The 138,452-nt window shown below is 51.2% G+C and overlaps 5 protein-coding genes and 2 pseudogenes across 14 annotated transcripts; 3 read left to right on the plus strand and 4 right to left on the minus strand.

Annotated features, from left to right (window-relative positions):
- Positions 1-542: 542 nt before the first annotated feature.
- LOC105464442 (translocase of outer mitochondrial membrane 22) lies at positions 543-3,143 on the plus strand. Its single transcript, XM_071080606.1, has 4 exons — positions 543-700; positions 928-1,046; positions 1,806-1,923; positions 2,685-3,143. The coding sequence occupies exons 1-4, from the start codon at positions 584-586 to the stop codon at positions 2,757-2,759; spliced, it is 429 nt and encodes a 142-aa protein (XP_070936707.1). The 5' UTR covers positions 543-583; the 3' UTR covers positions 2,760-3,143.
- Positions 3,144-4,856: 1,713 nt separating this feature from the next.
- On the minus strand, positions 4,857-22,740 carry LOC105464440 (Josephin domain containing 1). Of its 2 annotated transcripts, XM_071080605.1 has the most exons (6): positions 22,615-22,740; positions 22,071-22,367; positions 21,558-21,891; positions 8,543-8,671; positions 8,182-8,376; positions 4,857-7,248 (listed from the first exon to the last, which is right to left on the minus strand). In XM_071080605.1, exons 3-6 carry the CDS (start codon positions 21,740-21,742, stop codon positions 7,149-7,151), a joined length of 609 nt encoding a protein of 202 aa, XP_070936706.1. In that variant the 5' UTR covers positions 21,743-21,891; positions 22,071-22,367; positions 22,615-22,740; the 3' UTR covers positions 4,857-7,148. The 2 variants fall into 2 exon arrangements, with proteins under 2 accessions (XP_070936706.1, XP_011710655.1); XM_011712353.3 differs by having other exon boundaries at positions 21,558-22,367; positions 22,553-22,694.
- Positions 22,741-26,957: 4,217 nt separating this feature from the next.
- On the plus strand, positions 26,958-55,608 carry LOC105464438 (GTP binding protein 1). Of its 5 annotated transcripts, none has more exons than XM_011712344.3 (12): positions 26,958-28,350; positions 30,993-31,104; positions 38,361-38,541; positions 39,444-39,792; positions 44,842-44,965; positions 47,400-47,514; positions 49,101-49,245; positions 49,353-49,535; positions 50,630-50,765; positions 51,400-51,578; positions 52,886-53,086; positions 54,028-55,608. In XM_011712344.3, exons 1-12 carry the CDS (start codon positions 28,159-28,161, stop codon positions 54,118-54,120), a joined length of 2,010 nt encoding a protein of 669 aa, XP_011710646.1. In that variant the 5' UTR covers positions 26,958-28,158; the 3' UTR covers positions 54,121-55,608. The 5 variants fall into 5 exon arrangements, with proteins under 5 accessions (XP_011710646.1, XP_011710651.1, XP_011710652.1 ...); XM_011712350.3 differs by lacking the exon at positions 26,958-28,350 and adding an exon at positions 28,640-28,816; XM_011712347.3 differs by lacking the exon at positions 26,958-28,350 and adding an exon at positions 28,834-28,959.
- Positions 45,443-47,365, minus strand: LOC105464437 (thioredoxin-dependent peroxide reductase, mitochondrial pseudogene; annotated as a pseudogene).
- On the plus strand, positions 54,198-66,833 carry LOC139358405 (uncharacterized; annotated as a pseudogene).
- On the minus strand, positions 58,120-80,238 carry LOC105464439 (Sad1 and UNC84 domain containing 2). Of its 4 annotated transcripts, XM_011712351.3 has the most exons (18): positions 80,084-80,237; positions 76,828-76,986; positions 75,139-75,314; positions 74,826-74,963; positions 74,189-74,284; positions 73,730-73,823; positions 72,684-72,754; positions 69,384-69,508; positions 66,019-66,273; positions 65,202-65,279; positions 64,712-64,755; positions 63,948-64,113; positions 63,400-63,621; positions 63,022-63,106; positions 62,557-62,672; positions 62,272-62,439; positions 61,861-61,953; positions 58,120-59,799 (listed from the first exon to the last, which is right to left on the minus strand). In XM_011712351.3, exons 2-18 carry the CDS (start codon positions 76,947-76,949, stop codon positions 59,686-59,688), a joined length of 2,163 nt encoding a protein of 720 aa, XP_011710653.2. In that variant the 5' UTR covers positions 76,950-76,986; positions 80,084-80,237; the 3' UTR covers positions 58,120-59,685. The 4 variants fall into 4 exon arrangements, with proteins under 4 accessions (XP_011710653.2, XP_070936705.1, XP_070936704.1 ...); XM_071080604.1 differs by lacking the exons at positions 76,828-76,986; positions 80,084-80,237 and adding an exon at positions 76,524-76,639; XM_071080603.1 differs by lacking the exon at positions 58,120-59,799 and having other exon boundaries at positions 61,582-61,953; positions 80,084-80,238.
- Positions 80,239-103,926: 23,688 nt separating this feature from the next.
- Positions 103,927-120,118, minus strand: LOC105464436 (dynein axonemal light chain 4). Of its 2 annotated transcripts, none has more exons than XM_011712342.3 (4): positions 119,997-120,118; positions 108,357-108,567; positions 106,333-106,416; positions 103,927-105,028 (listed from the first exon to the last, which is right to left on the minus strand). In XM_011712342.3, exons 2-4 carry the CDS (start codon positions 108,423-108,425, stop codon positions 104,864-104,866), a joined length of 318 nt encoding a protein of 105 aa, XP_011710644.1. In that variant the 5' UTR covers positions 108,426-108,567; positions 119,997-120,118; the 3' UTR covers positions 103,927-104,863. The 2 variants fall into 2 exon arrangements, with proteins under 2 accessions (XP_011710644.1, XP_011710645.1); XM_011712343.3 differs by lacking the exon at positions 119,997-120,118 and adding an exon at positions 119,806-119,944.
- Positions 120,119-138,452: the final 18,334 nt, after the last annotated feature.

The following is a 138,452-nucleotide window of genomic DNA, read 5'->3' on the forward strand; positions in this document are numbered from 1 at the left end:
CCTGTTCCACTGTCTCTTGTGCCTGCGGTGATGGTGCGCCTGACTCCATTCGTGTTTTAACATCTCGATTCCCGGCAACATCTTTGGCCACCTAGTTTAGAATAAAGTGTTGTCTTGGAGCCTGTTGTACTTTTATGAATAAACTTTTGTTAAAAAGAAAATACATCATCAAGAGATGATGAGCCACTCCTGCCCTAGATGTGAATTTAAAGTAAAACAAGCCCCCACAATCTTGCCAGAGTCAGCCCTTTCATCTTTGTTCTCTGAACTCTATTACCTGGAATTAAAACAACTCATTTGAAAAAAAGAAAAGCAGGTTTCTGAGCTCACCCTAAACCCGCTGAACAGAATGACTGCAGTGGCGCCCCGCAACCTCTCACAGGCCTCCCAGCTGCTGCTAATGCCCGCTGAAGCCCCAACGCCCGGGTAAGGCCAGGGCGGCCGGACCGACTGGGGCACTGGAGGACCCGGGGGCTAGAGGGCGCCGCTCTCTCCCGGCTCGCGCCTCGGTTCCCGGAAAAGTAGCTCCGTCCGTCGTTCGGCTGCGCTCACCTCCTTTCCGCTTCCGGTGTCCCCTACAGTCATGGCTGCCGCCGTTGCTGCTGCCGGTGCCGGGGAACCCCAGTCCCCGGACGAATTGCTCCCGAAAGGCGACGCGGAGAAGCCTGAGGAGGAGCTGGAGGAGGACGACGATGAGGAGGTACTAGGGCCTCGCGGAGTGCGGAGCGGGTAGCGGGCCAGTTCGTGGATGTGAGATCCGCATGGTACGGGATCGGAGCGAAGCGGCTTCTTTGGGAGGCGGAGTTGGGGCCCCGCTGGGCCTTGGGGTGCCCTAGCTCCAGTGGGGCTCGGCGGCTTCCAGTGCCGCAGCGGGGCCAGGAATGGATGTCGCTTTTTCGGCTAAGACCCGTGTCTTCTCCACCACAGCTAGATGAGACCCTGTCGGAGAGACTATGGGGCCTGACGGAGATGTTTCCGGAGAGGGTCCGGTCCGCGGCCGGAGCCACTTTTGATCTTTCCCTCTTTGTGGCTCAAAAAATGTACAGGTAAGGAACGAGGGCAAAAGCATTGGGTAGGTGCATGGGATGACCGTGGTGCTGTGAAAGAACACGGGGTTTGGAAGCAGCAGACCTGTGTTGGGTGACCTTGGACTTGTACCCTATCCTTTCTGAGTCTCAGTTTCCTCTTCTGTAAAATGGGGATTCTTACCTGGCAGGGGTGTTGTGGGGGTTATTTCAGATTGTTGGAGATAATTAATGAATAAGGAGCTTTGTAAGAACTCAGGAGAATGTTAAACCGCCATCACTAGATGATACAGCTACCACAGCTGCTCCTCCTGTCTCTGGTAGGAGTATGGTGCAAGGAGCGGGTAGAATACGTTTATCAAAACATTGGAGTATGTAGGGCCGGGCGGGGTGGCTCACGTGTGTAATCTCGGCACTTGGGAGGCCAAGGCAGGTGGATCACCTGAGGTCGGCAGTTCGAGACCAGCCTGACCAACATGGAGAAACACTGTCTCTACTAAAAATACAAAATTAGCCGGGCATGGTGACACACGCCTGTATTCCCAGCTACTCGGGAGGCTGAGGCAGGAGAAATTGCTTGAACCTGAGAGGTGGAGGTTGCGGTGAGCCGAGATCATGCCATTGAACTCCAGCCTGGGCAACAAGAGCTAAATTCCATCTTGAAAAGAAAAGAAAAAAAACCATTGGAGTATGTAATGTGAGAGGTTTGGTTACTGAGTAGTTCTTGCCTGTTTTGTTTGCATGTCTTCCTGCTCACCCTCTGGGGGTTTTCCTCTACAGGTTTTCCAGGGCAGCCTTGTGGATTGGGACCACTTCCTTTATGATCCTGGTTCTTCCCGTTGTTTTTGAGACCGAGAAGTTGCAAATGGAGCAACAGCAGCAACTGCAGCAGCGGCAGGTAAGCCCAGACCCTGGGCTTTTTGCCAGTGGTGGAGACGCAAGTTATTTCACTAACACATTGGTCCCCAGCCTTTTTGGCAGCAGGGACTGGTTTCATGGAAGACAGGTTTTACATGGACGGTGGGGTGGGGGTGACGGAGGGTAGGGGGGTTTCCAGATGATTCAAGTGCATTACATTTATTGTGCACTGAATTTCTATTATTACATTGTAATATATAATGAAATAATTCTATAATGTAGAATGAGGGGGAGCCCTGAGCTTGTTTTCCTGCAACTAGACAGTCCTATCTGGGGGTGATGGGAGACAGTGACAGATCGTCAGGCATGAGATTCTCATAAGGATCTTGCAACCTAGATCCCTCACATGCACTGTTCACAGGGGTTTGTGCTATAAGAATCTAATGCTGCTGACCTGACAGGAGGTGGAGCTCAGGCAGTAATGTGAGCAATGGGGAACAGCACTAAACACAGAAGAAGCTTCTCTCACTTTCCTGCTGCTCACCTGCTGCCGTGTGGCTCGGCTCCTAACAGGTCATGGGCCAGTGCCAATACACGGCCCAGGGGTTGGGGACTCCTGTTCTAGCACCTGGGTTGACCAACAGTTAATGTGTGGGTGGGGATTGGGATTAGGCCCATGCTCTTTTCAGTGTCTGATGGTGCTTTCAGTATTATTTCTGTAGACGTTGGCCCCATCAGGTATGGTGAGAATAAGTTCTCTAGGCCTGAATGATGCCTTACACCTCTCCTTTTCTTTTCCAGATACTTCTAGGGCCTAACACAGGGCTCTCAGGAGGAATGCCAGGGGCTCTACCCTCACTTCCTGGAAAGATCTAGATTGTTACTGCTGTTTGAGCTGTCTCGGTGGGATAAGTTTGAAATTCAAGTGTTTGAACTGCTGATTATTTGGATTTTTTTTTTTTTTTAACTTTGGCACATTGATCTATCTAAACCTGGTGGGGAGAATTCTCCTCACATTGTCTCATGGAAAGACTCAACTTGCAACTGTGCCCTCCACACTATCCTTACTTCTGTCTTCACTCTGATACCAGAGTGCAGCCATGCAGACGGTTATTCCTGCTCTGGCCACCCCACTCCTTTCACCAAATTGCTCCTAACTGGAAGATGTCACTTTCCCCTTGTGGGTAGGAACCGATGCCAGTGGGAGGGATGTGCCCCTGACCATTAACGACTGCCTTTTTTATTTTTTAATTTTTTTTTTTAAAGAATGGAGCTGTTGGGGAGGGACATGCACGCAATGTGAAAGACAAAATGCATTACACCTGTAGTGTAAAGCGGCCACTCTGAATCCCTATGTATGAAGAGGAGGGAGGCTGGCTGCAGCTTCAGCCACAGAATGGGGACTGTGGAAGACAGATCAGGAGTTCATTTCCCCGGCACAGTTTGGTTGTTAGACCTGTGTGTGTGTTTAAAAAAACAGAAGTCAGTGCTCACTTTTTGTATTTAAATATTAAAAATGATTCCAACTGAAAGTGTCATCCTAAGTACCTTGAAACGAGACCAGGTCAGAGACACGTACTGCCCCTCACATTTTCTCATCTAAACCAGCAGCACCTCCGTCTTAACACCCATAGGCCCAAATTGTTTCCGAAAGTGAAGAAATTCATTTTTAGCCAAGTACTTCTTCTTTTTTTTTTTTTTTTTTTTTTTTTGAGATGGAGTCTCGCTCTGTCACCCAGGCTGGAGTGCAGTGGCGCGATCTCGGCTCACTGCAAGCTCCACCTCCCGGGTTCATGCCATTCTCCCGCCTCAGCCTCCGAGTAGCTGGGACTACAGGCGCCCGCCACCACGCCTGGCTAGTTTTTTGTATTTTTAGTAGAGACGGGGTTTCACCATGTTAGCCAGGATGGTCTCGATCTCCTGACCTCGTGATCCACCCGCCTCGGCCTCCCAAAGTGCTGGGATTACAGGCTTGAGCCACCGCGCCCGGCCTAGCCAAGTACTTCATAGCAATCTTTGCCCTGAATTTAGGCAGTCACTTTGAGATCCAGCAGCCTAAAACAAAGGATTGGGTCTATGTACTACTTTAGTCTGTGACACTGTGTAATTTATAAAGTATTTGTGGGGAATAACATAATACTGATTTCTGGGGAATAGGGGAGGGGGACAGAATTTTTTTGCCTGAGACCAGGTCTAACTGGAGTACAGGTGGTGTCATTTGGGTTCACTGCAACCTCTACCTCCCAGAGTCAGATGATCCTCCCAGCTTGGCCTCCTGGGTAGCTAGGACTACAGGTACACGCCCACCATGCCCAGCTAGTTTCTTGTATTTTTGGTAGTCAGGGTTTTGCCATGTTGCCCCAGCTGGTCCTGAACTCCTGAGTTCTAGCCATCCACCCGCCTCCGACCTCTCAAAGTGCTGGGATTACAGGCGTTACCTACCACACCCGGCCAGAGTAAACCTTTTATGTGAATTATTTATTAGATAAACCAACACTACAATTTCGGTGGTATTGTTCCCATTTTACGGAAGTGGAAACAGCCACAGAAAGGTAATTGCTCAAGGCCACAGAGTTAAGTGCTAGACCTGGATTCAAATCCAGGCAGTCCAACTACAGAACACTGCTGCTGTGTGCTCAGGATAGTGAGGCTGGGCCCAGGCCCGCTGGGCAGACGCATGATCTTTCACTTGTTAACTAGGGAAAAACACTAGTCACCAGTGTGGTACAAACTTGTACTTACATGGATTATTCAAACTGTCAAAATTAGTTGTACTGAAAAATGTCTTGGGGACATCTTTTGAACCAAATCCCTTTTCAGTGAGTATTTTGTCTGGATTTCTCAGGTGAAAGACTTAAAGCATGATGTCTCTAAAAGATGACTTATGCTGGCAATGAATTCCTTTTAAAACAGCATCATACTTAAGTTTATTTTTCTTTACACAATTATAGAACTCAGGCAGACAAGGAGACATACACGGAGTTTTCCATTTTTAATATTTGGTTAAACAAAATACATCTTTTGTAAACAAACCCAGCACAAGGCCAACAACAAAAAGGAATAAAAGCAAGAAAAACAAAAAGCCTAGGGTTGCCCGTTACTGGGCATCAGGGTCAGGCCTGTTCACTTCCTTAAAGGAAGTGGGGCTTTTTGCCCTTGGGCATCAGCATGGGTCCCTGTTCCTAAGCACCAGGATTGGATATGAACAGAGAAACCAGCCCTGAAATGTTTAAGCGTCTTTGCATATCCCATTGGCTCATGGACTCCAAGTGCATGGGGACTCTTTGAAGTGCCATTTGCACAGGCCCAAGCAGATTTGTGGAGAGGAGTTTCCTCCTCTTCCCAAGAAATGGCTTACTATTTCTGACAGTGCCAGTGGCCCCAAGGTCCTGCTTGTGACAATCAGCAAGGTTGGCTGTAACGTCTGGCTGGTGGTGGTTGGAATGTCATTGTACAGGGCAGGAAAACAGCTCCCTGTGGTGCCAAGCAGGTCTGGTGTAGAAAATGGTGCAGAAGAGACTGCGGCCGGTTGCTGAGAAGACATAATGCAGTAGCCGCTTGGTGGCCTGTTACTCAGCATAAAAAAAATGGCCTTGTTGGATTGAAGATACATGTGCAGAAAAAGTGCTGGTGTCAACATGCACTCCAGTCACAGGGGGAGAAAGCCTCAGCTTCACCCCGTTAAGCTTGCTCAGGATCAACATGCAAGCCCCAGGCTGGCTTTGCTGCTGGAGAGAAGTCTGGCCAGTGGGGAAGCTCTCAGACCCACTGAGATCATTGATCTGAGGGCCAGCGGGTCACCCCTGCCTGCCCACCTGCCTTGAGGCAACCACATCCACTCTGGAGACACACGTGTGGTATACTTATTTCTCCTCTTTTGTTTTCCAAAGTTACAAGAGAAAAGTGGCCTACAACTATTTCAAGAGGTAGGGGCAGGTTGAACTTCCATTGATACATAAAGGAAACGACATAAAGATGACCAACCCAGGTCCTATTCCATCCATACAGTACAGAACCACCCAGCCGGAGCTTGGCACTATAGTGGCAGCCTCTGAGCCTAGAGCGTCTACTAAATTCTGGCTGTCCCTATTCCAAGCAGCTTATCTTCACAATACTTTCCTCACCCAACTCTGCCCCAAATTAGTGGAATTTGATGTCAAAGGCAGACTTTTTTTTTCTGATTTTGCCAGAGTAAGTAAACTGGGAAAACTGCTCTTTGGCTTCTCTTTTGTCCCAGAGCCTCCTAAATCAATGTTGCGAAATGGTAGGGACAACACTGGAGTGAAGAAACCAAGCCACCCCGTGGCTGTCCCAGTTTGGCTTTAGCCACATCCTGTTCAGTATCTTACTTCATACTGGAATATTAGCATGGAATATTAATTAATTTTTCACTATAAAACTCTGCCGGGTGCAGTGGCTCATGCCTATAATCCCAGCACTTTGGGAGGCCAACGCGGGCAGATCACCTGAGGTCGGGAGTTCGAGACCAGCCTGACCAACATGGAGAAACCCTGTCTCTACTAAAAATACAAAATTAGCCAGGCGTGGTGGCAGGCACCTGTAATCCCAGCTACTCGGAAAGCTGAGGCAGGAAAATTGCTTGAACCAGGTGGTGGAGGTTGCAGTGAGACGAGATCATGCCATTGCACTCCAGCCTGGGCAACTAAGAGTGAAACTCAATCTCAAACAACAACAACAAAAAAAATCCTCCATGTGTGGCCATAAACCACCCTTAAACCCGGGGATAAGGGTTGGAGACAGCTCACTGTACCGCTGCTAGGGTTCTGGACATGGTTTCCTGAGAGACCTTTATGCTCTGGGTCCTTCAAACCAGTCACATGGGCTTTGTGTGCACTATCTTCAGACCCACTGTTTTCAGACCCAGACAGGACGGAAAGTGGAGACAGCATCTCTAGGTGAGTGTGGAGCAGCAGTGACAACTCAGCAGAACCTATGTCAAGTCCTCATAGAAAAGGGAAAATAAGCTAGGATTCCCTCCCCGCTCCACTTTCTCCTCTCTTAAATAAAACAAGGGTTTGTGACCGCTGGCCTTGAGTGCACAGAGCTCCTACCTTCCTTGCCCAGGAACAAAACACGGGGTAGTTCTTACAACAGTCCACACGTCTGTCCTATTGCACTGTCAGATCTGAAGGGGAAAAACCCGATGAGATGTTTGGGGAAGTGGGAAGGGCAGACCCACTGTAGAGGCCACAGCACATCACAGAGGACTGGGGGCTGAGGCGAGAGGGAGGTTGGGGAGAACTGCTACACGTCAGTCCTCCAACTCTGATGAGCCTCTACCTCTTCTGGTACCACCAGCAGGAGTTCACAGTTCTTTCCTCGCAAATGATGTTTTAGAAACTTCCTATGGAAAAAGAGACAAAAAATGAAATACTGTCAAGTTGCAAATTCCAGTCTCAGGACCACAAAGTCACCTGAAACCTTACTATACCCGTGGCGCCCAAAACACATTTCTGTAGTCATCTGGCTTTGGAGGGGTCCACGTTTGGTTGCCCTCCAATCTTTCCACTTAAAATTCCAACCTAAATTTTTGCTCATCCTTATAGTTACTGCCAACAGTAGCTGGATCTGTGAATAACAGTACCCAAAGTACTATAAAGGACTTTTTTTGGTTGGTTTGTCTGGAGACGGAGTTTTGCTCTTGTTGCCTGGGCTGCAGTGCAATGGCATGATCTTGGCTCACTGCAATATCTGCCTTCTGGGTTCAAGCGATTCTCCTGCCTCAGCCTCCTGACCAGATGGGATTATAGGCGCCCGCCACCACGCCTGGCTAATTTTTGTATTTTTAGTAGAGACGGAGTTTCACCATGTTGGCAAGACTGGTCTCGAACTCCTGACCTCAGGTGATCCACCCACCTTGGCCTCCCAAAGTGCTGGGATTACAGGCGTGAGCCACCACCTCTAAAGGATTTTTATAAATGTTCTTTGGTCCTAGGGAAATTCAGTCCTCCTTGGCCTGAATGTCTGTCTTCCTTTCTATGAACTGGCAACTACTGTCTCAGTTGTCTTAAATGGAGAGAACATTACAATGCCAGCCCCACCAGACCAGAAGGTTGGTATCTCAGGCTGTGCATCTTCCCTACCAAAAGGACTTAAAAGTACTGGTGGGTCATCGAAGATTAGGGTCAGGTCCAAGACACTATGATTCTAAGGTAGGGAGAGAATCCAAGGGCACAGGAATTTCATTTCCTTTGTCAAATAACCAGAGATGAGCTCAGTGTCCCCAACATAAGAAATGAAGCAGCCTAGCGCCTTAGTCACAACAGGTGCTGATTACCTGAGCTCGCTCTCGCCTCCAATCCACTCCGGCATCTTGAGTTTGGAGTCGAGGTTGTAGTAGGCCCCTCCCACCTCTCGGACACAGATCCAGTGCTGCCTTTTGAGGGGCAGTTTCAGTGGACCCCAGCATAGGCTGGAGGGCAGATTCATGATGAAGCCCATGACATTAGTGAGGGCAATGACACCGACATCCCTGCAGGGGAGAAATGGTGGCAGAATCTGAGGCAGCACACTTCCCAAGGTTCCCTGGCTGTAATACCACAAATGGCTACCTCCCCACTCATGCCATGAGCCCAAGTACTAAAAGCTTATACCACAACCGTGCTGTTCTCCATCAAGTCAAGCCTGATTCAGATTACCTGCGCTTGTCCCACCAAACAGCTTCATAGCCTTTGGTCTGAAGTGCTGCCATAATGACATTCACATCGTAGTTGCCATTTCCCAGCATGCTCTTCTTGTGAGGTGTCACCATGGTGTTTGGAGACAACCTACCAATGTGAAAAGAGGAGGCTGAGACTTGCTGGGCTGGCTAACCCCTCCTGACCCTGCACTACTGGGGGTAGAGAGCACTTGACATCACTGCTCCTGGAAGTTAGTTTCCCAACATTCAAGTGAAATTTCCCCGGCTTCTACCTAAGTATTTTGTAACTGTTCCACGAAGGAGCCTCACTTATGAAATCCCAGCCTCCCACAGCCTTTCTGCAGTCTTCCTCCTGATACTGATCTTCCTGCCTCATGTAAGCCTTTTTTTTCAACACTGGAAAATAGGATTCAATATTTTCATTTGCATGGATAGTAACTGTTGTCACTCCTGCTTTCTATTTAAGGCATGTACACTTGGTAATCATTAATCATTAAATACTGAAAGGCATACAGGAGCCTAGACAGGTGACACAAATGTATAAACTGGGGTTGGACATAAGGCAATAAAAAGCAGTGAGGCCTATGTGAAACTGGAATGCATGACCCACCTAAAGGCATTGTGTGTGTGTGTGTGTGTGTGTGTGGTACTTGAATAAATTTTTCTTAAAATACCCAATAAATGAACTGAAAAAAAAGTTGTGCCCAGCAAACAAAACTCAGCTGCAGCACTGGTTTGCCCACCCAGCTTGAAGTCATTTACTTCCAGGCTGCTTTAGCCAGTCTGCATTTCAAGACAAGGTCCATGTTGAAGGCATTTCTAATCCTATTATTTTGCTTTCATAAACTTGTCAGGCCAGGAGCTGAGGAAAGGCCATTTTGAAGGAAGGGTTCAAGGGGAATACCTTTGGGCTTTGTGTGAAGGGGAGAAAGGGAAGTGTGGTGAGTTCTTCAGGACATAAAGTGCATCTTCAAGAGGCTACTACATGCCATCTCCAGAAAAGAATCAAGACATTAGGCCAAGGATGTCAATTCTAAAAAACTTAAGAAACCTTGTAAAGTGTTTTTTAAATTTTTCTGTGCACAGCAAAAATACTGGTATTTTTTTCCTTTCTTTTCTTTTCTTTTCTTTTTTTTTTGAGTCAGAGTCTTGCTCTGTCGCTCAGGCTGGAGTGCAATGGTGAGATCTCAGCTCACTGCAACCTCCGTCTCCTGGGTTCAAGCGATTCTCCTGCCTCAGCTCCCCAAGTAGCTGGGATTACAGGCGCCCGCCACCATGCCCAGCTAATTTTTGTATTTTTGGTTGAGACGGGGTTTCACTGTGTTGGCCAGGCTGGTCTCAAACTCCTGACCTTGTGATCCACCCGCCTCAGCCTCTCAAAGTGCTGAGATTATAGGCGTGAGTCACTGTACCCAGCAATACTGGTATTTTTCAAATATAAAACATACTCCTGGCCAGGCGCGGTGGCTCATGCCTGTAATTCCAGCACTCTGGGAGGGTGAGGTGGGCAGATCACTTGAGGTCAGGAGTTCAAGACCAGCCTGGGTAACGTGGTGAAACTCCGTCTCTACTAAAAATACAAAAATTAGCCACGTGTGGTGGTGCACGCCTGGAGTTCCAACTACTCAGGAGACTGAGGCAGCGAACTGCTTGAACATAGGAGGCAGAGGCTGCAGTGAGCCGAGATTGCACCATTGCATCCAGCCTGGGTGACAGAGTGAGACGCCGTCTCAAAAACAAAAACAAAACCAAAAAAAACCCATGCTCCTGGCCGGGGGTGGTGGCTCACGCCTGCAATCCCAGCACTTTGGAAGGCCAAGGTGGGAGGATCGCTTGAGCCTGGGAGTTAGAGACCAGCCTGGGCAACATGGCAAAACACTGCCTCTGCAAAAAAATACAAAAATTAGGTGGGCATGGTGGGATGTACCTGTGGTCCCAGTTACTTGGAAGGCTGAGGTGGGAAGATCACCTGAGCCAGGGAAGTTAAGGCTGTGGGGAGCCATGACTGCACTCCAGCCTGGGTGACAGAGTAAGACCCTGTCTCAAAAAAAAAAAAAAAAAAAAAAAAAAAAGCCAAAATTAAAAACAACAAACATACTGCTGCCACTGCTTAAAACCTTCCAATGGCACCTAAAGCACTTAAATACACTCTAAACTACTTCCTTTGGCCTGCAAGGCCCTCAAGGTCCTGCAGATCTCATCTCTTACCTTTTATTACACTGACCTTCTTACTGTTCTCTAAAAACAAAGCTCTTTTTCTCACTGTGCACTCATGCACTCACTCACTGTTCCCGCTGTCTGGAATGTTCTTTCTGTAGTTCCTTATTGTTTGGGTGTCAAATGTTACTGCCATAGAGAGGCCTTTTCTTTTCTTTTTCTTTTTTTGAGACAGAGTCTGGCTCTGTTGCCCAGGCTGGAGTGCAATGGAGCCATCTCAGCTCACTGTAACCTCCGGAGAGGCCTTTTCTTGACCACCCAACCATAAGTTTCTCCCAGTCACCACCTCACATCAACCTTTTGATTTAATTATAGCCCTGTCACTACCAGATGGGTTTCTCATTGGTTTTTCTTTTCTTTTTTTTTTTTTTTTTTGAGACGGAGTCTCGCTCTGTCGCCAAGGCTGGAGTGCAGTGGCCGGATCTCAGCTCACTGCAAGCTCCGCCTCCCAGGTTCCCGCCATTCTCCTGCCTCAGCCTCCCGGGTAGCTGGGACTACAGGCACCCGCCACCTCGCCCGGCTAGTTTTTTGTCTTTTTTGGTAGAGACGGGGTTTCACCGTGTTAGCCAGGATGGTCTTGATCTCCTGACCTCGTGATCCACCCGTCTCGGCCTCCCAAAGTGCTGGGATTACAGGCTTGAGCCACCGCGCCTGCCCTGGTCTGTTTTTCTATACTAGACTGACAGCAGGGGCCTTGACTATCTGAAAGCTACATTGCTAGGGCCTAAAGAGTGCCTGGCACAAGACAGGTGCCCAAGGAATGTTTGCTGAAATGTTCAGTGTTTATTTTTGTTATCCTTCTCTTTCCCTGTAAACATTAGTAACTGACTCTTAAAAGGGCTTATATGCTCATCTCCAGGGCTAGCAAAGAAATCTGCAACCAAACTTTATCTTACCTGTAATGATAACTACCACTTATTGAAAAACCTCTGTGCCAAGCACTATGATAAGGTACTTTAATTTGCATTTCATTTAATCTTCACAATAAACCTATGAGGATGTGAATTATTTCTATTGTATAGATCCATAAAAGTGAGGTTTGGTGGTTTTAACTGACCTGCCCATGAGCACTTACAAGTGACAGAACTAGGATCCAACCCTGGATTCATTTGAACCCAAAGTTACGCTTTGCTATCTTACAGCAAGGACCCAAGAATCAGAGTGGCAGGGGGTGGGGGCTTGAAAAGAGGAGAGGCCAGCTATGTCCCTGAGGCCTGGGGCTGAAACATAGCTTAAAAAGACAAAGGCTCTCCATGGGTTCTTGCACATTTGGATTAAATGAGAACACATTGCCAGGTGCAGTGGCCCACGCCTGTCATCCCAGCACTTTGGGAGGCTGAGGTGGGAGGATCACTTGAGGCCAGGAGTTTGAGACCAGCCTGGCCAACATGGTGAAACCCTGTCTCTACTAAAAATACAAAAAAATTAGCCAGGTGTGGTGGTGGGTGCCTGTAATCTCAGTTACTCAGGAGGCTGAGGCAGGAGAAATCGCTTGAACCTGGGAGGCAAGAGGTTGCAGTGAGCCGAGATTGTGCCATAGCACTCCAGCCTGGGCAACAAGAGCAAAACTCTGTCTTTAAAAAAAAAAAAAAAAAAGAGAGAACACATGAAAGAAGGGCTAGTCCCAGATATAATTGGTTCTTTTCCCTTTCCCAAGCTTCTAATAGCTTCTTGTTCCTTTCAGTGAAGTCTCTGACCAGTACATGAATGACGGCTCCAACAAAATGCTCAGTCTTCTACCTCGTTCACCATCAAACTCCCTACCAGGCTCAAACCTTAGAGCAGCGCTTCCCAAGAGTGCTCCTGGAGATGCCATTTCCATGTTCATTAACAGAGGACTCCAGAAGGCAGCCAATACAGTAACAGCTGAATGAACCAAGTAGGTAAATGGGTTTCCTGCAGAATTCTTGGAGTCCCTAACATGCTAATCTTCACCTTCAGTCTCAAGGCAAGGGGTTATAAAATATGTTTTAGTTTCCAAACAAATTTACCACACACTTGTTTTGAGGTATAACTTATAGAACCAGGGTTCCAATGATCTTTCTTCCCCATCCTTCATCTTCTGTCTTGGATTCAAATCCGTTCCTATTACCACTCCATCTGTCTCCTAACCAGAGGCTCCTCACCTCACACCTTGACTTTTGAAACAGATTTCTAAATTGATCACCTTGCTTCCAAGTGTTCCTTCCACCAATTCAGCCTCTATGTTCCTGCCAAATTCACCAAGGCATCAATTCACTTCCCCTTGTATACACAGGAACTGACAATGGTACCAACTGCCTGGCTGGTACCTCCTGGCCCCACCTGGCCAGCTATATCCCTCTCATTGGGCTTAGTGCACTTTAGGCACCATGATCATATGGCCTTTATTTTTTCTTCCTGTCACCTAGGCTGGATTACAGTGGTGTAGCCCCAAACTCCTGGGCTCAACTGATCCTCCTGTCTCAGCCTCCCTCTTGAGCCACTGTGCCAGCAGCCTCTATTCTTTTATCCTATTTCCTGTTCCAAGCCAAATCCTACAGCTTCTTCACACCCTATCTCTTCCATAGGATCTTCCCTGGATCCTCTGTGAAAAAGGAGGGAGAGTGAGGACCATACATATCTGTGTTCATATCCAAGCACCATCAGCACTAACTGTGAGATTTAATCTCCATGCCTGTTACTTTGCCTGTAAAAATGGAAATAATTACTATTTTATAGAACTGTTGGAGAATTCAGTTATTTTATATATGTTCAATCAAACACTAAATTCCTGGATAGTTCTTTATATCCCTCACAGCTAGGCACTGGCAACTCAACACATGTTGGGCAATCTGAGTACAGGAAATGTTGAGAGTAGCTTCCATCTCATTCTAGAGGAATGGTCATTTGAATAAGTGGGGCCCACCCAGTGTATTCACCATACCAGCACTTGCTTGTACTTTTTTTTTTTTTTTTTTGATTGCAAAAATTTATTAAAATTGGAGACACTGTTTTAATCTTCTTGTGCCATGAGACTCCATCAGGCTGTCTACAAAGACCATTGGGAGGCTGAGGATCACTTGAGCCCAGAAGTGTGAGGCTGTAGTAAGCCTCAAAGGGCCACTGCACTCCAGCTTGGATGAGGCAAGACCCTGTCTCAAAAAATAAGACAGACTTTTAGCCACATTTCCAGACTTCAATTAAAATGCTACAGTAATCAAGTGGCCACTGTGTTAACTGCTTTTACGGGCTTTATCACTTCCAGCCATCTTGATACCATAAACATGGAAGCTGAGGTGCAAAGGTTATGGTGACTTGCATTGTCAGGCATAGCTGGTGAGTGGCAGGGCTAGGATTCGCCTCTACCCTAAACAATACTGGACAGTGCTCTGGATATTTCAACACACCAGTCCCACTGAGTTCCATGGGATCCTGATGATTCCAGTGGAAAGTATTCTTGAGACTCCTCGGCAAACTCCTGTTCAGGACTGTCTTAATGATTTCCATAGAAATTCTGGGCTACAGCTCTGCAGACTCTTGCATGAGCTGACCCAGTGTCCCTCCGCTGGGAGAGAGAGGGTTGAAGAGATGCCTGCACGCCTGCTTTTGTTTTCAGGCTGGAACTGCGAAGTTTCCTCTCTGATTTTCCAACAGTGTAATTTCTTTCTAGTGGAAGGACCCTCAGAAAGCAATCAGAGGGGTGCGGAGTAAAAATAAATCAAGTTCTTGTGACTCAGTTTGGGACAGAAGCCGAGAGTCTTCAGCAATAAAGTTTCTTTCAAATTCATGCAAAATAGGACACCCAGCCCCCACAGTGATTCCTGGTCATTCATGAGTGGAGAAAACAATAATCGAGACAGTGACCTCCTCAAATGTTCTGTTGGAGAGTTTCTAGAATCCCTCTTCCACTCGCCAGAAGAGCAGAGGAAGGCTTGGAAGGGTAGAGAGCCTGAGGAATCACCTTCAACCCCGACACCATCAATCAAATCAAAGGAAACCACAGCACCCACCCCCAGAATCCTGGCTAGGCAGAAATTTTAAGATCAATTTGGCCTTCCTCAATGAGCAGAATGTGCTGAGTAGATCATTTCTCCTCTGACCAGCCTTTCTCAATTAATCTCCCACAAGCCTCATACTCTGTTGTGTGAAAGTATTTCTGGCTTCAGGAATTGGCTCCCTGCTCTCTCTGGATGGGTCTCAAATGTTGAGTGGGGGAGCAGAAGCCCTCACTCTGTCTCACCACTGTATTGACCCGCCTCCTCCCCTCGGCCCCCTTCTCTTTGCCCACCCAGCTTTCACCACAAACCTCGGATCCTGCTGCCAGGAGTCCCTTCTGGACTGCAGACATTTCATTCACTTGAACATGAGCACCAAGCTACATGCCAGCCACTGGCTGTGGGGGTACAACCGTGAAACAGTCCTACTGGTTCTTACCCTCAAAGGGCTCAGGGTCAAATCAGAGACACAGAAATGTAAACAGATCAAAACAGCCTGGCAAGCACCATTTAACAGAAATATTAACAGGCTAGGTGCAGTAGCTCACGCCTATAATCCTAGCACTTTGGGAGGCCAAGGCAGGCGGATCACTTGAGCTCAGGAGTTCGAGACCAGCCTGGCAACATGGCAAAACCCATCTCTACCAAAAGTAAAACACATAAAATAATTAGCTGGGCATGGTGGCACATGCCTGTGGTTCCAGCTACTCGGGAGGCTGAAGTGGGAGGATTGCTTAAGCCTGGGAGGTAGAGGTTTCAGTGAGCTAAGATCGCACCACTGCACTCCAGCCTAGGTGAAGGTGAGACCCCCCAACTCAAAAATTAAAAAAAAAAGAAAAAAAATGTATATATATAAAGAGTTGTATGAATAAGCCCACTCAGTTCACACTGCTGTCTTTTCAGATCCCTTTTGTGAGTAAAGTCCTTTCACATTCATCACCTTGTTTGTTCCAGACACCTCTGTGAGGTAGGTGAGGCAGATTTATTTCACAGATAAACAAAAACGCTTCCCACTGAACTCTTCAGAGCTGTGCTGTCCAATATGGTAGCCAATTTCTGCGTGTTATTTAGATTTAATTAAATTTAAATAAAAGTTAAAATCCAAAAAAAAAAAAAAAAGAAAAATTCTGGGCTACAAAGTGAGCCTCTCACTTCTGTCATCACAGTCAGAAGTTAGAGCCATGAGATGTGAAGTGATGTAAAAGTGAAAAGACGGGCCGCATGCGGTGGCTCATACCTGTAATCCCAGCACTTTGGGAGGCCGAGGCAGGCGGATCACGAGGTCAAGAGATCAAGACCATCCTGGCTAACATGGTGAAACCCCATCTCTACTAAAAATACAAAAAATTAGCTAGGCATGGTGGTGGGCGCCTGTAGTCCCAGCTACTCGGGAGGCTGAGGCAGGAGAATGGCCTGAACCTGGGAGGCAGAGCTTGCAGTGAGCCGAGATCGTGCCACTGCACTCCAGCCTGGGAGACAGAGTGAGAGACTCCGTCTCAGGAAAAAAAAAAGTGAAAAGACAGGCTCTAGTCCAGGTGTCCCCATTGTCTGTGTCCTCAGATAAGTCCCTGTTCCTCTCTCATGGTTTCCACTGTGTCTGACTATGGTGATGAATTTAGATATTAATGAAAAAAGGAAATGGAAGACATTTTATCAAGATTCTTTTCCCCACCCTAATTCTTTCTTTCCTTATCAGATCTGAAGAGATGTGACATCAGAAAATATGGCTCAGAACTTCCTGATGTTTCTAAATCAGGCATGGGTCAAAGAGCTAGGCACACATTAGTAATCTGTAGATGTTAGCTATTATTACTACATGTTTGCCTAGCCCTTGGACAAGAGAATTCAAGTCTCTAGAGGTTAATACTTAACAACAACTTTTCTCAGTTATAATCACCCACTTTTAAATGTGGCCCCTTCCACCTGCTCAGGGACTATGTAATGGGGAGGCTGGAATAGTCACCCTCTGTGGTAGAAAATGCTAGTCGTTCACCAATATCCCCAATCTCTTTGTCCCTTCCAACTTTCATTAGATTTTTTTCCCTTGATACCAAGCTACTTTTTGCCTTTTTTTTTTTTTTTTTTTTTTTTTTTTGAGATAGGGTCTTACTCTTTTGCCCAGGCTGGAGTGCAGTGGCACGAACATGGCTCACTGCAACCTCGACCTCCTGGGCTCAAGTCATCTTCCCATCTCAGCCTCCCAAGTAGCTGGACTACAGAACTACAGGCCCCCATGCCCAGCTAATTTTTAAATTTTTTTGTAGAGATAGGGTCTCATTATGTTGCCCAGGCTGGTCTCAAACTGCTGGGCTGAAGTCATCCACCCAACTCAGCCTCCCAAAGTACTGCGATTATAGGCATGAGCCACCAAGCCCAGCCCTGGATACATTTTAATATTAAATATCCAAGACTGGGCGTGGTGGCTCACTCCTGCAATCCTAGCATTTTGGGAGGCCAAGGTGGGTGGATCACGAGGTCAGGAGTTCGAGACCAGCCTGGCCAACATGGTGAAACCCCGTCTCTACTAAAAATACAATAATTAGCCGGACGTGGTGGTGGGCGTCTATAATCTCAGCTACTTGGGAGGCTGAGGCAGGAGGATTTCTTGAACCCGGGAGGTGGAAGTTGCAGTGAGCTGAGATCATGCCACTGCACTCCAGCCTGGGCAGACAGAGCAAGACTCCATCTCGGGTGGGGGGAAAAATCCTATTTGGGAGAGGAATGCAGAGCTAGATGCAAGAATCAGATCACTTAAAAACTGGGATGAGTCTAGTGAAAATGTTTCAGGCCTGAGTATTTTCAAAACAACCTAGCAAAGCTGCCATCATATAATTTGATCTACACGGACTGCCAGGCACTATGAGGCACCATAGAAAAAACAAGTCTAACAGGCCTCAGCCTCTGAGAATCATATAATTTGATTCTATGACCCTTTTTTTCCAAACCTTAGACACTTTTTTTTTTTTGAGAGATGGGAGTCTCACTCTGTCACCCAGGCTGGAGTACAGTGGTGCGATGTTGGCTCACTGCAACCTCCACCTTACGGGTTCAAGTGATTCTCCTGCCTCAGTTTCCTGAGTAGCTGGGACTACAGGCGTGTGCCACCATGCCCAGCTGATTTTTGTATTTTTGAGTAGAGACATGGTTTTGTTATATGTTGGCCAGGCTGGTCTCAAACTCCTGACCTCAGGTGATCTGCCCGCCTCTGCCTCCCAGAGTGCTGGGATTACAGGGGTTAGCCACTGTGCCTGGCCCACATTCTTTACATAAAATGATGAGCTCGAATATTTACATCTGTATACATATACACTGATGACACTTGCCCAGTTTATCTTTTCTCCAATTTCACAGGTAGAAAACAGATGCTTTTTAAACAAATGACCTCTTTTTGCAGATGTTACCACTATGTTCAAATCCTGGACCAAGCCTCTGACACACCTGACTCCTCTCTTCCCTGTCCTTGTTGCCGCCATGTTGAGTCATTAGCCTAGCTCTGAGTTCCTATTCATTTCTAAGCATGAATCATCTCATATCCACAACTCTGTTGAAACTCCACCCTGCTTTTGTATTTTGCTTCTTTTTTCTGGCTAAAATTCAACTGCTAGGATGAACTTCCTCTCAACAAATAGTGCTTATCAACATTTCCCTCCCATTTCTACCATTCACTAGCCACACTTTAAAACAGCATAGAATTATTTCTGCTAAGGTCCAAATCGATCACTTTTCACTTTTTAATTGCTCTAAATGCCAGGGTTCTAACTTCACTTAAATCTAATCTCAAGGCTTGGTTAAAGGATAGCTGAGAAGTGCTTCTCAGGGGCTGAGGCCTGTTTGACTTGTTTTCTCTATGGTGCCTCACAGTGCCTGGCACTCCGCAGGCAGCTAGTCAGTGTTTGTTTAAAAAATTCCATCTTCTCTCCCTCACCTCTTCTCCCTTTGCTTTTTCCTCTAGATTCCTTTCACACTTCTTTATTTTTTGTTCCTACCTATTCACACATTGTTTCAATATAAAATACTATACGCAGAATTCCACTTATGGAATTGGGACAGAATACATGCCCTTACGTGCTGGCTTGCCAGCACTTTTTTTTTTTTTTTTTTTTGAGATGGAGTCTCGCTCTGTCGCCCGGGCTGGAGTGCAGTGGCCGGATCTCAGCTCATTGCAAGCTCCGTCTCCCGGGTTCACGCCATTCTCCTGCCTCAGCCTTCGGAGTAGCTGGCACTACAGGCGCCCGCCACCTCGCCCGGCTAGTTTTTTGTATTTTTTAGTAGAGACGGGGTTTCAGTGTGTTAGCCAGGATGGTCTCGATCTCCTGACCTCGTGATCCGCCCGTCTGAGCCTCCCAAAGTGCTGGGATTACAGGCTTGAGCCACCGCGCCCGGCCTCTGCCAGCACTTTTTGGATCTTTTTATTATGCTGCTAGAATTGGGGAGTGCAGTACAATTCGCCAAAGCTTCAAAAGGAATAGGATCTTCGTTCCATGTGGGCATTTAGCAAATATTTACCATTCTTGTATTCAGGAGAACACAGCTGAGAAACTCCTGTTACCATCCACACACGCTTGATGAACATAGTCCAGAATGTCAGTACTGGCCCAGCTCAGCAGCTGGAGGAACAGCTACTGACAGCACTCTACAGGCCCTTCCAGTACTCGAGAAACAGGAGAGCAGTTAGTGGGGCGGGTTCTAGAGTCACAAGGCATGGGGCCAAATCCTGCCATCAATAGCTATGAACTCTCTGTGCCATGATTTCCTCATCTGGAAAAATGGGCAGCAACAGAATCCATCTTGGAAGATCAGTATGAGGACTGAGTGAACACAAGGAAAGCACTCAGACTGGTGCTTTGCACCAAGTGTTCATACGTGTTAGTGATTCCATCATTATTCCCATAGTCAGATCAGGGGCCAAACGTACAGAAGTGAAAACTTTTCTACCAGTGTGTGACTGGATACACAGAATCTTGTTTCTGGAATTTATTTACTAGTGGGTGAAACTGGGCAAATCGCCTAAAATGAATCCTAGTTTCCTAAGTTCATTATTGGTGAGGTTGTTGCAAGATTGTCTGTACATATCACAAAGTACTAAGCACATTCAGGTATTTCACCCTGAGTCCTTTCTTCTCCCTAGTTTTAGATCAGGAAATAATTTGCAAATCTGATTAGGAGTAGGAGAAATACTAACGGCTGGCCAAAAGGAAGCAGTCCAATGTACTGGGTTCTCCTTTCAGTGACATGACCTGATGATCTGAGACAAATTATCTTACCTCCCAGTGCCCCAGGTCCTGAAGAGTCAATTCTACTTGCTGCCAGATAATGGCCATGATGCAAATAACATATTTACCCTGGTAAGGCATTACTCTGGTTACTACTGGCATTGGAAAATAATTACTCTCATTATAGTTTTGTCTGCATCTGGGGATTAACATTCTTCTAAGAGTAAGCCTCTGGCTCTTTCAGGGCAAATGGTCCATACCTGTGTTTTACAAATCACCCCAAATAGGTTGCTACCAGCTGTAATTCTGGTCCCTATGTGGCAATAATTTCATTTCCAAGCTAAGAGAGTAAGAAAAAGGTCTTCTGGAATTGTCAATATGTACTGCTTGAAGAACGCTTGAGCTCCTCTTCAGTGAGGACTGTGTGGGCCTAACCCTTTCTAGTTGGGGTCATCAGGCAAGATCACCATCTGAGTTGCTATGGACTGCAGATATGCTGTTGTGTCCATCAAGACACCACAGAACTGACTCTCAAAACCTTTAAAGTAATTCTAGAAAATCAAAGCAAAGAGAAAAAAGCTGAGTTTTTTTTTTTTTTTTTTTTTTTTTCTGAGACCTGTCACCCAGGCTGGAGTGCAGTGGCACAATCTCGGCTAACTGCAACCTCCACTTCCCGAGTTCACGCGATTCTCCTGCCTCAGCCTCCCGACTAGCTGGGACAAGCGTGCACCACCACACCCGACTTAATTTTTGTATTTTTAGTAGAGACGAGGTTTCACCATGTTGGCCAGGCTGGTCTCAAACTCCTGAACTCAGGTGATCCACCCTCCTCGGCCTCCTAAAGTGCTGGGATTATACCGTGCTTGGCCAAAAGCTGAACCTCTACTAACCCGTGGGGTGGCATTTGTTCTAAATGGGTAAGAAAGGCCATCTAGAATAAAGGAGAAAGAGGCGATCTGGAGTCAACTTCAAATTATAACTTTGCTATTTAGAAGCTATTTGGACATATTACCTGACCTTTCTATCAGTAAAATACAGGCAGTGAAATGACTGTTAGGAGGGCTACACAAAGCAATGTACGAACAGCGCCACTGCCAGCACATGGCTCACAGAAAAGCTGAGCATTGTGTATACCTCTTGCTTGTGGTAGTCACCACATTCCACCTTTGATGACAGGCGACTGAACGTGTACGTATCGGGTCCCACTTCTAGACTGTAAACTCCTCGGCAGCAGAACTTTAGAGGCATTTAGCATAGTGGTCAACAGCATAGATGTAAGAATTCAACCCCAGCTCCAAGTCTTGTTACCTTGAGCAAAGTACGGAACTAAATGTGTCTTCATCAGTAAAATGGAAATAACACCACGTATTAACACGTATTCCATGGGATTGTTGAGCAGATCACTCGAGAAAACACAGCCGAGAATATGAGCACTTTCCTAGCCCACAGTGAGCGCCCGATACATAGTAGTGATTATCTTTTCCTGTCTTGTGTCCCTGATACCTGCTAATGGCATCTAGCTAATACCTATAGATTTAAAGGTTTATGAAACTTGAGACATTATCCCACCCACAGAAATCCAAAAATATCAGTAAGTATCAAGATGCCAAGGAGAAGGGTCCCCTACCTCTGGAAAATCTCTTGCAGCGTATCCCGGGTGAAGGCATTGCTGTCCTGGAAGACGTTATTGAGGGCGTGGAGGGCACAAAGCTCCCTGCGCTGTTTCTCATGGTAGATTTGTGGGGGTGCTGCCTGGGGCAGCTCCAATGATTCAGATTTGGCCTTGTCTCCTTTCCATGGCACACAACTCATGTTTTTTGTTTTAGGTTCCAGAGATGGCTATAAACACCCTACTCTTCCCTCCAGAAGAAGAATGTAACCTTCTCAGTCTTTTCCGGGTTCCTGAGGTTCACCTTATTCTCTGGTGTCCATGATTTATGCTTTGTCACTGGGAGAAAAGACTGGAATCAAAAGGAAAAAAAAAACCCACCTCTTTTCTCAAGAGAAAAATAACTTTTGGATTACTTTCATTTTGCTACCACTGTCAAATTGCAGAATTAAAAAAAAAAAAACCCATAAAATGTAAGACCTTGTTTCCGTTTCCCCACCCTTCCCTCCCACCCCCCTCAAAACTCCCCACGATTTTCTTGCTGTTTCCCTCTGCAAAAGCCAGGCCTCAAAGCAGGAGGACCGAACAGCATCGGTCACATCGCTCCTTTTCTTCCATTTCTTTCGAACCACGACGCCACTGACTCGGGAGACAAGGCCTGGGTGGCGGATAACGCGCACGAGTCGAGCAGCTAACGCGGGCCGGCAGGCGTGGGACCGCGAGCCGCGCGGGGGCCTCGGGGGCAGCCCTCCATCCCCTTGGGTACGGTGGGGCCCGCAGGGCGCGGCTCCCTCGGAAGGCGCGGACTCTCGCCCTCTGGCCGCGGCCCTGCGGAGGAAGAGACAACTCCGGTCAGCGGCGAGCTGGCGCGGGAAGTGCGCGGCGGGGCCGGCCCCTGCCCGAGGGAAGGTTCCTTCCGCGCGGCGACGGGTTGGCCCGCAAGGGGTGGGGCCGGACAGTCAGCCTCGCGCTCCTGAGCCCGGACCCACCCGGTTCGCCGCCCCTACACCAACCTCCCCGCCCGTCACGTGAGCGCAGGCCCAGACGCCCTCCCGCCGCGCCCCTGGCTGCAGACCCCAACGCCGTCGGGACCGCTCAACGCCAGCCGTCCCCTCCGACAACGGCCGCCACCTGGAGTGCGGGCCGCCAACTGGGCCGCGCGGGCGGGCGCGCGCACCTGAGCCCGACGTCACCGGCCCCCGCCCGACGCGTGCTCCGGAAACGCCCTCTGGCGCCGTCCTCGCTCCTCCCAGCCATGGCGTCACGCCTAGCGTAGGTGTGACGTCATCGGCACCGGCCTGGGAGCCGGGGACGCCGGGCGTGTACGGGCCAAGTTGAACGGTTGGGGTGTGGCGGAGGCAGTGGGTGTGGGGCTGCGGGCTGCGGAGCTCGGCGGCGGCCGGCAGGATTGGGGTCCAGCCGCTCGGCTCTGCGCTGTCCCTGGCGGGGCGGGGTGGGGCGGCCTGAGGGAGTCCTGTAGGCCAGCGGCTGCCGTCCGCGGCTTTCCGCACCCCTCCCCTCTCTGGGCCAGGCTTCTCGGCCGAACGTTCTCGCTCCTTCTGCGTTGACTGTTTTCTGTGTGGCTAACGCGCGGCTCACCAGGGGGGATTTTGGAGCACCTGATTCGGTCGGGCGCAAATTGCCTTGGTTAGTGGGCCCGACCGTGCCGCACTGTCCAGGGAGCGCCAAGGGTAGGTGCCTCGCTTTGAGTCACATTTCAAGTGGAAAGGAGACTCCTGTTGCAGTTCCGTGGTGTCGCATTTCAGTTCACTACACACAAGCCACTGCCCTCTTGCCTGGGGGCTCCCCGCTCTTCTCACGGTGGCTTTCCTCTCTGCAGAGACCTCTGCGCGAAGTATACCTAAGCGCATTGTGTGCGTCGTCGGGAAACGGCGAACTACTCGCAGTCCCACGTGGATTTCATTTTTTTCCCTTTACCTACTCTTAGGGTTCGTGGTAGGCATCAGTATCCACCTTAGCTGCCCTCCTTTGGGGTTTTTCGTAAAACTGGAAAAACGAGAAGAAATTGCACTTTAAATTTAGTTTTGTTTTTTTTGTTTTTTTTTTTTTTGCGACGGAGTTTCATTCTTGTAGCCCAGGCTGAATTGCAATAGGGCGATCTCAGCTTACTGCAACCTCCACCTCCTGGGCTCAAGCGATTCTCCTGTCTCGGCCACCCGGGTAGCTGGGATTGCAGGCCCCTGCCACTTAACCAAGGCTAATTTTTGTAGTTTTAGTAGAGATGGGGTTTCACCATGTTGGCCAGGCTGGTCTCGAACTCTTGAGATCCAACCGTCTCGGCCTCCCAAAGTGCTGGGATTACAAGTGTGAGCCACCGCGCCTGGCCTAAATTTTTATTTATTTTTGAGACAGGGTCTTGCTCTGTTTCCCAGGCTGGAGTGCAGTGGCGCGATCACGACTCACCTGCAGCCTCGACCTCCTAGGCTCAAGCGAGCTTCATGCCTCAGCCTCCTGAGTAGCTGGGGCTATAGGCATACACCACCACACCTGGCTCATTTTTATTTTTATTTTTGTAGAGATGGGGTTTCACCACGTTGCCCAAACTGGTCTCGAACTCTTTCCTGGGATCAAGTGATCCGCCCGTCTCAGCCTCCCAAAGTGTTAGGATTACAGGTGTGAGCCACCGCACCTGGCAAACGCGACTTTTTTTTTTTTTTTTTTTTTGAGACAGAGTCTCACTCTGTCGCCCGGGCTGGAGTGCAGTGGCCGGATCTCAGCTCACTGCAAGCTCTGCCTCCCGGGTTCACGCCATTCTCCTGCTTCAGCCTCTCGAGTAGCTGGGACTACAGGTGCCAGCCACCTCGCCCGGCTAGTTTTTTGTATTTTTTAGTAGAGACGGGGTTTCACCGTGTTAGCCAGGATGGTCTCGATCTCCTGACCTCGTGATCCGCCCGTCTCGGCCTCCCAAAGTGCTGGGATTACAGGCTTGAGCCACCGCGCCCAGGCTTTTTTTTTTTTTTTTTTTTTTTTTTTTTTTTTTTTTTTTTTTTTGAGGCTGAGTTTCGCTCCATTGCCCAGGCTGGAGTGCAGTGGCGCGATCTCAGCTCACTGCAAGCTTCGCCTCCCGGGTTCACACCATTCTCCTGCCTCAACCTCCCGAGTACCTGGAACTACAGGTGCCCACCACCACGCCCGGCTAATTTTTTGTATTTTTAGTAGAGACAGGGTTTCACCGTGTTAGCCAGGATGGTCTCAATCTGCTGACCTCGTGATGCGCTCGCCTCAGCCTCCCAAAGTGCTGGGATTACAGGCCCGGCCCAAACGCGACTATTTTAACACCATTTTACTCAATGTTATAACTTAACACGCTGGAGTGCCTGCCACAGGGTGAGGAGCCCTCTGGCTCTGTCCAGCCAACTTCTGAATTACCTTAAATTTTTGTGGCCCGGCGTGGTGACTCACCCCTGTAAAAATTAGCCAGGCACGGTGGCGGTCGCCTGTAGTCCCAGCTACTCGGGAGGCTGAGGCAGGAGAATGGGGTGAACCCGGGAGGCGGAGCTTACAGTGAGCCGAGATCCTGCCACTGCACTCCAGCCTGAGTGACAGAGCAAGACTCCGTCTCAAAAAAAACAAAAAATATTGTAAGCTACTCACGGCTGTGGTTATATTTACATATGAATAGTTTGAGGGCTTGCTGTGCAGCAATCACTGTTCTAAGTGCTTTACGTATATTAGTTCATTTGCAGCTGATTTAATCCTGTTAGATACTTTATTTATTCAAAGGAGAAAACAAGCTCTGAGAAGTTAACTTGCTTAAGGTCACGTACATATGGTATGTGAACCCAGTATATAGTGAATACAGAATTTGAACCTAGGCTCCAACTTTTTCGTGTAGATGGGTAGGGTAAGGAATTCCTTCTCTAAAATGTCATAATAGAGTTCCCTGTTCAATTCAAAAGTACCTGCTCTGAGAGTTCTTTTCTGGATAACGGCTATAGTGCAAAGGGCATGTTTTTTAGTTCGCTATCAGCCGTCAGCACATTTTGGACTTGAACCCTTTTTTTTTTTTTATGAGACGGAGCTTCTCTCTTGTTGCCCCGGCTGGAGTGCAATGACTCAATCTCCGCTCACTGTGACCTCCGCCTCCCGGGTTCAAGCCTTTCTTCTGCCTCAGCCTCCTGAGTAGCTGGGATTACAGGCATGCACCACCACACCCGGCTAATTTTGTATTTTTAGTAGAGACGGGGTTTCTCCATGTTGGTCAGGCTGGTCTCGAACTCCGGACTTCAAGTGATCCGCTACTTAGCCTCCCAAAGTGTTCAGATTACAGGCATGAGCCACCGCGCCCAGCCGACTTGAACTCTTTGGAAGAGCCAGTTGGTGAGATGCTATCAATCTGGGCCATATAGGAAAAGCCAAAGTCTGTTTTTTAAAATTTTCTACTCTCAATACAACACAATACTTCTGGTCACCAAAATATGTGGATTTCTCCCCACCAGCAACCCATCAGTTCTGCAGGGGACACCAGCTGGATGTCCTCTGGTTCAATTCAATTCGTCTCACACTGTCAACCTGGAGATACTGTCAGATCCCACTGGTTAAGGGCTCAGTCCCACAAGACTGTGCCCCTCCTTCAGAAGCCAGTTATGAGTTCAGGCCTCCAGTACTTTGTTTTGTTTTGTTTTGTTTTGTTTGTGAGACGGAATCTTACTCTGTTGCCCAAGCTTGAGTGTAGTCGTGTGATCTTGGGTCACTGCAACCTCTGCCCTCCCAGGTTCAAGGGATTCTCCTGCCTCAGCCTCCAGAGTAGCTGGGATTACAGGTGCATGCCACCATGCCCAGCTAATTTTTGTATTTTTGGTAGAGACAGCATTTCACCATGTTGGCCAGGCTGGTCTCCACCTCCTGACCTCCGGTGATCTACCCATCTCTGCCTCCCAAAGTGCTGGGATTACAAGTGTGAGCCACTGCTCCCAGCCCATATAGGATGGTGGTGAGCAATTTGGCAAGGAAGAAATTAAAAAACACATAAGAACAGTATCAAGACCTTTGGACTCAGATGACTTCCTGTCCAAGATTCCCAGCTGTGTTTGTGCAAATAAGACTTGATAGTAAGCTGGGTGCGGTGACTCATGCCTGTAATCCCAGCACTTTGGGAGGCCGAGGCGGGCGGATCACCAGAGGTTGGGAGTTCGAGACCACCCTGACCAACATGGAGAAACCCTGTCTTTACTAAAAATACAGAGTTAGCCGGGTGTGGTGGCACATGCCTGTAATCCCAGCTGCTCACGAGGCTGAGGCAGGAGACTTGCTTGAACCCAGGAGGCAGAGGTTGCGGTGAGCCGGAGATTGCGCCACTGCACTCCAGCCTGGGCAACAAGAGGGAAACTCCGTCTCAAAATTAAAAAAAAAAAAAAGAAAGACTTGATAGTAGTGGAAAACAGGGACAAGAAGACACTTTCTTTCTTCTCAGGTAGATCCCCAAAACTGAAAGCCATTTTCAATCCTGCCACTTGCTCACTAAAGATTTAGGCTTTAGGTCCAAACCCTAAATCTTGGATTCCTTATCTTCTCAAACATGCTCTTGTTTGCTTGATGCCTGGGACGAGTGGCCAAGGCCGACGTTATTAGACGTTGGTTAATCCCTAATTTCGCCAGACAATGATGGCCTAGGGTTTTCCGGCTTTTGAAACAGGAATTCAAGACACTAAAACTTGTGTTGATGGCATTTTGGGTTGGGGCTTTTCACAACTGATGACTCTGGAAAAATAACCCATGGGAAACTACCTTATGAGACCCTAGATCTCGGTTTAGCAGTTCACCACAAAAGTGGTGAGGTGTTTTTTTGGCTTTTAATTTTAGCTGCTTGCCTCTGTTTTTAGTTCGTGTGATTGTCTCCGCAAAGGCAGTGAATATAGAATTCTCCCTAAGGTCAGCATTTAATTATTGCCTCACTCTGGCTGCTATAGTATTACAACTCTTGGAACGTACAGCATCGATCCTACTATTAAAGTTGCCTGGAGCATGCCAGCACGTTGGACATCGGCGTTCCAGCGACTGCCTCAGTCACTGAATCGAGTGGGAGGCTCATTTTGCAGTTTACTATCTCCGTGAGCGGGTCCAGGCGCGGAACCTGTTCTATGACTCGATTGGGTCCTGCCCTTGTCCGTCATCGGAAGGCTTACAGCGCCTACTGTTTTTCAGTACGATTTGCAGGCTCAGCACCGCCTCTGGAAACAAGGAGAGTGAAGGGGCGTTGACAAGTAACGTTGTTTGTATTTCTCTCCTCATTGGATGGCTGTTGTGTCAGTCATACTCTTCTCTGCTCCCGTTGGCGGGAAGGCTTCAGGCGGGTAGCGGGGACTCGGTACTGCCCCCTCCCAAGCTGGGAGCAGGGCGCGTGACGTCTCAGACATTTGTTGTTGGGGTTTGGGCCTCATTAATTATTCATTAGGTACTTGAACGCTCTGCAGGGATTGGTGGCTGAGAGGCCTGGTCGACTGTTTCTTAGCTAGAGATACGTGTCATCCAGTACGCGGCTGGAGAAGTTTTGCATAAATTATTCCGATAAGGAGCGGGGCGGAGCTCTGTGCATAGATTAGTCAAATGAGCCGGGGAGGGAGGGAAGCCGGCTACGAATTAGCCTAAGTTATTAAAGATGGCGGCGGAGCGCAGTCGCTCCGCGATGGACTCGCCGGTCCCGGCCTCTATGTTCGCCCCCGAGCCCAGCTCCCCGGGGGCGGCCAGGGCCGCGGCGGCCGCCGCCCGACTCCACGGCGGCTTTGACTCGGACTGCAGCGAGGACGGCGAGGCGCTCAACGGCGAGCCAGAGCTGGACCTCACCAGCAAGGTAGGCCCGGGCGGCGGCGGCGGGCGCTGAGGGGAGCGGGCGGCGGGCGGAGCAGTTTCCGGGGCGACGGCGGGGCCAGCGGCCGTCCTCTCCGCTGGGAGCGCGGAATGGGAGGAAGGGGCCGAGCCCGCCCACCTGCTGGTGTCCGGGACGTGCTGGGGCTTGTGGCGCGAGGGGCCGTCACCATGGTCCCCGCACCCACCTTGGCTCCCCGCGTCGCCAACCCAGCCTCCCGCCCTCCCGTCTCCCGCCGAGATCGCAACCCTTCGGCTATGCCACGTGGAACGGGGGTGCCCGATGCCGGCAGCGCTCCGCGCGGTCCCTGTCCCCGCTCAGTGCCCCTCCCCGTTCTTCGGGTCCCCGCTTGAGGGGATTCGAAGACCTAGAATCTCCTCTCCCTGGACCGCGCGGGACAGCAGAAGGGCGAGGGGGCCCGGGCAGGGGGCCGAGACGCTCGCGAAGACAGGTAGTCGAAGACAGGTAGTCGGAAGGCAGGGCAGGGTGGCAGCCGCGTCTCTTCCCAGACTCGGGAAAGGAAACTCAGCCGGGGACGAGCATGTCCGAGAATGTCTACTTTTCGAGGCCACCCGAAACAAAATGGAAAGATGGGTAGGCTCCTTAGTCTCGCTATCCTGGGAGTGGAAGCTCATCTTGTATGAGTGGAGCAGTGAAGGACGTTTAAAACCGTGTCTTCTGAGCTGTCGAGAAGGTAGGCAGGAATTAAGGGCTCGCCAACGGCTTGACATTGTGAAGAACAGAAAAGTAAATATAAGATGTGACTGGTGTTTTGAAGGTGCTTAACGTTCCTTAGGGAAAGAATGCCAAGTTGGGAGTCAGACAGGGCTGAGTTCTCTTTCCTGCCCTACCATCGAAAGCCTCTGTGACGTTGTACAGATGGGTTGTAAAAATTAGAAATATATAATAAGACATCTAATAGTGCCTGATGCATACTAGAGACTCAGTAAATGTTTGAAGTGAACGAGATAGTTCCTAATTTCCTGTGCAGATTAAATAGCAGTAGGTAAAAGACAGAACACCAATACCACCACTTACGTGTGTAGGATAGTTACAATAGACATTTTATCCAGCTTTGAAAATATTTGTGACTTTTTATAGTTTATGGCGGCAGATTTGCATGAAACTTGGTCCTAAACTGGAAGGAACTTTCCCTGCAACCTAAGAAAGTTATTTTCAACTGCTCTTTACCCTTCTAGTCTCAGTTGAGCACATGGAAGCCAGCTAGCCTGTTAAAGTTGGTCCTGTCTTGTGCCTTTAATGCCATAATGAAGATGGCCAAACTTAGAGAGAGGGATGGCCAGGATAATGTAAAAGACCCAGGAAACATCCAGGTTACAATTACAAGCTCTGATGAGTCAACTCAGGAAGTTACAAGATTATGGACCTGACTCCAGAGCAAACAAACTGGATGTCAACACATGGTCAAGGTGCTGAAGAAACATGGTAGGAAATTGCAGGGCAGAGTTGCAAAGACGGTAGTACCTTCATTTCTTGACCAGCTCATTTAATATTCCTAGAAGTGTTATTTCATCACATAGCTGGGGAAGTCCTCACAATTAAAAAAAATCATATGTATATTAATATTGATGATCTCAAAAAGAAAAAGTGACGGTGTGGAGGGAGAGAAGGGTTGGATTGAATAGATTGATTCCAGAGGAACAGATTAGAAGCTAAAGGATCATATCCTTACAACAGTAAATGTGGAGACCTAAGGCTCCGAGAGCTTCCAAAGGGAGAAACACTTAGTGAATAGTGGTGGCTAGTTTCATCCAACAAGGTTTTTCTGGGAATGATTGGGTGAAGAAAACCTTGTAGTTTCACATTTATTGAGCTGTGGACTAGATGCTTTACATGTTATTATATTTGCTGTTTACAGTGGCCTTAGGATGCAGGTAGTATTAACTCCGTTTTATAGATTGAAAAACTGAAACTCAGAGGGGTTAAATTCTTTGTCCAAGGTCACACAGGAGTAGTTAGAGAATGGGGTCTGATTGCCAAATGGCTTCCCCAAATAAGTGGTTGATACTTGAATGTTATTGGCAGACATTGGCAAAATGATGGTGGTAATACTCCTCGTAGTGGTAATGGTGATGGTGTTTTGTTGATGAAGATGAGTCTTGCAGGCAGTTTTCATTCCCAAATATTCAATATAGCTAAGAAGATAGAACAGAATTCTTTTGTTATCCTGGGAGCCACTGGCCTGTGGGTGAAGCGCATGGAGGTATATGAGGTAAATGTCCTGTGGGCTTCCAGATGTCAACTGCAGGTAGAAGCCTTTGGCATGTAGATGGAAGGCACTGTGCTTTCTATCCACAGTGCCATATTCTCAGTCACTTGGGTCCTGCCCCTCCTGTTAAGCAGCAGGAGGCAGGCTGCTTGTGCCCTCTTTACCATGGGTTATGGCTCAGACATACACATTTTAGTATATCATTTGGCTCATATAAGGCCTGAGGCTCAAAGGCTACTTCAGGAGAAGCAGAGAGGGCATGAAGGGGCTGTGCAGCTTTTTTAGATGAGGGTGCTGTGGGTTTCAGTCAGAATCTTTGGTTAGGCTATATTGATCGGCTTTGGCTGTGGTGCTCTTCTAGCAAGTGTGGTCCTAAGGCTGTTGGTTTCTTTTCTAGCTGGTTCTAGTGAGCCCTACTTCAGAGCAGTATGACAGCCTACTTCGGCAGATGTGGGAGAGGATGGACGAGGGATGCGGAGAGACCATATATGTCATTGGGCAGGGATCAGGTGAGCATAGTTTTCCTTTCACTTTATTTTAAAAAATTATTGGGCCGGGCGCGGTGGCCCTGCCGCCTGTAATCCCAGCACTTTGGGAGGCCAAGACAGGTGGATCACCTGAGGTCAGGAGTTTGAGACCAGCCTGGCCAACATGGTGAAACCCCATCTCTACTAAAAATACAAAAAGTTAGCTGAGCGTGGTGGCGGGTGCCTGTAATCCCAGCTACTCGGGAGGCTGAGGCAGGAGAATTGCTTGAACCTGGGAGGTGGAGATTGCAATGAGCCAAGATCGCACCATTGTGCTCCAGCCTAGGCAACAAGAGTGAAACTTTATCTCAAAAAAAGTAAAAATTATTTAGAGCACATTTTCCCCTCTTTTTGAACTTTTCTGCTTATGTGTCTTAGTTACAGTGATTCTTTAGTGTCTGCAGAACTGTTTGGAGTACATGAAAGTACAAAGCGAATGTTAATTCTGACCTTAGTGGCCATGATATGGTTGACTTGAAAGATTCACTTTCCAAGCAGTTTTATAGATGCTTCCTTTTTGCCTCCAGTACTCTCCATTCGCATAAGAGGAAATGAAGTACAAAGCAAAGGAACTTCTTGTCTAAGGTAATAGGGCAAGCCATAGTTAGGTCTAGAATTAAGCTTATTCCTGGGCTGCTGGAGGTCTTCCCTTCCAAGCTCTGTTTATAGATCCCATTGCTACTTATTTTCTGCTTAGCTGAGGACCTCTGTGATTCTTCTTGGTGTCAGCAAAGAAAAGATGCCCAGAATTCCTCTCTTCAGTCAGGCTCCTTGCCCCAGACCATACTGACCATTTAGTCTGGATAGCTGGGATAACAGAGGTCATCAGACACATAGACTTGTAACCATTCTGAAAGGGACTAGTTATTGTTCTCCAAGCTGCTTATTCCTTGTAACAGAACCTACTATTTTAGAGGAAGGCAGCCCTTACAACAACCCCAGAGTATATTACGGTTTTTTTCCCCTGGATGCTCCTAGTTGACAACTTCAATACAAGACCTGCTTGCCTTTGTCTTCATTATGGGATTATCTTTGCTGAAATGACAGCTGGGGATGTTAACGATTACGATTCAGCCCATACCAGCACTTGTCTCTGTCATCTTTGCAGGAAGTCCAGGTGGGCCTGGATGCATCATTAAAGAAACACTTTCCTTTGCTGAATGTAGGCTTTGTAAAGCCAGGTAGTAATTCTTTTGTAGTTTGAGTTGAAGATTGAAGAAATCTCAAAACCATTCTTAAACTATTTGACACATATCTATTAAGTATCTTCTAAGGCTTGCGACTGTTGCAAAGCTCTTTTGGAAACTTAAAATCCAGTCCCTGCCCCAAGGAGGAAAGAAGGCATATACACAAATAATCTCCATGGGAAACAGTATTTGGAAATGTAAGAGTGACATAAGGAAGAAGGATTTGCTCTCCAGATGCAGCTGTGCCTTCCTTTGAAATATCTTTCATATCTGTTCTTTCCTTCCCATCCTTGCTGCTACCTCCCTAGATGCGGGTCTTACCACCTAAAGGAAGGCATGGTCAGAGAGATAGGCAAACTAAGAGGTTGCGCATCAAGAAAGGAAGAGAGTTGATTAGTATTATCAAGTGTTACAGAGGCAGCAGTGAGTGCCAGGTTCAAAAGAAAAAACATTCCATTTGTTGACCAGGAGATCATTGGTAGCCTTTTGAAGCTTTGATGTCAGGTGCACATCTGGCCTGCTCTAATAAGATGAACCACTCAAAGATCACTTAATGATTGTAGAATTTCAGGAACCACATATAGGTTAATTTTGACAAGTGTTGAGTCTGTTCTTTGAAGACCCAGATTCTTAAGACTCCCTTTTCCCCTCATCCTTTTATGTGGACTCTGAATTTTACCATGCCTTGACAACTCACAACTAATTAACCCACCCATGGCAAAGCGTAAGATGTCAGACATTTATTAACACATCTGTATACCCAAACATCATCCTCGAATCCACCAGGTGGATGCCATTAGATTCATAGTGACTCCTCCTGCTGGAATTATTTACAAATAGAGATCATAACTAGTTAAACAAGTTGAACATTAAACAGAAGATGAACCCAGATACAGGGCCCCAAGGAGTCAGTTTCATCAGTGATTCCCTTGCTGCTTCACCTCTGTTTATCACGTCCTTTCTCTGTAAAATGGAAAAAATGACACCTTCTTCATCCTACCTCAAAGAAATTTTGCATAGAGAAATGAGACATTTAAAAATTATAACCAATGTAGAGGAATGTGCTCTTTAAGTATACATTCTCAATGTTGTTATTTTAAAAGGGGGCAGTCTGGCCTAATCTATAGGATCTGGAGCCTGGCAGGCCTGGATTTGCCTACTGAATCTTTTCCTTGTCTTAAAATGGGGATAATAATAGAATCTCTCCCATGGTGTAGTAGTGAAGATTAAATGAGAATTCGAGGAGATCATCGGGAATAGTAAGCATTACATAAGTGTTAGCTAGTATTAGTAGTTGCAGTAATAATTGTTTTAAGGGTCCCAGGTTGTAGTTGATTTATCGTGAGATTTCTTTCAAAAAGAAGGCTCATGCCTATAATGCCAGCACCTTGGGAGGCCAAGGTGGGCCAATCACTTGAGGTCAGGAGTTCAAGACCAGCCCGGCCAACATAGTGAAACCCCATCTCTACTAAAAATGCAAAAAATTAGCTGGCATGGTGGTGCACTGCTGTAATCCCAGCTACTCAGGAGGCTAAGGCACAAGAATCACTTGAACCCAGGAGGTGGAGGTTGCAGTGAGCTGAGATGGTGAGTGAGACTCTGTCTCAAAAGAAAAACAATGAAAAAAAATAAAAGTTCAGGGGACCTAGGAGGAGTATTAAGTCTTTTAAAATTATTATGATTATGATGATGATGATGATTTTTTTTTTTTTTTTTTTTTTTTTTTGAGACGGAGTCTCGCTCTGCCGCCCAGGCTGGAGTGCAGTGGCCGGATCTCAGCTCACTGCAAGCTCCGCCTCCCAGGTTCACGCCATTCTTCTGCCTCAGCCTCCGGAGTAGCTGGGACTACAGGCGCCCGCCACCGCGCCCGGCTAGTTTTTTGTATTTTTTAGTAGAGACGGGGTTTCACCGTGTTAGCCAGGATGGTCTCGATCTCCTGACCTCGTGATCCGCCCATCTCGGCCTCCCAAAGTGCTGGGATTACAGGCTTGAGCCACCGCGCCCGGCCATGATTATTTTTGAGACAGAGTTTCTTTCTGTCGTCCAGGCTGGAGTGCAGTCATGCGATCTCGGCTCACTGCAACCTCTGCCTCCTGGATTCAAGCAGTTCTCCCACCTCAGCCTCCTGAGTAGCTGGGACTACAGGTGCCTACCACCATGCCTGGCTAATTTTTGTATTTTTAGTGGGGACAGGGTTTCACCATGTTGCCTAGGCTGGTCTCGAACTCCTGACCTCAGGTGATCCGCCCCCACTTCAGTCTCCCGAAGTGCTGGGATTACAGATATGAGCCACCGCACCTAGCCGAGGAGTACTAAGTCTTTGTGGAAGAGTCAGGAAAGGCTGTGAAGAGGAGCTGCCCCTTTAATTGATTCTAAAGAATGAGTAGGAATTTTCCAGGTAGATGGAGGGAATAGTGAATGGGCAGAGGAAACCATTCTCACAAAGGTGTGGAGGCATTGGAGACAGGAATATATAGTGGACCAGAAGTAATCCAGTGGGATGAGTGGAGAGTATGAGGTCCTGCGTGGTAGGAGGAGAGGCTGGGCAGAGGAAGGCAGGGCTCAGATTCTCAGGGTCCTTAAACGCCAGGCCACAGAGGTTAGACTTTTATTCTGAAAGTCTAGGGAGTCTTTGCAGCCTGTAGAAGAGGAGAATACATATAAGAAAGGTAACTGAGCCGGCAGGATGGAAATCTGATTAGCGTCTGGCATGGCTGAATATGTGGCCTTTAGTAATTGGACCTCTGCAGCTTTTCTCCTCCACCTTTGTCTCCACCTCCACAGAGTGAGGAATGTGATGCATGCTGGAGACGGGTAATGTGACTGACCGAGAGCCCTGATGGACAAGGTGACATTGGTGATAGCCCGTGGTGGGGAGCAGGACCTGAAAGAACAGGGGCAGGGGAGATTGAATAGAATTTCGCCAGCCTTCTCAGGAACACTCCCAGCAAGCCCTTCTTTAACCCAGAAGGCTTTTGCAGCTCACTTGGCCATGCATGTAGAAACTACTCATCCCAGCCGCTCCCTCTTTGTTCATTTGTTTTACATTTTACAAACATTTGAGGACTTGATGTAGGAAAGGCATTGGTTGTGGGGCATCAGGAAATTGTTGCGGTATGTTCCTTGTTTTCAAGATGCTTATGTGTTGTGCGGGGAGGGGAGGATGTGTATCCAAAACACTGTTGCACAAGGCAGTACTTTGCAAATGTAAGGGAGACACAGACGTTTGTGGGCAGAATGAGTAGGATTTTGCCAGGAGGAGATGCACTGTTAGGCTTCCAGGATAGGAAATCATGAGCAAAGGTATAGAGCTAGGATCCTGCAGAGAACCCCAGCACAAGGAAGGGGAGTGCTGCGTGTGTGATGGGGCCGCTTGCACTGGGACAGAGCTTACAAGGGGAGAGTGAGGAGGGAGTATGGCACAAATGGGGAGGCTGTTAAGCAGCTGGGCCTGGGGAGCCATTCAGAGGCTTTGACTTGAAGTGACAGCATCAGAGCTGTGCTTTATTTAGGACCTTAAGGGGTTGGTTGGAGGGAATAGACTGAATTTGTAAAGACAAAAGTTAAGAGTCTGTTGTGGTGGTTCAGGTAGAATAAGAGCCTGAATCAGGCTGGTGGCTGTGGATTGGCAAAAAGGGCAGACATCAGGGAAGGAGGCAAGGTAAAATGCTAGAATCAGCAGGACTGGACTGAGAAGACTGGTGGCTAGAGAAGATGGTATTGTCATTGTCAGAAATAAAGAAGGAACTGGTCAGGCAGTAAGAGGAACCCTTGCTCTGGAGGAAAAGGCTCTAGGTTTGGAATCTGAAGACCTGAACTCATGGCCCTTCCCAGCTCTGAGATCTCCCTAGGTTCTTTTTACCCCACTGTTAATAGGGAACAGTAATGCCTACCTCATAAGATTACAGTGAGAAATAAAATGCTTTATTAACATTGTTAGTGTTTGTGCTGTTTAAAAGAGGGTTGGGGTGGGTGTTGAATTTGGATATCAGACTTCTAGGAGTTATCATCCAGGCAGTTGGAAATTCAGTCTGGAGTTCTGGGCATAGGATGGTGTTAGGAATGAGTGTTTTTATAGTTTTCAAAGTGACAGCTGAAGCCATAGAACAAGATGGCCAAGGGGAAGTTTGGAGAAAACAGAACAGGACCACTGACAGACTACTGGAAAAGACTGGCATTCAGGAGACAGGAGCCGGCGGACAGGGGTGGGGAGGCACATCAGGAGAGGTCAGGTGATGCGCGAGCAGGGCAGGAGGGAAGTGCTTCAAGAGGGAAAGGCAGAGTGGCCAGCAGTATCGAATGCTGTGGGAGTCAAAAAGAGGGCATTAGAGAGTTTAGAAGGCCACTGGTGGGCCAGGCATGATGACTCACGCCTGTAATCCCAGCACTTTGGGAGGCCGAGGTGGGCGGATCACTTGAGGTCAGGAGTTCGAGACCAGCCTGGCCAACATGGTGAAACCCTGTCTCTACTAAAAATACAAAACTTAGCCGGGCATGATGGCGGGCTCCTGTAATCCCAGCTACGTGGGAGGCTGAGGCAGGAGAATCGCTTGAACCCGGGAGGCAAAGGTTGCAGTGAGCAAAGATTGTGCCACTGCACTCCAGCCTGGGTGACAGAGCGAGACTCCATCTCAAAAAAAAAAAAAAAGCCATTGGTGGCATGTGACAGCTGCGGTTTCTTCTGTAGTGGGCAGATTCCCAGTGAGTAGATGGTGGGGTAGTACAGTCAGCATGCGTTGATGACTCTCGAGATGTTTGATGGTGAAAGGAAAAACAGGAGATGGTAGCTTTGCAGATAAGCAGGGGCAAGGGAAAGGGGGTGGTTTTCCTTTCCTTAGTTTAGGAGCTTGTTTGGAGTGGGAGGAGGAGAAGAGACAAGGAGAATACTTGGTGTGGGGGAAGCGAATCACACATGCTGAAGGGGTTAGCCAGCTAGGGAAGGAACAGGGGCGCTTGGAGACAGGACAGCTGGGAAAGGCTGAGGGAGTGATTGTGGAAATTAAATCCAACACCTCACAGAAAGCAGCTGACAGGTTGTCATGTAGTAGGAGCTCAATAACTGTTTCGTCGGTTGGTCCTGCCTTCTGTCTGATTCCCTTCCTTGTCCTGAGCTCAAACTCATTTCTCCAGCTGCTTGCTGGACATATCACCTGAGCCACCTCAGTTAAAAATCTTATCTCTAAAATGTTTCTGAGTTCCTCCCCCATTTTCCTCCATCTTTCTGTCGTCATCATCTCTTGCCTGCATTATTAGAATTACTTCCTAACTGGACTCCCCCTTACTGGTCTCTCACTTGCTGGTGCACACTCGGCACTGCTACCCAGGAGATCTTTTTAACCCACAGCCATCTGATCATGTTACTCCCCTGCCTCAGCCCACGGGTGTCTCACTGCCTGGTGCAGAAGGTGTGTCGCTGCTGTCCGTCTGTTGTGCTGCTTCCACCTCTCATGTGGTCTCCCGCCACTCCATGTCACCCATCCTGCTCCCCAACACACTGAGCTGCTTCCTGGTCCCTGAACGTGCCATGATCTGCCACGCCACGCTTTGTTCCTCTGGCTAGGATGTCCTTCCTCCTTCTGCAGGCCCAGCACTTGTTGACGTAGCTTGGCGTCAGTCCTCTGCAAAGCTGTCCTCGGCTTCCCCAGGCAGTGCTTTATGTTCTGTTCGCACAGTCCTAGAGTGCAGCACTCGAGCTGTATTGCAATTAATTAATTTCCTGTCTGCCTCCCCCACTGGGCTGTGAGCTCACTAGGGGCACCTGTAGTCCTAGTACCCAGCATGAGGCTTGGCATAAAACCTGGGAGAGCCTCAGTGACTGTTATTGAATGAATTAGCGAATGCTCTGCTTGATGGGGAGGTCTGTGGCACTGTCATGTTTTAACTTGGTGTGTGCCCAGGTTTTCTCTCAGGTAGAAAGGACCCCGGGGGTTCCTCTGCAGTGCTGGGGTCACGGGGTGGTGGCCTTTGTTAGGTGGGGTTCCTGGCTGGCTGGTTGGCACGCTGGTTGGTCAGGACTCTCTCTCCTGCTGATGTCTGGGCTCTTGTCACCAGATGGGACTGAGTATGGGCTGAGTGAAGCTGACATGGAGGCCTCCTACGCCACAGTGAAGAGCATGGCGGAACAGATAGAGGCCGATGTTATCCTTCTGCGGGAACGGCAAGAAGCTGGGGGACGCGTGCGTGATTACCTGGTCCGGAAACGAGTAGGAGACAATGACTTCCTGGAGGTCAGGTGAGGAGGTCTCAGGACGGTTTGGGGTCCCCATTCTTTTTTTCTTTTCTTTCTTTCTTTTTTTTTTTTTTTTTATGAGATGGAGTCTCGCTCTGTCGCCCAGTCTGGAGTGCAGTGGCGCAATCTCGGCTCACTGCAACCTCCACCTCCCGGGTTCATGCCATTCTCCTGCCTCAGCCTCCCAAGTAGCTGGGACTACAGGTGCCCACCACCACGCCCGGCTAATTTTTTGTATTTTTAGTAGAGACCAGGTTTCACCATGTTAGCCAGGATGGTCTCGATCTCCTGACCTCGTGATCCGCCCGTCTTGGCCTCCCCAAGTGCTGGGATTACAGGCGTGAGCCACCGCACCCGGCCGGGGTCCCCATTCTTCACGGAGGTTGGTGACTGAGCCTGTGGCACTCGGCATGTCAGCTCCATCCTTTCCCCTCCTGAGGAGCGGAAAGAAGTGTCCGGGTGTCCGGGGACGTGGTGGCTTCTTGCTCTAATTCTGCACTTCCCTGTCCCTTTGGAAGGAGCACAAGAGAGGCCAGCTGTGCATTCTGTGGTCATTCTCTGTGGGTTTGTTTCTTTTCCCTTCAGCCTGTGAGCCTGGAAACCAGGGTCATGGAGAAGAGCCTTTTGTGCCTCTGGTAGCCTTGCGGCTCTTCCTGGCAGCACCCGCAAGCTAGTGGGAGTTAAGGGAGATAGCTGCTGTGGGAGTCTGGACCCTTCTGATGACTCTTTAGCAGCAGCTCCAGGAACCTTCCCACTGTGCTCTTCCTGCTCAAGGAGGAGCTGTGAGCCGGAGGGGATCAGGGCAAGCCTGGACTTGCGGATCCAGTTACTGGGGTTGTGAGTGGTCACTCCACTTCACTCACGCACTAACTCTCACACAGATGTATGGGTTCATCTACATGCAGGGTAGCAGTGGTGGGCAACGTGGATGCTGGCAAAAGCACGCTTCTGGGGGTCCTGACACATGGGGAGCTGGACAATGGCCGAGGTTTTGCCCGCCAGAAACTCTTCCGCCACAAACATGAAATTGAATCTGGTCGCACCAGCAGTGTGGGCAACGACATTCTGGGCTTTGACAGTGAAGGCAATGTAGTGAACAAGCCTGACAGCCATGGCGGCAGCCTGGAGTGGACCAAGATTTGTGAGAAGTCCACTAAAGTCATTACCTTCATCGACTTGGCTGGTCATGAGAAGTACCTGAAAACCACTGTCTTCGGCATGACAGGCCATCTGCCTGACTTCTGCATGCTCATGGTGAGTGGGAGGCGCCCCAAGGAGGAGAGGCTTCAGCAGGGCTGCATGGGTCTGGTTATGTCCAAATCTGAACTGTTCTGAGACTGAGGCCTGTTGGTTTGGGGCTTTAACATCCGGTAAGGCTGGCAAGTTTTGCAGGGGTGCCCAGTCCTCTGAGTAATGGTCTTCTCAAGGCTTGAACCTTGATCTCTCCCATACATTAGGCTAGGGAAGGGATCCTCTTGGTAAAAACCAGGTACCCTTGAAGACCTGTCTTATTTTTTGCAGAGGCATAGAGGAGGGTTTCTCCTGGGGCTTACTTGTTACCTTCAGAAATGTTTTCTGCAGAGGATTGGGCTACTTTGAGGAGGTGACACCAGGTAGGTAGTACCTTCAGAGGGGGAGGCCTGGGGAAGAAATGGAGAAGACAGCCATAGGAGGCACAGGCCACATTCGAGAGGCCCTGAAGGGTGGCCTCCTGGAGCCTGGGAAGAGGATAGGCCAGTGCACAGCCCTTGTTGAGAGGCTCCTGTGTGTCTGGTACTGTGTGAGGTCTGATGATACAGCAATGAATGGGACTGTCCAGAGGCTCCCAAAAAGCTTAGGGTCAAGTGTGATTAAATTTTTAAGTAACTATTCCTGCTAGGAACATTAAAAACAACCAGGCCGGGCGCGGTGGCTCACGCCTGTAATCCCAGCACTTTGGGAGGTCGAGGTGGGTGGATCACGAGGTCAGGAGATCAAGACCGTCCTGGCTAACACGGTGAAACCCCGTCTCTACTAAAAATACAAAAAATTAGCCAGGTGTGGGTGCAGGCGCCTGTAGTCCCAGCTACTCGGGAGGCTGAGGCAGGAGAATGGCCTGAACCCCGGGAGGCGGAGCTTGCAGTGAGCCGAGATCTCGCCACTGCACTCCAGCCTGGGCGACAGAGCAAGACTCCATCTCAAAAAAAAAAAAAAAAAAACCAAAAAAATTTTAAGCAGCTCATCTAATGGATTAACTGAGAAAGAAAGGGAGCAGAGGACTCCGTGTTGGATCCCATTGCTAAGCTTGCCTTTGTGAGCCACTGATCTTCCTCCCTGGACAGACAGTGGGAGTGCCGAGGGGAGTGGCAAGGCCTATAACCTTGTGCACATCTCCACAGCTTTCACAGCAGGAGGGAGCGCGGGAAGGGAGAGAGTCAGAGAGACACATGCCTTGAGTGTTCCCTTGGCAAGGCCTTCCCAAAACCCTTCCCCATTTCTCAATTCCTTCAGCTGCCTGTATTAATAAATGTAGTAAACATAAGCATCTGTTCATAGCAGACTTGATCAAGTTGCTGCACAAACACAGGTTCTCAAGCAAATTCTCCCCAAACTGGAGAGCCGTAAAGAGAGGCAGAGCATGCTGTGTGAACACTCGTAGGCTCTCTGCCTGAGGCTTTTGGGACCTCAGCGTGCCTTCATTTTCCATGTCCTTGAATGTTGCAAAGGGCCATGACCAGCTTCTTGACTGGGCTGAGGAAAGCTGCTTGCCAGGAAGGGATCTTAGCAGAAGATCCAGAGGGCGTATTTGGGGAAGTTGTTGGGTTAATATTAAGAAGGGTACAGAAACTGAGAATAAGCATTTTTCCAGCTGAGCTACAGTGAGTAAGACCAATTAATGGAAATGTCTTCACCCTGGACAAAATGTTACATATGTATTATCTGACTTTTTGGTTGTGATCCAAATATTAACATTTCTGCAGAAAACAATGAGATATTTCATTATAGTCCCATGGCATTCAACTTCTAGGAAAAAATATTTAAAATATATAGAAAACAGAGCCGTAGAGCACTCTCTTCTCCAGGTTGGGAAGAGCAAAAACAAATCTGTCTTGGGTTGGAATGGTGGCTAAAGGACATGGGAAGACATAGGGAAGACTGTGGAGGTGTCCTGGTGGAGGGAGGGGGATGTGCCAGCTGGGGTGACTCATCTGGGAGCCATGGAAACCCAGTGGGCATCTCCATGACACACTGGAATGGATAGGGCGCTGTGTAAACACATCATGGCAGTTTTTCTTTCAGATTTTCTTTTTTTTTTTTTTTTTTTTGAGACGGAGTCTTGCTCTGTAGCCCAGGCTGGAGTGCAGTGGCCGGATCTCAGCTCACTGCAAGCTCCGCCTCCCGGGTTCACGCCATTCTCCGGCCTCAGCCTCCCGAGTAGCTGGGACTACAGGCGCCTGCCACCTCGCCCGGCTAGTTTTTTGTATTTCTTAGTAGAGACGGGGTTTCACCGTGTTAGCCAGGATGGTCTCGATCTCCTGACCTCGTGATCCGCCCGTCTCGGCCTCCCAAAGTGCTGGGATTACAGGCTTGAGCCACCGCGCCCGGCCCAGATTTTCTTCTAGTTTAGTATGGTACAAAATAGTGAAAAGTTTCCTCCCAGAGGCAACCAGGATTTCCAGTTTCTTGTGTACCTGCCGGAGATAATTTTGTACTCAGACTAGCAAATTTGCATATATACTCTCCCTCCAATTTTAAACCTTCAGAAAAGGTCAAAGAATAGTATAACGAATACCATAAACCCACCACTTAGATTCAGCAATCATTAACATTTTGCCATATTTATATGTATAATATATATATGGTGGGTACATATGTGTTTATATGTTTTTTATTTACTTAATTTTTTTTTTTGAGATGGAGTCTTGCTCTGTCGCCCAGGCTGGAGTGCAATTGTGCGATATCAGCTCACTTCAGCCTCTGCCTCTTGGGTTCAAGTGATTCTCCTGCCTCAGCCTCCTGAGTAGCTGGGATTACAGGCACGCGCCACCACACCCAGCTAATTTTTAGTATTTTTAGTAGAGACAAGGTTTCACCGTGTTGACCAGGCTGGTCTGGAACTCCTGACCTCCAGCAATCTGCCCACCTCGGCCTCCCAAAGTGCTGGGATTAGAGGCATGAGCCACCGCACCCAGCCCGATTTACTATTTTTTAAAGAGACAAAGCCTCACTCTGTCACCCAGGCTAGAGTGCGGTAGTGCGACTATAGTTCACTAGAAGCTTTCAAACTCCTGGGCTCAAGGGATCCTCCCATCTCAGCCTCTCAAGTACCTAGGACTATAGGCGTGCACAACCACGCCTGGCTAATACTAATTTTTTTAGAGACGAGATCTTGCCATGTTGCCCAGGCTGGTCTCAAAACTCTTGACTTGAAGTAATCCTCCCACCTTGGTGCCTCCCACAGTGCTGGGATTACAGGTGTGAGCCACCCTGCCCAGCCAAGTATATATGTTTAGTTTTTTGGTTTTTGTTTTTTTTTTTCTGAATCACTTGAAAATAGTGGAAATGTCTTCACCCCGGACAAAGTCACAATGTAGACATTGTGACTTTTCACTCCCAAACACTTCAGCATACAGCTCCTAAAAGTAACGCCTGTCTCCTACTGTTTTTACAATCAAGAAAATGAAGAATAGTTACCTAATATCCTCAAATATCTAGTCTGTATTTATATTATTTCAGATGTTTCCCAAATATCTTTCAGCTGCTTTTTTTAAGCCATGAATCAGTCACCACTTATCCCCTACCGCCTTTTATTTTCTTTGAGATGGAGTCTTGCTCTGTTGCCCAGGCTGGAGTGCCGTGGCACAATCGTGGCTCACTGCAACCTCTGCCTCCTGAGTTTAAGCGATTCTCCTGCCTCAGCCTCCTGAGTAGCTGGGATTACAGGCACCCGCCACCATATGCAGCTAATTTTTTTTTATTATTATTTTTAGTAGAGAAGGGGTTTCAGCATGTTGGCCAAGCTGGTCTCGAATTCCTGATCTCAGGTGATCCACCCGCCTTGGCCTCCCAAAGTGCAGGGATTACAGGCATGAGCCACCATGTCCAGCTGACCACTCACCTCTTTTTATGATAGCATTCTATATACAACTTACTTTTTTTTCCCCCTGTTAAAAGCATATTTTGGAGATTAGTTCATATCAGTAGATAAGAATTTTTTCCTTCTTTTGTACAGCACATTTCATACATGTGCCCTGATTTATGTAACTAGTCATTATGGTGATATTTGGAAACATTTGTTGTTACTGGAAGGATAGTAACAGTAATAATAGGTGCAGTTGCTTAAACACGTAGTTCATGCTAGTTGTATGCTGGACCCTTCATGTGTGTTGTGACATTTAAACATCAAGTGACCCTCTGAAGTGGATATTGTTATCCCCATTTTATAGATGGGGAAACTGAGGGCCAGTGATGTTAAGTTGAATCCATTTGTTGTTGTTGTTGTTTATGAGACACAGTCTTGCTCTGTTACCCAGGCTAGAGTGCAGTAGCTCGATCATGGCTCACTGCAGCCACAACCTCCCAGGCTCAAGTGATCCTCCCACCTCGCCTCCCAAGTAGCTGAGACTACAGCGTATGCTGCCATACCCAGCTAATTTTTCTTTTTGTTTTTGCCGGGGGGGAAACGAGTTTCACTCTTGTTGCCGAGGCTGGAGTGCAATGGCGTGATCTCAACTCACCGCAACCTCCACCTCCCAGGTTCAAGCGATTTTCCTGCCTCAGCCTCCTGAGTAGCTGGGATTACAGGCATGTGCCACCATACCTGGCTAATTTTGTATTTTAGTAGAGACAGGGTTTCTCTCATGTTGTTCAGGCTGGTCGTGAACTCCCGACCTCAGGTGATACGCCTGCCTTGACCTCCCAAAGTGCTAGGGTTATAGGAGTAATCCTCTGTGCCCGGCCTTAATTTTTGTATTTTTTTGTAGAGACGGGGTCTTACCAGGTTGTCCAGCCTGGTCTCAAACTCCTGACCTCAAGTGATCTGCCTGCCTTGGCCTCCTAAAGTGCTAGGTTTACAGGCGTGAGCCACCGCTCCTGGCCTGGATTCACTTTGATGGCTCAAGACAGTTGTTTCCCTGACTGGGTTTATCTTTTTTATTGTTTGCAAGTCTCCTCCGATTTTGACACCCCACATCGTTGAGTCAGGGGTTAAAGTGATTTTTGCCCAGCCCAGCTTTCATCCACATCTGCCTTTGAGCCCCTGTGTCCACCCAGCAGCAATCTCTTTCTCTCTCGTCCTGATAATTCCTTTCTGTGTTGGGGCAGGTGGGCAGCAATGCCGGCATTGTGGGGATGACCAAAGAACACCTGGGCTTGGCACTGGCACTCAATGTACCTGTCTTTGTGGTAGTCACCAAGATTGACATGTGTCCTGCCAACATCCTGCAAGGTAAGCGAAGCCTCCAGCTAGCAGCAGCCGCTCTGATTAGTGCTGTCAGCTATGTGCCTCCAGGTGGTCTGCTACCACGGCTTTAGCCCAGAAACTTCTTTTCTTTTTTATTTTTATTTATTTTTTTTATTTTACAATATGTTTATTTTTTTATGTGCTCTACATTGAACACTTCAGCAAAGAAAATAATTATAATAATTTCAAAATGCAATCCCTGGATCCAATAAATATTCTTTATAATCATGACACTAATCAATATCTAGAAATATATGTAGACAAAGTTAACTAATGAATAAAATAAATAAAATGACTACGTAAACTACAAATTTCAGGCATGAGGGATCATGTATGATCAGTTAAGTCACTCTGCCACTTTTTAAAATAATACGATTCACATTTGCTCCAATCACATAAACGTTCATTTCAGGAGTTACATTTGACTGCTGATAACAACTGAAAGCTGTGATCTTTGTTAGCTTAAAAGAAAATTCAGTTTAATACAAACACATTCAAGATGAAAACTTGAGGACCCTTGATCAGAAGCTTTCAATGTGTGTTGCTCTACTTTGTTGTAGGCAAGATTCAAGTAAGGCTAAGACAGAAGAGTGTTTCCATTGAAGACATGATCTAAGAATTGCCTTCTACAGAGGTGAATTATGTTCTGTAGAAACTAGCTAGCTAGCCACCAAGACGTTACCAATAAAGGATTCCTTGTACTAGCAACTAACCATGCTTAAAAGGCCCTACCCAGTATTACAAAAATAAAACATTTAGAGTAATATTTATAAATACAAACACAATTGGTTCCTTGCCTTCTACAGATAGTCATCTATAAAATGATAAAAGGTTTCAACTGTGGTTCTTCTCTGGGGTGAGAAGGTGCAGATACATATGGGTGATCTACCGATTTACCTTCTGAAAGTACTCTTTGGAAGCAGCTGGATTTGGCTTGATTGCAGGAGAATCCGGTGTCCAGTTTGCTGGGCAGACTTCTCCATGGGTTTCTACATACTGGAACGCCTTCACCAAGCAGAGGGTCTCTTCCACGCTTCGGCCCACTGGGAGATCATTGATGCTCAAGTGCTTGATGACTCCATTGGGGTCAGTTATGAAGAGACCTCTTAGTGCAAGACCAGGACCTTCTAACAGCACACCGTAGTCTCAGGAAGTTTGCTTAGATCTGACAAGAGTGGGATGTGCATGTGGCCCAAACCACCATTCTTTCTTGGTGTATTTATCCAGGCAACTAAAGAGGGAATCCACTGAGACCACAACAACTTCACAGTTCACATCGTGAAATTCCTTAGCTTTGTCACTAAAAGCAACAATTTCTGTAGGAAACATGAAGGTGAAATCCAAAGGATAGAAGAAGAGCACCAAATATTTCCCCTTAAAGTCATCAAGGCTTAGGTCTTTGAACTCTCTATTGACAATGGCTGTACCCTTAAATAGGGTGCATGCTGGGCGACAGCAGGTGCATGTTATGAGGAGCTGGTGCTAAAGAATTTTGCTTGACCAGAACCGGACCATAATATGTTTGTCAAGCTCATTCTTCCCAGAAGCAGCAGGGCTGCAGTGGCAGAAATGCCCCCAAGGAATGGCACTCACATGTCGGAGCAGCCTTCCCACAGCAGCTGCCATCTTCAGTGCATGCAGGCGAAACTTGCTTTGTCTTGTACTTAGATCTTGGCCTGAATTTCCATCAGCCCAGAATCTTCTGCTACTTCCTCCCCTATAGTTCTTGGTCTGAGCACAGCCTAGAATTATCCTCTTCCTTGTTCCTTCTGGTTCCAAATGCAGAAATTTTGAGCTCCTGAATCTGGCATCTCTTTTCAGGTGACCTCAGGCAGAAGGAGTTGGGCTCTACCAGCTAAGCTGGATATATATGGGGAAGTTTGGACAGAGGGTCTGATTACCTTTTACCACCAAAGCTTTGACACAGGGTTGCAGGACTAGGCCTTCGTGCCTTTTTCCCTCACTGCTAAAGATTGTAGAAAAGTATCCTTTTGGGAGGCCTCATAATAAGGTCTCTGTAGACTTCTAAATGTCTAAGAGATCCTTTTTGTTGGATGAGATTTTTTTTTCCAGGAAATAGTGCATTCTGAGAACTGAAGTGTGAACTGAATTGTTTTTCTTGGGGACCCTCAAGTCACATGCTTACAGGAGGCAGGTCGTCCAGACATAAGAGAAATCTGCCAGGTTTCAGACGCAGAACCCTAGAAAAGGGGCCCCATCTATGCTTTTCTTACTCTAGCAGCACCCAAAGTTTTCATCCTCGTTTTTGCTTCTCCAGGCATTGTGGCATTTAATACTGGTCCATCTATCTGTGTCTGTCTCCTGCTTGCATCAGTAATGGGTGGACCCATCTTGCTCTGGAAGCCTGGCCAAAGAGAAGGTTGTGTCCCCCTAATTCTGTTCCATTTCACCCTTTAAGAAACCCTGAAGCTGTTACAGCGCCTGCTGAAGTCACCAGGCTGCCGGAAGATCCCCGTGCTGGTGCAGAGCAAGGATGATGTGATTGTCACAGCCTCCAACTTCAGCTCCGAAAGGTAACGGGTAGGGAGCGCACACTTCAGACAGGCACCCTTGCAGGCAGGACCACAGTGAGTGATGGGCCTGGAGTGGCTGTCAGCTTGGGCATGAGGTCTCGTGAAAACACCACATCAACACCTGTTCCTATTCAGAGATCGGAAGAAATAGATGCTTCCGATCTTAGCCCAGGGTCTCCCAAGCCAGCATTGTTGCCCAGGGGCAATATCATGTAACCCAGATTGTGAGGTGCTGGCATTCCTGAGGTTGGCATCCCGGCTGAGACTTCAGTGTCCTTATCTGTGAAATGGGAATAACATTCCCTTCCCTGTAGGGCTCCTGTGAATGTTAGAAATGAATCATTAGAGCACTTAATGCCCTGCCTGGCTGATGGATGGTAAATATGCAGCCATTTTTGTAACTCAGTTTTTTATACTGTTGTTCCTCAAAAGCTCACTAATCATAGATAAGTTTTGGCATTTACTCATTAATGTGTTCTTTCATTCCATAAATATTTACTGGATGTTTGTTCTGCCAGACTCTTCATCTAGACGTTGAGGATTCAGAGTTGAATTGAACACAATCCTTGTCCTCAAGGGGTTCAGCTCCTTGGTTAGAGATGCTGTCTCGATAATGGTGAACTCTACCAATTTTGCCTCTTCGCCCAGAGCTTGGTCTATAGTGCCAGGCCCAGAGCAGCCTGGCTTTTTGCCTGTGCCTCTACCCTGATGTGGTCTTCAGTACCATCAGTTGGCCAGCAGAGGGGGCACGTTTCAGACAGCCCCATTTGAGCGTGTTGATACTGTCCAGTGCCTATTCTGTGCAGACACTATTCTAGGAGCTGTGGGGAATGTATAATTCCTGATCTCAAGGATTTTAATTCATTCACCCTGAGTAGGAGCGATAGAGACCATTTACAGGACTCTGATGAAAAATCAGAGGCAGTCATGTGTAACAGAGAAAAAGCTCTCCAGGAACTCAGAGGAGTCAAGAGTGTCCACCCAGGAAGGCTTTCACGGAAGAAGTGGTATTTGAGATGAGCTCTGAAGGGTGAGAGGGCCTGGTAGTTGCGTAAAAGGGAAGGAATTCAGGAAGGAAGGTCAGAGTGAGCAAATCCACAAGGGCAGAAAAGTGCCAAGGTTTTAGGAGAAGGGAAAGTTCTCTGGTGTGGCTGGAATATAGGAATTTGCGAGAAGTGAATCTGCAGAGATGGCTACAAGCCCAAGCAAAGGGCTGTGTGTGTTGGGAGAGGGATTTGGAGTGTCTTCTCTGCAGCGGAAAGGCGGTTAAGGATTTTAAGCAAGCATGCGTGTGCTTGAGGAAGAAGCAGTCATGAGGTTCTAAACTAGGGCAGTGGTGGAGGACAGAGAGGAGAGGACAGGTGTCAGAGACAGAACTGAGTGAGAGAAGAAGGCCTCAGAGCAGGGCTAGCCAGGAACTTGCTAGGTAGGGCAGAGAGGTCAAGCCCTCGGAAGAGGGAGAGGTGGAGTCATGAATAGCAGCATCTGCTCCTCGAGCCCTGTTGCTGCCCCTGCCCTGTGTCAGAGCAGAGCTAGCCTCCTAAGCGCCTCTCTCCTTTCTTCCTTCCTCTCCTCCCTCTGCTTAGGATGTGCCCGATATTCCAGATCTCCAATGTTACAGGCGAGAACCTAGATCTGCTGAAGATGTTCCTCAACCTCCTCTCCCCCCGCACCAGCTACAGGGAGGAGGAGCCTGCTGAGTTTCAGATTGATGACACCTACTCCGTCCCGGTGGGTGGCTCTGGGCGGGTGGCTGGGTAGGCATTTCCTACAGTGGCATCAGGGGGTGGGTCTGTGCTGGGGATGCACTTATGAGGCCAGGGTCTTCTCCTTGGCAGGGTGTGGGGACAGTGGTGTCGGGGACAACACTGAGAGGCCTGATCAAGCTGAATGACACACTGCTGCTGGGCCCAGACCCCCTGGGTAACTTCCTGTCCATTGCTGTCAAATCCATCCATCGCAAGCGCATGCCTGTCAAGGAGGTGCGGGGTGGCCAGACAGCATCCTTTGCGCTGAAGAAGGTGAGTAGCGATGATACTGAACACTCCCCTCAGACTCCATCATGCTAGGCTCTGGGCCAGATGCCTTACTTACCCACTCCAGTCCTCATGGCTGCTCTGCAAGATCGGGATTACTGCCCTCATTTTTACAGATGAGGAAACTGAGGCTCATAGCCCAGGGACTTGCTCAAGACCCACAGCTTATAAGTGCTAGAGTGAGGAATGCCTGCCTTGTCTGCTCTGTTCCTCCCTCTGGTGCCTGAGCAGGGTGGCCTGAGTTCAGTGGTGAGGTCAGATAGAAGTATCCTTGCTGTGGCCGGGCGCGGTGGCTCACGCCTGTAATCCCAGCACTTTGGGAGGCCGAGACGGGCGGATCACGAGGTCAGGAGATCAAGACCATCCTGGCTAACACAGTGAAACCCCGTCTCTACTAAAAAAATACAAAAAACTAGCCGGGCGAGGTGGCGGGCGCCTGTAGTCCCAGCTATTCGGGAGGCTGAGGCGGGAGAATGGCGTAAACCCGGGAGGCGGAGCTTGCAGTGAGCTGAGATCCGGCCACTGCACTCCAGCCTGGGCGACAGAGCAAGACTCCGTCTCAAAAAAAAAAAAAAAAAAAAAGAAGTATCCTTGCTGTGCAAGGATCCTTCTACATAGGGCCATTGGGATCTGTGCCAAATCCTCTTCCCATTCAGCCTTCTATCTCCTGGGGTTTGGGGTGGGTTCTAGTTCTGGGGTCACCTACCTTTAGCCACCAACCAAATTAACCAGGAAAAGTAGGACTTTCTTCCCCACAGTGGTCAGGTCATGCTCACCTGTTCCTTCCCCGTGAATGCTTGCCTGCCTTTGCTTCCTCATTCGTCCTTCATGGCCCAGCAGCTGAAGTGCTGATTCCCGCATGAAGCCTTCCTGAACCCCAGTAGTAGTGTTGAGTCTTCCCATGGAGCACTGAGGCTGCTCGTGCTGTCCACCCTAGAAGACCTGTGGTCCAGGTGGTGAGGAAACCAGGCAGAGTTGGGGTGGTCCCTATCCCTAGAAAGACTCTTGGTCCCTGGGACCAGGGGTGAAATCAGAAGGCATCATTGTCCCTGAGGGCTGGGGCTCCCTCTTTCTTTCAGATCAAGCGCTCGTCCATCCGGAAGGGCATGGTGATGGTTTCCCCACGTTTGAATCCCCAAGCCTCCTGGGAGTTTGAGGCCGAGATTCTCGTCCTCCACCACCCCACCACAATTAGCCCGCGCTACCAGGCCATGGGTAGGTGTCTAAGGCCCTGCCAGCCCAGGAGGCCCTCGTGCTAGCTCCCCTCAGAAGGTGCTCCAGCAACCCAGGCCCCCTAGTTCCAGCTGCAGCTGGGCGGTGGGTCTCCTTCCTGTTTAGTGATGCCGTTCCTTCTGTTCCACCCATGAGCCACAGTGTTGATTCCTTCCCACAAACACTGAGGGCTGGGCTCTGAGGCCCAGACCTGTCCTCAGGGACCTCACATGCATTCCTTCAGCAAGGTCTGCTGAATGCTGCTGGGTGCCCAGCGGTGTTGCTAAGGTGCCGGGAACAAAGATGAGGTAGATGGGCAAGGATCCTTCCCCGCAGAAGCCCACAGTCCAGTGAGGAGGCGCATGTGCAGAGTGTGCTGTAATCCCAGGAACTCGGACCCTTGTCTGCACAGGGCCTGGGGGTGGGGGATGATGGGTGGGCATTAGCTGGAGGAAAATGTGGGAGATGGTAAGGCAGGATCAGAGCCAAGAGCAGGCTTCACGGGGGTCTGTAGCCCCAGAGATAAGCCCCCACCCCTCCACAGCTTAAGCGTATTTCATGCTTTCACTCACTGCCTCCCTTGTCCTGAAGCCACCAGGTGGCTCCAGCCTATCCTGACCTCTGGCTCCCTTGACAGTGCACTGTGGGAGCATCAGGCAGACAGCCACCATTCTGAGCATGGACAAGGACTGTCTGCGCACTGGGGACAAGGCCACTGTACATTTCCGCTTCATCAAGACCCCTGAGTACCTGCACATAGACCAGCGGCTGGTGTTCCGGGAAGGCCGCACCAAGGCTGTCGGCACCATCACCAAGGTATGGCCAGGGCAGACCTTGCCTGCCTCCAGGAAGCACTCGGGCCACCCTGATCACAGGGCAGAGGTTTAGTCATTGCCATGGGAGAGCTGGACCCACTGAGGTATAGCCTTGGTGCCATCTCTCTACTCCCTTAGAGGTATCCCATGGCCTCCTGTCTTGGGCAGTGGTGGTGACCATGGAGAGGAGAAGGTAGGGTTGGGGTATGGTTTTCCATAGAAAACTGGTGACGGAAAGTCTGGGCCCAGCCAGGCTCAGCCTCCAAGGTGCTATCACAGGTTCCTGTGGCCTCGCTGGGGCCATGCCTAAGGTCTCCTCTCAGAGCAGAGGTCTGGTTGGAGTGAGTGCAGGGGGTTATGGGCCTCAGTTCTCTTGGGGCTTAAGCTGTTTGTGTGTCCTGGACACTTGCCCACTGCAGACCTTACCCTGGGTCTTGGAGGGGCATTTGGTAGAGGGGTTTGACCCCTGCTCCGTACAAAGGAGGTACTGGCCCCAGCCTCTCTGAGATCTTGGAATCAGTCTTTGGCTGACCTTGCCTCTAGAAAAGGCAAGGCATGGTCACCCTGGGGCTACAGATGTCCTCGAAGACCTGCATGCTCCTGGGACTGCTGAGTTTGGCCAAGCCTGCAGCAAACATTGTAATGTCCTCTGGGACTCACTGGGCTTCTTTTGTGCTTTGTATGAGAGAGAACTTGGGCCACAAGGGAAGATTGCAAGTCAGTCAGTTCTGGCTGACAGCTTTCAAGATTTCTGATAGCCAAACTTCAAATGTTTCCAGCTGATGAGACATTGACTTGGTCTCTTTGGGAGGCCTGGAGTTAACACTTGCCCTAGACTTTTGTTATGGGAGCAGCAGCAGGGTCCTGGGGCTGGAGCTGCAGCTCACGCTCTGAGGAGTCTCCACCAGCTTAGCAACGAGAGCCCGGAGCTCCACTTGCCAGGTTCTGTGCAGGCTCTGGGCTCTGGGGCCTGGACTGAGTGGGAGGTGGGAGCAAGGTTCACCGATTTCCCTGTAGGAACAACAGCTGTAGCAGAGAAGAGGATGGAGCCTTTCTGGGCTGGGCAGAGGCAGGAAGTGAGGCATGAGCCCAGGGCCATAGCAGTCCTGGGCTACTGAGCGGGGATGAGAATGCCTCTTCATCCCCACTGCCTCCTGTCATGTCCTTCCTGCCATCCGTCTTGCCCTGAACTGGCAAGATCAAGGAATGAGGAGTCCCTGGGAGAAGGGGGCTGGGGGTGGGGGGGTAGCCAAGCCAGTGCCACTGCCCTGCAGCTCCAGCCTCAGCCTCTCTCTATGGCTCCCACAGCTGCTCCAGACCACCAACAACTCCCCGATGAACTCCAAGCCCCAGCAGATTAAAATGCAGTCGACGAAAAAGGGCCCCCTGACGAAACGAGATGAGGGGGGCCCATCTGGCGGGCCAGCAGTAGGAGCACCCCCACCTGGAGATGAAGCTTCCTGTCTAGGGGCTGGGCAGCCAGCTGCGTCCAGCAGTCTCCAGCCTCAGGTGAGCGTGGGCCCCTCGTGGCTTTGGCATGGTGGTGGGGGCTGTGGCTTCTACCCTGATTTGGTGAGGGTGACATGTAGGCAAGCCTCAAGCTTGGCTACAAGGTCTCCTCAACAACTCTGGCACTGAAGTGCTCCTAAGTGTGAGGCATTTGTCTCTAGAAGCTATAAGGCAGTGCTTTCCAAATCAGGGAATACAGCCCACCTGAAACCAGTTTAATTGGCCCTAACTAGCATTTGGTTTTAATGAAATAAAACAGAACAGAAAAATGTCGAAGCTTCCCTTTCGTAGTAAGTCTTGCAAGTATTGCTGGTGTGAGTGTCCAGGTGATATATGTGTGCACTGCAGTCCAGCAGGTTTGAGAGACACAGCCTTAGAGGGTCCTCCTCTGTCCCGTCCCTGACGTGCACACATCCTGAAGGGCAGGTGGCCTTGGGATGTGCCAGTGAGCCTCTTACCCGGCCTCTCCTGCCAGCTGTCTCCTGCAGGCACTCTCCTGGCGTTTTGAAGGCCTGGTGCCCCTTGCACCCCTCTCCCCAGCATCTTTCTCCGTTGTCCCCTCATTGGAAAAGGAGGCTATGCCTGGATCTGTCTGTCAATTCTGTTATCTGTCTCCTATTGGGTCTTTCCTCTGGTTCGTTCGCTTCCTTTCTGTCTCTCCTGCTCTGCTTTGTGCTTCTCTGAACATCCGCTTCTCACACCCTCATCACATGTGTTACCCTGTTAGGAAGGCAGGGCAGGCACTGGCTCCATTTTAGAGACAGAGGGGAGGTGTTGCATGCAGAGTGGCCCAGGAAATTCCTGAGCAGGCTGGGGTGAAGACAGACCACGCTGCCTGCTCATGCATCTTCCGTCCCCCTCTCCCTGCTGCTCAGCCCCTCTGCTCTCTGGCCCTGCTCCTGATGGGCCAGTGCTTCTCAAGCTCCTTCTCTCTCTTTCAGCCTAAGCCCAGCAGTGGAGGCCGGCGACGAGGGGGCCAGCGCCACAAGGTGAAGTCCCAGGGGGCCTGTGTGACTCCTGCCAGCGGCTGCTGAACCTTCTCCTGGCCCACCCCACCACCCAAGGGGTCATCATACTCTGGCCACCGCTCCACCAGATGGGCAGAGCAGCTATGACCGCCACCCAGCCCTCCTGCTCAGGCCACAGCCGGAGCCTCCGCATTGCCCCCACCCCCATTTTCCAGGGGGGTTGTAATTTATAAGCTGAGGAAGGCAGCCAGACCTGGAGGACTGACCATCTCCCACTGTCCTCCCCACCTTCTTCCTCACTCTCACATTTTTTGTACATCTGGGCCCTTAGTTTTTATTCTGTTTATTATATGTCTCTGTCTCTCTCTATTGTGTGTGTGTGTGTGGTGCAGGAGTGCCACCCCCAGGGCCATATCAGCCTCTCTTTTCTTCTCCACGGCTGCCTGTCTGCATGTCTGTCTCTTTGAGAATCCTCGGGGCCGTCAGGGGATGTCAGGAGGGGAAGGAGCCGCTCTCCTATCTTGCTGCTCCTCTTGGCACTCAGGGGCCCCTTCCATGGAGACAGACTGGGTGGAGGGGCTTCTGGGATTTGGTGTCTGCTGCTGCCAGAGCAGGAACCCACAGTCTAGGACCTGGCCATTTTAACAGAGAGAAAGTAGTGGCTTCTCCTTTACTCTCTCCTCCTTTTTCCCTTTAAGCCCGCAAACAGGTCATCATGCCAAAAGCTCTCTGGTTATAACCTGGAGACACGTGGAGGGGAGTAGTGATGGGATTGTAGGACTCTCCCCATCCCGGGCCCGGGCTCTGACCCTGACCCTGACCCTGGCCCTGGCCACCGACCCAAAGACAGCTGGTGGGTTTCCCCTTGGAGACAATCCTGTGTTTGCCTGGGCCAGCCCTGGCTGCCCTCAGCTTTTGCTGATCTGCCCGGCCTGGAGCCTCCCCTCACCCCGCTTCTTGTTGGGCCTCAGGCACTGGTTACCAAAAGGGTGTCTGGGTCTGCTCAGGATCATGTTTTCTAGCACCTCCTGTTGGAGGGGTGGAGGGATGTTCCCCTGAGCTAGGCTGAGACTAAAACCCCATCTTCCCCATCACGTCACCTCCGTGGCTGCTACAGGAGCACAGTAGTGAGGCCTGAGCTCCAGGTTTAAAAGACAACTGGAGCATGGGGAGGGCAGGTAGGGGTTAGTGAAAAGACACTTCCAGGGTTAGCACAGAGCATTTAGCCCTCTGGAAGAACCCCTGCCTGGGGTGGGACTGTGCAGGCCAGAGAAGGGGGCATGGGCCTGAACCCACCTGGACTGACTTCTGCACTGAAGCTACAGATGTAGGGTAGGCTGGTGGGCGGGGGTGGTTCCTTCTCTAGCCGGGGCAGACACCCAGCTGGCTGGGTCCTTCCTCAGCCTTGCCTCCTCCTGTCCCCCTTTCCTTTCCTCCTGCTTGCGGACTGCTGGTCCCCTCTCCTCCCCTCCTTCCAGCTGTTTCTAGTTACCACCTACCCCGGCCATGGACTGATCAGACCAGCATTCAAAATAAAAGTTTGTTCCAAGTTGACAGTGTGGTGCTCCCTGCCCAGCCCCTCCAGGTGGAGGTGCTGCCACGGGAACGCAGTTGCTCTGCCTGCCCTGGGGCCCCTGGCAACAGCTGGGAGCAGGGTAGTGCTGTGAGGAGCCCAGCTTCCCCGGTCAGGCAGGCGTGGCTTCCGTGTTCAGGCTCCCTCACCAGCTGGTGACACGGGACAAGCTTACCAACCTTCTCTGAACCTCAGTTTTCTCATCTACAAGAGGCAAAGCCATACATCAAGGTTGTGTGGATTCAGAGAATGTGAGGCCCTGGGGTGTGCTGCACACAGGAAGGGCTTGCTCAGTGAGTGGTCTGCACGCCGTTAGCCACCCTGCCACCTCTGTGCCCTGGGCAGGCTGGAAAGGAGAGCTGTGGCTGAGACTGCCAGGGGTCTCGCACGCTCCTGTTGACATTCCCAGCAACTGCCCCTGAGGTCGATGTTGTGTTTTTCTTTTTCTTTTTGTTTGAGACAGTCTCGCTCTGTTGCCAGGCTGGAGTGCAGTGGCGTGATCTCTGCTCACTGCAACCTCCACCTCCCAGGTTCAAGCGATTCTGCCTCAGCCTCCTGAGTAGCTGGGACTACAGGCGCACGCCACCACACCCAGCTAACTTTTTGTATTTTAGTAGACACAGGGTTTCACCATGTCAGCCAGGATGGTCTCAATCTCCTGACCTTGTGATCCGCCTGCCTCAGCCTCCCAAAGTTTTGGCATTACAGGTGTGAGCCACTGCACCGGGCCTGTTCCGTTTTTCTAGTTAAGGGAACTGAAGCTCAGAAGTGTCACCAGCAGGTGTACATTCCCGTGCCAGCCTTGCCACCTGGCTTTTCCCAGGCAGGCTCCTGTGTGTCCGCTGGCCCCAACCCAGTCCTCTGTCTCTAGGCTGCTTCCCTCCTGCTGTCTCTCCTGACTCTGGCCCTGCTTACAGGGCCACTACTTGCTGGTGCCTCCATAACAAGCCTCTGGCATTGAGCCCCCGGCATGGGAGGGGCTGTGGGGTCTGGGTTTCCACAAGGCTTAGCCATGGCAGAACCTCATTTTAACTCTTTGCCCCTACAAGCAGCAGTACTTGCCAGAACCATTCTTGGGATTCAGGAGCTCTGGCGACCACCTTGGCCTCTGGCCGTACTCAGGAGGGTGGGGTTGGATTTGTGTAGCTGCCAGGCCCACACCTGCCAGCAGGGGGCTGACTGGATCCATGCTTTACTGTGTTTAACGGGGGTAGCGGGGTCCCTACAGCCCTCCCAGCTAAACATTTGGAACAAAACACCAGCCCTTTTGTAGCAGATGCAGAATAAAATTGTTAATCCAATCACCTCGAATGGCAAGGCCTGACCCTTCTGTGTGTGCAGCAGGTGTTTGTGGAGTCCTTCCCAGGAGTAAGGCCTGTGATTGATGGTGGGATGGGGATGTCCAGACCCCTGACTCCATAGTCAGGACTGTTCTGGCTTATCGGCCACCCTGGCACAGAGAAGGTCACAGGAATGAATATGCCATGCACAGGGGCAGCATAAATTTAGTTGGGTTGGGGGAAGTACTGTGGAGCCAGCAGTGTGAGGGCTGTGCTGTGAGGACCCAGTAGGATTTGAATGTACAGATGGGCAGAGGGCACGTGCCCAGCCCAGGCTCTGGGCTATTGCCACAGTGTGTGGCAACTTTCAGGGGCTTGCTTATTGGTGCTGCACGGGGACGTCTCCTTTGTTGAGATGGTGCCAGAGGCAGAGCAGGTGTTAGGGAAGGGGAGTGAGCACAGGACCAGCTGTCTCCCAAGAGGCTGAGGCATTGGCCAAGGCTTTGGGGGCTGGATTTGTGCCCCACCCAGCTCCTCTCTTGTGGCTATCTCCACAGCCCTCCCTACTGACTGGGTTCCTGACTTTGTTTTCTCAGCCATGATGAGGAGCAGCCCTGGGCCAGGTACCACAGTGTGAGAGGCTCCAGGGTCAGGCTATAGAACCACCCGAACCAGGTCTGGGGAGCTATCTGTGGGAAAGGTCAGGGCCTGTTTTTCTCCTCGACTTGGCAGCTGCTGGCTGTTCAAGGGACCTACCTCCTTGTCCCTTCCCAGCCACAGGTCCAAGAGGCAAACAGCGAATTCCCATGGAGGAGAATCACTGTACTCCAAGCGGACATGGCCGGTAGGTAAGTGTAACTTTTTCTGCTGCTGTTCAGTGGCACTGAGAGACAGGAAGGCACCCCCCCCGCCACACCCTTTGTGATGGGGCTATCAATGACAGCTAATAAAGCCACCTCACTTCTTCCTCATGCCAGCCCTTAACCCACAGACACTGGAGGAGGCCTGCGCCAGGCCCCGCCCCCACCACAACTGGGCTTTAGCTGAAAGTTGTGGGTGTCTGAACTTTAGGAATAAGTCTTCGGTGACATTTGTTCGGCCAAGAATCCATTTCCTCATCTGCCCAAGAGCAGCTGCCCTAGGTGATGTGCAAAGGTCATTTCCTCTTCTGCCCAAGAGCAGGTGCCCTAGGTAATATGCAAAAGCCACATGTAGGCCACATCCCACAGCTCTTGGGCATCATTTATTTTTTGCATAGGCATAAATTAGGATCTGGAGATAAAAAACTTAAGAACCAATAGTGCAGCATTTGTGACAGAAGAGCGCAAAACAAAGCCTGGCTGCCTCGGGATGGAGCAGGTGCAGCCTCACCACCACTGCATCCAGCCTCATGCTCCAGAGTGGATTTGAGGCTCGGCACTGCAGTGAAGGGGCCTGCCTGCCTTTTTGCCCCTTCCCCGCAGCTGGACCACCAGACACAGCTGGAACCAGTGCCCCAGGCCCCTCTCCATGACCAGGAACAAGAAACTGAGTATCACCCAGTGCCCCACAGAACGGGGCTAGGAATCAAGCCCTTAGCTTTTCAGTTAGAAAAACAGACCTTGAAAAATATATACATAATACAGTGGGGCCTGCTGGCTCTAAGAGTCCCCTCCTCCCCCTTCCCCACCCAGGGTAACTTCTGCCAGCCTCTTCCCCCAGCCCCCACCAACTGCCCCACAGAGAACAAACCAGAAGGGCCACTACCTGAACAAGAGCTGCAAGAGCCCAAGGGGGCAGCCTGAGCAGAGGGCCCCTACATCAGGGCCTGGTTAGATCGGGGAGGCCAGTGCAGACAGACCTCCCACCCCGATACCCTGAACGTCCCCACGAGAGCCCAGGAGTTCCATGCTCCCCACTCTTCTTGCTAACCCCAGATGCTAATGGCCCCAAAGACAGGTGTAGGTCTCTGTATCCCAGGAGAATGTGGAAAGCAAGCTTGGGCACTGGCAGGTCCTAGCAGGAATGGGGAGCAGGGTGCTTCCAACCTAGCATCAGGAGAGAGAAAAGCAACGACTGTCCCCAGCAGAGGGGAAGCCTACAGGGTTGGCCCTGGGCCCCTTAGAAGATCACAGGAGCCAGTCCCCTTTAGGGCACAAGAAGCGCCATGGCGCACTGCTACTCTACCCGGGACAAATACTTTTTGTCGAAGCCCCTCAGGCACCCTGTGGTTCAGGCTTCCCTAAGTGGAGGGCACTAAACTTGTAGGAGAGCTGGGCAGCTCTACATCAGGCGCTTCCTACCTGGGGAAAGTCCCATCCTGCCCTGGAGCTGAGCACCCTCCTCCCAGAGGGCCTCGCTTCCCTGCCCCGGGGCAGAGGCAGCTCACCTAGTCTAGGCCCTAGCTCGCCCCTCCCACAGCCCTGGCACCTGCTTCATCCATAGGCCTCCCTGCAGCAGCTCCCGGGCACCAGCCCCCAACCCCAGGCAACACCAGTCAGGTCTCACCTCTCCCAACGTCCCAGACCCCCACGATATGCTACATATATACACACTCCCAGGATGGGAAGCAGACGCCACGGGCACGGAGGGAAGGAAGAAGGAAGCTGCTGGATCCTGCTGACCTCCTCGGGCCAGCTGCTGCTCAGTAGACTCTGCCCATCCTTCTCATCTGCATGGGGCCACAGGCTCCTCTCTTGTGCTCCTGGAAGTCAGAGCGCCGAGCAAGCGTGTGGGGGAAGCGGTGGGGTGCTGTTCACCCACTCCCAGGTGGCTGGCAGCAGGCACCAGAAAGCGGGGCTAGTGGGCAGGCTCCCCATGCACTCTGAAGCGGTAGATGCAGGTGTACTCAGGGTGGCCCCAGTTAGTCAGGATCCGCAGCTCCACCACCTGGTATGTGGCCATCGAAGGGGCCTGGGTAGAGAAGAAAGGGATTAAGAGCATCAGAGACCTGAGGCCTCACTGACAGACAAGGTGGGAAGGGGAGACAGCCTCGCCTAGGGCCAGATGGCTCCCCTGCTCCTCCCCTGGGGCTCTGAAGAGAACCGGGCTCCGATCTTTAGTCTCCCAAGCAGTGTTTCCAGCCAGTGGGCTGAGGGGCCACCTGTAGCATGATTCATCTGAAGCCGGAATGAATTCATCCACAATCGCTTTTTTATTGTGATCAACAGATAGAACCACCTTCATAGAGGGCTTATAGATGCTGATGTGTGGCACACTTGATTCCTTTCTCAAGTGACCATCAGGCCTCTGTCTAGCGACAGCGCTGGGAATAGTGTTAGCAGCATATCTTACCTGGGCAGATGCCACAGGCCTACCATACTGCTGGCTTGTCCCTTCTCTCTGGCACATCATTCTGTCCTCTACCCTGTTTTTTTTTTGAGACAGGGTCTTGCTCTGTCGCCCAGGCTGGAGTTGCAGTGGTGTGATCACAGTTCACTGCCTCAACCTTCTGGGCTCAAGGGTTAGCCTCCCCAGTAGCTGCGACCACAGGTGCCCGCCAACGCACCAGGCTAAATTTTTTTTTTTTTTTTTTTTTTTTGAGACGGAGTCTCGCTCTGTCGCCCAGGCTAGAGTGCAGTGGCCAGATCTCAGCTCACTGCAAGCTCCGCCTCCCGGGTTCCCGCCATTCTCCTGCCTCAGCCTCCCGAGTAGCTGGGACCACAGGCGCCGCCACCTCGCCCGGCTAATTTTTTTGTGTTTTTAGTAGAGACGGGGTTTCGCCGTGTTGGCCAGGATGGTCTCGATCTCCTGACCTTGTGATCCGCCCGTCTCGGCCTCCCAAAGTGCTGGGATTACAGGCTTGAGCCACCGCGCCCGGCCAGCACCCGGCTAAATTTTTAAACATTTTTTATAGAGATGGGATCTCACTGTGTTCACCAGGCTGGTCTTGAACTCCTGGGCTTAAGCAATCCCCTTGCCTTGGCCTTGCAAAGTGCTGGGATTACAGGCATGAGCCACCTCTTCTGGTCTCTATACTTTCCTAAAGAGAAATCCCAACCTCTCTCAAAGCCTAGTTGCCACCTCAGAGCTGATGACAAGTCAGTTCTTTCTGGCTCCCCTGACAGCTCCACTGGACTGTCCCATAGGTGCTTCAGACTCAGCCAGACCTGCTCCCTGCTCCGCATCAGCCCCCTTCCCAGTTGCTTCTTCCTCCCACCCCATCCAACCTGACATTCACGACCCTCCCTGATACTTCTTTGTCCTCAATCCCAGCGCCCCTCTCCCCCACCTATCCTGTTCTGGCTGCTTCCCCGCAACCACTTCCTGACGAGTCTCCCAGGCCCAGGCTCGCCCCCTTTGAGTCATATAGTGATGTTAGTCAAATGGACACAGCTTTGTCACCTGAAGCACAGCACTGCCTCCCCCAGGCCCCTGAGGGCTGAATTCCTGCCTCTGCGGCCTCCTCTTCCTGCCCCTGTCCCTTGCAACCCAATTTTTCACTCCAGGACGCCCCCGGTGTGGGGCTTAGGCCACTGGTTTGTTCAAATGCAGGCTCTTGGGTCCTGTCAGCCCTAAGGAACCAGAGTCTCCTGGGGTGGAGACTGGGAATCTGCATTTCTAACTGACCTAGGAGATCCAATGCCCACTGAAGTCTCAGCCACGTGCACTGCCTGAGGCCCCAGCTGGCCTTGGGAGAATGCCCGCACCCTGGCACGTGCTGGCGGTGGCCCCTCAGATGCCTCTCCCAGCCTTTCTCTCCTGGCCACCCAACCCCTCCTGGGTAAAGCCTGCCTAGGTGTCCTTTTCCAGGAAGCTTCCCCTATGCTGCCCTTCTGGAAGGTGCCTTCCCCTGTGCTGACATCTGCAGGATGTGCTTTACACCCCATTTGGATGTCACATCTTGAGCTGTGGGAAAGGAGGGCAGGGCTTCCCTCTCTGAACCCCATGCCCAGCAGGGTAAGTGTCCAGGGAGCGCCTGCTGCCTGGATGGGCAGTTTGCGCTGCTTTCGCTAGCACAGCAGAATCCCGTACCTGAAAGTGAAACGTCTGAATAGGCTCGCCGTCCTGATCGTAAGTGAACTTGCCAAGGAGTGTCCCCTCCTGCTGCAGGTCTTCATCAAACCCCTGCGAAGAGAGCGAAGGGAAGTGGGGAGGGGCTGGAGCAGGGAGAACACCCCTCCCCACTCCAGTGCCTGCTCCTCCCAGCCAGCAGGTCAGGCACTAGCGTGGCCTATGACAAGTCACTTAACTCTCTTGTGCCAGTTTCTGCCTCCAAAGCCTGAGGTAACATGGACTGAAGCGCTGTCTCCCACCCTGGCTCCTCCCTTCCAAATCCACTCCCCTCCCTCCCAGTCCAAGGGTGACCCTGACTTGATCCTCAGTAGAGAGGCCCACAGGATCCTCCTGCAGCTCCTCTGGCCCCACCACGGGACAGATACTCACAAAGATGGCGAAGTCCTTGGGAGCACTGGAGATGGTGCTGTTGGGTGACAAGGCCTTGGGCACATGCTCTAAGGTAACAGCTGTGGGGCGGATGCGAGCAGAGAGGCGGACCACGGCGAAGCCCTGGGGCCCCTGGAAGGCCCAGCAGTTGCCTGGGTGCACATCTGGCTGGAGGAGCAGAAAGTCATGTCAGACAGGGCCCTGAGTCTAGCTCTTGCTGAGCCCGGATGGGACCGGCCCCCAGTGTGCTCAGAGCCGCTGCTACTGTGCTTGCCAGGTGCCCACCTGCAGGATGGCTCGGGGTGACTGGGAGTGGTACCACAGGGGGATGCCGAAGAGGCTGAGGAGGGCCGTCTTGGTCTCGTAGGTCTCGGAACATCGGGTGCTGATGACGCTGGCCCCTGAGACAGGAGAGGAAGGCAGGGTGAACTCCCGCACGGCAGGAGGGCCCAGCTCAGGCCACTGGCTGTCTCCTCGCGGAGGGTGGATGGCAGATGCCCCAAGCCTAGTCTTTAACCCTAACCCAGATGCCCAGAGCAGCTTTAAAGGTCAGCCTCTCCCCAGCCCAGGATGGTGCTCGGTACGTCCCGACTTCCCTGAATTGCCACCTGCCTTGTGGGGGTTCTAGGTTGGGTAACCTGCTGATCCTGAGCTTTGCTTGCTCTGCCCCACCACCAACCTGGTAGGTGCCAGGGGACTGGCCATTGTGGGGCCCAGGACAAGGCAAAGCGAGGAAAGCAGGGTACGTACCTCCTGACTCCAGGGCGTAGTCTGCCAGCCCGATGCGGTCTTCACTGTAGCGCTGCAGGGCCTGCTTCACGATGCGGTGCACCTGCTGCAATGCGGGCACCAGGAGACAGTTGTGGCAGGGAGCAGACACGTCCCCTGTCACCTCGTGGCCGTGGGCCAAGGACCCATGGGCTGACCCCTTCTAGGCTTGCACTGTGCTGGTGCCCAGGCAGATGTGGGCACACTGCCACCCACCCATGCCGGCCCCACAGCATGCAGAGCCTCCTGCTTGGCACTTCCATCGTGGAACCTGCCAGGGAGCTGGCAGTGTGGGACTGTCCAGGGCTCCCAGGGAGGAGAGCTGTGGGTGGGTGTGTGGAGGGGGCATGTGGGCCTCACCTCCTCTGTCACTCCAATCACACCTTCTTTCTGCAGTGTCATGCCCAGGGAGGCTGCGGCTTCCCTGGCCGACTTGCCCTGCATCTCTGCCACATGGGTGAGGATCTTGCTCTCCAGCTCTCGAAGCTGAGCTTGCATCTCCTCTCTCTGAAGGAGCCCCACGCGGCCCCCTCCACCTCGGGCAAGGAACTGACTGATCCAGGCTGGGAACTGAGATTCCACCTAAAGGAACCAAAAAGGGTGTCACCCTGGGGGGCTTGCAGGGACAGCAGGAGCTGCTATGACAGGGTCAGTGCTTAGCTGGATAGCAGAGATAGGGTAGGAGGGAGGCCACTGGAGGAGAGTTATAAACACTCTCCATGGGCACTGACAGAAAAACAGGAAGAATGCCTGTCAATGAGAGCCCACATGTGCCAAGGCCAGCGCCACAGTCTCTTGGGCATAACAGAGGCTGCAGGGGCAAGGGGTGCCTGCTTTGCAGGCCCCAGGACATGTGGTCTCAGAGGAGGAGGAGAGGGACCAGCAGGGCCCTGGTGGTTCCCACTCACGTCGTCCCGCACGGCCTGGATCTGCTGGGGCAGCAAGCCCACTTCATCTGCTACTAAGCTCTGCTTCAGCGCCAGAGCCGCCAGCTCCTGCTGCAGGCCGGCCAGCTGGTCCTCCAGCCGCCTCAGCTCCTTCACAGAGCTCTCCCGGAAGGACTCCTGGGTCATGCTGGTCCCAGAGAGAGAAAAGTAAGCCTCAGATCTCTTTGGTGGGAGGTAAGGCCACAGCGAAGAAGAAAGAGGACCCCCTAGTGGATTCCTGTCCTGACAGCGGGTGTCCAGCACTCATCATGAACCTGAGAAGGGGCAAGGCCTCTCCTGGGGGTTCTGGCTGCAGAACACAGTGCAGGTGCCCAGGAACTGGCCTGCCTGTGCCAAGGAGCTAATTCTGAGCCTGCTCCCTTTCTGAGCCCAGAGTCCATAATTTACTCTGCCTCAGCCTCTCACATCTTCCACAAGCATGGACATCTGGGGCATGAGAAGGCGGTTATGTGAGGCTGTAAGAAAGGATGCTATGTCTATAAATGAATCCAGGTCCTCTCACAGGGCCTGCCCCCCGCCCTCAGGACCCCCCTGCTAACCTCCATGGCACCTCAAAGACAGGCCCTGGACAGGGGTCCTGAGCTGGGCTTCAGCCCCTCCCCACAACCCTCTGCTTGGCAAGACAATCAGAACTCTCTGCTCTGGGGCTCTGCTCCCCAGTCCTGCCTGGAGAGTGGGTGGGACTGGGGAGGAGCAGGCCGAGGCCAGCTGGTGGTACCCAGTACCTTTGCCACTCTGACTTCAGCTGCTGGATGCGAGCTTCGGACTCCTGTGTAGGAAGAAGAGACAAACACAAGAAATGCCCAGCTCAGAAATTGGTGTTCCAGAGTAGGATCTGCTGTCTGTTAGCGTCTTTGCTTAACCACACCCCTGCCCAAGGTGTGGTTGCTGACCCCTGCAGCAAAAATCAAACTGGCCTCCTGGTCAAAGCCCTCATGAGTCTCATCCACGTCTAACATACTGAGGTATCCGTTCACCCACACTCAGCACGTGCACACCAGCATGGCAGGCCGCTGTGCCCTGGCACACCCCAGGGAGCCCCTGCGCAGCTCTCCAACTAAGGGGTCAGGGGTCAAACAGAGAAGTCAGAGGAGGGCACACCCCTCCCTATGCAACACCCAAGCAGTCCCTTTGGAAGGGCTGAGGGGTCCGAGGTGAGCATGTTGGATGGGGTCAGGACCCGGTCACAGGCCCTGAGTGCCCAAGCCCACTGACCTGGGAGGCCCGGACGATCTTCTTGAAGAGGTCTTCTGAGTCTTGCTGATGCTCTGCTCTCAGGGCAGACAGTTCTTCCTGTCAGACAGCAATGAGACGACAGGTCTGACAGAGTCATGCTTATAGGGACCCTTATGACTAGGAAGTGGTGGAACTGGAATTCAGACAAGGTGTTTGCTTCCAAAGCCCTGGCCGGCTCTCAGCCTTCAGACTACATTGCTTCTCTGAACCACGCAATACTCCTGCTTCATCTCCACTGCACACCTGTGTGGTGTCAGGCACCATGCTGGGGCCTTCTACTCACACAGCTCACTATGGGGGTGGGGGAGACACGATGGCCTCCATCAAAAAGGAGGAAACTGAGGCTTAGAGAAGGTGAGGAAGCCTGGCGTGGTGGCTCATGCCTGTAATCCCAGGACTTTGGGAGGCCAAGGCGGGGAGATTGAGTTCAGGAATTCGAGACCAGCCTGGCCAACATGGTGAAACCCTGTCTCTACTAAAAATACAAAAAAATTAGCTGGATGTGGTGGTGCACGCCTGTAATCCAGCTACTCGGGAGGCTGAGGCAGGAGAATCACTTGAACCCGGGAGGCACAGGTTGCAGTGAGTCGAGATCACGCCACTACACTCCAGGCTGGGTGACAGAGTGAGACCTTGTCTCCAAAAAAAAAAAAAAGAAGAAAAAGAGAAGGGGATTAACTGCCAAATGGCAGAGCTGTCTGATCCCAAATGGCACTTGTTCTCTCTCTTGCTGGCCACCTTCAGGCGTTCCTAGGGGTGTCACCCACCTCCCACCCTGAGGTATTCCGCCTCCTACCTGGATGCGAGCAGCAGCTTCCCTGCGGAAATCCTCCTTCAGGGCAGCCTCACGGCGGCTCACCAGCCCCTCCAGCAGTGCCAGGGTGTCTTCGTGGCTCAGGCCACCACCGCCTCCCTGGCCAGGAGCCCCTTGCCGCAGCTCCAGACGTTCCAGCCGCATGGCCTCCTTCTGCCAGTTGGAGGAAAATTCAGCAGCAAGAGCTTCCAGACGCCGCTCCAGCGAGTGTACTCGGGACATAACACGCTGCTCAGCCTGGCAGGGCGGAGAGAGAGCCACTGAGTGAGGGACCCTTGGATGACAGTGCTTCCCAAAGACCACCCCGACACAGCCAACACAGGAAGAAAGGGAAAAGATTCCAGAGATATTCCAGCATAAATCCATGCAGGGCCAGCTGGAGCTCATAGGCAGGGGCTGCCGACCTCTGAGCTGGGGGTGCCGGGAGCCGGGGATCACTGGGTGCTGGTCACAGAGGAGGGTCCCTGAGGACACAGTACAGAAGTCTGATCCCAGAGGAGGAAGGAAGGTGGGCTGGGGAGAAGGTCTGAGTGCAGTGACGGTCCAAGAGGAGGACTGGAAGCTTCAGGATGGCTGCAGGGGGCCATGGACCCTGCTGGCCTGAAACTCACTCCTTCCCCGCCTCCTGCAGGGGCAGGGGAGCCAGGGCTGTGAGTTCAGCCTGTGGACTCTCAATGGCTTTCACTCTTTTCCTAGGCAACTATGGCTAAGAGACAGAATAATTGGAAAATATGTTCTTTTTCCTCTTTAGCAGGATGCCCCACAGAGAAAATGGAATAAATGTCATTTGGACTGAGGGTGGCATTTGATAGTGTGTCATGAATTTGAGAACGTTGTTGGCTTAACAACAAAATCATTGCCAAGAGAAGTGATAAAAACTGTCAAATAAAGGGCAGGGAGCTACTGAGCAGCAGAGGTTCTGAGTTTTAGAAATTTTGGTTTTTAAATAGGCGCTACATTTGCATGACTCAAAAAGCACACAAACAGGCTGGATGTGGTGGCTCACGCCTGTAATCGCAGCACTTTGTGAGGCCGAGGCTGATGGATCACCTGAGGTCAGAAGTTCGAGACCAGCCTGGCCAATATGGGGAAACCCTGTCTCTACTAAATATACAAAAATTAGCTGGGGATGGTAGCAGGCTCCTATAATCCCAGCTACTCAGGAGGCTGAGGCAGGAGAATCGCTTGAACCCGGGAGGCGGAGGTTGTAATGAGATGAAATCGTGCCACTGTGCTTTAGTTTGGGCAACAAGAGCAAGACTCTGTCTCAAAAAAAAAAAAAAAGCCCACAGAAACCAGCAAAAAATCCTCTGCCCCATCCCCCTAGTTGCCTCACCACCAGCCCCACCCAGACCAGGAAGCTGTTTTTATTTTAACTTCATGCAAATGTTGCTAATACAAGATATATTATTATTATTTTTTTACTCACTCTTTTTTTTACAGAAGAGATGGCTCTGAAATTGAACTGTATTTAATGTCTTTAATGGTGAAAAAAGGAAAAGTCATAGATGACATATCATTATTTTGTAAAATAATAAGATCAAGGTCTGGTACTCACTTTGGCAGCACATATAATAAAATTGGAAAGATCATGGTCTGGAAAGTAATATATACAAAAATAGATGGTTAAACATATGATACTGGTTAGATGCGGTGGCTCACGCCTGTAATCCCAGCACTTTTGGGAGGCCAAGGCGGGTGGACCATGAGGTCAGGAGATAGAGACCATCCTGGCCAACATGGTGAAACCCTGTCTCTACTGAAAATAAAAAAATTAGCTGGGCATGGTGGCACGCGCCTGTAGTCCCAGCTACTCGGGAGGCTGAGGCAGGAGAACCGCTTGAACCCAGGAGGTGGAGGCTGTAGTGAGCCGAGATCGTGCCACTGCACTCCAGCCTGGGTGACACAGCAAGCCTCTGTCTCAAAAAAAAAAAAAAAAAAAAAAGTAAAAAGTGATAACATGCCAGGTGCAGTGACTCATGCCTGTAATCCCAGCACTTTGGAAGGCTGAGGCAGGAGGATTGCTTGAAGCCAGGAGTTCAAGACCAGCCTGGACAACATAGTGAGACCCTGTCTCTACAAAAATTTTTTTAAAAAATTAGACAGACATGGTGATGCACACCTGTAGTCCTAGCTACTTGGCAGGCTGATGTAGGAGGATCGCTTGAGCCTGGGAGTTCAAGGTTACAATGAGTTATGATTGCACCACTGCACTCCAGCCTGGACAACAGAATGAGACCCTGTCTCAAACAATTTTTGAATGAATAATAAAAATATGATGCCAAGTTAAATTCAGTGAGGTGTAAGTGCAAGTCAAATAACTATAATTAGAAAATGAAGAGTTTTATTAAAAATACAGACAGGGACTCACTGTGTTGCCTAGGTTAGTCTCGAACTCCTGGCCTTAAGTGATCCTCCCACCTTGGCCTCCAAAGTGCTGAGATTACAGGTGTGAGCCACCAGGCCTGGCCTAGAGGTTTAAATTGTCAGTATCAGGACCTGTGCTCACCTTGCTTTCTGGTTATGCTAACTGCAGGCTCCTTGAGGGCACAGCCTGGGCCTGATCCATCTGACTCTGGCAGATTATAAAAATGGCCACTATTCCTCACTTCTCCCTGCAGCCGCACCTCTGCCATGCGACCTTGTGCGTTCTCTTGCTGAGAGGTGAAGTCTATTTCCCTCTCCTTGAATCTGGATTTGGCTCTGAGATTTGCTGTAGCCAACAGAATGTGGTGGGAGTGATGGTGTACTGGTTCTGGATCAAGGCCTCAAAGGTCTGGCTGCCTTGGTTCTCTCTTGAAACCCTGCCTGGGTGTGGTAAGAAACAGCTGGGGCTAGCCTGCCGGGTGAGCAAAGTGCACATGGAGTATAGCTGTCCTAGGCAAGGGCCTCAGTCAGCTGGCCCCCAGCTGACCCTGCCAGCCAACTGCAGACAGACAGATCCACACAGGCAAGTACGAGCCCAGCCAAGATTGCTTCTCTTTTCTCAGACCAGAAAGACCACCCAGATAACCCACAGACTCATGAACTAATCAAATGCTTATAGTTTTAAGCCACTGCTTTTAGGGGAGGATTATCTGTGGTAAGAGGTAACTGACTGGGATATTACCTTAGTCATAGAAGGTGCTCAGTAACTATTCGTGAAACAGTATCAAAAAGGAACAAAGTAGACAAGACAATTTTTTGGATTCCTTTTCTTTCTGTTTTCTGTGCTTCGTAGGGTGGCAACTAACAGTTCGCCTCAGCTTTGTGTATACGGTGTGAGGCAGGCTGAGGGCGCACCCACCACTTTCAGTGTCACCTAATTATTGCTAAACTTTTGGGAGCTACCACCCTTAGAGACTCACCTGGAAATGTGACGAGTCTCTGGATTCCCAGCCCTCATCCTGCCTCCTGCTGTCCTTCGCTGCCCACCAGGAAACCAAAGCAGGGTGGAATGTCTGCAGCCCATAGGGGTAGAAATACCAAGCGCCTGTGCACAGGGGAGAGGGTGTTACCCTAGCTGGGCCTCCAGCAAGAGGCACGTGCCAAGGAGGATGGCTGCCTGATCCCTGCCAGCGCTCGTGGCCTGTCCCACTCGTGGAGCTGTGCCCTTCCAGAAGCATCAGAGGGATGCAGATGCCCCCATTCTCTGAGGGGGCAACTTCCACCCGACAACCTCAGAGTATATTCATTCTCACACTCCCGCGGGAATCCTTCATCTTTCTATAAATGGGAAAACTTGGAGGAAACATTTTGAACGAGTTAGGGATGATCCAGGGTACAGCCCAGAGGATCTGATGGTGGTTCTCAGCCCTGTCTGGATGTCAGAATCACCTGGGGAGCTTTTAGTACCACCAGGTCTGGCCCTGCCCTCCGAAGAGCAAGCTAATTGGCCTGGGGTGGGGCCCCTGTTTAGATGGGTTTGTAAACCTCCCTGGTGACTGTCATGGGCTGCCATGGCTGAGAATCACTGAAACAGAAAGCACCACCCCCTCTAAGAGAGGCTGCTCGCTGCCCAGACATGAGCACCAAGCTGCAGCCACACAGACATGTTCGTTCTGTTGTCAGGGCCATCTGTTTGAGACCTGTTTACTCCTGAGCTCTGGGGCAGGTGGCGGGGGAGTGGGAGAGGGAGGGCTTTCTGTCCTGATAAACCTCCATTTGCTACTCAAGCACCAGCGGTTGGCAGGTGCAAAAGGAAGCTCATGCTCGTGGGGCTTGAAGTCCAGTGTGGACATGGCCCTCATGCACACGCTCCCTGAACAGGTCACTCAGCCCCCTCCACTCGCATTTCCACGTGATAGGTTCACAGCACCGACTACAGCAACCCCACGAGGCCACGGTGAAGCTCAAATTAAACTGAGATAATGCATAGGAAAGTCCTCTCTGGGTACATTGCTATGCAATTATAAAGAATCACTGGGCCAGGCGCGGTGGCTCATGCCTGTAATCCCAGCACTTTGGGAGTCCGAGGCGGGCAGATCACAAGGTCAGGAGACCGAGACCATGGTGAAACCCTGTCTCTACTAAAAATACAAAAAATTAGCCAGGCACGGTGGCGGGCACCTGTAGTCCCAGCTACTCAGGAAGCTGAGGCAGGAGAATGGCGTGAACCCGGGAGGCGGAGCTTGCAGTGAGCCAAGATTACGCCACTGCACTCCAGCCTGGGTGACAGAACGAGACTCCGTCTCAAAATAATAATAATAATAATAATCACTGACTGGGCGCGGTGGCTCAGGCCTGTAATCCCAGCACTTTGGGAAGCCGAGGGAGGTGGATCACTTGAGGTCAGGAGTTTGAGACCAGACTGGCCAACATGGCGAAACTCTGTCTCTACTAAAAATATAAAAATTAGCTGGGTGTGGTGGCATGCACCTGTAATCCCAGCTACTCGGGAGGCTGAGGCAGGAGAATTGCTTGAACCCAGGAGGCAGAGGTTGCAGTGAGCCAAGATTGTGCCACTGAACTTGAGCCTGAGCGACAGAGCAAAACTCTGTCTCAAAAAAAGGGAAGCATTTTTTTTTTTTTTTTTTTTTTTTTGAGACGGAGTCTCACGCTGTTGCCCAGGCTGGAGTGCAGTGGCGCGATCTCGGCTCACTGCAAGCTCCGCCTCCTGGGTTCACGCCATTCTCCTGCCTCAGCCTCCTGAGTAGCTAGGACTACAGGCGCCCGCCACCGCGCCCGGCTAATTTTTTGTATTTTTAGTAGAGATGGGGTTTCACTGTGGTCTCGATCTCCTGACCTTGTGATCCGCCTGCCTCGGCCTCCCAAAGTGCTGGGATTATAGGCTTGAGCCACCGCGCCCGGCCGGGAAGCATTATTATTATTTTAAGGGTGGTGCTCAGTTTCCACTGGATATGAAACAGCTGTTCTTATAATAGCAAACACAAAAAGGAAGCTAACTTTTGGAAAAGTGTTGTACCCTGTTATTAATAAAAGAAATACAAGTTAAATGATATTAAGCTTATTAAACGAACTCTCAAGAGATAATAAAACACAATCTTTAATTGGTACAGTCATTAAAATTGAGCTGAGAGTCACACAGGCAATTCATATGAAACTAGCAAAGCTGTCAAGTGAAAAGCTGAACACAAAATGCCTATATAAACAAGAAAGGGCTGGGTGCAGTGGCTCACACCTGTAATCCCAACACTTTGGGAGGCCAAGGCGGGTGGATCACTTGAGGTCAGGAGTTCGAGACCAGCCTGGCCAACATGGTAAAACCCCCGTCTCTACTAAAAATACAAAAAATTAGCCGTGAATGGTACTGCGTGCCTGTAATCCCAGCTACTTGGGAGGCTGAGGTGGGAGGATCACCTGAGCTCAGAAGGTCAAGGCTGCAGTGAGCTATGTTCATGCCACTGCACTTCAGCCTAGGTGACAGAGCAAGACTTTGTCTCAAAACAAACAAAAAACCAAGGCAGGCCTGTGCTAGCGCCTGGGATGATTCAGGGCAGCTGGTAAGTGACTGGTGTAAAAAGAGGCACTTATGGCCGGGCGCGGTGGCTCATGCCTGTAATCCCAGCACTTTGGGAGGCCAAAGCGGGCGGATCACCTGAGGTCAGGAGTTCGAGACCAGCCTGACCAACATGGAGAAACCCCATCTCTACTAAAAATACAAAATTAGCTGGGTGTGTTGGCACATGCCTGTAATCCCAGCTACTCGGGAGGCTGAGGCAGGAGAATCACTTGAACCTGAGAGGTGGAGGTTGTAGTGAGCTGAGATCGTGCCATTGCACTCCAGCCTGGGCAACAAGAGCAAAACTCCGTCCAAAAAAAAAAAAAAGCATGTATTTCCCTTTGCTGCTTCATTGTTTTTACTTTAAAGACAGCTCAAGATTTAACTTCATCTTGTAAAAATAACTCCCTCACAGCCGATGTCCCTGTTGGAGTAGAGGGAGGATGACTGCTAATGATCACGGGAGGGCATCCCACTCTTCACCCAATGCTGCAGCACTAGGGTGTGCTCCTGCCCAGGGCGGCGCAAAGGAGGCTCAGGAGAGGTGGGGAGGGTCATGCAGAGATGATCCAGGGTCCAGAACTCAGGCCCTGCCCAGGCACGGGCTCACCCCACCCCATCCTGCCCCTTCCCTGCCTGCCAAGGGTCACCACCCTCTGGTGAACACATCTCCGTGCCTCCCTCCACTCTCCCCAGGCAGGCTTACCATACGTCAGGCACGTCAGCAAGAGCAGCGGCAGCAGGAACCAGAGGAACGTCTTCAGGGACGAGAAGCGCCTAGACCACATGGAAGGGCAGGACAGGGGAGGCAGAGGTGTGAGGGGAGCTCCAGGCCTCCACGTTCCACCCAGGGAGTACCCTGAGATGGTTTCCTGGGTGCTGAACTAGAGCTAAGGAGGATAGCTTTGAGCTTCTCACCATGCCAGGGCCAACCTGGACACATCAGAGCCTTTCCTGCTGGGCAGGTCTTAGAGTGATGGGACAATTTTTACTGAATTTTACTGATGTTATTAAAAATAGTGTGGTCTTTGAAAAACTCGAAAATTTTTATTTGGACAGGTCCTCTAAGTATGCAAATATAGAAAAAAAGTAACTCCTTAAATAATAACAAGGAACCTGTTTGGTGACACAAACCCATCCTTGCCCCTTGTTTCAGTGTGGCCAGCTGTCCTCTCTGCCCAGACCTGGACTGTGGCCAGAGGGATCCTGACTTCTGGGTTCCGTGTTCTTTCTTCTGCCAAGTCCTGGTTCTGCTGGTTTAGGGACTTGGGGAATGAACCCATAGCATCCTCAGGCAGAGCCTCTTTGTGGCTCTGACCATGAGTGGGGAACTCGGGGTGTTAGACTGTCCCAGGCCCAGGAAGGAAGATGGACTTTCTGGGAAACCCCACTTCTTGCCTGGAGTCAGTGGGCCTCCCCTGCAGGAGGAAAGCCATCATGTGTCTGAGAGCCAGGCACAGCTGGACTAGGGTGGTGTTTAGTTGAATGTGTCCAAGAAGAAACAATCCGTGCTCTGGAATCCTGCCTCGAAGGGCTATCGATTTGGGGAGAAAAACCTGAAAACCTGACTCTGAGTCTATCCTCTGTCAGGCTGGGGTGGGCTGTGGGGAGGCTACGCCGTGATCACTAATAAAAGGTCCAGGGAAACTGGGGAAAACCCTCAGAGAATCGAACATTATAGGTTGACACACTTTATCAGTCCCTTCACCCCAGGGCCTTGTGATTGATTGGCAAGGGTGGAGTCTCGCTCACCTGGTTAAAACGAAGACGTCAAGGAGGGAGGCAGCTGTGGTCAGGCGGTACCAGGTGGTGCCAGCCCACCAGTAGAGAAGTCTGAAGAGCCGGCCTAGAAGAATGACCATCAAGCCTAAGGCTCCACATGGTGGTTGGGGGCACCACTCCCTTGTCCCGTCTGTCGTCCTCCCTGCCCCCACCCCACCCCCACCTGCCAGTATGCCTCTGTCCTGCCCTACCAGGACCCAGCTCCTGGGATCCCACCTGCTCACACCCTCTGTCCTGCTCTGCAGCTGCTCCTTCCCTTCCACGCGAGGGGGTCCCCACAGCCCTGGGCTCCCAGTGATTATTCTAGAATGACCTTTCCCCGACAGTCCTACAGTCTCTCTGCATGGGCAGGATGCCCAACTGCAGAGAGATGGGTAAGAAAGCACTACCACCAAGAATGGAAGTAACTGGGCACGGCTTGCAGCCCACCTGGCGAAGTGGCCACCATCCAGAGTAAGGAGCCCGCCCGTGAGACGGCGTTCCAGAGCCGTGAGCCGGAACTCTGCTGGTCCGCATCCGAGTAGCCTGCGGGGAACGAGGACACTGGCTCAGTCTCTGTCACTTTCAAGCCTCCTCCTTCACTGTCTTCTGTGAGCCAAGACCAGAAGTCACCTATCCTCCTTCACATCCCCGCAGCCCCACACAGACCATTCTGTTTCCTCTGACAGCTTCCTGTTTGCATCCCTCTCCCCACCAGCCACCCCTCAAGCTTCTGTTCAGAACTAGATGATGGGGTCTGACCTGCACACCACTCGGAATGACTGAGCACCCACCGTGTGTGGAGCCCCACGGGAAAGTGCTGGAATGGGCCTGAATGCAAGGGTGTTGGCCTTAGGTCGCCACAGACTTGTGGGGTGGGGAGGACAGAGAAGTGAGGGGCGGTCACAGCCTAGGGCGCCAGGGGCCACCGCAGGCCAGGCTGGAGCGCATCCAGCGCCGGGCGTGGGAGAGGCAGTGTGCCTGCCACATGCTGCCCTCTCTCCAGCTCCCCGGGGCTCTCCGCCCAGCCTTCCTGAGGCTTCCCAGCAGCCTCGGATCTGCTCGGGAGGGAGGAAGCATCACCTACCCATGTAGTCGTCCTCAGAGGAGTAGCCCGAAGAAGAGCCCAGGAAGTCCTCGGCGGCCTTGCGCCCCACGAGCCCGCTGGCCCTGCTGCTCTCCGAGCCGCCTGTGCCTCTCCTCCTCCGCACCCGCAGGTCCTCGCCTGTGCAGGGAAGAACCAGGGGCTCTTCTGGGCCTCCAAGAGCTTCTGAAAAGTGGGGCCTGGGCAGAGAGGTGCTCTGAGGAGGGAATCCCGGGGACTGCAGGGGACACTGTGAGGAGTATCTCGCAGGAGGTGGAGGAAGCAAAGCCCCAGGAGAAGAGGGCTCCACACTCACCCCAGTCGGCATCACCGTGCAGTTCCTCCAGGGCGCTCCTGGGTGGGAACGCGGTGCCGATGTAGGACTCACGGACCAGCGACTCACTGTAGTAGGAGGTGTGTGCATCAGAGGATGGGCCCAGCTGTGGTGCTGGGGACAGGCGCTTCATGTTGCTGGATTTCCTCTTCAAGGTCCTGTGGGACAACCGAGAGGGCAGAGGCAGGGAGCAGGGAGGTGAGCCCAGCCAGAAGCATGAAGGAAAGCCACAGCCTGCAGCTCTGCCTAGTGCAGGTTCCCTTGTTGCTAGGCAACTTGCAGCTGCCATTCCCCTGACTCTTCCAATGCTGGCACTTCCTCTCCTGTTATCTCTGAATCTCACCAGCAGATGGGCAAGACAGGGAGCGGCAGCTAGGGATGGAGCCAGATTCAAACTTTATAACCCACTGAAACCAGACAGACCTGGCCTGGCCTCGGAGCTAGCCAAAGCCTCAGGGCCTGTCCTCAGGCCCCATGTCTGTGAGAGGCCTCAGGGCCTGTCCTCTGGGCCCCACGTCTGTGAGAGGCCTCAGGGCCTGTCCTCTGGGCCCCACGTCTGTGAGAGGCCTCAGGGCCTGTCCTCTGGGCCCCACGTCTGTGAGAGGCCTCAGGGCCTGTCCTCTGGGCCCCATGTCTGTGAGAGGCCTCAGGGCCTGTCCTCTGGCCCCACGTCTGTGAGAGGCCTCAGGGCCTGTCCTCTGGGCCCCATGTCTGTGAGAGGCCTCAGGGCCTGTCCTCTGGGCCCCATGTCTGTGAGAGGCCTCAGGGCCTGTCCTCGGGCCCCATGTCTGTGAGAGGCCTCAGGGCCTGTCCTCGGGCCCCATGTCTGTGAGAGGCCTCAGGGCCTGTCCTCGGGCACCATGTCTGTGAGAGGGGCAGGACAACCAGGCAGCTGCCGCTGCAGCCCATTTCCCAGTGGCCTGAGGACTTGCGCCTGTCCTCAGCCGTGTCGCTGGCCAGCTGCTGAGGCCGGACAGGTGGCGAGACATGCGGGCGTGGGGCCAGGAAGGATGGTAAGGCTGACACGCCCGTCCAGAGCAGAGGGGGTTCCTGTGAGCCCAGCCTGCAGTTTTGGGGTTTCCGGCCTGGCTTATGCTTGAAGCTGCCTCTCTCCACTTCCTGTTTTCTTTGTTTCCTTTTTTTTTTTTGAGATTGAGATGGAGTTTCGCTCTTGTCGCCCAGGCTGGAGTGCAATGCCATGATCTCGGCTCACTGAAACCTCCACCTCCCAGGTTCAAGCAATCCTCCTGCCTCAGCCTCCCGAGTAGCTGGGATTACAGCTGCCCACCACCACGCCCGGCTAATTTTTGTATTTTTAGTAGAGACAGGGTTTCACTATGTTGGTCAGGCTCAGGTGATCCACCCACCTTGGCCTCCCAAAGAGCTGGCATTACAGGTGTGAGCCGCCGCGCCCGGCCTACCACTTCCTGTTTTCTAAGCATCAGGGCAGCAGCCCGGCTCACAGTCGCGGGGAGAAGAAGGGGTGCTGCGTGCTCATACACATTAAGCAAGGCAGGACCCCCTTGACCGGACGGGGGCCCACGTCCTTCGATCTCTGTCCATGAAGGCTGCAACAAGAAGGCAGGGCGATGGCTGGACTAGAGGGCGTGCGAGCAGTGACCAAAAGCATGTGGGGTCGCCAGGGGCTGTGGCACTCCCTTGGGTCCCTACCTGAGAGGACTATCTTTAAACAGGGTGCTCTGGCTCCCGGCCACTGAGCTCCCTCCGCTGCTGCTGCTGCCGTCATCGTCACCCTGGGAGTAGCGCGTGAGGCGCTGGCTTCTTCGGGACATGATGAGGTGGGATGTGGACTCTTCCCCTGAAGAGAATCTAAGGAGAGAGAGGAGGAGGAGGACTGGATGTGAGGCCTGGGGCTGTCCCCAGCTCCCCTCTGGAGGAGGTGGAATGGAGGCATCACCTCACAGCCGAGAACAGACCATCCCCCGACCCCTGGCATTCAGTCTAAACAGCCCTGATGGGGGGCAAGGCAGGGATCTGTGAAGCACCCCCGCACTGTGCATTGGCTGGAGTCGTGCCCGGCCTGGGGCTCACTTAGTGACTCTGGAGCCTCTTCCAGGGCGCTTTCCACAGGCTTCCCAATTTTCAGTTTCCTTGTCTTTATCCTTCGTGGTGCTGAGCTCCGCACAAGCCAGAACTGGGTCTTCCTCGACCTCTAACAAGTAGCAGAGACTCTGGCACGTGACAGGCACCTGCAAACTTCTGGTCACTGCCTGCACGCCCGGTCGTCCAGCCATCCCACCTGCCTTCTCCCTAAAGACTTCTCCCAGTCTCGCTCTAGCTGTGTCCCTTTGCTGACATACGCTCGTTGATCGAGGGCCCCAGCGAACCTTGATGGAAAACCTTCCCCATGTAGACCCCACCTATGTTCTTCTTCTTTTTTTTTTTTGAGACAGAGTCTCGCTCTGCTGCCCAGGCTGGAGTGCAGTGGTGCAATCTCGGCTCACTGCAACCTCTACCTTCCCGGTTCAAGTGATTCTCCTGCCTCAGATTCCCAAGTGGCTGGGATTACAGGTGTGCGCCACTGTGACCGGCTAATTTTTGTATTTTTAGTAGAGAGGAGATTTCGCCATGTTGGCCACGCTGCTCTCAAACTCCTGACCTCAGGTGATCCACCCACCTCGGCTTCCTAAAGTACTGGGATTACAGGCATGAGCCACCACGCTCAGTCAAAAGCATTTTTCTTTTTTCTGTTTTTTATAGTAGAGACGGGGTTTCACCAGGTTGGCCAGGCTCCCACCTACGTCCTAATGGTGCTCGCACTCTGTCCCCATGGTGCACATTGTGCTGCCACATCTTGGTAAGATGATGATAAAATGTAAGTGTCTGCTGGGTCCAGGCTCCTTGTATACCCCATTTATGATTATTAGAAGCAAGGTAGGTATCATGACTCCCATTTACAAGGGAAGAACCTGGACACTGAGGCAATGGGTAACTTGAGAACAGTCCCCAGCCTGTAAGTGACAAAGCCAGGGTTTGGGCTCAGCTCTGACAGGCTGTAGGGCCTGGGTCTTTCTACTCAGCCATAAAGTTTTCCAGTTGTTTCAGGAATGTATTGAAGATTCTAGAATCTTTTTTAGCCCCACACATGTGCAAAACAAGGCTGTATACAAACTTGTTACACAACAAATATTTGGTAGCAAACTAACAAAATAGGGAGGAGGAGGGCAGCATGAGTTACAGTCAGTGCCGGTCACCACGTGGGGCAGAGATCAAGGCTCTGGAATTGATAATGAGGACAAAGGAAGCCAGAGTGCAAAGATCTGGCAAAAGGTGGCATTCTGTGACTGGAGGCAGATTAATGAACCGCTAAGGTCTAGACACCCAAATTCAAAGTCCTCGACTGCCAACATGAGGAGTCTCAACGTTAGTGCCTCCGCTGGCCTATATGACAAAGTCACTTGAGAATTCCTAGCACTTGCTTGTGACTTTTGATCACTTCTAATATTCCTGGTTGATACTTAAATGACCCGTTCTCTGGGTTGCGTGGCAGGTATAGAAGTACACTTCCCAACCCAGGCTGCAGAAACCCGAAGGTCTGGTTAGTCCAGCTAGAAAGTCCTCCTCTGAAACACAAGCAGCCTCATGTCCTGGCCTTCTTGGCGTCTTCCCAGGTCAGATGCCCATCTGGCATCCCCCCCTACTTTTAGCTGGTGTTGGAAAAGGGACCGATTGGTAGTAGGAAAAGCAGGAAGTTGGCCTGGGTCCTTGTGTCTATTCCTGTCCTTATAAGGTAATCCCCCCTCCCCCCTCCCTGCCCTGGCCTGTGCCACCCCTACCTGAAGCCTCCAGCTGCCCACACAGGGACTCCTCTTAGCCCCTGTCCTGCTGAAGGAGGTGACACCTTTGCCCAGGGCAGAAACAAGGCGACATGTTTATACCACACCCAAGCTGCTGCTGGGAAGAACTAAATATTCTGATGGGGGTTGAGTGGGGAGTGCTGAAACTGTCAGCACCCGCCTCTGCCCTCCCAGAACTCCCAGAGATGCCTCTTAGTCTTTCCTGAGGTATCCTGGCATCACAAAACAGCTTACCACTGAGTCTGGGTTTCACAATATGAAAAAGGTCGAGGCCCCATTCTCCAAAACAAGAAGTGAGCCTCTAGGAGCTGAAATCTACTACTGGGCATCAGAACAGACACCACCCCCGCCCCACCTCCTCCCCAACAATCAGTTAAGAAACGCTCACCTAAAGCATCCTTCCCCACTTCTCAGCTGGGCGACATGCTTTTCTCAATTCTGCCCTTCCCCATCACAAACATCTCCATCCATCTTCAGACTTAACCCAGATCTGGGGCATCTTCCTCGTGACATTTCCACTCCCTGGGCACAGTCAGGCCACACGCCCTTGTGGGACGTGCCAAACGGCCGGTGCTAACTCCCCCTGCCTTCATTCCCACAGGCCGAACCTGCAGAAATCGTCACCAAAGGCGCGCCTTCAAGGCTCTGTAAGTCACACCGCGGCCCCCGTTGCTTTGTTTTGTTTTGTTTTGTTTTGTTTTAGAACTGAACAAAACAGGCCTTCCTCCGAGGCCCTGAGTTCTGACAGGCAGAGGCTGGGAACTGCCTGTCCCTGGAAACGGCTTGTCTGGCACAAAACCCGTAGACGCTGCCCGGGGCCGGGTTGGGGCAGCCGGCCTTTGCCCTCCTCCTCCCGGGAGGCTGCCCGGGAAGTCTCGCCCGCAGACACCGCCCTCCCGGCTGACCAGTGGCGCGGCGGGCGCGGCGGGGGCCGGGAGGTGAGTCACGGCGCGGGCCGCGGACCCGGGTGGGGACTGGAGCCGGCCCAGCACGGCCCGGAGAGAAGGAAGCAGGCCTGGTCGGGCGGCCCCGCCCAAGCGGCCCGACGGTGACCCGGGGTCAGGCCAGCCCGCGGCCCCTCACCCTCTCCTGCGCTCGCCCACACTCACCTGCTGCCGCGGCGGCTCCTAACCCGGCCGGGGGCGTTCGAGGCCCGCCCGCCGCCGGGGCGCGCCCCCTTTCCGCGTGGGGATCCCGCGGGCGGTGCTCCGCGCAGGGCGAGACGGCCGCCGGGCCCGGGGCGCGCGGGCACGCGAAGAGCGGCGGCGCGGGACGACGCAGGCGGGCGGACAATGCGGCCGGCGGAGGCCCGCGCTGCGCGAGTGGGGCCGGGCGGCGCGCGTGTGGCCGACTGTGTATGTGTGCGCCTGTCAGTCAACGCTGACAGGCCGCAGCCCATTGGCCAGGCCCTGCCGGCCGTTGCCGCCCACCGCCGCCACCCATTGGCCGGTTTGAACACAAAGCCCCGGCTCGCCCCGCCCTCGCGTGGGCCCAGCTGCCCGGCACGCTCAGCCTAGGAGTCCGCGCGTGGGAGGCGCTGGGCGGGCGGGGACCCCCAGGCCGCGGGAAGACGCGACGGGAGGCTGTGCTGGGGCTCGGGCTCGGCAGGGCACTGGACTCCAGATCTGGAGGCTCAGAGCTCCTGAGACCGCTCCGAGCGCCCCCACGCGCGCCCGCAGGCTGGCTCACCAGGCCGGCGTCCGAGGGAAAGGTGGGAGTCCCCGGAGCAGCAGCGCGTGGGTGGCCCTTGGTGCGCTCTCGGTGAGGCTGTCGAGGGCTTGCTCAACACCCGGCACCGGTGCTGTTGTCCTCTTAGCCGACCATTTCAACACCCATTTTACAGACAAGGAAACAGGTTGCTAATTTTGGGATTCCAGACATGCTGGGAGGCCCTGCCTCTTCCCAAGCTTTACCCAGAGCACCCAAGTTTCACGACAGCTCTTCTGTTGTTTGTCTTAAATAGATTTTCTATTTTATTTAAATAGAGACGAGATCTCACTATGTTTGCCTAGGCTGGTCACGAACGCCTGGGCTCCAGTGATCCTTCCGCCTCGGCTTCCAAAGTACTAGGATTACAGGCATGAGCCACCGCGCCCAGCCAGCTCTTCTGTTTTAAGGACGGTGCTTGCCGCACTTGAGCTGTGGGAAGGCAGGACTGGCCACTCATTGTTCTACCTTACTCAAACTTGGAACGAGTGCTCAGCATTTGAGTAAAATGCCGCCTGACTCCGGGGGTCCTGTTCCTTGGCTCACCACCCGCCAACTGTACAGATAGAGCAGGTGCACGGTTTGGGATGAATCACTTTCTGTGCCAGCCCTTCTAAGGGAAGGTGAACAGTCGTTATTGTACTTTGAAAATACCAAGAGGAAACGAGACAAGAATGACAAAATCACAGGAAGGCTCTGGGGTCGGGGGATTGAGGAAAGGCAAAACCCTCATGCTAAAGTGGCTTCAGCCCAACTCCAGACAAAACCAGTCCCCTTTCCTGGGCCTACATTGCCCGCTCTGGAAAGAGAAGAGTCTCCTGCTCCTCCAGCCTCCTGGAGACCCTGGTGCTGGCCATTATCACTCCTAGGTTTAGACTGCAAGCTCTTTGAGGACATGGACAAGCTCTCCAGAGCCTGGTACCGAGCCTGGCTCTGGTCTGAGTGTCTGCTAAATGGAGGAATGAAAGGAGAATTCAAATCAGACATAGAGGCAGCATCCAGATAGGGGAAGGGCCTCTCTGACTCCTCATCTCTGGGATGCTTAACTCCAGAATTCTGTCCTAACCACTTCTGTGGTTTCCACATCCTACCACCCCCATTGCACAGCCTGCTTCCCCCTCTCTGGGGTTCCTGGCAGACAGGGGGTTCTGGCCTTGTGGGGGGTGAGGAGTCCAGGTCCCCTCCCAGGATGTGCTGAGTGGATGTATGAGGCTCATGCCCACAGGCTGACTGAAGGCAGGCCCCTCTTAAACTCTGTGTCCTCTGGGGGCTGGGAGCAGGCAGAATAATGGTCGCCACAGGAATTCAGTACTAATGCTTGGAATCTGTGACTGCTACCTGCATTCGAAGACTTTGCAGATGTGACTAAAGATTCTGAAATGAGATTATCCTAGATTATCAGGGTGGGCCCTAAGTGTAACACAAGTATCCCATTAAGAGAGAGATAGGGGCTGGGCACTGTGGCACATGCCTGTAATCCCAGCACTTTGGGAGGCTGAGGCAGGTGGATCGCTTGAGCTCAGGAGTTCGAGACCAGCCTGGCCAAATTAGTGAGACCACCGCCCCCCTCTCCCCCGGCCCCATCTCTTAAAACAAAGAAAAGAAAAGAAAAGAAAAAAATAGCTGGGCCTAATGGTTCACACCAGTGGTCCCAGCTACTCAGGAGGCTAAGTGGGAGAATCACTTGAGCCCAGGAGTTTGAGACCAGCCTGGGCAACATAGTGAGACCCCATCTCTAAAAAAGAAAAACAAAAACAAAAAAATTAGCTAGGCATGGTGGTGTGTGCCTGTAGTCTTAGCTACTCAGGAGGCTGAGGTGAGAGGATAGCTTGAGCCTGGGAAGTCAAGGTCACAGGGAGCCAAGATCAAGCCACCACACTCCAGCCTGGGTGACAGAGCAAGACTGTTTCAAAACAAACAAAAAAACAAAGAGAGGCAGAGAAGACGAGGAGAGGGCAACGTAACCACGGAGGCGGAGATTAGAGTGATGAAGCCACAAGCCAACGAATCGGAATAATGATAACTGGCCTGTGTGCCACACCGACGGGCTCTGTGGCCTTGGACAAGTCAACGGGGCTCTCTGGCTTTCATTTCCTCTTGCGTGAGGGTCACCTGAGCAAAGGACATCTGAACTACTTCATCACAGAGGGGTTTTGTCACCATGATCTTTGCGGGGAGAAGGGAGGAGGTTGGGCCCTTGGTTTGTCCTGGACCCATCCTCTGTCAGGTGGGCTTCCCTGTGCTGCCAGCGAGCAGGGCCTCCCCTGTAACACCCCACGTGATAGTGGAATGTGCTGTGTGCCTGTCTGCCTCCCCCATGGACACTGGACAGTGACAGGTTGTGGTGGGTGCTCGGCGTCCTATGAACACAAGAGTGAAGGTAGAGCCTCCAGACACCTGTCTGCAACCCAGGCCACCTCCACGTCCCTCCCTGCTGTCAGCATCAGTCAGCAGCCCGGGTGTCGGCGTCTGTCATTTAACCATCACAGGCAGGCCTTGGCGGGGGCGGGGGACTTTCATGTCGGGCATTCTGGCTGCAGGAACACGCTTGGCAGCTGTCAGAGGGTGGTAACCTCAGGGGAGCTTGGCAACCCTCCCTCCAACTCCTAGGGGCTGTTTCTCTGCACCCTTGGGGATCTGATGTGGGCTCCCTATTCCACCCCACCCAGTCTGGTGACAAAGGCTCCGTTTTTACACAATCTTTCATCCCGAGAGCTCAAAGAGCTCTGCACCAGGTGACAAGCGCAGTTAAGCTCATTTTATGGAAGAAGGTTACTCCGAGGAGTGCAGGCGTGGGATCCAGGTTACAAAGTGGGTCAGCCAGGGTGCCAGGAACACAACGTGGGCCCCTGACCGAGGGGGACAGTCTTAGGCATGCAGAGATTTGGCCAGACTCTTGTGGGTGACTGTGCCTTAGTCACCTCTGTCCCCCACACCTATTACAGTGCTTGGCTCCTAATAAATGCTCAATAAACGTTCATCAAGTAGACTGCCAGACTGCAGCTTCCCAATCTTAAATCACTGGCTCCCCAGTGGTTGCAGATGCAGATCTCCTGCAGGCCTCACTTGCCCTCCTAGGGCCTCCCCCCAAGGCCTCTCCTACTCCTGAGCCCTTACTCAGCCTGTGCCTCAGCCTGGAACACCTTTCCTTGTTTCTCTGCCTGATGAAATTCTAATCTTTTGGCTGGGTGCAGTGATGAACGCCTGTAATCCCAGCACTTTGGGAGGCCAAGGCGGGCGGATCCTCTGAGGCCAGGAGTTTGAGACCAGCCTGGCCAACATGGTGAAACCCTGTCTCTACTAAAAATACAAAAAAATTAGCCAGGCATGGTAGTGTGTGCCTGTAATCCCAGCTACTCGGGAGGCTCAGGCAAGAGAATTGCTTGAACCCGGGAGGTGGAGGTTGCAGTGAGCTGGCACTCAGTAGATGTAAGCTGCGATTAGCTGTCATTGTCACCCACACCCTGAGCACAGAATCTGGCTCAGTGTTTGCTGCCCACGTGGAGGAATGGCCTGAGCTGGCCGTGCACTCAGAAGGGAGGTTGGGGCAGCGCTGCAGCTCCCGAGGGCACCGATCCATGGGCCAGAACTCATGGGCTGACATAGCCTGCTTGCCCCTTGTCTGCGGGAGGCTGTTCCTCCTGGACTCAGCCTCTTCATACATCCACCAGCTGCACCACCTTCTGTGGTGACATTCTGGGCCAGTGGTTCAGAGAGCAGGCTTGGAATGCAGACATCCCAAGTTTAACGTGGGCAAGTTTAACCTTTCATTGCCTTGATGTCCTCTTCTGTAAAACGGGGATACTATCAATGTGTCTGTGTCACAGGAGCTCAGTACAGTGCCTGGCCCTGGGCAAGGATTGCTAACTATCACTAACTAGCAATCAATGCTAACTGTTTTTTTTATTTATAAGCATTTATTTATTTAGCAAATGCTTACTGCTTGCCTGTTCTGACAATGTAAGACACGCCCCTGCCCTCCCGGGGCCCACTGTTTGGTGGAGAAGGCAGTCGTGTGAGCAGACCATACAACATGCCCAGGAGGGACACAGGGCTCAAGGGGACCCAGTGTGAATTTCATGGGTCCTCTCCTCCAGAAAAAGTATTAAATATTGTGTTTTGCAACTATGTCAGTACCCACAAGCCAGGCTAGGTTATATCCATTTTTTCCCTTATGATTAAACAAATAATTAAAACATTTCTGTCAGCCCCTGAAAATTCACGGCCATGGCCCTGGGCCTACTGTGCCTGGTGGAGAGTTGGTCTGGCCCTGACTCTCCTAACTAGACTTGGGGAGTCAGAGAAGCTGCCGGAGAAAGAGACCTGAAGGGCAGGAGGAGTAGCCAGGGACAGAGGGGACAAGAGTACCAGGCAGAGGGGACAGCATCGAGAGCGCTCAGCTCAGCTGGTGGGGAAGCTGCCAGATGGACCAGGCCCCCTGCATGGTGACAGCTGGCAGAGCCGCCTCTGCCCATCCAGCCCTGTCGCTGCAACCTCCAGCTCTGTTCCCTGGGCTAGCTGGAACGCCATAGCACAACCCGAGTGCCCCTGACCCCAGTAAAAACTCCGCAGTCTACCCACCTCCCTCCTGCAGGGCTGCAGCCCACAAACCCTGCTCTCATCTTGTTTTTTTTTTTTTTTTTTTGCCTGTAGAGCAAGGGGAATAATTATCCTGCCCCCTTCCCTGCCAGGTGTCTGTGGAGGCAGAGGAGGTGGCAGGACCCTCTAGGCCACCACTTCTCACAGCAGTGTTGCTGTGGGTGTGGCCTGTGTGCATCCCACGCAGGGACACTCAGCAGCCAGCTGTCAGCACTGCAGCCTGCACGCAGTGAGTCACTCAGGGTGGTCCCCAGGGCAGCTGGAGGGCTGGTGGGCCTTGGTCATGGCTGAGGGCATTTGAGCCTGGGACCCCAGTTCATTCAGCCCTCCTCTGTGCCCACTGCCCCTCCCCCAGTGCCTCTGTTTCCCTGGGGACGGTGCTTCCCGACAGCCAGAGTGATCCAGGTGTGGGAAGTCTGGGTGGGTGGCCTTGATGGCACAAAACTGCATGTGGGCAGCTGCCCAGCTCGACTTGACTTGGACCTGCAGTCAAGCACGTCAGGTGGCACCTCCCAGGGCCCTGTCCATGCACCTGTGTGTTATATGCAGGATGGCCTGTGGCTGCCAGCCCAGGGCCTCCAGGGGCTTGAGAAGCAGGAAGTGGCTTGGCAGTAGGGCGTGGTAGCCAGGAGGTGTAGGCTGAAGAGTGCCGGCTTCTTGATGCTGAAGGGAGGGATGGTGGGGCAGGATCAACTGAGCTAGGGACCAGGGCTGCCCCCTCCCCTCCGTGTCCAGGAGAGGCTCACCTCCAGGTGGGTGTGAGTGAGAATGTGAGAGTGTGTGTGAGTATGAGTATATGTATGGGAGTGTGTGAATGTGTGTGTGACTGTGTGTAAAAGTGTGAGTGTGTGTGGGGAGTGTGTTGGGGGAGTGAGTGTGAATGTGTGTGTGACTGTGTGTATGAGTGTGTGTGGGGGGAGTGTGTCGGGGGAATGTGTGTGAATGTGTGTGCGAGTGTGTGAATGTGTATGTGTGTATGAGTGTGAGTGTGTGTGGCAGTGTGTGAATGTATGTGTGAATGTGTGTGTGCAAGTGTGTGACTGTGAGAATTGTGTGTGAATGTGTGTGTATATGTGGCATATGTTTGTGTGAATGTGTGTGAATATGAATGTGTGTGTGAATGTGTGTGCATGTTTGTGTGAATGTGTATGTGAGTGTGTGTATGAGTGTGTGACTGTGTGACTGTGTGTGAATGTGTATGTGTGTGTGTGAATGTGTGTGCATATGTTTGTGTGAATGTGTGTGAATATGAATGTGTGTGTGTGAATGTGTGTGCACGTTTGAGTGAATGTGTGTGTGAATGTGTGTGTACGAGTGTGTGATTGTGTGACTGTGTGTGAATGTGTATATGTGTATGTGTGTATGTGTGTGTGTGAATGTGTGTGAATATGTGTGTGTGTGTGAATATGTGTGCATGTTTGTGTGAATGTGTGTGTGTGAACTGATGCCTGCCCTGGCGACCTCTCCTCTGTTCCCTGGACTGGCTTCCCAAGCTTGGCCACACAGGCTCTGAGGGTCCCCTGGGTCATGGTCTTCCCTCTCTCCTTTGAGTCTGGGGTGCTCGGAACTCTCTTGTTTTTGCCTTCTTTTCTGTGTCCAGGTTCTTTTCTCGGTGACCCCATCCTCCTCCTGTTTGATTCTCAACAGCTCGGCTCTTAGGGCCACGGTGGCTGCGGTGATTTGTAATTCAGGCAATTTCTTAATCTTCCCCTTCCGGTCTCTCCCCAGCCCAGCCCCCACTCCCACCTCAGCTACCTCAGTGCCAGGTTCCTGCCCCCACCCCTTGCTCACCCGAGTCCTGCCCAGGACATGCTTTTTTTTTTTTTTTTTTTTTTTTTTTTTTGAGACGGAGTCTCACGCTGTCGCCCAGGCTGGAGTGCAGTGGCGCGATCTCGGCTCACTGCAAGCTCCGCCTCCTGGGTTCACGCCATTCTCCTGCCTCAGCCTCCTGAGTAGCTAGGACTACAGGCGCCCGCCACCGCGCCCGGCTAATTTTTTGTATTTTTAGTAGAGACGGGGTTTCACTGTGGTCTCGATCTCCTGACCTTGTGATCCGCCCGCCTCGGCCTCCCAAAGTGCTGGGATTACAGGCTTGAGCCACCGCGCCCGGCCAGGACATGCTTTTTGGATCCTGCACCTCCCTCTCCCTCTCCCAGGCTCAAACAGTTCCCTGGGGACCCCCTTGGCACAGCCCCGCCTCCTCCCCTGAGACAGATGGGCCTTCTGCCCCCATGGGGCCTCTTGCTACACTGTCCTCTTCTCCAGTGAGCTTCAGTCCCTGAACTTGACTCTGGATGGTTTCTGCAGCTTCCTGGCTGCCCCCTTCCCTCCCCTCTGCTCCAGCCTCCACAAAGCTGCCAGGCAAATGTTCCTGAAGCAGGGGCTGGACCCGGTCACCTGCCTGCAGCCAATCATCCTGCATGGCTCATCAGCCCCACGGCCAAGTCCATGGCCTGGAGGCCCCCATGACATGGCCTCTATCTGCCCCTCTGCCTCATGGCCTCCCCTCCCCTCCTTCCCCCCTAACTGTGCAGAAAAGAATGAACATAGCAGGCTGGAGACAAAGGCCTGCTTGCAAGGCTGGCCCTGGGCTGGCATCTGGGAAGCTGGATTTTGGGAGGGTTGCCACCGTTCCCTAAGAAGACCAGCCCGCAGTGCCAGAACTGTTTCTACACACAGTGTGTCCACGACGCACGCCAGCTTTCCTTCTGCGGGGCTAGAATTCTGGTACGTGCCAGGCAGAAGGTGCCCATGTAACCAGCCCCCCGGCCGAACCCCAGGCACTGAGTTTGTTTTGGGCATCCCTGGTAGACAACATTCACGTATTGTCACCACTTGTTCTGGAAGAATTGATTACATGCTGGTAACTCCACTGGGTCCACTGGGGGAAGTTTTTTTTGTTTTTTTTTTTTTTTGTTTTTTTTTTTTTAAACCTTTAAGCTCTGTTGGACTTGATGGGAGAAGATTGTTTTTTCTTTTGTCTTTTTTCTTTCTTTTTTTTTTTTTTTGAGACAGAGTCTCGCTCTGCCGCCCAGACTGGAGTGCAGTGGCACAATCTCGGCTCACTGCCACCTCCACCTCCCAGGTTCAAGCGATTCTCCTGCCTCAGCCTTCCGAATAGCTGGGATCACAGGCATGTGCCACCCCACTGGGCTAATTTTTGTATTTTTAGTAGAGACAGGATTTCACCATGTTGGCCAGGCTGGTCTCGAACTTCTGACCTCAGGTGATCCACCCACCTCGGCCTCCCAAAGTGTTGGGATTACAGGCATTAGCCATCGCGCCCAGCCAGTCCAAGGCTTCTTGACCAGGGCAACTGAGGTGGAGGCTCCCCCACCTTCTTGCATTTTTCATTATTAGTAAGCCTCGCAAGCGTGTTATAAACAAAGGCTGATTTTCACGCAGTCTTTGGGGAGCCCTTCTGTCTGTGAAGCAGAGTGACCCCGAGGGTCAAGCTGGTGACAGTGGGCAGGAGGCCTGGCTTAGTTCACGTCCGATGGCAACACTACCCCACTGGACAGGGGTCGGAGACACTCCTCCTTCCACACTCGTGTGCTGGAAAAGATGCCAGCCTGGGCAGCTGGGGAAAGAACCCCAGGCAGCTGAGAAACAACCCAGGCTTTGACTGTTGGAAACACCCCCTGCTTTTGTTTTGTTTTGTTTTAAGATGGAGTCTCGCACTGTCACCCCGGCTGGAGTGCAGTGGTGCGATCTTGGCTCACTGCAACCACCACCTCCCAGGTTCCAGTGATTCTCCTGCCTCAGCCTCTAGAGTATCTGGGATTACAGGCGCCTACCACCACGCCTGGCTAATTTTTTATTTTTATTTTTGTATTTTTAGTAGAGATGGGATTTCACTATGTTGGCCAGGCTGGTCTTGAATGCCTGAACTCGTGATCCACCCACCTCAGCCTCCCAAAGTGCTGGGATTATAGGCGTGAGTCACCGTGCCCGGCCGGAAACACCCCTTGTTTTTTAGTCCTTGGGGTGGATGATGCTGTCCCAACCCTCGGGAAGGACGCTGGGTATCAGGGCCACAGCGCTTTCTAACTGGAGTCACTCTGGCCTCAGCCTTAGTGACCCTCTGCCCTGGTGAGAACTAGAAGGGGACTGTCCCTGCAGCAGGATGGCCATCCCGACCGCACCCAGCCATGCCTCTGGTGTGGGAGTGGGACCTCATCCTCAGAAGCTGCCCCTTATGTGTTATGGGACCTCGTCAGCCACGCACCTCTCAGAGGACAAGAGTGTTTTGTGGGGTTAGTATGAAGGTTAAATGAAATTATTTTTATTTCAAATGATTTTTAAAAAATAATTTAAAATATTATGACTTGGCTGCACGTGGTGGCTGATGCCTGTAATCCTAGCACTTTGGGAGGTTGAGGCAGGCAGATCACTTGAGGTCAGGAGTTCGAGACCAGTCTGGCCAACATGGTGAAACCCCATCTCTACTAAAAATACAAAAATTAGCCGGGCGCGGTGGTAGGCGACTGTAATCCTGGCTACTTGGGAGGCTCAGGCATGAGAATCACTTGAACCCAGGCGGTGCAAGTTGCAGTGAGCTGAGATCACGCCACTGCACTCCAGCCTAGGTGACAGAGCAAGACTGTATCTGAAACATAAATAAAATAAAATAAAATAAAATAGTATGACTCAATGAATGAATCTGTGCCACACATTTTAGGATCGAGAAGGGGTGGGCTGTGTATCCCTAGGCTGTCCCCAGGCCTAAGACTCCGCGTCTGTGTCTAAAGTCCTGGGAACCTCACTTGTGGTGGTTCATAGACATCACCAGGTCACGGGCGGTGACAGAGGACAGAACACCCCAGGGGAGGCTCTCACCTGCTCTCTCAGCACTCAGGAGAGACGAAGAGGGGTTTCTGTTCCCCTCCAGACACAGGTGCACACCCCCCCCCACACATAGACACATACAGAGATACATAATGACATAGACACATACATTAGAGACACACAGGCACACTCGGTTACATCGAAAGATGCACGCGCGTGCGCGCACACACACACACACTTCTGAGGAGCTCTGCTAGGCCTTGGGACCTTGGGGGTTCCCGGGGAAAAGTAGGAAAGGGACTCCTCCAGGCCACTTGGGGTAACAGTGGGGGAGCTCCCCATTTAGCCCTTGTAGCCACTGTCACCCTGGAAGTGCTGAGGTTGGGAAAGGCTCTGTAAACCTGGGGAAGGGGCCATAGGGGACCACAGTGGGGGCCTGCGGGGGCTCAGGGATGGGGCCACCCACTAGCTAGGAGTCAGGAGCCCCTGCTCCCATCCAGTGCTCTAGGACAGGCTACAGGTAGGTGGCCTGGTTGCTTGCCAGCCTTTCTAACCAACTACTCAAAGCCCAAACCTCTCTGAGCCTCACTGGCCCACAGGTAGACCGAGGAGGTGGCCAGACAGCGGTTTGCCAGAATGTTCCCTAAGATCTGAGGACAGGATCCCCGCCGACTCCCCTGACTTCGACTAGAGCTGTTCTGCTCTGGTTTACACACTGGGGTTCCCTGGGCAAATTTATTTGAAAAAAGGGATTCCGCTGCCAAAAAAGAAAAGGGACAAAACACACACACACACACACACACACACACAAACTGGCCTGGCCAGCTGCCCTGTGACTCACCCTGGACTGGCGCCTGCCACCCGGGTCCCGGATGAGGATGAGCAGCAGGAATCCTTCAGACCTGGGCACAGCAGGCGAGTTCGTCTCCCCTGAGAGGCAGCTGGGAGAGTCATGGGCATAGCTTGGCTGAGAAGCTCCAGTGGCCCCAGGCCCACCCCAATCATGGGGCAGTGGTTGGCCAGGCTGGGCCCAGGGAAGCGGGGACGATGTCTCGTAGGCTCGGGTCTCGTGGAAAGGCCGAGGGGCTGTCAGCAGACACGGCCTCATGTGCGCCCTGAGCTCAGGGAAGGATGTTGGCTCGTTCCCTATTCCTCTCTGAGCCTCAGTCCTCCCAGAGAAGGGCGTGGCCACTGACTGCCTTCATTATCTTGTGCCAGGCGTGGGGTTCCCAGTGAGTGAGACCCCACAGGGCTGTCCTCTGGTGCAGAGAAGAGGGATTTGTGGGGTCACACCAGGACTCACATAATCATGTAATGTCCTTACAGTCTCTTCAGTCCCGCTTCAGGCCTCTCCTCTTTTTTTTTTTTTTTTTTTTTTTTGAGTCGGAGTTTCATTCTTGTTGCTCAGGCTGGAGTACAATGGCGCGATCTCAGCTCACCGCAACCTCCACCTCCCGGGTTCAAGTCATTCTCCTGCCTCAGCCTCCTGAGCAGCTGGGATGACAGGCATGTGCCACCATGCCCAGCTAAGTTTGTATTTTTAGTAGAGGTGGGGTTTCTCCATGTTGGTTAGGCTGGTCTCGAACTCCCAACCTCAGGTGATCCACCCACCTTGGCCTCCCAAAGTGCTGGGATTACAGGCGTGAGCCACTGCGCCTGGCCAGGACTCTCCTCTTGCTGTTCCCTTGCCTGGAACACTCCCAAACATAGCTAGTTGCATGGCCCGTTCCCTCCCTGGCCCTCTGTCCTGGAGCCCCACTGATATCAAGATGCCTTGGCAGATGGCAGGGACACTCACGTTAGGCCAGGGATGGCCACTGCTGGTCCTGGGTGGAGGGGCCACTGCGGCATGCCTTCTACAGCCCCAGGGACAAGATCCTGCACCTGCCAGATGGACCATGGGTGCAGCTTCACCTCCCGGGGCTTTGGCTCCTTCACCTGCTAAAAGTGGAGTAGTGACATCTGCCTTGAGGGGCTGTGGATAGGCCGGAATGAGAACGTGGCTCAGGGCTGTGCACATGCCCGCCTCCCTTCCTCCCCTGGCTTCCTTCCCCAAACAGCCCACAGGCAGGCCATTCTAAAGTTGGGGGAAACGGGCCTGGATCCCTCAAGAACACGGGGTTTCGAGCCTGCTCTGGACTCACTGTTCTGCTCGGCCACATTAGCTGTGTGATCCTGGCAGGGCACCTGGCCGCTGTTTCCCCGCCCTGCCTGCTCAGGAGCACCCGCAGGTGTACGTGGTTCTAGAGGGATACTCCAGGGAGTGGCTTTCTAGGGGAGGAGGGGCATACGGAGCAGGCAGGGCCTCTTTTCAGGGTGACTGTAGGCTTGCAGGGTGGGGTAGACTGTGTTCTAGAGGTGACACCCCCAGCCACAAAAAGGGCGCCAAGAGGGGCTGGCCCTGCCTGCATTTTCCCTAAGCCCAGATACTGCGGGGCCTGTGCTGCCTACAGGGGGTAGGGAGTCCCCTTCCCCTGCAGGGAGCTCAGAACTGCCCCGCTTTAGGCAAACCGAAGTGAAGAATCCGAACAGGCTGTGGAGGCAATGTTGGAGTGCTCCCCAGAGCTTCCCCCTCCAATTCCATTATCTTATCCCCTGGGGGAAGAGGATGAACCAGTCACCCCCATGAGCTCCCAGAGAGGCACCCAGCATGGACCGGGGCACTGGGACAATGAGATTTGGGCACCCAGGCGGGAGCTCTTGGAATAACCCTCTGAAAGAAAGGGCCTTGGAGTGCGGAGGCAGGAGCAGTGGGAGGAGGAGGTGGGTGGTGATTGCCAACAGGACCACCAGGTCCCAGGTGTCTCCCTGGCCAGGACATGAGCACCTTCCCCTCTGCCCTCAGGAGCCCTGTGAGACCGGCAGTACTGAGTGGCAACACGGGGTGGGCTCGGAGAGGTAAGAGGAGGCGCTGGGGCCCGCAGGCCTGCAGCTGCAGCGAGGTGCAGACCTGCCTGCTCTGAGGTGGTTGCTCTAGGACCTACACAGCTAGGGTATGCAGCAGGTGCTCAATAAATATTTGTGGCCGGGCACAGTTTCACACGCCTGTAATCCCAGCACTTTGGGAGGCTGAGGCGGGTGGATCTTCTGAGGTCAGAAGTTTGAGACCAGCCTGGTCAACATGGCGAAACCCCATCACTACTAAAAATTAAAAAAATGGCCGGGCGCGGTGGCTCACGCCTGTAATCCCAGCACTTTGGGAGGCCGAGGCGGGCGGATCACAAGGTCAGGAGATCGAGACCACGGTGAAACCCCGTCTCTACTAAAAATACAAAAAATTAGCCGGGCGCGGTTGTGGGCGCCTGTAGTCCCAGCTACTCAGGAGGCTGAGGCAGGAGAATGGCGTGAACCCGGGAGGCGGAGCTTGCAGTGAGCCGAGATCGTGCCACTGCACTCCAGCCTGGGCGACAGAGCGAGACTCCGTCTCAAAAAAAAAAAAAAAAAATTAGCCGGGCGTGGTGGCAGGTGCCTGTAATCCCAGCTACTAGGGAGGCTGAGGCAGGAGAATCACTTAAACCTGGGAGGCAGAGGTTGCAGTGAGCTGATGGCACTACTGCACTCCAGCCTGGGCAACAGAGCGAGACTCTGTCTCAAGAAAATAAATAAATAATAAATAAATATTTGTAACTGAAGAGCAGAAGGAAGTCAGGTCTGACTCGAAGCCATCACGCCTTTTCTCAATTAGTGTGAAGAGTCTGAGCCTCAGAGAAGAGTGAGGTGAGGCCCCCAGCTCCCTCCCAGCAGGTCCCCTCAACTGCAGTCCTCCCAGCGTCTCCCCCAAGTCCTCCCAGGGCTTGGCCAGCCCTCCCAGCATCCCACCAGCGCCCTGCGCATGAGCCATGTTATGCCCACATGTGGCCATGAGAGGTCGCCCTGCGCCGCCGGCTGCAGTGAGACTCTGTGTGGTGGAGGAAAGAGCTCATCTTGGAGAAATAGCAGGTGAGCCAGGGCACGGTTGGAGGATTGTATCATCCAGAGGGGCAGGGGTGCAGGGAGCCCCAAAGTTCTGCTTAACAGCGCACCGTAAAGGGGCCCCTTGGAGCACACAGGAGAGATGGTCCCAGAGAGGGGGTGGCTGGCCCCAGAGACACACAGCAAGCCCATGGCAGAGCCAGAGGGTGCCCCAACCCAGGCCCTCGCCTCCTGGGCTTGAAGAAGGCCTGCCCGTGTTTGGGGCACATCACGGTCAGCCTCGGTTGGTTGCCCAAGACTTCTGGACTGCAAGGTGGAGATGAGGTCAGAGGACAGGGCTGGGGACAGGGAGCGTGCGCTGGGGGCTGAGGGTGGAATTGGCTGACCCAAGGCCACAATATCCTCCCTCACCGGGGGTCCTGCAGGTCATGCTGGTCACCCCTGTTGATGTGGAAGTGGAGCTGGGTGAGGCCTGGCTTGGTGGCTCTGCCAGCTTGGTTTGGACCTCCCCGATCCTGGGTCCCCAGACTTGAGGATCAGAGCTGGGCCCTGCTGAGAGGTGGTGGGTCCAGGCCATGCTGGGCCTCACAGGTCAGGCTGAAGTGCTGGGTTTTGTCCAGGGAAGTGGAGAAACCGCCGGCTGGGTGATTAGGCCACGCTAACCAGCATGGTTCCTCTGGTTATTGTCAGGCGAGAAGCAGGTGAGAGCTGCCTTAGGAGGCTGCTACTCTCCGTGCCTATAGCATAGTTTGAGGCCCAGATCCATTCTTGACCAGCAGAGCAGGTTACCGGCCCTCGGAGCGGGAAGAAGGGGCCTGTGTTCTTCAGGCCTGGCCCTGTGGCATCCCTCTCCTGCAGGAAGCCCTTCGTGGCTCCGTGCTGTGGGCCCAATAACGTGTGTGTCTCACCCAGCCCCGTCTTCAGCGCTGTGCACTCCTCACCCATAGCTCGTTGGCTGCAGTGTCCCAACCCCTCCTCATCTCCCTGGGGCCTACTGAAATCTCTTCCAGGCCCAGCTGTGATGTCCCTTCCTCTGAGAAGCCCTCCCGGCCAACCCTGGGCATCGAGGCCTCTGCTCCTCTGGGCTGTCGGGCACTTCCAACCCCTGGGAAGTCAGTGGTCATGTTGGCTGAGTCTGCAGTCAAGGCCTCTGAGGGGAGGGAGCTGCTGCTGGTGGCAGGGATGGGCCGTATCTGGCCATTCCAGGGTCCAGCAGCAAATATGGCATTCAACAAAATGGATGGAGCCCGGGACAGAGGGGACAGAGAAACTGGCTGAGACCCTGTCCTGGAGCCCCTGAACTATGCATGAGCTGTATAGGCCTCATGCAACCCCCTTGCTTCTCACCCCACTGGGGCCTGGAGGGGCTTGCCTCCAGCCTGGGTACCCAGCACTGTCCTGGGGTCTGGCCTGCTGGAGCCTTATTGAGGAGAAGATGGGGCTGGGCTCCGGAATACTCATTACAGGATGCGTCCTCGCCCTGGACAAACCTCCAAAGACGCCGGCCCATCACCAACATGCTACTGTCTTCTTCAGCTCCATGGGGTCCCTGCGCTGAGGCGAGGACCACCCAGCTACATCACTGAGACGCCCCCTCCCTGAATCCTTGAGGCCCTCCTTTCACAGTGGCATTTCCGATGTCTGGTGAGTCGCCGCACTTGGTCCCCTTCCCCTGTTCAGCACCCTCTCTCCATCCTGGCCGAGGTTCCCTGCCCCCAGCCCACCCTCTGGGAGGGAACTGCACCTGCCATGTGGGTGCTGTCACCTCCTTCCAAGCCACCCATTTCCACGCCTTGCCTCAGCCAATGAAGCCCACACAGGTCTGACCCCCGCCTGCCTCTCCAGAGGCATCTCTCACGACCCCCTCGCCCACGTGGCCCCCTTGCCCTGGCTGCACCAAATGGCCTTGTTTCCTTTTTCTTTATCTCTTCTTCTTCTTCTTCTTCTTCTTCTTCTTCTTCTTCTTCTTCTTCTTCTTCTTCTTCTTCTTCTTCTTCTTCTCCTCCTCCTTCTCCTCCTCCTCCTCCTCCTCCTCCTCCTCCTCCTCCTCCTCCTCCTCCTCCCCCTCCCCCTCCCCCTCCCCCTCCCCCTCCCCCTCCCCCTCCCCCTCCCCCTCCCCCTCCCCCTCCCCCTCCTTCTTCTTCTTCTTCTTCTTCTTCTTCTTCTTCTTCTTCTTCTTCTTCTTCTTCAAGATGGAGTTTCGCTCTTGTTGCCCAGGCTGGAGTACAATGGCACGATCTTGGTTCACTGCAACCTCTGCCTCCCGGATTCAAGCGATTCTCTTGCCTTAGCCTCCCGAGTAGCTGGGACTACAGGTGCAAGCCACCACGCCTGACTAATTTTGTATTTTTCGTAGAGACGGGGTTTCTCTATGTTGGCCAGGCTGGTCTCGAACTCTGGACCTCAGTTGATCTGCCTGCCTCGGCCTCCCAAAGTGCTGGGATTACAGGTGTGAGCCACTGTGCCCGGCCAGTGGTCTTGTTTTCTAAAAACGTCATGCTCTTTGTTTTCAGCACTGTGCACACACTCCCGGCTCCTCCTTAATCCCATCCTCTTGTATTGACCTCCAGCTCCTTCCTAGAGATCCAGTTCAAATGTCCCTCCTCTGGTCTCTGCCCCTGTCCCAGGCACTCTCAGCACCCAGAATGGCACTCTGCATACAGAGCTGTCCCTGTTGTCTCCTGCGTCTGCCTAAATGCAAGGTTCTCAAGTGTGGCAACCATGTCACACTGTTCTGTGTTACTGGCCCCAGCAGAGGCCAGCACAAAGAATGGACTGGAAAGTTTGGTGAATGAATACGTGGATGACAAGGGCATTTACTTAAAAAACAATGATTGAGCACCAGCTGGGTACACAAGCCCATACTGAGCCTCGTAGTGTGTGCTATAACACAAAGCCCCTCAGCTGGGGCAAATGCTTTGAGAGCAGTCAAAGCAGGGAGGTTCTGCTTCCCACCCCGCCGCAGGGTGAACAGGGAAGGCTCCGGAGAAGCTTTGCAGAGCACTCCTGCTGGGAGCACCCTCCAGAACATCTGCCCAGTGCCCCCTCAGCTCTGCCGGTTCCTTTAGGAGGCCCCTTTAGAGTCTGTGTCCCCTGGGAACCAGAGTGAGTGTCTGTTTCCTCTGCATAGGGCCCAGCACCTCGCAGGAGCCCCTGAATATTTGCTGAATGATGGCCGGAAAGACCGCCAGGACAGCAGGCTGGTGCCCAGGTGCAGGTGACACTGAAAGCTGTTGTCATGTCAGAGGCTTGTGAACCAGAGCAACTCCATCTTGAATAGGAGCTAGGTAAAATGAAACCTACTGGGCTGCATTCTCAGGCGGTTAAGACGTTCTGAGTCACAGGATGAGATAGAAGGTCGGCACAAAATACAGGTCATAAAGACCTTGCTGATAAAACAGTTTGCAGTAAAGAAGCTGGCCAAACCCCGCCAAAACCAAGATGGCGACGAGAGTGACCCCTGGTCGTCCTCACTGCTGCACTCCCACCAGTGTCATGAGAGTTCACAAATGCCATGGCAATGTCAGGAAGTGACCCTCTGTGGTCTATAAAGGGGAAGCATGAATAATCCACCCCTCATTTGACATATCATAAGAAATGACCATAGAAGTGGGCAACCAGGCCGGGCGCGGTGGCTCAAGCCTGTAATCCCAGCACTTTGGGAGGCCGAGACTGGCGGATCATGAGGTCAGGAGATCGAGACCATCCTGGCTAACACAGTGAAACCCCGTCTCTACTAAAAAATACAAAAAACTAGCCGGGTGAGGTGGCGGGCACCTGTAGTCCCAGCTACTTGGGAGGCTGAGGCAGGAGAATGGCGCAAACCCAGGAGGCGGAGCTTGCAGTGAGCTGAGATCCGGCCACTGCACTCCAGCCCGGGCGACAGCGCGAGACTCCGTCTCAAAAAAAAAAAAAAAAAAAAAAGAAGTGGGCAACCAGCAGCTCTCGGGGCTGCTCTGCCTAAGGAGTAGCCATGTTTTATTCCTTTACTTTCCTAATAAACTTGCTTTCACCTTACTCTGTGGACTCACCCTGAATTCGTTCTTGCACGAGATCCGAGAACCCCCTCTTGGGGTCTGGATCCAGACCCTTTTCCTGTACAGTCACAGGACTAACATAAGACCCAGAGCCAAGCTGGTCTCCTACTGGCTGCTGACCACCCTCCAGCCGCTACTGGTGACAGAAGGGTTATGACCCACTCTGCAGCTGCTCCCCCAGACCCTCATCCTCCCAGTGACCCTCTGGGCTCAGCCAGCAAGGACTTCTCCCCATTTTGCCCACAAAGAGAATGGGGCTCAGGAGATGAAGGAACTCACTCAAGGCCACATGACTGGCATGGGGTGTGGCTGGCACTGGAACTCGTCTCACTGCAAAGCCCATACGCTTTCTCCGCTGGGCTCTCCTCAAACAGCACCTTCCCTTCCACCCATGGGCTCCACTTGTGCTGGATTTTCATCTTTTCTTAGGAACCAGCTCTAAGTGGAGTGACTGTGAGTCCCAAACAGACCTGAGGCCTTTCATGAGGGGCCTGGAAATTTGGCAGAGGGTATCAGAAGTCAGATGACAAAGTTCGACCCCCAACCCAGTCCTTGCTGATACACCTTCTGGAGAAGTCTTTTCTTTTTCTTCCTTGTTTTTTTTTGAGAAGGAGTCCTGCTCTGTCATCCAGGCTAGAGTGCAGTGGCATGGTCTTGGCTCTCTGCAACTTCCGCCTCCTGGCTTCAAGCTATTCTCCTGCCTCAGCCACCTGAGTAGCTGGGATTACAGGCATGTGCCACCATGCCTGGCTAATTTTTGTATTTTTAGTAGAGACAGGGTTTTACCATGTTGGTCAGGCTGGTCTTGAACTCCTGACCTCAAGTGATTCACCAGCCTCAGCCTCCCGAAGTGCTGGGATTACAGGCCTGAGCCACCACGCCTGGCCCTGGAGAAGTCTTTCCATCCATCCACCCATCCACTCATCTACCTATCCCCCCACCCACACACCCACCCACCCATCCATTCATCCATTCACTCATCTATTCATCCACCCACTCACCCATCCATCCACCCATCCACCTATCCACCTATCCACACACCTATCCATCCATCCATTCCATCTGTCCATCCATCCACCCACCCACCCACCTGTTCTTTCATTCACTCACTTGCTAGTCACAATGCATTTTCCATTCATATCAGGCCCTGACCCAGTCATTGCTGATGCACCTCCTAAAGAAATCTGTTCCATTCATCCACGCATCCACCCATCCATTCATCGATCCGTCCATCCACCCATTTCCCCACCCAGCCATCCATCCCCCCATCCATTCATACTTTCATTCGCTCACTTGCTAGTCACAATGCATTTTCCATTCATATCAGGCCCTGGGCTGGGCATCGGGGATGCAGAGAGATAAGACAGCCCCAGCCATCGAGTAAATAAAGCATAGCAGGTATAGACACCATGACAGGAGATGTGGCACCGTGGGGACGCAAAGTGACTATGTCAGGGAGTGCAGCAGGGAAGCGGTTCTGGAGGAGCTGGTATCGCTCTGAACTGCTGATGTGCAGTGGAGACCTGAGGCCAGCTCCCACCCTGGCATGTCACACGTTCTCTACGACGCCATCTCCCTACTGTTAGGGGAAGGAGGAGCCGCATGGAATCTTCCAGGCTGCTCCACTGGCCATTTTGAGACTGGAAGGACAAACGTAGTGTGGACCCTGCTGGGTCAACAGCCGAGTCCTCCCACATAGTTGCCGTTGGGATTGTCTTTCCGGGTTCTGGTCACAGCCACCTGGGGCCCTTGGTCACTGGACCAGGTGCATGTGCATGTGTGGCTGCCCTGCCTCTCCTGCTTTGGTTCCCCCCAGTGCCTACGGGGGCTTAGAGATGATAACCTCCCTATCTGGCGCACCCCAGCCTTCCAGACTCCCAAGCCTCTCACCCAGAGTGGAGGCCCAAGGAAGGGATGGCTCCCCACAGTCCCTGACCCGAATACTTATCAGCCCTTCCAACTTTAAAGCACGCTCACATTCAGGGCCATTGTCTCCTCGGGGCCTTACGGTAACTTTGGGAAGCAGGCGTAGCCAGAGCTGCGAACCCTATCTTGCAGGTGACGAAACTGAGATCTGAGAAGCAAAGTGGCTTGTTCAAGTTGGCAGGCAACCCTGGCGAGGGTTCAGAGCTGTCATAGGCCTGCGGGGAACCCTGGCTCTGCCACTTAGGTCGTGGGTCTCCTCATCTGTGCGAGGGGGATACTGAGGGCATCTGCTCACGGAATGGACGTACACATTAGAGAAGATGGGGTTGGTGAAATGCTTGGTGCCGTGCCAGGCACGTTTGAGGAATCTAATAGTTTGGGAATATTATTCAAAACGATTCAAGTCTTCTGCCTTCTAGGCGTGCTCTCCTTCCACCCCCACGGCCTTTCTAAGGATTGGAGATGGCAGCTGGTGGTGGGAGGTGGTTCCTTTAAATATGAGATGAGGAGAACGAAAGGAAATTAGGACAGGGTGGCGGCTTTTGTGGCTGCACTCTGACAACCCCCTCCCAAACCTGGACACAATCAGATGCTGCCTGCTTCTGCGCTAAGGAGCTGAGCCTGTGCTGCACAGCTCTCACTCCTGCTGCGGGGTGTGGCGGGGGACACCGGTTTGAGTTGGATCCCCACAGCCCAAGGGCACACCCCCTTGCCTACCTGTAGGGTCTGTCCTCTCGAGAAGCAGGAAATAGGTTAAACAAGATGCTGGAGTTTCTCTGCGCCTCTTCCAAGGCAACATGAAATATTCACCAGATTTCTCCACAGGCCCCGCAGAGAGCTTCAAAGGCGGTGGTCCCCGCGGCAGCACATCCCCTCCCACAGGCGCCACGGGACCTCGTGACCAAGCCCTCACCCTCCACCTTCTCACACTGACCGCCTCGGCACCCCTTGCTCCCCACTCTTGGGAAGCCTGTGGTTCTGGAGTCCCAGCAAGGGGACCTATGGTTCACTCTCTGATCCGGCCGGGGCACTCGCTGCTCTCCCAGGCAGAGGGACAGGCCCTGGGGTTGGGGCCTGTGACTCCCTCTAGACATGTCCAGACAAGGTTTCCGATTTGCCCCACACTGAATCTGGCTGGGCCCAGCAGAGGGGACTGGGGTGTCAGTGGGGCGAGGCCCTGCTCCCCACACTGCAGATGGTAGCGAAGAGGTGGAGTTGGTGGCAGGCTTGTGGTCGCTGCCTCCACTATAAATGCTGCAACTGCCATAGAGGGTGCAGGGGAGGCCTGGCGATGGTAGGGGAAGCAGCTAGGAGATGGATGGCCCAAGGCATGGCCAGGCCGCGGGGAGCCCAGCTGTCTGTGGGGGACGGGGCAGGAGGGAAGTGGACAGAAGGTCTGAGAATGCAGCGTGTGTGGAAGAGCAGGGACTATCCAGGCAGGTAGCCCAGGTTCAAGTCCCAGCTACAGCTGCTCCCTAGCTGGACCCTGGGCCAGACACTCCATCCTCCGAGCCTGGGTTTCTCCATTTGTAAATAGCAACAGCAACCCCTAATTTGGAGGTCTGTTGAGAGTTACACATCAGGGTCCTGAGGGAGGAAGCCCAGTGCCTGCCAAGTGGGGGAAGCCTCCTTCCTCCTGAGCCCCAGCAAACCCCTTCACCTTCAGCCCCGTCCTCTCTCCCCACCCCCGCACCCTCTCCCATCCACGGCCACTGCCCGGCTTCCCTGAACCCATCGTGAGTTTCCTGGAGCTGCGGCTCTACACGGGAGGCTGGTCCCTCAAACAATGGTGACTTCCCCCTCCCTGGAAAATGCCAAGACCCAGTTCAATGCCACCTCCTCTGTGAAGCCCTCCCCAGTCACTCTCCTCTCTGAACTCCAGATTCCCTGAACCCCACCTTCTCTTTTCCGGCAAATGAACCTGTCTTGCTTTTCTGTTCCCGCTTCTGGCCCTCAGTAGCCTGTGTGCTGGGTGGCAAGGATGGTGCCTTCTCCGTGGTCACGGCCCTCTCCTTTCAGCCCATCATCAAATGCTTATCGAATGTTATGGGCAGCAAGGGCCCTGGAAGGCCAGGTGTCCACGTCTGGCATGGGTCTAGGGGAGTGGAAGTAAAGCCATCGGGGCAACACACCTGCCATGGTTCCCAGTCACCTGACCTGGCCCAACGGTGACCACACCATTGTCTGGGAGCAGGAGAGGGAGACTGAATGACCCATTTCTGGGAAGGCAAGTGAGGAGGGGTCTGCTGCAGTGACAGGAGTGACTAGGGTGGAAGGCAGGCTCGCCACCCGTGGTGCCACTGCAGTGCGCCTGTGAGGGCCAAGCACTGTACAAGCCCCATCTCGCTGCATCTCCACCCACCCTGAGAAGCTGGTGTCAGCACCCTGTCCACGAGTGGCAAGAGGAGGAGCACAGCGACAATGTGGTGCACACCTCGGGGGCGTCACCTGTTCCAGATGCGGTCCCAGGCCTGCTGTCAACCTCATGAGGTGGGTGCAGTGTATCCCCATTCTACAGACAGAGCCACCAAGGACAGAGAGGTTAGGAGGAGCAGGGCCAGACCTGAACCAGCTCTGCGGGCCTCAGCACCCACGCTCCTAACTGCCACCCCCACCACCCTGGTTGCCAGCTGAGCCAGCCTCGCTTTTTGGCACCCACGTGCAGCAGATGAAAGGAGAGAACAGATGCAGAGCGGGCGGTTAATCAGCGCAGCTATTCCAGGCCTCGGCGCCTGCTCCCCACCTCCAGCGCCAGCCCCCGCCTCTCCGTTCACTCCCTTCTGCCAATCCCTCCGCAGCACCCGCATGGCACAGGGCTCTGGCCAGGGCAGGTCTGAGGCCAAGGAGCTGCCCATCCGCCAAGTCCCAGAGGGCCAGGACCAGCTGCAAAGCCGCCCAACCAGACGGTCAGCCTTGAGGCGGCGACTGCGCCTTCCCGTTCTTGCTTGTCTGTCCCGCTGCTCTCAGGCCGGATGCACACACGGCAGCAACCTTCCCCTCGGCTGCAGGGGTCTGGTCTAAGCAAACCTTATCTGCTCGCCATGAGGCTGTCCAGCCAATCTGTTGACAGATCTTGTTAGTGCTGGACGCTCAGCCTCACAAGGGCGGGACTGGGACTGACAAGGACAGGGTTTCAGCTCCCAGACCCATGTGTCCTAGGGACCATCTCAGGAGGGCCCCTGTGTGCACGGCAAGGCAGGCTCTCCCTGCTCTGTCCATGGCCGGGGTGTTCACTTCTGAGGCTCGAATGCAGGGGACAACCCCTGAGGGAGCTTCACAGTCCTGCACGTGGCTCCTGTCCTCAAGTCACTTCTCATGTCCTGCGTTTACCCCAGGAGTAACGTCTAGTTTTCTAGACATTATGGGGTAACGTCTAGTTTTCTAGACATTATGGGGTAATGTCTAGTTTTCTGTCCTAAGAGCAGCCCTCTCCCTTGATAAGATCCCGTTTTCCCTTCAAGCGTCGGCTGTCAGGCCTTACCCCACTGGAGACCCCTGTACTCCCCAGGCTGGGCTTGGAGTTCCTCCTCCCTCCTCCCAGAATGCCCTATCCTATCTTACAAGGTTACTTTTTGCATGAGTGAAATGATGGAGCCCATGCCCTCTGCCGTGGACCGAGAGCTCACTGAGGCCAGATCTGTGGCTTCTGTCTTCGTATCCTCAGCTCCTGGGGCCTGACCCTCAGTGGCTGCTGAATAAGCATCTGTTGAACTGAGTGAAATTCTATGGGCCTGAAAACGTCTTTAGTGTAGCTCAGTCCAGCTGCCAAGAGTATCTCAGTGTCCGTGTGGCCCCATCCGGCTGCACTTGGCCCCCAACCTCAGTGACCTAATGGTGACAGGGGCCGGGCCGGATCTGGTGGGGCTATGCCTGGGCCAGGGGCTTCCAACAGCCTCACAGGTTAGCCAGAAACATCTCTAGGTACCTGAGCCTGAGGATACTGATCACACCTTCCCCTAACATCAAGAGACTGTAGAATGAGGTCAGTTTTTGGTAATTTTAATTGTAAAAACCAAGACATTTATATAAATAAGACTGCTGTGTAAAATACGATTCACCCTTCTACTAAAACTTTTCTCCCACACTCAAAAAGAACATAGAAAACCCAGCAGAGAGCAGTACAAATCAGCATGCGGTCCCTGATGCGAAGTCGCGGGCAGGCCAGGGTTCCCTGCGGAAGCAGCCTCGTGGTGAGAGCACTCCTGCCCAGGTGTCCCACCAGAGGCTCGGTGACCCCTCGAGAAACTGCCAGGTAGCAGCTCCCACACGACAGCCCCTGGCTCTCAACTGCGCGGGTCGAGGAGGGGACGGGAAAGGCTGCTTGGTCCCTACCAAGGCTGGGGAGCTGGGTGGCTGCCGGCCAAGTGAGATGCAGTGGTCTGTTCAGCCTGGGGTCAAGTTAGGGGGAAGGGGTTTCTGCGGGGTCAGCACCTCCCCCGAGGACAAGGAGAGAAGCTGCCTGTGTCCCTTGAAAGAATCGTCTCCTTCTTGGGGCCATTTTCATATGGCCACCAACGACAAAGATGGCAGACACTTCCCGGGAGTACTGGGGATGGCAGGGCAGTGGGGCTCCCAGCATGCAAGGGGAAAGCAGCCCTCGAGAAAGGGGGGACTGGTGCGTTCCTGTGTGGAAAATCTCATCTCCCACCTCCTCTACCCTGTCACACCGCCCCACCGTGGCACACAGACCAATGCCTGCTGCCCCGTCTACACCCTGAGACTCCGAGGGAGATGACTGAGAGCCTGGGGATGGAGATGTCAAGTTCACACACTGGGTGTGGCTCAGGAAACTGGTACACAAGGACAAACAGAAAAGATCCCAACTCTCCTTGGAGAAACCGGGACCCGCCTGGGACTGCTCCCCCCTACAGATGAGTGGCAGGAAAAGGCCCTGCAGGGGACGGGGCAGGGGACAGAGTGTCAGGAGCACTTCCAGACACACACGGCCAGGGTGCCCCCGAAGTACAGGTAGAGGAGGTTCTTCACCTCGTGGGTGATCTCAAACCCGAAGCCCTCGCCGATCACCACGTGCCAGGAGGAGCCGAACTTCTTGTCCATCGTCTCCTTGATCATCTTGGCGGCGCTCTGGAAGGAAGAGGGCGCTCATCAGGGGGCGCAGGGGAGGAGGGGGCAGGACTCAGGTCCTTCTCCAGGAAGGAGAAGGCTGGCACCGAGGTCTTGGCAAGAGAAAGACCTGCTGTCCTATTTCTGTTGTCCTCCTGCTTCAGAAAGGATTTCCACACAGGCCACCTCCTGCCAGGTCTATTACACAGGCACAGAAAACTAGACATCACCTCAGCAGTCAACAAGAAACTGGCTGAGGCGGGAAGGCAAGCATCAGGTCTGCAGACAGCCTGGGGCCACGTCCTGGCTGTGCACTTAGTGCGGGCTTCCAGGGCCAGTGCCACCTCCCTCAGATGTAACCCGGACAAGCAGGGCACCAGGCAGTCTCAGGACCAACTGAATGGACAGACCTGCAGACTGTGAGGTACCTAATGCGTTCAGTGGGCTCCGGGGAGGTGCTGACTGCTCCCCTAGTCATGGCCACAGCCGACTTCTTCCTGTGCCTGCTCTTCCAAGATGTGCCCCCCATGTGAGGAGGTCTAGAGGGGCAGGGAACCCCGCTCAGCAGGGCGAGTCCAGGTTCAGGCGCCTGAGGTACACCAACAGTGCCTCCCACCATGCCAGGTGCCACGCTGGGCACTCTGTCCCCATTGTCTCAGTAAATACGTCCTCACGACTGGCCCAGTGAGGAGGCACCATCACCACCCTCCATTTAAGGACTAGGAAACTGCACTCAGAGTTGAGAAATGGCTTATTCAAGGGCACAGCTGGGAAGGGCTGAAGCCAGGACCTGAACCTGGGCCTGGCCGACCCAAAGCCTGGGCTCCCACTGGCCAGTGTCTTGCCTCCCCACCGGCTGCCATAACACTGACTTCTCGCTCTCCCCACCAGATTGATGAATGGCCTTCCTGCGTTGATGCCTGCTGGCCGTATCCCCAGCACCTAGAACAGCACCTGTTCAACACCTTTTTGAATGGATGAATGAATACATGAATGGATGCCTCGGCAGGCCTCTGTTCACCACTGGGATGGAACCACGGGGAAAGGTGCCCTATTCGGCAGCCCACCTGAGGCAGGGAACACGGGCAGAGGCGTCACGGAGACCCTTGTGGCTTTGCTCCTCTAGGGCTGGGTGTGACCGTCAGTGCCTGGAGTCAGCACCAGCCTCTCACTCACTGACTTTCCCCAGACTGAACGCTTCCAAGAAAGGCTCTGGCCCTATACTGGCAGTACTCTCTGGAGCTGACTGCAGGCAACAGGGGCTATTCTATTCACCCACAGGGGCCACCAAAGGCACGAGGGGCCGCCTGCACTGCTGGCAATACCTCGTTGTTGTTGGAGAATTTCTCACAGGCTGTGACACATAGTTCCATGGTCTCCACGCGCATCTCCTCTGGCATGTCCGAGTGCTAGAGACAGGGCAGGGGTGACAAACAAGAGACAGGCTTAGCCCGTGACCTGGCCTTCCTGGCTGGCCTCTCTGTCCCAAGCTTAAGGCATGGACAGCAGGTAGCCTCCCTGGCCCAGCCCTGGGCAGGTGACCCATCTCCTGACTGAGGGCCTGCAGCTGGGGCAAAGGTGTGGCATGGAGCTGGGCCGTGTGGGCTCTCAAGCCCAGGCTCTCTGCAAGGGTGCAAAGCCAGCACCAGGCTCCAGCCAACAGACATGGGCAGAAGGCTGGCTGAGGGCAGAGGGAATGCTGGCTGTGGAAGTGCATTCCAACAGAATCTCACTCCGGAGGCCTGCAGAAGCCGCTGGGCGCTCTCTGGGGCCCCTGGTTTTCCTCCGGCCTTTCCCTCTGCTCCTTCTCCAGTGATCTGCTGGATTTCCTTCTTCCTCCCAGATCCTGGAGGGCCCTGGGCCCCACCTCCACTCTCCCGTCTCCAGTGACTCCATCTCTGGGGTCTTGTGTGTTCCATGCGTCTCTGTGTCCTCTCTATGGGAGCGCTCCCACGCTTCCACCCCCAGCTCTAACCTCTTCTTTGGGCTCCTGACTACTCTGTCCAACTGGCCACTTGATAACCTCACTTAGATGTCTAAAAATAACTTGATTCCCACAAACCCATCTTCTTCCATCTTCCTTTTCCTGGTAATTGATACCATTTTTTTCTCCCAATACTCAGGAAAAGACAGACTCTAGCAGCCACCCTGGACTCTCTTGTTCCCACACCCAGTCTCCAATTTGGCAGCAGGTCCTTCGGCCTCTGCACTCATGGAACACCCTGAACCCGACCGCATCACACTCTGCGCCGCGAGCCGCACGCAGCCACCCTCATCGCTCTGGGCCTCCGCAGTGGCCTCCTCGCTGGTCTCCTCACTTCTAGTCTGGCATCCCCAAATCCACTCTGCTCACAACAGCTGGAGTGAGCTTTTGAAAACCAAACAGATCTCATCACTCCCCTGCTTAAAACCCTTCGCTGCTCCCCCTTCGATTCAGGACAGAACCCATAGTTCTCACCACATTCTTCACTGTGGCTGGGCAGGCCTGTGGGGTCTGGCCCCACTGGTGGTTACGTCCCGCCACCCCTCTCAGCACTCCATTCCAGCCATGCTGGCCTTCTCTCTGTGCCTCCAAAATGCCAAGTTCATTCCTATCCCAGGCTTCCTGTGCCTCTGTTTCCCCGGCTTAGCATATTCTTTCCCAGGTCTTTGTGAGGTTTGCTCTCTGTCTTCAGGTCTCTGATCTGTGAAACCTCTCCAGAAGCTAACCTCGGCTCTCCAGCCCCTTCCACCTGCTTCATTTTTCATTATAGTACTTACTGCCTACAATCATGCTCTTTTTTTTTTTTTTTTTTTTTTTGAGACGGAGTCTTGCTCTATCGCCCAGGCTGGAGTATAGTGGCTGGATCTCAGCTCTCTGCAAGCTCCGCCTCCCGGGTTTACGCCATTCTCCTGCCTCAGCCTCCCGAGTAGCTGGGACTACAGGCGCCCGCCACCACGCCCGGCTAGTTTTTTGTATTTTTTAGTAGAGATGGGGTTTCACCGTGTTAGCCAGGATGGTCTCGATCTCCTGACCTCGTGATCCACCCATCTCGGCCTCCCAAAGTGCTGGGATTAATCATGCTCTTTAAACATGTCTTTCATGTGGGCCAGGCCTTCGCCTGTCTCATTCGCCATCCCCACAGCGCCTTGAACAGTGCCTGGCATATAGCAGGTGGCCTAATACTTGGTGAATGAATGAATGAATGAAACAATGAATCACTGTCAACTCCAAGATGTCTAGGTCTGAGCCAGCAGAGGCCTTCTTAACTTCCTCCCACTGCCATCCTGCAAGGGACAAGCTCCACCCACCTCTCTCCAGGCTGTGTGGGCCCCGTCAGCAGTCCTGCCTCCCTCCCCTGGGGCTTACCCTGACCAGCGGGAAGGTCTGCAGTCGCTTATAATCAGCCTCATCTTTCTTCCCTTCTGTTTCTCCCATGATCCTTCCACTGTGACCGCTGGAGGAGAGAGTGGGGCTCTCAGGAGGTGCTGGGACTGGCAATTAAGACACAACCAGGAGATTCAGGAAGCAGGCCCTGCCAACTTGGTGGGAGCAGAAAAATGTCTTTCCCCGGGGGGTGCTGTAGAAAACAGGAAAAACCAGAAGAAAAGAGTTGGCTTCAAAACCATACATCACAAATTAGAAATGTCTCAGTAACAATCTGACACCTCCCCATCTTAACTCCTCCGCACCCTTTTCCAAATGGCCAGCAAGTCTGCAGACGGGAGGATGAGTCAACACGAGATGCTGGGACCTGGTTAAGAACACACTGGTATGATGCTGCAAGCCCACACTGTCGTTATGAAGACAAATACTGACTGTGGGCCAGGCTTGCGGGATGGAGCCTTGAGCTGGCAGTGAGCAAATGTAGCTTCCCCGCGTACCCACTACATACATGAGCCTTCCTTCTCACTACATACACGAACCTTCCTTCTCACTACACACACGAGCCTTCCTTCTCACTACACACACGGGCCTTCCTTCTCACTACACACACGGGCCTTCCTTCTCACTACACACACGGGCCTTCCTTCTCACTACACACACGAGCCTTCCTTCTCCACTACACACACGGGCCTTCCTTCTCACTACACACACAGGCCTTCCCTCCCGCTACAGACACGGGCCTTCCCTCCCGCTACAGATACAGGCGTTTCTTCCCAGAAGCTGTGCTTAGGAAGGGAAATGTTCAGGTCACCACTGACAGTCTGGGCTTACTGGCAAGCGAGGGGGCCACTCTGCAGCCCTGATCTTCAGGGGAATGGGCACGGTGCTGCTTTGTGCCCTCCCTGGCACACCAGGCTCCCTGGTTGTTCTTTCCTACTCCTTCTTGGACCACTGGGTCCTGTCCTGCTGGACCAGCAGCTGGGAGGCTTGGGCGCTGCTGCTGGTTCAATCACTCACCAGCAGTATGGCCCTGGGCCCCAGACTCCTCACCATTAACGCCGGGACAGTCACATCCATCTCATGAGGCCGTTATGAGAATTCAGTGAAACAGTGTCTGTAAAGCTGAGACAGTGCCAAGCACAGGGCAGGCACTCAGTACACGGCTGTTCCCTAACCGACGGGGCTTCTAAAGAGACGGGCCTGGACCCGAGATAACTGGGAGCACTGCTGGCAATCCAGGCATTTCTCTTTCATCTTCGACCCAATTTATCTCATAATTCAGTTTTTTTTATCTCAGAAGTACTGACATAAGCGAATACAAATCACCAGGTTGTTAAGCCCTTTTTAATGATTTATATTAGACAAATACAGCAAAATAATGTCATTCCAGCATTTCTCACATTTCCAAACAAATTTACTTTCACTTTGGGTCATGGAACCCAAAGGTGCCGAGCACAGTAACTAACAGGCAGGTAATGACACGTGATGGCTGTCAGTGTCCTGCCTGTCGGTGTTCCACATGCATTTACACACCTTGTCATCGCAACAACCCCAGGAGTTAGGTCCTGTAGGGACAGAGGCATGAAGCTGGTCAGTAGCTGGCCTGAGGTCACTTAGCTCGTTAGCGACAGAGCTGGGGTGTGAATCCAGGCCCGGCTCTCAGTGTGGGCACTCTGAACCCCTTATTCATCCATTTCCTCATGGGCACACAGGAGGCACTCACAAGCATACATCAACTGTCCACTGGGACAGCTCCTATCTTCCTAGAAGGGAAACAAATCAAGTATTTGCTCTTCCCTTTTGCTGTCTCTTTTTCTTTCTTTTTTTTTTTTTTTTTTTTGAGACGGAGTCTCGCTCTGTTACCCAGGCTGGAGTGCAGTGGCGCGATCTCGGCTCACTGCAAGCTCCACCTCCTGGGTTCACGCCATTCTCCTGCCTCAGCCTCCCGAGTAGCTGGGACTACAAGTGCCTGCCACCAAACCTGGCTAACTTTTTTTTTGTATTTTTAGTAGAGATGGGATTTCACCGTGTTAGCGAGGATGGTCTCGATCTCCTGACCTCGTGATCTTCCCACCTTGGCCTTCCAAAGTGCTGGGATTATAGGCGTTAGCCACCGCGCCTGGCCTGCTGTCTTTTTCTAATGTTAACTTGACCCTGGTTTGGCCAAGCCTTGAGCTTTCTGGGCACTCTTTCTGGGCTGTGCTCTCGACTGGATCCCTGCTCCAATGCCTCGGTGCCACTCCATTTGGTCAGCTCCCTCTTGTGAGGCTGGAAGCCTGGCACGGACCCCACCATCCCATGACATTGGTATTTTCTGATTTCCCAGTGGACAGATGGCTCCACTTGTCTCATCAATTCTGGACATTTGTACCACTCAGATGTTAGCAGGTTTTGTTTGTCTCTCTCTATAAGCTGGCGAATTACCAAGCACAATTTCATTGTACTTTCTAGTCAGGTTTCTTATTTCACAAAATTCAGGGAATCGTTTTGTTTTTGCTCATGAATGTGAAGGCCTATTTCCAATTCCAGGCTGTCCTCCTAGCCTTCTTGCTTCCTCCTCTACCTCTGTCCAGGTGTGACAGAGGTGGCGGCTACACTGATGATAGAAGGAAAAGGTAAACACAGTTTGTTTACCTCTGAGAATTTCGAGGGGGAACAACCGAAAATGTGGAAGCACCTTCTTAGGCATCTTCCACGGAAATGTTTCCATTTGATTTAATTCATCCTCTAGGCTAAAGAGTGTGGGCATCTAGGAGCCAGGAGGGAATTAGGAGCCAGCTGTGGACGTGCCGCCCTCCAGGAGGTCAGGGTCTGTGACAGCTGCTCTAACATGCAGAATCCTGCTGAGATGTCCTGTGGCTTCAGAGGTATTACCAAGGCCCATTTCTCAGGAACAACAGGGAAAGCCAGTGGGAGAGTGACCTGTGCAGCATCTTGCAGAGCAAAGAACTGTGTGGGCCGCAAGCCAGAGTGCGCAGGCATGGACACCAGCTCTGCCAAAGACGCGCTTCTGCTCACTTCCTTTCTCTGCAGCCTTTGGTGAGTAATTTCACCTAAGCCTTGGTTTCCTTCTCTATGAAACGGGATACTAAATCCTGTCTCTGCGTTCTCAGGAAGCTGTTGCAAGCCCCAAGTATGTGTATGTGAGCGATTTGAAATGTTAAAGCTCTCTGCACTATTATCACACTGCTCTCTGCTACCACCATTAATTAGCCAGGACTTGGTCACCGTGATTCAGCCAACTTTACTAAGGACCATGACTACAAAGAGCTTTTTCTAACCACTACACATACTTCTGGGGACCTAAAAGGGATGAGACAGAATAAAAAGGAATCATTACAGATGATGTGTTTCCAAATACAGAAAGGCAGGAGAATTTTTTATGACACTGTATCATTATAGTACAGCTAGAGTCATTCAGCCACAATCCTAAAACTCTGCTCAAAGAAAGCTGCCAAAAATAGCAGAACTAGAGGTTCTAATAACCTTATCAATCTCCCATGCAGAGGAGCACGTGCCTGAATGCTTCGGGCCAGAAGGAGTCGTGTCAGGTCTAAAAGAGCCTTTTAATAACGTAATTGTGGCTGGGTGCGGTGGTTCATGCCTGTAATCCCAGCACTTTGGAAGGCCGAGAAGGGTGGATCACTTGAGGTCAGAAGTTCAAGACCAGCCTGGCCAACAGGGTGAAACTCTGTCTCCACTAAAAATACAAAAATTAGCCAGGCATGGTGGCACATGCCTGTAATTCCAGCTACTGCAGAGGCAGAGGCAGAGGCAGAGGCAGGAGAATGGCTTGAACCCAGGAGGCAGGGGTTTTGGTGAGCTGAGATCATACCACCGTTGCACTCCAGCCTGGGCAAAGAAGCGAGACTCAGTCTCAAAAAAAAAAAAAGTAATTGGGCCCACTGCCAGGGTACTTGAATCTGCCGGGTACAGAAGCTCAACCCCAGCCCATCTGGCCCACAGTGGTACAAAGCCAGGGGCAGCCCTATTCTCGCTCTCACTGCCCGTGCTCTCCTCCTCACTCAAGGGCCATCTGTGGGCTTTACATATCCTTGCCCTGTTTGATGTGAGGCTCTTCCTAGGCAACAGGAGGCACAGACAAGGGCCCTTTATCTCGTCGCCTGGTCAAGGCCAGTGTTCCTGGTCTTGCTATCCCTTGTTCTTTTGTGGCACTGACCTCAGTCACTATTCATTACTCTGTGTCTGAAGTGTCTGGGAAGAATCCTAAAGAGGGTTAGGGTATGTGGGAGGGATCGGGAAAAATGAATGTGTTCTGGGAAATAAGGCCCAAAGTATCTGCCAACCCCATGGGAGGGGGACAGCCACTCAATGTCTGGAACATCCTCGGCCCTTAGATCACGCTCGCCTCCCTGTACCACTCACCATGCACCTGAGATTGCAGGACACACCTGGAGCATGTCATGGTGGTTCTGAGTACAGACTCCATCATCAGATCTGAATTCACATCTTGGTTCTGTTTCAGACAAGGGCTAACCTCCCTAAGCCTCAGTTTTTTCTTTTCTTTTCTTTTTTTTTTTTTTTTGAGACAGGGTTTCACTCTTGTTGCCCAGGCTGGAGTGCAATGGTGTGATCTCGGCTCACTGCAACCTCTGCCTCCCAGGATCAAGCAATTCTCCTGAATCAGCCTCCCAAGTAGCTGGGATTACAAGTGCCTGCCACCACGCCCAGCTAATTTTGTATTTTTAGTAGAAACAGGGTTTCACCATGTTGGCCAGTCTGGTCTTGAACTCCTGACTTCAGGTGATCCACCCGCCTTGGCCTCCTAAAGTGCTAGGATTGCAGGTGTGGGCCACCGTGCCCAGCAGCCTCAGTTTTCTCATCTGGAAATTGGGGCTAAGGACTAAGCTCCTGTCACTGGTGCAGTAGGAAGGATACTGCAATATCCTTCTACGTAGACCAGCCTGCTACACATCTAAATGTGCAGCCAAACAAACCACTATTTCCCAAGTTCCTACTACGTGTGAACCACTGTGCTAGTACTGAAGGAGGAAAGAGTCACAAGGAAATTCTGTGAAACCTGCTGGGGCCGGGGTGGTAGTGGTGTGGCTATGGTGTGCCTTCACATCCACCATCTCATTTCATCCTCGTAACACCTGTGAGGGAAGGATCCAGCTCCCCATTCTCAGACAAACCGCTGGAGCTCAGAGGGGTTTTATGGGCAGCCTGAGGGTGCACAGCCAGCAATGGCAGAGCCAGGATTGGAACCCCAATCCATTCTTCTGACTCTACCTTCTGTGCTTTCTCCTTTGGCACAAGCAAGTAGGAGACAAGCCAGTAACACAGATGACTTCGATTCTCAGCATCCACTCATCCAGCCTCTGTCCAGGCCTGCCTCTTGCTTCCTGCCACACTGGGGACACAGGCAGGCAGTCCAGTCTCCCTTGGCCTTCTGGCAAACAAATGACCAAAGCTGGCCGGGGAGGAAAAAGGATCCTAAAGACTTGGGCATTCGTCCAAGATGCCTGTAGTGAGGTCAGGAAATGATGCAGAAGCCAGGCTCTCAGACCAGTTTAAAGTGGGGCCAGACACAGTGCTGCCATTTTAAAATTCTGCTGCAAAAGGGCCTTAGAAGACACATCATCTACTACAAAAGAGGAAAATCTGGCAGAATAAAGATCAGCCCTCCTTAAGAAGTCAAACACACGAAGTTGTTGTTTTCATGTGGTCCTTAATTTTTCTCATTTCGCTGAAGTCCAGTGAAAGCTTAATGTGCCTGGGACTGAGGGAGGAGTGGAGGGAAGGAGAGGAGGGAGGGAGAGGAGAGAGGCCTGTTGTCTGAATCTGCAATTCTCTACATTTCCTCATGTCCGACACCATGTGATAAGTGACATTGACTCACACAGGCACCCTCAAGGACTTAACCAGACTTGGATGAAATCCCAGACAGTTTTGTCAAGACACTAAGTATAAGGAAACTCACAACCATCACAGCTATTAGCTCCCAGAGAACAGCTGCTCACCACACACAGCAGGGCAGGCTCCCGCCCCCCTCTCTCCCACTCAAGAGAACAGATTTGAATCTAAGGGAGTAAGAGTGACATTATCACAGAAATAAATTGGACTTAGCATGGATTTATTTTTTAGAAGCTCATTCACAATTGCTAATTACCAGTGACATCTCACAACCGATCACGACTTAACCGTGCCTGTGAGTCCAGATTCCCTGGGGCTGAGGAACTTGATTTGGCTCTAGATGCCCTAGAGCACAAAGGCCAGTGTCTGGCACACCGCAGAGGCCCAGAAATTATCCAAATTGTAATTAACTTATATTTCATTGGCCCCCTGGGAGGGGAGAGGACCTATCACATCCATTCAAGACATTTATTGAACACTGATCCTGAGCCAGGCGCCAGAATGGGCGATCTACGTACAGGATGTCCCTCCCCGAGTCACTCTGTCAGACAGGCACTACTAGCCCTACGTTACTGGTATATCCACACAGACTGAAAAAAAGAGAGTTTCCACTCAGTTAATAAACAAAGGGGCTAGGATTTGATCCCAGATATATATGACTTCAACGATTATGCTTTTGCTTTTCAAGACAGGGTCTCACTCTGTCGCCCAGGTTGGAGTGCAGTGGCATGATCACAGCTTGCCGCAGCCTCAACTTCCCAGGCTCAGGTGATCCTCCTGAGTAGCTCATGCTACCACACTCAGTGGTGGCACTCTACAGGCTTGTGCCACTATCCTTGGCTAAGTTTTGTATTTTTTTGAGAGATGGGGTTTTGCCATGTTGCCCAGGCTGGTCTCAAACTCCTGAGCTCAAGCAATTCACCCACCTCGGCCTCCCCAAGTGCTGGGATTATAGGCATGAGCCACCATGCCTGGTCTGATTATGCTTTTTCAACTACTCGACTATAAGCAACAGCCAGTCCCTGCCTTTAAGGAGCTTACAATCTAATATGGAGACTAACAGGCACACACAAGGAACTAACTATGGTTCCTGGCAGAAAGTAGTGCCACAAGACGGGCATACTTGTGGTGGTGAGGAGGGTGAGATAAGAAAGCAAAAGCAGCTTGCTGGTAGGGGCAGCATTTGAGTCAGGACTGGAAAGGTTAGGAAGAATTGTAACAGGTAGACGAGGTGAGGAAGACCTTCCAGGCGGATGTACACAGCAGTGCCAAGGCAAAAAGTACAAAGCATCTTCTGGGAAAGTCTAACAGTCCAATTCAGTTAGAAGATAGAATTTGGCAAAGAAGGGAGAAATAAATCTGGGAGAAAAGGCTGGGGTTGGGCTGTGGAAGTGTAGATGGGTCCTGAAACCGATGCTTAAATATTTTTGTAGACATGGGGGTCTCTATGTTGCCCAGGCTGGTCTTGAACTCCTGAACTCAAGTGAGCCTCCCACTTCAGCCTCTCAAAGTGCTGGGATTACAAGTATGAGCCACCATGCCTGGCAAGAAGTGTGGATCTTTTTCATAGTGAATGGGAAGCTCTTTGGAGGTTTCCGGGTGGCTGGTGACGTGGGTGGGCTGGGTTGACAGGAGCAGAGACTGGAGGTAGGAGCAGTCGCTAGGAAGCTGCGGTAATTAGTACCAGGGGTACTAATGTCACAGGCATGAAAGACTTGAAGGAGAGTGGTGGCTTCAGGAATGGAGATGATGTGAGCTCCGCATGGAGGCAGAATCAAAACAACCTGACAACTGCCTGAGTGGAATGGGCATGGCGGAGTGAGGAATGACGCCCAGGATGATGGTGATGCCACTGACGGGGAGAGGGGAAACCAGGGGGCACAGCTGGGTAGAGAAGCAGGTCAGTTTCATTTCAGAGCTGCCAAGTTTAAGTTGCTGGTAAGATATGCAAATGGAAGTATCTAGTCAGGAGAAAGAAATCACCAAGTCATGGGCTATCGGTGCAGAAGGGAAGCCATCAAGTCCAACTATGGCATCAACACAGTCATGCATTGCTTAACGACAGGGGCATGTTCTGAGAAATTCATCGTTAGGTGATTTTGTTGTGTGAATATCATAGAGTGTACTTACACAAACCTAGATGACGTAGCCTACTACAGACCTAGGCTATATGGTACAGCCTATTTCTCCTAGGCTACAAACTTGTGTAGCATGTTACGGTGCTAAATACTGTAGGCAACTGTAATGCAATGGTGTTTGTGTATCTAAACATAGAAAAGGTACAGTTGGCTGGGCGTGATGGCTCACACTTGTAATCCCAGCACTCTGGGAGGCTTAGGTAGGTGGATCACTTGAGATCAGGAGTTTGAGACCAGCCTGGCCAACATGGCGAAACTCTGTCTCTTCTAAAAATACAATAATTAGCCGGTGTCATGGCGTGCGCCTGTAATCCCAGCTACTTAGGAGGGTGAAGCAGAAGAATCTCTTGAACCTGGGAGGTGGAGGTTGCAGGGAGCAGAGATCATATCACTGCACTCCAGCCTGGGCAGCAGAGTGAGTCTCCACCTCAAAAAAAAAAAAAAAAAAAAAAGTACAGTAAAAATATGGTATAAAAGATAAAAAATCATACGCCTATAAAGGTCACTTCCCACGAATGAAGCACGCAGGACAGGAAGTTGCTCTGGAAAAATCAGTGAATGAGTGGTGAGAGAAAGTGAAGGCCCAGTACATTAATGGATATAACTTTATTTTATTTTTAATTTATTTTTATTTTATTTTATTTTTTGAGACTAAATCTCGCTCTTGTTGCCCAAGCTGGAGTGCAATGGCGCGATCTCGGCTCACTGCAACCTCCGCCTCCCAGGTTCAAGTGATTCTCCTGCCTCAGTCTCCTGAGTAGCTGGGATTAGAGGCGCCTGCCACCACACCCAGTTAATTTCTGTATTTTTAGTGGAGATGGGGTTTCTCCATGTTGATCAGGCTAGTCTCGAACTCCTGACCTCAGGTGATCTGCCCGCCTTGGCCTCTCAAAGTGCTGGGATTACAGGTGTGAGCCACTGCACTGGGCCTATTTATTTTTATTTTTTATTTATTTTTATTTTTTGAGATGGAGTCTCGCTTTGTTGCCCAGGCTGGAGTGCAGTGGCCGGATCTCAGCTCACTGCAAGCTCCGCCTCCCGGGTTTATGCCATTCTCCTGCCTCAGCCTCCCGAGTAGCTGGGACTATAGGCGCCCGCCACCTCGCCCGGCTAGTTTTTTGTATTTTTTAGTAGAGACGGGGTTTCACCGGGTTAGCCAGGATGGTCTCGATCTCCTGACCTCGTGATCCACCCGTCTTGGCCTCCCAAAGTGCTGGGATTACAGGCTTGAGCCATGGCGCCCGGCCTATTTTTATTTTTTGGATGGAGTCTTGCTCTGTTGCCCAGTCTGGAGTGCAGTGGCAGGATCTCAGCTCAATGCAACATCTACCACCCAGGTTCAAATGATTCTCCTGCCTCAGCCTCCTGAGTAGCTGGGATTACAGGTGTCCGCCACCATGCCTGGCTAATTTTTAGTTTTTTTTTTTTTTTTTTTTTTTTTTTTTTTTGAGTACAGACAGGGTTTCACCTTGTTGGGCAGGCTGGTCTCGAACGCCTGACCTCAAGTGATCCCTCCGCCTTGGCCTCCCAAAGTGCTGGGATTACAGGCATGAGCCACCATGCCTGGCCACTACTGTAACTTTATAAACACCGTACACTTAGGCTGCACTAAATTTATTGAAAATATTTTTTTTTCTTCCACAATAAGTTAACCTTAGCTTACTGTAACATTTTTACTTTGATTTTGTTAACTTTTTGACTCTTTTGTAATAACACTTAGCTTAAAACGCAAACACATTGTGCAGCTATACAAAAATATTTTCTTTATATCTTTATTGTACAAGCTTTTTTCTATTTATATATATATATATATATATATATATTTTTTTTTTTTTTTTTTTTTTTTTTTTGAGACAAAGTTTCTCTCTTGTTGCCCAGGCTTGAGTGCAATGGTGCTATTTACACGCACAGCAATCTCCACCTCCCAGGTTCAAGCGACTCTTCTGCCTCAGCCTCCCAAGCAGCTGGGATTACAGGCGCCTGCTACCACATCTGGCTAATTTTTTGTATTTTTAGTAGAGACGGGGTTTCACCATGTTGGCCAGGCTGGTCTCAAACTCCTGATCTGCCCGTGTCGGCCTTCTGAAGTGCTGGGATTATAGGCGTGAGGTACCGCACCTGGCCTTTTTTTTTTTTTTTTTTTTTTAACATTTTAAACTTTTTTGTTAAAACTCAGACACAGATACATTAGCCTAAGCCTACACAGGGTCAGGATCCTCAGTGTCACTATCTTCCACTACCACATCTTGTCCTGCTGGACTGTCTTCAGGGCAATAACACGCATGGAGCTGCCATCTCCTATGATAATAAAGACCTTCTGCTTGAATACCTCCTGAAGGACCTATCTAAGACTGTTTACAGTTAAATTTTATTTTTTATAAGTAGGAGGCGTGTACACTGTAAAATAACAATAAAAAGTGTAGGATAGTAAACACATAAACCAGTAACAGTCATTTATTACCATTATCAAGTATTACGTCCTGTACACAATTGTATGTGTTATATTTTATATGACTGGCAGCACTGTAGGTTTGCTTACACCAGCATCACCACATACGTGAGTCATGCATTTTGCTTTGACATTACGATGGCTATGTAACTAGGTGACAGAAATTTTTCAGCTCCATTATAACCTTAGGGCACCACCGTGGCATCTGCGGTCCATCTTGACCAAAACGTTGTTATATGGTACATGACTGTATTTCAATCTCCATCTGTCCCACTCCCCACCCTCTAAGTAACTCTAACCATGGAAGGCCAGGAGGAAGATCAGAGAGGGCCAGCCGGAGAAATGACAGTTCATGCCGATCGCGTTGATAACATTTCCCAGAAAGGGAAAATGTGGTGAAGAGACAAAGGAAGGAAACTAACAAATATTGAATATATACTGGGCTGGACTCTGTACTTCATATTAGCCTCAGAATTCCCAAAGGAGATGCACCGTCGTCTACTGATTTTACATATGCACAGATTAAGAGCGCAGGTAGGGTAGGTCTTGAGACTGGGAATCCAAATTAGGTTTGCCAAGTTATTTTCACAACACACGATACCTCCCACTGGGGAGCACATCCTCTAGGAAGCCTAAAGTTGGGTCAAAGAACAACGACATCCCAGAACGTCAGAGTGGAAGAGGCCTTAGAGATCACTCAACCCAACTTCTCGTTTACAGATGGGGAAACTGAGGCCCAAAGAGGGGAAATGACCAGCCCGGAATCCCAGTACATCGTCGCCAACTCTCCAAGCCAAGAGCGGTCTGACCGAGGTGATGGCGGCCCCGCGGGAGAGGGGATTACTCCGCGACAGGTCGGGGGATCAAGGTGCTGGGGGAAGTTGGCTAAAGGAGGACGCGGGAGCACGAAGCTGGACGGGCCTCGGGTGGGTGGGGAAGAGCAGCCGGCAGAGTCGCCATGGCAAACCTGTCACGACAGAGCTCGCAGGTCCCGAAGTGGGGGTGAGGGTGAGAAGACCTGGGGCTGGGGAACAGCAGGCAGGAGACTGAGGTGAGGCCTCGGCGGCGGGCGAGGCCTCTTCCGCCCTGCGTTGCCTCCCGCCCTCCCTCCGGGCGGGCCCTCCCCGCCTGGCTGCCCGCCGCGCCCCGGGGCCTCACCTGCTCCCGCGGGGGCCGGAGCCAGGGCCGCAGCCAGCGCACCCCCGCCAGGGTTGTCAAGGAGCGGAACAAGAGTGTCTTAGCAACCAGCAAGGAAGTCCTGCCCCCTCACCGGACGTTGACGGGAATTTCACTTATTATTGGTGAATAAAAGTATCAATCAGTGTGAAAGGGCCTTACAAGTCAGGCGTTTGCACGGAAAGGCCAGGGAGGCGGGACTTCACTTATAGTTGTCTTAAGCGTGCCCAAGGAGCAGGGGGCACATTGAAGTTCTTTTTCTAGGGAAACAAACTTCGAAAAGCGGTACTGCCTTGGGAGTTTCTTTAGTCATTTGAAATAACAAATGCAACTTGTTGGTGTCATGACACTTAGCCACCACTTTATTGGGATCTGGAAAGCCTAATAATAACTAGCATTTATGTAGGGCTTTACAATTAATGTCTCACTCGATTCTCACTACAGTACTTTTAGGTAATAATATTTGTCATCCCATCTGAACTAAAGTTCAGAGAGGTTAAGTAACTTGGTAAAGGATGGAGGTAATCTCTCTGCAGAAGGAACCCAGGGGCTCCTTCCTCTGTGCCACACCCTTGTATGGTCACCTAGCCCTAGTCACTAGGAGACATTTGTACCATCTAATTTGAGACACAGCTGTCCGGAGCCTGCCTTTTCTTCCCCCTTGGGAGGGAAAATTAATCTGAAAGTACGGAGAAGGAAAAAGGGAAAGGGGAAGAACTGGTGGATTCTATTATTTGATTGGTAGATCAAAGGGTCAGTTGGGTACTTCATAGTTTAAACTTTTATTATTGTGATGAGTACTTGGGGTAAAACCCCACTGCCACATTTACTGGCGTTGAAACCGTCTTTGCCAAAATTATAACTGAGGAAATTATAACAGTGAAAGAGATCAGACCTAAACCACTCCATCTTTCCTTTCTAGCCTTTAAGCTGTCCTCGTTCCTTCCTAGGCATAGGCCAAACGAACCTTGGGAAGGAATTTAGTTTATAGTTTTACTCTGAAACAAAATGGACAATAGCCCTTTCCCAAAAAGACTCTCTTCCTGCCTTGGGACCAGTCTGCCTTTGTAGGACTAACAAATTAGCTACAAAATTAGAAATTATGGTTTAGGGGTCACAGAGCAGCCTTTGACTGCAAGAGTCTGAACATTCCCAAATTGCTCCTGGGGATAACATCTCTATTGTAAAACATAAGATCAGTGTTTGAGATATTTTGCAGACCCTGCACTCGATGGATCAGCTGACACTACCCAGACCAGTAATTTGGCTCAAACAGTTCTGTGATCCCTCCCAGGAACAGAAGACAGCAAGAAAACCTCACTTCAACCCCCGCGGGATTCCATCTTCTACCTGATCAATCAGCATTCCTCACTTGTCAAGCCACAAAATTATCTTTAAAAATTATCTTTTATCACAAAATTATCACAAATTTATCTTTAAAACCTCCGATCCCTGAATGCTTGGGAAGCGTATTCAACTGCCTCCTAGCCATGTCCACCAGAATGTTCCACAAGCCCTTCAAACTCAGTGTGTCCCAAACTGAATTGATCATCTCCCTCCAATCTGCTCTTCCTGCATTCCCCATTCCAGTAAATGGCGCCATCCCCCACCCAGTTGCCTCCATCAAAAACCAGGGAGTCGTCCTTCACCCTTCCCACTACCATCACCCACTTCCAATCACAAGCATGCCAATTTCAACTCCTCACTATTTCCTGATACAACCTTTCTGGTCATGTTCATGGCACCCTCCATGTGCACACCACCACAGTCCCATCTACATGAGTGCAGTCTCCTAGTGGGACTCCCTGACTGCAGTCTTGCCCCTCTCTAATTTATCCTCTGTACCATAGTCAACATAACCCTGCCAAAACCCAAATCTCACCACTGCATTCCTCTGTTTGAGTAATTTCAGTAACAATAAAACTCCCGTCTCCTGCACAGCTTGCTCTGTTTGAATTACCTTTCTCCATTGCAATTCCCCTGTCTTGATACATCAACTCTGTCTAGGCAGTCGGCAAGGCGAACCCATCGGGTGGTTACAACATCTACTGGGAGTTCAGCCCTAGCAAGTGCTAATGATTCAGAAAGGAGTAAGATGAGGACCTTGATCCCATGGAAGGCACAGTCCAGTGGACAGACAGCCATGTGAACAAATAGATATAGAATAACTCATTCTACTGATGCTATGGTAGAGGTGTGGGCAAGATTCTGGCTCTCCCAAGGAGGGAGTAACTAACTCTCAGAGTTTGGTACTTGAGTTGGCTGAGTCCAAGATGACCCCGGGGGGCTAACTGAGGATGGGACAGCATGTTTCACTGGGGAACTGCGGGCGGCTCCATGAGGTCTGGGTGGAGGGTGAATGTAGGTGTAAGTGGGAGGTGATGGGGGTGAAGATGCTAAGGGAAATAGGGAAGTAGTCAGAAGGGTTTTGAATGCCAGGTTCAGGGACTTGAGTGCTCCCTGGGGCGAGGTAAGAATGGGCACAGTAGCTGTTGGAGGGTTTCAAAACGTGGTCACGTTTGTGTTATGGAAAGATCACTCTGGTGGTGGAGATGGTGAATTGGATTTTGAGTGGGTAGACAGGGGGCAGGCACAGGGGGTTTGGTTCTGAAACTTGGCAGCTTAAAGGGTGCTAGTTCCTTGCTGGTTCTCAGGATGCCTCCCTGGTGCGTTCTGATGGTCTGTGGAATGTCTGACTCAGCCTCCAGATTTCCTTAATCCTCTTTGCCAACTTTCTCCAGGAGAGGGAAGGTAGCCTTTGAGGGGGAGGATGCTCTTGCCTACGCCTCTCATCCAAATTTCTCCCAAAAGGGGTCCACAGTTGCTGTCTTCTTTTTCTCACCTCCCATTCACTCTTCAGCCCACTGCAATCTGGCTTCCACTCCCACGGCACCACTGAAATTTCCTCCTCCATGGTTACCAGTGACCTCCTGAAGAGCGGAATCCAATAGATCCTTCAGTCTTTAGCTTACTGGACCCAGCCCCCACTGCTGGCATGAGCCTGTTGACCATGCCCATCTAAATGAACTTCTCTACCCCATCGGTGGTACCTGGAGAACTCTTTACCATATAGATTCTAGGGCCCTACTGCTCCAGAATGGTGAAAAGCAGGAATGTGTATTTCTCATCAGCACCCCTGGTGCACACTAGAGAATCACTGCTCTATCCCAACACCAAGGGAACCTCACTTTCCTACATCTCCTCAAACCTCTCCTCCTTTTCGGCCTTCTTCTTGGACTCTTCCTTCTTTGCTCTCTGTGCCTATCTTGACCCCCTTTTCTTCTCACTAATGCTCTCAAATTTCTTTCTACCTGAGGTCACCTCCTCATTGGTAACAGTGTTCCCTTGAGTCACATTCCCTGGAGTATTTACTGGAATTGAGGGTAGGGTATGCACTTTTGGAAAAGTCTCTCTGGTGATCCTGGACACTGTCCCAGGGAGCTGTGCCACCCCATGCATATCTTGTTGAGGATTGCTGCCTTAGGTACTTTCCCTTGGGAGTCTCCTCCACTCCCATGGTTTCCATCATCAATATCCTTCTAAATTCTGATGCCTCCTGTATTCCTCTTTCTATATTAGACCTCTCTTTGGAGCTCTGGACCCAAATATTCCACTGCCTCCTGGCCACGTCCACCAGAATGCTCCACAAGTCCTTCAAACTTAGTGTGTCCCAAACTGAATTGATCATCTCCCTCCAATCTGCTCTTCCTGCATTCCCCATCTCAGTAAATGGCGCCACCCCTCACCCCCCACCAGTTGCCTCCATCAGAAACCAGGGAGTCGTCCTTCACACTTCCCACTACAATCACCCACTTCCAGTCAATCAAAAGCGGGCCAATTTCAACTCCTGTTTCCTGATACAGCCTTTCTGGTCATGTTCACGGTACCCTCCATGTGCACAACACCACAATCCTATCTGCATGAGCGCAACAATCTCCTAGTAGGACTCCCTGGCTGCAGTCTTGCCCCTCTCTAATTTATCCTCTGTACCGCAGTCAACATGACCCTGCCAAAACCCAAATCTCACCGCTGCATTCCTCTGTCCGGTAACTTCTTCTCTCCTTCCATGACTTCCCATTGCCTAAGGGTGACATTCACCTGCCCTGTTCTGGCATTTAAGCCTCCCCATGGTGTGGCCCCCAGGCTCCCTCCTTCCTGCTGCTCCATCCCCTGTGCTTTACACCTCCACCACACCAACTCTCATGGCTCTCCACACACACCAGGCTGTTTCTCACCTCCCTGCCTTTGTTCACGAATTCTCTCTGCTCACATCCTCCCTCTGCTCCTCCCTCCCTCCTTTTGGTTCTATGAGCCCGTAAGGTTTTGGCCTAAGCTTGTATACTTTGAGATCTCTTCTCTTGCAGCCAGAAGAGTCCTTTGTGTTCCTGTCTCATCTGGTGCATGTTTCTGTCACTGCCCTTCTTCACCATTTTATACTTGAGTTTCATTCTCTGTCTCCCTTTGTGAGCTCCTGGAGAGCAAGGGCCTTGCCCTCTTCATCTTTGCATCCCATGTACCACACAGGACCTAACCAAGAGTTGGTGCCCAGTCAATACTTCGTGAATAAGTGTGTGAGTGAATGACTGAGGTGCGGAGGGTCACACTCTACTTCTCCCAGACTCAGCTCTTGTCAGTTCCAAGACTTAGCCTAGGTACCAGCTACACCCTTTCTTGGACTGCTCTTGCTGTTTAAAGTGGCTGATGGTGGACACCCAGGAATCAGCAATTGGATCAGTTGCAAGTAACAGATTGGAAAAATAGTGGCTTAAACAATGCAAAGTGTCTGTTTTTCTCATGTAACAAGAAGTAATTCAGGACTGCCAGGCATGGGTCTCCATGGTCTCATCAAGGACCCAGCTGAGCCAGCACAAGATCCACACCCCCACACATCCAGCATCTCACTTGCACCCAGGTAGAAAAAGGGGGAAGGACAAAGGACAAACTGATGATTGCTAACTGGGTCAGTGTCCTTAAATGACACTTCCTCTAGCATCTCATTGGTCAGAATGATGTCACATGATGGTCTTAGCTGCAAGGGAGACTGGAGAATATATTTTAGCAGGGCATATTACAGCCTCCAATAGAATTGTGGTTCTGTTTGTAAGGAAGCAGGGAAACGCAGACATTGAGTCTGCCTACCCACCCAGTTGCCATCTTCCCAGCCTTCTTTGCTATGAGAGTTGCTATTGAGTATCAGTATTGAGTAGCACATACTCAGGGAAGTTGGGCCCAGTCCCAAAGGGTGAATCCTGTCTAGTTTAAACCAGTCGTGGTACTCCCATTTGTACCCGAGATGGGTTTGGGATGAGCATATGACCTACTTCTGGATAATGAGACGTAATTGCCTTCTGAGGGCTTTCCAGAGAGTTTTCCTCCCTCATAAAGAAACAGATGTGATGAGGTAATCACCTCCCCTTTTTCCTGTCTTGAACACAGTTGGGCGATGACGTGATCCTGAAATGGTCTTGGTAACCTACAACCATGAGTGGTCAGGTCTGCAGGAAGCCAAATGCGGAGGATGGTGAAGCAGAGAGATAGGAGTTCCTGGCTTGATGGAGTCTCTGAGTGGCTGAGTTTACCAATCTTGAAGTTGCCTACCTCCAGGCTTCTTGTATAAGCCACATTTTAGCCATATGTTCTGCTACTTGCAGCTGAAAATACCTGATATTTGTGATTTGTCTGTCTAGCATCCTTCCCTTTGGGAAATAGCATCCTTTCTTTTTTGGGGGAACTCCTATCCTCACTCAACCCTGTGGTTCTAGTTGGGGATGGTATTCATTGTACCTCATCCTCCCTGGGGAAGGATGCCTGATACAAGCTAGAGCCGTCCTAATCCTTCCCTGAGATTTTTTTTTTTTTTTTTTTTTTTTTGAGATGGAGTCTCTCTCTGTCGCCCAGGCTGGAGTGCAGTGGCCGGATCTCAGCTCACTGCAAGCTCCGCCTCCCGGGTTCACGCCATTCTCCTGCCTCAGCCTTCCGAGTAGTTGGGACTACAGGCGCCCGCCACCTCGCCCGGCTAGTTTTTTGTATTTTTAGTAGAGACGGGGTTTCACCATGTTAGCCAGGATGGTCTCGATTTCCTGACCTTGTGATCCGCCCGTCTCGGCCTCCCACAGTGCTGGGATTACAGGCTTGAGCCACCGCGCCCGGCCGAGATTGTTTTTTTAAACTAAGCATGCTGAGGAGCCTCTTAGAGCAAGTCAACCTGGAGAAATAAACAGACACTCAGAAGGTATGAGGGACAGGGAACCAGAGTCTTGCTGGAGGTCCAGTTGTCTTTGAGGCCAGCTGTTCCCATAGGTTGATTATGAGAGTTCTTAGATGCCCCACTTTTTGCCTACACTGGTTCAAGTTGAATTTCTGTTACTTCTGACACAGATGGGTCCTGAACCTCCTTCTTCCTCTACTTAAGTCCTTCCCATCCTTCAAATTTCCACTTGGTTGCCTTTTTATAGCCAATTCTTTGCTGGAGTTAGCTGCTGAGGACATAGGGATTATTAAGACTCAGTCCTGGCCGGGCGCGGTGGCTCACGCCTGTAATCCCAGCACTTTGGGAGGCCAAGGCGGGCGGATCACAAGGTCAGAAGATCGAGACCACGGTGAAACCCCGTCTCTACTAAAAATACAAAAAAAAAATTAGCCGGGCGCGGTTGTGGGCGCCTGTAGTCCCAGCTACTCGGGAGGCTGAGGCAGGAGAATGGCGTGAACCCGGGAGGCGGAGCTTGCAGTGAGCCGAGATCGCGCCACTGCACTCCAGCCTGGGCGACAGAGCCAGACTCCATCTCAAAAAAAAAAAAAAAAAAAAAAGACTCAGTCCTCACAACCCAATGGAAAGACAGACACAGACAGTCACTATCCTGGGGGGGGCAAGTACTACAAGACACAGAAAACCTAAGGCCAAGGTGACTGATTTATTTTTATAACCTAATGTGGTTTGGATTTGTGTCCCTGCCTTAATCTCATGTCAAATTGTAATCCCCGTGTTGCAGGGGGTGCCTGGTGGGAGGTGATTGGACAATAGGGGCAGATTTCCACCTTTGGTGCTATTCTTGTGATAGTGAGTGGGTTCTCACAACATCTAGTTGTTTAAAAGTGTGTAGCACCTCCACCCCATGCCTCTTCCTCCTGCTCCGGCCATGTGAAGACATGCCTGCCTCTTCTTCACCTTCTGCCATGATTATCAGTTTCCTGAGGCCTTCCCAGCCATGCTTCCTATAGAACCTGCAGTACTGTGAGCCAATTACACCTCTTTTGTTTATAATTTACCCAGTGTCAGGTATTTCTTCATAGCAGTGTGAGAACTGACTAATCTATAACTCTAGTGTCTAACAAAGGGTCTGGCACAGAGTGTTGGTGTGATGAATGAATGAACACATGCACAAATTCGGTTAGAGGAAAAAGCCTTTTCACCATATATAGCTTATGGTCAATGCTCTTATCCCTGGGATTTTGCCATCATGGCCCAAGCTATTTCACACCACATCCTATCCCATGCAACAAGATGGAGTAAGGAAGGGAGAGGAGGGGAAGGGCATGCCATCTCCATTTAGAGATTCAGCTGGGAAGCAACGTGCATCATTTTACTCCATCCCGTTGCCCAGAACTTAGTCGTGTGGCTTAGCTGGAAGGAAATCTGGGAAATGTAGTCTTTATTCTGGATGGCCATATTTGCGCCTAGCTAAAAACTAGGTGTGTGCGTGGAGTTCTATTTCCATGAAGGAGATCGGAGAACAGGTATTGATGTCCAGCTAGCGCCTCTGCCACGGTGGGGCCTCAGAATAAGGCAGATGTGATTTCAAAACTCAGTTTCTCAGATCTGTGATCTCAGCAAGTCACTTTGACCTCTCTGAGCCCAACCCTCTTCATCTGTAAAATGGGAAGGATTGTGAGGGTTGGATGGCATAACTTGCACTCAGCACTTTATGGGGGTTAAATGTCTATCACTGTCCTCTTTTCCCTCCAACGAAAGGACTCATGCTTGAATTCTAGCCCTGTCTTTAGGGCTCTATGTGACCTAGACTCCTGGGTCCTCTTGCTGGAGGAAGAGGTATTTAAGGCTTGACTGGATGATCACTTAGTGGGAAGTTGAGAAGGAGATTCAAGATCATATAGATCTTTGGCTGGACACAAAGATCTGAACCTGAGATTATAGTATAGGTTTTTTGACACCTGGAGTGAGTGTGTGTTGAGTGTTATGAAGCTTCTCCCAAGACAGCACACACACATGTTGCCCTGCTCAGGCAAAATGGATAGACTCGAACAACAGTTTCTCTGTTCAGGTACTGCAGGGGTATACCTCCAGTTCCACTATTTGAGTGTCACTTGTTTGTCTATACGGCTGCCTTGTCCTGGACTGAGAGCTCCTGGGAGCAAGAAAAATCATTATATTTATTGAGCAGCTGTTATTTGCCACTTGATTTCTTGTTTAGTTCTCACTACCACCTAGCAAGAATAGCTTTATTGTCCCCATTTTGCAGATGGGGAAATTGAGGCTCTGAGTTTACTAGAGTCACCTGTCTCTCAGTAGCAGAGCCAGAATCTGAGCCCCAAACTGCATCATGAGAGCCCACGTTCTTCCTCCTGCACCATGCTCCCATTGCCTTGTTCATTTCCAAATCCCTAGCTCTCAATATGGTTTCTAGAACACAGGAAATGTTTAATGAATTCTTAAAATAGAGAAAGCCTTGCCACAGGGAGCAGTGGCTCATGCCTGTAATCCCAGCACTTTGGGAGGCTAAGGTGGGTGGATCATTTGAGGTCAGGAGTTTGAGACCATTCTGACCAACATGGTGAAACCCTGTCTCTACTGAAAATACGAAAAGTAGCCGGGTGTGGTGGTGCATGCCTGTAATCCCAGCTATTCGGGTGGCTGAGCACGAGAATCACTTGAATCCTGGGAGGTGGAGGTTGGAAGTTGCAGTGAGCCGTGATTGTGCCACTGAACTCCAGCCTGGGAAACAGAGTGAGACTGTCTCAAAAAAAGAGAAAGCCTTGTGTGGACCAGAGTTGAGGTGGAGGCGAAGAGGTATTAGACTCTCCTATCCCCATCCCTGAGCACCTCCCACTCCATTCCTGACCAGGCAGTTCTCCACTTTCCTGGGGGTCGCTTCACGCTAGGTCCAGATGACCCAGTGGTGGGGAATGTGGCTCAGCTGTAAGCTTGGATCCTTCTCCAGAGCACAGCTAGCTTCAGGCTAGCTGTGACAAACTCTTTGTCACAGCTCTCTGGGGCTTGTTCTTGTAGCTCCCCACCCGGGGCACTCCCTGGCTCCCAGAACTTTCTCCCTGCCTTTCTCTCTTTCTTTCTCTTTCTTTCTTTTTCCTTTCTTCTCTTTCTTTCTTTCTTTCTTTCTTTCTTTCTTTCTTTCTTTCTTTCTTTCTTTCTTTCTTTCTTTCCTCTCTTTCTTTTCTTTCTTTCATCTTCTTTCTTTTTTCTCTCTTCTTCCTGTTTTCTCTCTTTCTTTCTCTCTTTCTCTCCTTCCTTTCTTCCTTCCTTCCTTCCTTCCTTCCTTCCTTCCTTCCTTCCTTCTTTCTTTTTTTTTTTTTGACGGAGTCTCGCTCTGTCGCCCAGGCTGGAGTGCAATTCTGTCGCCCAGGGTGGAGTGCAATGGCGCAATCTTAGTTCACTGCAAGCTTCGCCTCCCAGGTTCATGCCATTCTCCTGCCTCAGCCTCCCGAGTAGCTGGGACTACAGGTGCCCGCCACCATGCCCAGCTAATTTTTTTTGTATTTTTTAGTAGAGACGGGGTTTCACCATGTTTGCCAGGATAGTCTTGATCTCCTGACCTAGTGATCTGCCCGCCTCGGCCTCCCAAAGCGCTGGGATTACAGGCGTGAACCACCGCGCCCACCCCCCTTTTTTTCTTTCTTTCTGTTTTTCTCTCTCTGTTTCTCTTTCTTTTCTTTTTTAAATAGAGACAGGGTCTTGCTTTGTTGGCCAGGCTGGTATTGAACTCCTGGCCTTGAGTGATCCTCCACCCTCAGCCTCCCAAAGTGCAGGGATTGCAGGAATGAGCCACCATGCCAGGCCCCTTTCTCTTCTTTCTGCTTCACTGAAACTTAACCATCCTAAATCCTTGTTTTAGAAGGAACCAATTTTTGGTTTTATTGGTTCTCTCTATAATATTTTTGTCTTCTGACCAGGCGCAGTGGCTCATGCTTGTAATCCCAGAACTTTGGGAGGCTGACATGGGCAGATTACTTGAGGTCAGGAGTTTGAGACCAGCCTGTCCAACATGGTGAAATCCTGTCTCTGCTAAAAATACAAAAATTAGCTGGGTGTAGTAGTGCATGCCTGTAATCCCAGCTATTCGGGTGGCTGAGGCAGGAGAATCGCTTGAACCCGGGAGGTGGAGGTTGTAGTGAGCTGAGACCACGCCACTAGTCTCCAGCCTGGGCGACAGAGTGAGACTCTGTCTCAAAAAAGAAAAAAAATTGTCTTCTATTGTATTAATTTCTGCTATTATCTTTATTACTTCTTCTGCTTTCTTTCTGTTGGATTTACTCTTTGCAATTCCTTGAGATGGAGCCTTAATTGACTATCGGCCTTCTTTCTTTCCTAACGTATACATTTATGCCTACCAATATCCCTCTAAACATAGCTTCAACTGCATCTCATATGTTTTGCTGTTCCGTATTTTCATTATTATTTAGTTAAAATTGTCTAATTTCTATTATCATTTCTTCCTTGATCCTTGAGTTATTTAGAAGTGTTTTGCTTAATTTGTAAACATTTGAATGTTATCTAGATTCTTTTGTTTTGTTTTGTTTTGTTTTAGAGATGGGAATCTTGCTGTGTTGCCCAGGCTGGTCTTGAACTCCTGGGCTTGAACTCCTGGGTCTTGAACTCCTGGGCTCATCATCCTGCCTCAGCCTCCCGAGCAGCCGAGATTACAGGCATGAGAAACCACACTCAGCTGGGGCTATGTATTTTTTCAAAAACATTGATTTCTGGCTTCCAACTTAGTATGCTTTCATTCTCAAAAATTCATTGAAACTTACTTTTAACCCAGGCATGTCAGTCGTCATCATACTTTTCTACTTTTTTACATGCCTATAATCCCAGCACTTTAGGAGGCCAAGATGGGCAGATCACCTGAGGTTAGGAGTTTGAGACCAGCCTGGGCAACATGGTGAAACTCCATCTCTACTAAAAAAAAAAAAAAAAAAAAAAAATTACCTGGGCATGGTGGCACGTGCCTGTAATCCCAGCTACTTAGGAGGCTGAGGCAGGAGAATCGCTTGAACCCAGGAGGTGGAGGTTGCAGGGAGCTGACATCGTGCCACTGCACTCCAGCCTGGGTGACAGAGCAAGACACCATCTCAAAAAAAAAAAATTAAAAAAATAAATAAATAAAATAAAAATAATAAAAATGAAAAATGAAATGTGTCTCATCGGGCTAAAATCGAGGTGTCCCCAGGGCTGCTGTCCTTTGTGGGTCTCTAGAGGACACTCCATTTCCTTTCCTTTTCTGGCCTGTAGAGGTTTCCCGAATTCCTTGGCTCATGGTCCCTTTGCATCTTTAAAGCCAGCAGTGACCGGTTGAGCCTTTCTCATGCAGCATTTCCACTATTTGAGTGTCATTTGTTTGGCACTCCCTCTTCCACATCTAAGAACCCTTACAATTTCACTGGGTCCATCCAGATAAGCCAAGTTAATCTCCTTATGTCAAGGCTACTTGACTAACAGCCTTAATTCCATCTGAAATCTTATTTCCTTTTGCATGTGACATATTTACAGCTTCTGTGCATTAGGATGTAGACATCTTGGTGGTGGGACATTTGCTCTGTTTGTTCCTTTGTTTGTTTGTTTTTGAGACAGAGTTTTGCTTTGTCACCCAGCCTGGAGTGCAATGGTGCAATCTTGGCTCACTGCAACCTCCGCCTCCCACGTTCAAGTGATTCTCCTGCCTCAGCCTCCAGAGTAGCTGGGATTATAGGTGTGCGCCACCACACCCGGTTAATTTTTGTATTTTTAGTGGAGATGGGGTTTCACCATGTTGGCCAGGCTGGTCTCCAACTTCTGACCTCAGGTGATTCACCCACCTCGGCCTCCCAAAGTGTTAGATTGCAGGTGTGGGCCACCACGTCCAGCCCAGTTTGGGTAAATTTTTCATGTGCAATTGAAAAGAATATCTATTATGTAGTTGCTCTGTTAGGTCAAATTTGTTTAATCATTTTGCCAAATTTTCTATAACCACACTGGATATAATTTTTTTTTTTTTTTTTTTGAGACGGAGTCTCGCTCTGTCGCCCAGGCTGGAGTGCAGTGGCCGGATCTCAGCTCACTGCAAGCTCCGCCTCCCGGGTTTACGCCATTCTCCTGCCTCAGCCTCCCGAGTAGCTGGGACTACAGGCGCCCGCCACCTCGCCCGGCTAGTTTTTTGTATTTTTTTTTTTTTAGCAGAGGCGAGGTTTCACCAGGTTAGCCAGGATGGTCTCGATCTCCTGACCTCGTGATCCGCCCGTCTTGGCCTCCCAAAGTGCTGAGATTACAGGCTTGAGCCACCGCGCCTGGCCTAATTTTTTTTTGAGAGAGAGTCTTACTCTGTTGCCCAGGCTGGAGTGCAGTGGTGCGATCTCTGCTCGCTGCAGCCCCGCCTCCTAGGTTCAAGTGATTCTCCTGCCTCAGCCTCACGAGTAGCTGGGATTACAAACATGAGCCACCGTGCCCAGCCAGATGTAAAATTTTTATCTGCTTGTTCTGTAAGTTACTGAGAGAAGTGTATTAAAATATTCCATTAGTCAACTCTTGTTTTGCACTTGTTAAATTTTCCTTTTGGTTCTGCCAATTTTTTTGTTTTGTTTTGTTTTGTTTGAGACTGAGTCTCGCTCTGTCCAGCCCAGGCTGGAGTGCAGTGGCATGATTTTGGCTCATTGCAACCTCTGCCTCCCAGGGTCAAGCGACTCCCACGTCTCAGCCTCCCAAGTAGCTGGGATTACAGGCACCCGCCACAATGCCCGGCTGATTTTTGTGTTTTTAGTAGAGACAGGGTTTTGCCATGTTAGTCAGGCTGGTCTCGAACTCCTGACCTTGAGTGATTCATCTGCCTTGACTCCCAAAGTTCTGGGATTACAGGCATGAGCCACCGCGCCCAGCCTTGGTTCTGCCAATTTTTACTTTATATGTTACAAAGCTATGTTAATATGTGCATACAAATTTAAAACTGTCATACTGTCCTAAGAGATTGATTCTTTACCATCATGAAATGTCCCTTTTATTTTTAGCAATGCTTCTTGCCCTAAAGTCTACTTTAATATAACTATACTAACTTTCTTTGAAGTAATGTTTGCATGCTATATATTTTCTATCTTTTTAATTTCAATCTTTCTATGTAGTTTTTTTAACCCAGATTGACACTATTGGAATACGTATCTTTTTATATTTAGGGCAATTACTAATTTACATTAAAATTGTTTAAATCAACCCACTTACTATTTATTTTCTATTTGTCCTCTCCTTTGGGAGTCCCCTTTTTCTCCCCTTTTTGGGCCTTTTTTGAATTATTTTTACTATTCTTGTAGTAGCTTTTTAGTTACATATTCTTTTCTAATCCTTTTAGTGATTACTGTAGGAAAATATAACGTTGATCCTGGACATATTAGAGTTTAATATAAAATTAGTACTTTTGCTACTTCCAGGACAATGTAGGGACATTAGAATATTTTAATTGCATTCACCTCTTCCCAATTTTTGTTTTTATTGTTGTCATGAATTGTAAAACTCACAAGATGTAATTGCTCTTATTTTCAACGATTACTAAGTAAAATTTATCCACATACGTATCCTTTCTGTTGTTCTTCACTGGAATCTCCATGCTTCCTTCAAGGATCATTTTCCCGCTCCCTAAAGCACTTCCTTTAGTGAAATTCTGTTGATGACAAAAATCATTAGTGATGAGTCCTCTTAGGTTTTTCTTTGTCTGAAAACATAATTATTTCATCTCCATTTCTGAAGGATGTTTTTACTGACTCTAGAATTCCAGTAATTTCCTTTCTGCACTTTGCAGATATCGGTTTATTGTCTTCCTTTCTCCATTCCTTCTTTGAAAAGTTAGCTGTCAGTCTTGCTACTGCTCCTTGAAAGGTAATGCATCTTTTTCCTTTGGATGCTTTTAAGATTTTTCTCTTTGCATTTGATTTACAAATGTTTCACTATTTACAACTGTTTCACTGTTAGGGGCTTAGTTGTGGTTTTCTTTTCATGCTTAGGGTTCCCTGAGATTCTTGAATTTGTGGCTTAATGTCTTTCAACAGCTTTGGGAAAATTCTCAGATGATCTCTATTAGAACATTATTTTGACCAGGTGTGGTGGCTCACACCTGTAATCCCAACACCTTGGGAGGCCGAGGTGGGTAGATCATGAGGTCAGGAGTTCAAGACCAGCCTGACCAATATGGTGAAACCCCATCTCTACTAAAAATACAAAAATTAGCCAGGCATGATGGCAGGTGCCTGTAATCTCAGCTACTTGGGAGGCTGAGGCAGGAGAATAGCTTGAACCTGGATGGCAGAGGTTGCAGTGAGCTGAGATCACGCCACTACACTCCAGTGTGAGTGACAGAGCGAGACTCTGTCTCAAAACAAAAAAAAACAAAAACAAAAACACACAAAAAACACCAAAACAAAACAAAAAAACCATTATTTCCACCCTAATTGTGCTGTTTACTTCTTCTGGGTCTCCTTACATGTTAGACCTTCTCACTATGTCCCATATTAATCTTCTACCCTTTTCTGCACTTTTCATTCTTTTCTCTCAGTCTTTATTCTGGGTAATTTCTTTTGGTCTTTCTAATAGACTTCACTTCAGCTGTATCTGATCTGCTGTTAAATCTATTTATTGAGTTCACAAGTTCATTTAATGTATTTTTCAATTCTATTATTTCCATTTGATTCTTTTTTACAATTTACAATCCTCTGTTGAAATTCTCCCATTTGTCATCTAAAGTCCTGAGTAGGCTTCCCTGTAATCCCAGCACTTTCGGAGGCCAAGGCAGGAGGATTGCTTGAGCCCAGAAGTTCAAGACCAGCTGAGCAACATGGTGAAACTCCATCTCTACAAAAAATACAAAAATTAGCCAGGTGCAGTGGTGCACGCCTGTAGTCCCAGCTACTCAGGTGGCTGAAGTGGGAGGATCCCTTGAGCCTGGGAGGTGGAGGTTGCAGTGAGCTGAGATGGAGCCACTCCGGCCTTGGGGGAAGAGTGAGACACTGTCTCAAAAAAAAAAAAAAAGCCCTGAATATATTAATGATAATTATTTTCAAGTCTATGTCTTATAACACCACTATCTGGATAACAGGCCCATCATGGTCTGTTTTAAATTAAATATTTTATTTCAAAATAATTGTAGACTCACTCAGTTTTAAGAATGACATAGAGAGAGCCCATGTACCCTTTACCCAGCTTCCTTTAATGGTAACATCCTACGAGAGTAGAGTACAACATCACAACCGGGATGTTAACACTGATACTGTCTTATTTAGGTTTTCCTAGTTTTACTTGTAGTCGTGTGTGTGTTTGTGTGTGTGTATATTTGTGTGTGTAATGTGTGTGTAGGTATAGGTGTGTGTATGTGTGTGCATGTGTGTGCATGTGTGTTTGTGTGTATGTGTGTGCATGTGCGTGTATGTGTATGTGCATATATGTTTGTGTATATATGTGCATGTGGGTATGTGCATGTGTGTGTGTGTATATACATGTGTGTAATGTGTGTGTGTGCATGTGTATGTGTTGTGTATGTGTGTGTATTTGTGTGTGTGTGTGTGTGAGAGAGAGAGAGATTTAACTGTAGGCAATTTTATCACATGTGTAGGTCTAGTGACCTTAAAAAAATTTTTCCCCCTCTGTCTGGATTTTCAGTCATTCAGTTTCATTTCCAGATATGTCTGGTAATTTTTTTTTATTGAATGCCAAACTTTGTGTAACAAAAATATAATGTGAGAGTTTGGATGGCGTTGTTCTCTTCCTCCAGAGAATTTACTTGGCTTCTGGCAAGCTGTTGGTGAAGAGGCAGACACCTTAATTCAATCAATGAATGGGATGCTTGGAAACTGCCATTCTGTGTGTGGGAGGGCTGTACTATTTCCCTACTTGAGTGTGTAACCCACTAAAAGCCTGGGTCATTTACCAGAGCTCCTCATCCTAAACTTCAGTTTTTACCTGGAAGCTGTAGTTCTCATTGTCATGTAATTTATTGAAGATATTAACTGACTGCTCAACTTAGCCATTTGTTGTTAGTGGATAGGGGCCATAAGAGGAAGGCTGCTGCCCCAGAATCCAGGCTCACCTCTCTGAACTTCTCTTCTCCCTGGGATCTTTGTCCCTCAACTCTGGCTTGTCTTGATATCTCTCCAATGCCTTCCTTGGATGCCTTCCTTTATTTTTTTTTGAGATGGAGTGTTGGGATTACGGAGGTGAGTTACTACTGCACCCGGCCAGAGAATGGATTTTAAGAGAGGAAACTGCATTTTTAGGAGACAATGGTGGCTTGGAACAGAGTGGTAGCAGAGTGGAGAGGAGTGGACGTGGGTTGAGATATGGGTTAGTGGTTGAGTCAATGGGCAATGGATTGAATAGATGGGCAAGAGAAAAAGAGAAGTCAATGAGCAACCGGAATTGAGCCTATTTATTTGAGCCTATTTATTGGGAAGGGGGGCGAGTGGGGCAGGGAGAGGAAGATGAAGTACTTAGTTTTGGATACATGCATTTTGAGACTCCTATCGGGCAACCTGCATATGCAAATGTGGAGTTCAGGGAAAAAATCTTGGAGGGAGTCAAAACCATGGGCCTGGATGAGATTTCCTAGGGAAAGCATCTAGGCAGAAAGAATAAAGAGACCCAGAACTGCGCCCTGGGGTACTGCAGCATTTAGGGACCAGGGAGATGAGGAGGTATCAGAAGGACCCTGAGAAGGAACGGCCAGTGAAATACAGCAGTGGTTCTCAAAGTGCGGTCCCAGGACCAGCAGCCATAGCATCATCTGGCACTTGTTAGAGAGGCAGGCTGTTGGCCCCCGCCCCAGATCTACTGCCTCAGAACCTCCAGGGTGGGGCCCAGCGGTCAGCAACCAGTGCTTTAACTCGCTCCAGGCTATTGTAATGCAGGCTACAATTTGAGAACCACTGAGGTGAAAGACAAACCAGGACAGGGTGTTTTTCGGAAGGCAAGAGGATAAATTTTTCAAGAAGGAAGGAGTGTGTTTGATGCAGCTGAGAATGTGGCTAAGACAATGGCAGAGGCCTGGCCATTGGATTTTGCAACATGGACGTTATTGTTGGCCTGGACAGGTGAGACTTTGGTGGAGTGGGAGTGTCGGGGGAACAGCAGCCTCATGGGAACTGGACAAGGTGTGAATGAAGGTGGGATGAAGTGGCATAACAACTGTAGACCTAGCTGGCTGTGGTGGCTCACGCCTGTAATCCCAGCACTTTGGGAGGCCAAGGCAGGAGGATTATTTTGAGCTCAGGGGTTTGAGACCAGCCTGGCCAACATGGCGAAACTCCGTCTCTACTAAAAATATAAAAATTAGCCAGGTGTGGTGGCAAGTGCCTGTAATCCCAGCTACTCTGGAGACTGAGGCAGGAGAATCGCTTGAACCCGGGAGGCAGAGGTTGCAGTGAGCCGAGATGGTGCCACTGTACTCCAGCCTGGGGGACAAAGCGAGACTCCGTCTAAAAAACAAAAACAAAAAACCCCAAAACTCCCAAAAAAACTGTAGACCCACTGTCTAGCAAAGGGTTAACTCAGCAGGCTTGGGCTGATCGAACCCTGCACATTCCAAAGAAAGGATTGGGCCTGGAGCAGCTCCGCAGCAGGCAACTTCCAAACCCTTGGAAGGTCCTGCCTGATGAGACTGTCTTTGTTTACCTTGGGCCATGCCAGATAATTTATGCTGACAAAGTCTTTTATGGCAAATGCCCTTAGTCACACTGTATCAGTTTGACCTCTGGAGAGGAGTCCTTAGACTGAGTAGTTAAGGTCAGTCATATGGGTCCTCCATTACATAATCATCCCCCAGTATAGACCCTGGACACCAAGACTGGGGTGAGCTTCCCTGATGGACAAGTCTCGTGCGTGTGTCATACATCATTGCTGAGAGAATGAAGTGCTGTCCGTAGGACTTTGGGAGAGAATGACTGGAATTCTGCTCCTGGTCTGTCCTGGATTCCACCCTATATGCCTTTCTCCTTGGCTAATTGGCATCTATATCCTTTCAATGTAATAAACCATAACCATGAGTTTAGCGGCTTTTCTGAGTTCTGTGAGTCCTTCCAGTGAATCATCAAACCTGAGGGTGGTCCTGGGAACCCCTGATACACCTGATTTTGCAGTGGAAGGAGAAAAGGAATGAGTGACAGCTGCAGGAGGTATTGGCTCGAGGCGGGATTCTGTGTAAGAAAGGAGATACTGGGGCAGGCTTGGAGGCCCATCGAAATGAC

This window comes from Macaca nemestrina, chromosome 15 (assembly GCF_043159975.1).
Source record: "Macaca nemestrina isolate mMacNem1 chromosome 15, mMacNem.hap1, whole genome shotgun sequence".
Classification (NCBI taxonomy): domain Eukaryota; kingdom Metazoa; phylum Chordata; class Mammalia; order Primates; family Cercopithecidae; genus Macaca; species Macaca nemestrina.

What these genes read in the sequence shown, in the direction of transcription:
- LOC105464442 (XM_071080606.1), top strand. Translation starts at nt 584, where the DNA reads ATGGCTGCCGCCGTTGCTGCTGCCGGTGCCGGGGAACCCCAGTCCCCG. An exon ending in GTGGCTCAAAAAATGTACAG is followed by an intron (nt 1,047 to 1,805) that starts GTAAGGAACGAG and finishes TTTCCTCTACAG; the next exon opens with GTTTTCCAGGGCAGCCTTGT. An exon ending in AGCAACTGCAGCAGCGGCAG is followed by an intron (nt 1,924 to 2,684) that starts GTAAGCCCAGAC and finishes TTTCTTTTCCAG; the next exon opens with ATACTTCTAGGGCCTAACAC.
- LOC105464440 (XM_071080605.1), bottom strand. Translation starts at nt 21,742, where the DNA reads ATGAGTTGTGTGCCATGGAAAGGAGACAAGGCCAAATCTGAATCATTG. An exon ending in CTGCAAGAGATTTTCCAGAG is followed by an intron (nt 8,672 to 21,557) that starts GTAGGGGACCCT and finishes TCACATTGGTAG; the next exon opens with GTTGTCTCCAAACACCATGG. An exon ending in GGAGGCGAGAGCGAGCTCAG is followed by an intron (nt 7,249 to 8,181) that starts GTAATCAGCACC and finishes CTTTTTCCATAG; the next exon opens with GAAGTTTCTAAAACATCATT.
- LOC105464438 (XM_011712344.3), top strand. Translation starts at nt 28,159, where the DNA reads ATGGCGGCGGAGCGCAGTCGCTCCGCGATGGACTCGCCGGTCCCGGCC. An exon ending in AGCTGGACCTCACCAGCAAG is followed by an intron (nt 28,351 to 30,992) that starts GTAGGCCCGGGC and finishes TTTCTTTTCTAG; the next exon opens with CTGGTTCTAGTGAGCCCTAC. An exon ending in TGTCATTGGGCAGGGATCAG is followed by an intron (nt 31,105 to 38,360) that starts GTGAGCATAGTT and finishes TCTTGTCACCAG; the next exon opens with ATGGGACTGAGTATGGGCTG.
- LOC105464436 (XM_011712342.3), bottom strand. Translation starts at nt 108,425, where the DNA reads ATGGGAGAAACAGAAGGGAAGAAAGATGAGGCTGATTATAAGCGACTG. An exon ending in AGACCTTCCCGCTGGTCAGG is followed by an intron (nt 106,417 to 108,356) that starts GTAAGCCCCAGG and finishes CCCTGTCTCTAG; the next exon opens with CACTCGGACATGCCAGAGGA. An exon ending in AATTCTCCAACAACAACGAG is followed by an intron (nt 105,029 to 106,332) that starts GTATTGCCAGCA and finishes TCTTCCTTCCAG; the next exon opens with AGCGCCGCCAAGATGATCAA.
- LOC105464439 (XM_071080603.1), bottom strand. Translation starts at nt 76,949, where the DNA reads ATGTCCCGAAGAAGCCAGCGCCTCACGCGCTACTCCCAGGGTGACGAT. An exon ending in CTCTGAGGACGACTACATGG is followed by an intron (nt 74,285 to 74,825) that starts GTAGGTGATGCT and finishes CGTTCCCCGCAG; the next exon opens with GCTACTCGGATGCGGACCAG. An exon ending in CTACGCCCTGGAGTCAGGAG is followed by an intron (nt 62,673 to 63,021) that starts GTACGTACCCTG and finishes CTCCTGTCTCAG; the next exon opens with GGGCCAGCGTCATCAGCACC.